This window comes from Marmota flaviventris, chromosome 17 (genome assembly GCF_047511675.1).
Source record: "Marmota flaviventris isolate mMarFla1 chromosome 17, mMarFla1.hap1, whole genome shotgun sequence".
Classification (NCBI taxonomy): domain Eukaryota; kingdom Metazoa; phylum Chordata; class Mammalia; order Rodentia; family Sciuridae; genus Marmota; species Marmota flaviventris.
This window is the reverse complement of record NC_092514.1, coordinates 25,779,784-25,886,531: the sequence shown is the minus strand read 5'-3', so window position 1 is coordinate 25,886,531 and position 106,748 is coordinate 25,779,784. Positions and strand designations below refer to the sequence as shown.

Here is a 106,748-nt window from a genome sequence, read left to right as displayed (position 1 = left end):
GAAGACTTAGCAATGGGAACTATCCAAAATGACACACAGAAGTAAAAAGGTAAATATTTAACATATTAAAAATTTGTGGAACATAATAAAATGTAAAGGACAAAAATAGTCTGGGGAAATATTTGCAATAAACATAAGAACCTAATGTACATTATTTAAGTTACCCTTCGCAAGTAAATAAGGACATTATGAAAAATTGGAGGTATAGATCAGTGGTAGGGCACTTGTCTAGCATGTGCAAGGTCTGGGGTTCGATCCCTATCACTACCAATTAAGAAAAACCATTGAGATTCCAAAAAAACTAATTTATGCTAATAGACCATTCACCTGAAATGACCAGGAAAAAAAATTCAGAAAACAAATGTTGCACCTCACCAATAATTAAATAAATGCAAAGAAAAATATCTCTAGGGTACTAATTTATAACTATCAACAAAATATTAATACATTCCAAACTTCAAATCATCTGTCAAGATATATTTTGAAAAAAAAATAAATTCAAAATATGAAATCAGGAAAGCCTAATGTGGTCAAGAATAAAATCAACCTAGTGAGAGCAAAGAAAATTACATTTATTTGGGATTCATTAGGATTGTAATCCAGGAGATACTTGGGACCTGGGACTCCTTGGAGACTGGTCCCTGCTTGGTTGAGAGCCAAGGCTAAGAGCAATAGTAAAGCCTGGGACTTTAAAGGAATTAGTACACCCAGGGTCTAAGAATAGACGGCCACTGAAGGAACCTCAACAATACAGAAAGCTACTCCTTCACATACAATTTTCGTCCAAAGGGATCTGTAGTTTTACACTCATTTTTTACTGAGATAGACCAGGCAGAAAAAAATCTAGGCACAAATTGAGCCTAGCTTTTAGTGGTGACAGACGATCATAAACAAGTAGTTAAATGAAAATATAATATTAAGGGCTGGTGATGTAGCTCAGTGGTAGAACACTTGCCTACCCCATGAGAGGCCCTGGATTCCATCCCCAACACAGCACACAAATGAATGAGGGCCATAATGAGAATCAAAATATAGTAACACTTTAGGGAGTAACTGGTGATTTCCTTGTAAATAAGGAAATAAGAAAGGCTGCCCTGGCTTTAAGCTGAAATTTAAATGACTACAAGAAGCTAGATATAGGAAGGTCAGGAGATAGGACACTTGGGTAGAGGAAAGGTTAATGCAAAGGTGTAAAGTGAAAACCAATTTGGAATATTCAAAAGAAAAACAAGAGAAGGTAAACTGGGCTGGAACAAAGTGGGTAAAGTCAGGAACAAAGTATATTCATGAACAAAGTGTGTTCATGAAGTTTGTGTTCAAACTTCAGGGGCCACCTGAAATTTTAAAAGCTGAGGAGTTTTACATAAGCAAATGGCTTGACTTATTTATGATTTCAAAGGCCACTCTGGGTGCAGCAGGAAAAGCAGATTATAAAAGGTCCAGTGTGAAAGCAGAGAAACACATTAGAAGGTGGAGATGATGGTGACATGGATTATTATAATGTGCTATAGTTTGGACAGGGTTTGAATGTGTCCTCCCACCACCCACATATTGGGAGCTTGGTCTGCAGCATGGATAGTGTTCAGAGATAGCGAGATCTTGAAGAGGTAAGCCAAGTAGGAAGTTGTTAAGATTGACCCTCCCCACTCTGACTTTCTGTCTTGCAATGTGATCTCTCCATCTCCCCATAGCTCCCACCATTCTTAAGTCATCTGTCATAAAGACCTTACCAGACCAGTCTGGCACTGGTGCCATGCCCTTAAACTTCCAAAACAGTAAACTAAATAAGCCTCTTTTCTATATAAAGTTTTCCAGCCTTGAGTATTTCATTATAGTAACTAAAATTAGACTACAGGATAGTAATAGTGGTGGTGATGTGTAGAAAGGGATAGACAGACTCAGGTTATATTGTGGAAGTTGAATTGACAGAATATGCTTATAAAGTGGATGTAAAGAGTGAAAGATAAACTCTTCATTTTTTGGTTAGAGAACTTACATAAATGGGTAATGGGACTATTTAATGAGTTGGAAGAAAACTTAGGAAAGAGGAAGTTTAATGGAGGAGGAATTCAAGAGTGTCATTTGGAGTTATGTTAATTTTCAGATGGCAGACAAGTCCACAATCATCCTGGGAAACTGATGCACCTCTCAGTAACCGATAGAACAGATGGAAAATCAGTAAGAATATGGATTTAAACAACACCATGAAGAAACTTGATGGAGTAAATGTTTGCAGAGCACAGAACCCTACATTACATACCACACATTCTTTTCAAGAACTCGCAGGACCTTTATAAAATGAATCACACAGGACAATAAAGTAAGTCTCAACAAATTTAAAAGATTGCAATCAGGCAAGCCATGTTATGACTGCTATGAGCAATCAAGCCAGACATCAATAGGAGTAATCTGCTTATGAAGACAGGGTGCTGTTGGCACAGGGGTTGACCAAGAACAATTAGAATAGGTTGGAGAGCCCAGAAACAAAATCAGGCACATACAGACACTTCATTTTTGGCAGTGTATATCAGGTGGGAAAGCAGAGACTATATGTTTTTACTACATATTAATAAATGGTACTGGGATAAGTAGGTGTTTATATGGGAAAAGAAATGGGACCTATGCTCATTTCATGTCAGTTCCAAGTGGATTAAACATCTAAATGTAAAATATAAAACTATAAAGCTTTCAAAAGAAAATATAGAAGAATACCTTCAAACTCCCATGGAAGGATTTATTAAAATACTAATAGTACTAATTCTAAAGAGATTGGCAAAGTGAACAATACAAAAATGGAGAATTTCTGTTCATCAAAAAACTATATAATTGGGATGGGGTTGTAGCTCAGTGGTTGAGCACTTGCCTCACACACATGAGGCACTGGGTTCGATCCTCAGCACCACATAAAAATAAAGTAAGTAAAGATATTGCGTCCATTACAACTAAAAAAATTTTTTAAAAAACTATATAATTGTTAAAGATTGATGATTGGAATGTGGGGTTTCATTATGTTTTCTATTTTGTGGATGTTTGAAAATGACCATTAAAAGGATTTTTTAATAAACAGCTCATAAAGAAAATTTATGAGAACCGATAGGGGAGAGGATATTTGCAACACCTATATTTTAAAAAGGTGCTAGCATCTAGAATACAAAAAGAACTCCAATAATCCAAAAAATAATATATAACGTAATAGTAAGTATACAGAATACTCAGAAGATCCAGTGCTCAATAAGCATATTCCCAACCTCATTAGTAATCAGAAAAATACTAATGAAAATTTCAATGATATATAACTATCTACTTTCAGAATAGCTAAAATAAACACAATACCAGAGATTAATGAGGATGTCGAACAATGGGAATTCTTATCTGTTACTGGTGAGATCTCAAATTCCTAGAGCCATGTCAGGAAACCAATTGTCATTTTCTTGCAAATTTTAACTTGCTCATACCAGAACAAATTAACTGTTCCAATTCCAAGTAAAAAATTATATATATATATATATCCTTAAGAAACTTGCCCACTTATAACACTTTACATGAAAAAGATGACATTATTCTTAATAGCCAGTAATGGGAAACCACCCAGTGGTCCATTGTCGGTGAATGGATAAATTAATTGTGGTGTATTCATACCATTAAACACCACCAAGTAATGAAATGAATGAACTACAGCTACATGCAGCAATGTAATTTAATATCATAAATACAATATTGGGCTAAAGAAGCAAAATTTAAAAATTGATTCCATTTACATAAAGTTCAAAAACAGGGAAAACTCAGCAGTGCACATTTAAGTGCTATCGCTATAAAGATATACAAGGACAGGTTATCACAAGGTTAGAAAGTGGTTATTTCTGGGTAGAGGGAGAGGTTTGCTGTAGGGGTAGGGGTGGGGAGCAGAGAAAGTGTGGATAATGGAATGCTGGCAATATTCTAATTCCTGAATTGGGTTATGATTACCTGGGTTCTTTTTAATTGGCTTTAAATTATTCTTTAATGTGTGTGTGTGTGTGTGTGTGTGTTTTGGAGCCATCAATTCCTAAAGAATGTGATAAAAATTAAGGAACCTGGGTGTGGTGGCACACATCTATAATCCCAGCAATTTGGGAGGCTGAGGCAGGAGGACTGCAAGTTCAAGGCCAACCTCAGCGATTTAGCAAGGCCCTAAGCAATTTAATGAGACACTGTCTGTCTCAAAAGAAAAATAAAAAGGGGTGGGGATGTAGCTTAGTGGCAAGTGCCCCAGGTTCAATCCCCAGTGCCAAAAAAAGAATAAAAAGAAAGAAAATTAAGAATAAGAACTCTTTCTCAAAAAAAAAAAATCACATTTACAGGAAATTTATGTACCATTTTAGATTTCTAGAGCCACTAAAATACAACCATGAACAAGAGGATATTTGGACCATACTCTGAAAACTGCTGTAAAATCTATGAATTTAAGATCTCCATTTGTAGGGACAACTCCACAAGAACAAGAGCCTGGAAACCAAGAATTACTTGTTTGTTTGTTTTGTTGTTGTTGTTGTTGTTATTGTTGTTGTTTGTTTTTTGGTTTTGTTGTTGTTGTTGTTGTTGTTGTTTTCTTTTAGACCCAAGGTGAAAAAAATCCAGCTGGGTCAGCTCTCCTTCTGAAAACCACACAGTCACCAAGATCAGGTTTCTGAAACCAAAGATAGCACAGAAAATACTGGGCACCTGAAAGTGATACACTGAGAGTTTGTCACAAATCACTGTAAGGAAACTTAACAGTAAAAGCAATTATGCTTGTGAATTTGGAAAGGATAAAAGCCTCTGGTCAGCCCTGGGGATGGTTGTCAAGGTATTGAATAGTTCATCAATGGAATCAATGTCAAGGAATTTGAATGGCACCAACCAACTGTGTAACTTTAATTTATACAGCCCACCATACTCAACACAAGAAATGGTATGGTGCAGTTGCTAGCTTGTGTTTTTAAAATATCTAAAGTTATAAGGACACTTTGGAGGATACTTTGTTGAGGATAATAATAACTATGGTAAGGAAATGGCAGAATTGAAGATATGGGCATAAATAACCTGTAACTTAGAGCTATGTGATTGAAAGCAAATTATATCACTCATGGACTTTAATTTGATGGGTACTAATTTGCACTTGGGTTGTAAGCCATTGCAATTGGTACGCTCACAAGTTCATTGGAACAGGAACTGAAGGATTGCAATAGGCCCTGGAACTTAGTGAGCTCTTAAGAATTTCGGTTCAAAAAAGGGATTGCCATTTTCTGCCTAATTTTTCTGTAAACCTAAAATTGCTCTAAAAAAAATTAGGTCTATTAACTTTCTCAAAAAATTATACATTGGAAATGGTTAATAATCAATGTGTTGCTTGTTAAACAGGTATGAAATACACATGATAGCATTTTTCTGATCTTAATTCTTAGAAACAAAACTAAACTAGATTCTTTTTTGTTTTGGAAAGAGTGTAATAAAAGCTAACTTATCCTAAAGTGAGATGAATTACTCTTCCTGTTTAAATAATCAGGAGAGGAAATTAAGTGAGCATTGGGGGGAAACAGATTCCTTTGAGAGACATGCTCTTGAATACAGTTGAAGTAAATAAGATGTATAACAAAGAGGGAGGCTGGCAATACATCACTGCTGGAGGAGCAGAGATTCTGTAAAAGTAGGATTGCTTTTACATAATTAACTAAAAATGCCCTCAATGGAAAATAGTTTGGAGTATTTACTACATATGTGATTACGTTCAAGCAGGTTATGGAAATAAACAACCTGTTAAATTATGGATACAACTGCACATCAGCAGCTTTCAAAAGAAACCCAACTTCTATTCAGAAGCCGGTTTGACACCTCAAGGTCTTGGATATTTCCATAAGTGACAGTTGTCCTGGATTTTTCCAAGAGCAGCAGTCACACTGTTTGGAATGCTGTGATAGTTCTCCAATTTGTTACCTGCAACTAAAAATCTAACAAAGGTTATTTTACAGTGTCTCTGGAAATGTGAAAGAAAATTATGACCTGGAATTTCTGCAAAGAGCAAAACTTTAAGAGAAAAGGCCTGAATCACATAGGTAAGTAGAATGAATTGGACAGCACTCCACATCAAATACAACCACAAGAATGGGATCCTAATGGGAATGGGTTGTACTCCATGTGTGTAAAATATGTCGAAATACACTCTACTGTATGTATATCTAAAAACAACAAATTAAAAAAAAAAGAAAGATGGTTTTAAAACATGAAATCTATGGGATTTTAAAAAATTATCTGGGTAGTGTGAGGTGCACAGCACTGAGCAGGCATCACAAAAGCCTGAGTTTTCTCCTCCCAGACCTACATTCCCAAATTTTCCTGATATATATCAAGAAAGTGTCATTATAGCTCTGGGAATTAGTAGAGATAACTCAGGATGGAAAATGGGAAAGAATAAAGATAATGGAATACTTATTCAAGAAATGTCTGCTAAGATCCATACCAGCATTTTTTTAAAACTTTGCAGCCAATGTAGAACTATGTATATTGAATTATCTGGATCATGCTCACCAATACCATCAGTGAAAAATCCTAGAATAGATTCTCAGAGTCAGAGATGCTTCTTTTAATATTTATTTAGTTGTAGATGGACACAATACCTTTTTTTTATTTTTATGTGGTGCTGAGGATCAAACCCAGTACCTTCCACATGCAAGGTGAGATCACTACCACTGAGCTACAACCCCAGCACAGAGATGCTTCTTACCATAGAGTCTTTTCTTATCTTCATACATGGCAAGCACTTCATGAGCCCAATGATATTGTCACTTGTGTGTGTGTGTGTGTGTGTGTGTGTGTGTGCGCGCGCGCGCTAGCGATTGAATCTAGGGCCTCGGGCCTGCTAGGCAAGTGCTCTACCACTGAGCTACAGCCCAAGTCCAATGAGTAAACTTTGAGAGAGCCACGATTAGACCCTGACCACATAGATTCTGACAGGTATAAGCAAGTTGAAGTCAAAAGTCCACTGCTATGACTTGCTGATGGCCACTGAAACAAACACCTAGAAAAATTGTCTTTTTACTTTAAACACCTAGGAAATTGTCTTCTTTTGACTACGACACTTTGTACTCAATTATATTGCATTATATGATGAGTAAAAGCAGGTTTCTGAATGTTCTTACCTGCAGTATTTCCTCTGTTAGGCTCTCCTGTGAAAACTGCTTGTTAATTATTCAAGTCCAGTAATCATTGCTTAACTATATAATTTTTCTTTTACTCTTCTCATTTCCAATAATTTGTTTTATCTCGGATGATTTCTGTCTTCATCATTGTAGTTTCATTTTAACCTTGCATTCTGTTTGATCCTTCTGCTACTATTTCTTAGCCTTCTCATTTTTTTCTGAATTTTAGCCCATGTTTCAGCTATTTTAATATATCTTTAAATCCTTCAATTGCTAATAGGTTTGCCAAAATTTCTAAGAATATTTGCTTCTATATGATACTTGTTTATATTTGATATAAACATTCCTGGTTTTCTCATGGTCATTGGATTCTTGCCAATTTGTAGGAAAATCTCAACCACTGAGGCATTTCTTTTTATTATTCCTTTTCTATGACAGCACCATAGTTTTAAAATTATTCAATTCTATGATAAACTATATCAAATATGCCAGAAAAGTATCTTTATATAGAGAGAATTCTCTGTTACTCTCTCATATCTTCATATGCTGAATGACCCTCTTGTTTTTTTCCATTTGGAAGATCTGGGGGCCAAATGCTTTTGTGGGAGTCAGCACCTTCTGAAAAAAAAAAAAAAAAAAAAAAAAAAAAAAAAAAAAAAAAAAAAATATATATATATATATATATATATATATATATATATATATATTTTTTTTTTTTTTTTTTTTTTTTTGTACCAGGGATTGAACCCAGGGACTCAACCACTGAGCCTCATGCCCGGCCCGTTTTTATATTTTATGTAGAGACAGGGTCTCACTGAGTTGCTAAGTGCCTTGCTAAGTTGCTAAGGCTGGCCTTGAACTCTCAGTCCTCCTTCCTCAGCCTCCTGAACTGCTGGGATTACAAGCATGTGCCACTGCACCCAGCTCTGCTATATATCTTATGGTGTGTCTTTTTCCAGGGCTTGCTAAGTATGATGTTCCAGCAATTTTTTACTCATGCTGAAACAATCCATCTATTGTAGAAATTTAAGTAACATGAATAAACAAAAAAGAAGAAAATTAATGTAAAAACCATCCAAAATTCCACTACAAAATTCCCTCAGATAAATTATTTTTTGTAAATTTTTATATATCAGTATAACCAAAGAGGAGGCCTACAGTGCTTACTTCTCTTTCTAAAGGAATTTACCCCTCTCTTGGCTCTAGCTGCTAACTGCCTTACTTTGTACCATGTGACCCTGTTCCACAGGTCAGGTAGATTAGAGCAATAATGAACATCCTGCCTGTATTAGTCAGGATTTAGTTAGGAAAATAGACACCACCCTAAGTATTTCAAACCAAATGCAAAATTTAATAAGGAAAAGTGACTACTCAGGAAATGGAAATGCTGAGAAGCCAAACCCAGGATGGTGAGGCAACTGAGAGGTTAGCAGCAGCCAGAACCCTTCCTACCCAAGGGTTTAAAGGACAACAGAAGGTGTTTTCATCAGAGCCCAGAAACTGTGGCCAACCAGAAGGAGCCAGAATCAAGGGAGTGGGGATTTCCCAACGGAGACTGGAACCACAGCAGGAGGGTTCATTTGGGAGAAATTGGAGACACCGAAGAGAAGCAGCTACATTCAAGTACCTCACAGGAAGCAGAATAGAATATCTTAGCTTTTCCCCTTCTGTGCTCCAGTCATCCACCATCATCTCTCCTTGACCAAACTTACCCAGAAGTCTGTGGGCAAAGGCCCCTAGGAAATGATGGGGAATGAGGATGGGCGTGAGCAGAAGTAAGCAATTGGTCAGAAATTGACTCAGAGTGGCCAATCAGATGGATAGCCACATAAAATCTAGAATTCTTGCCAGAAATGTTTAAACTGAATCTAAAGAGGAAACCAGCAGGCAAATCCAAAAGATACTCCACAAAACAACTGTCCTAAACTTTCCCAAACGTCAATGTTACAATAGACAAAAAGAACAGAGAATTTATCTGTATTCTCTGATATATATCTTACTATTCTCCTTCATCGGTTTGATGAATATGGTATGCCAACAATTTTTTCTGTATGCCAAAACAAACATCCATTGTAGAAAATTTAGGTAACATGGATAAACAAAAAGAGAAGAAAAGTAATATACAAATCATCCAAAAACCTGCTACCCTGAGATAAGTTACTTTTTATAATGTTAATGTGTGATCACAGCTGGAATACCAGATCAAAAAAGGATCCATATATCAAGGACATTATGGAGCAATTATGAAAATATCGATATGAATTGTACATTGGATTATAGTAGTATCTAAAAGGTTAAATTTCTTGAGTGTGATACCTTAGGTGTGGTGATGTAAGACAATGTCTTCATTCTCAGAGGACACAGCTTAATGTATTAAAGGTAAAATATCATGATGTTCCTAACCAGCTCCATGCACGTATGCATGAAGAGAAAATCAGTCAGCAAACAAATGTGGCAATTGCTAAAATTGGTGAATCTAAGAGTAGGGTCCATAGGCATTCATTGCACTATTTTTGCAACTATCCTGAAGGCTTACCGTTTTTCAAAACCAAAACTTGAGGAAAAAAAAATAAGTTGCCTTGTGACTTTTGACTACAGGCATGAGGTAAAAAGACGAACTGAACTAACCAGTTCTTAGGAATTTGAAACCAAAACCCCAGAAAGAAGTTGCAGGTTAGTGATAAAATTTGGAGATAACAGAAAAACGTGAATAGAGATAGGCAATAGCAAGCTGAAATTAGATGCAAACCCAAACTATGAGGTGACAGAAAATATACAGGAAACTGCTTACAAAAATAGCTGCCAAGAATGTTTTCCACTGCTGTAAGCACATGCCACTTCTCCCATCAAGAAGCAAAGTCTGTTTCTTCTACACATGGCCTGAATTGGCCTGAGGACTTGCTTTCCCAACAGAATGCAGCAAAATTGACTTGGTGCTAGTTCTTGACCATCTTTCACCTTCCTTCTCTTGGAGTTCTGAGCCACCCTGTTAGGAAAGCAGACTGCTCTGCTGGAGAGATGGACTTGGCAGGTGTCCCTAGCTGTTCTCCACACCTCAGCCAAATCCAGATCCTCCAGCCCTAGTCAAGCCGGCCCAGCCACCACCTCATGGAGCCGAGACAAGCTGTTCCTGCCAATCCCTTCCTGAATTACAGCATCATGTTCCAATAAATAAACAGTGGTTGTTATTTAAAGCCAATGAATTTGGGGAGATTTGTTATATAGCCAACAGCCAACCGAGAGGACAGACATCAGAGATGCCACTAGGGAGGAGAGTAAAACACTGCCTGGGTTTTATCATTTTAGTCCATTTCATGGATTGGCTAAAAACAACCTCCACTCATTTCTTGAGTTAAATTGAACTGGTATCTGTTCTTTGCAACAAGAAAAGAATGCTCCTTCCTATTCTTTCTCTTTGCAGGTATTTCTAATTTCTGAAGATTCCGGATGAACATCTCTTATTTCTGCTTGTCTTCCCTTTTATGGGGTGACCACTCCAATTTTAAAATGGTGTGTTGCAAAATGCATCGTACAAATAGAAGGGTGAATAGAATCATTGGCTCTGTTTAATATTAGGTTATTTTATTAGAGTGTCCACCCAGTTTCAGATCTAAAATGTGGGCAATCCTTTAGGAGTGTTTACTCCTCCCCAATTATAGTCTCTTTATCCTCAGTGAGAACCACCAGCTCGTGAAGCAGAGACAAGTTTTGTATCAATCATTGCCATTTTTCCTTTATAGTTTTCTACGTCTATATGCATCTCTAAACAATGTAACGCTTAGTTTTGAAAAACTGAGTAGCAAGCACCTATTTAGGTGGATAAGGAAAAGGTGATGCTTCCACTGTTGGAGGAAGGCTCAGAGGGGGAAATAAACTGAAGAGTGTCTGGGTGATTGTCTGGCTTCAGCTTCCCTGAGCATTTACAAGTGCCTTTTATGGGGAAAGCATTGAGTAAGACGATGAGTAACACTGGGAAACATGGAGTTCAGCACAATTGAGACATGTGATGGCACAGAGCATGGGGCAGGTTTTGGGTGTTTGGCCAGGATACAGTCGGAGGGACAGGGCTGTTTTGTGTCTGCTGTTCAAGATGATTTCCCCTGTACCTCCTAGGAGAGGTCAAAGCAGAACATTTCTAGACAATATGTGCACAGCAGTTTCAGCAGAAGGGCATGCATGGATGGACAGGCAGGAACCTCATCAGCATGTAGTCAAAATAAGTACAGAGAAAACTCTGGGCCAGACTCTACGCACTTTGTCCTAGATTTTAAAAGTCAGCATGATAGTAGTGGAGGAAATGGGGATGGAAGCTGTGTATGTGTCTCTCCCTGGAGACCCAAAGCTTCAATCTGAACTTGTTGCCTTCTGCACCTGTCATCCTGGAATCTCCCATCACTCTCATCTGAATATTCCCTTCACCACTCTACTGTGTCTGATGTCTAACTGTTGTTTCCCCCCGCCCTCCTTTTTCTGGATTTGTTCTCTCATTCAAGAAGCACAACCTCCAGTATCTTCTTGGGAACCATATTTGAACGTATATGTATTTTTGCCCTCATAGTCAATCAGTAATTTAGCTGGGTGCAGAATTCTAGATTGGGACTCATTTTTCTTCAGAATTTTGAAGGCATTGTTCTGGTCTCTTCTTCTGGTTTCCACTGTTGGTTGAGTTGGCAAAGCCAAATCTGATTGCTGGTTCTTTGTACAATGGTCTTTGAGCTCTCGCCCTCATGCTTGCGCTTGCGCGTGCCCCGCCCCACCCCACCCCACCCCACCCCACCCCCAGGTTTTTAAGATCTCTTAGCCCCTGTTGTTCTGAAATTTTATGACAGTGTGTGTGATGGATCTATTTTCATCCATTTTGTGGGGCATTTGAAGGATCTTTTCAATGTGGAATCTCATGTCCTTTAGTTCTGGTAAGTTTCCCTGTTTTGTTGGTAACTGTATCTTCCATTCTCTCTCTCTCACTCTCTTGCTCTCTAGCTCTCTCCCCTTTGTGGTGCTAGGCCAGCACTTTACCACTGAGCTACATCCCCAGCCCTGTTCTCTCTTTGTTGAATACCTATTATTCAGATATTGAGCCTCCCTGACCTACTCTCTAGTCTTATCTATTTCCTCTCTTTGTCTTCTGGGAGATTTCCTCACTTTTGTCTTCCAACTCTTCTATTATATTTTCCAGACCTACTACCCTACTTTTATTTTTAAGTTCTCTTTTTTGTTCCTTAATATTTATCATGATCTTGTCCTGCTCTTATACCATGGGTACAATTTATTATCTTGCCTATTGGTCTATTGATAATAGATTTTTAAAGTAAATATACCCCTGTATATTTGGGGGATTTGGGGGTTGTTTTGCTTTTGCTTTTGTTTTGGGCTGTATCGTCAATATCTGAAGCAACAGTTGGCTCTTCTTTGAAGAACTGCTGCCTCCCATATTCTCAATCCATAGAGATGAACTCATTATTTGCTGATTCTTTTGTCTTTATAATACACTTAACCTGCCTGGGCGTCAGTTTCTTCATCCATTAAATGAGGATGATGATAGAACCTATTTCATTTGGGGTTGCCCAAGGTTACACATCTAAACCATGGATCTCAGACTCAGACTCGTAATCTGACACATAATTAGCTCAATAAATTTCAACTGTCATCATTATTACATAGTTCAGTGACTCACACTGCAACACATGACCCAGGGCTGACAAATGAGATTTGGCACTGGGGTTTTGTTTAATTGATTAGAAAGAAAATACTCTCTTCTTGTCGGGTTATTAAATTGGTAAAATACAATCCCAAAGCTGCTGGTAGTCCTCTTTAACAATACTCATGGAGGATCTACCAAAATAAAGCTGAACCAAGAGATGAAAATACATTATTGGTGATGATGATGTTGGATCCAGTCTTGCTCAAAGGCACCATGCCCCTGGAACTTTCTAGTATTATAAATCAATACTATCTTTTTCTTTATCTTAAGTAATTTTTAATTGAGTTTTCATGATTTGCAACAGAAAAAAAAATCCTTCATAATATCAAAAATTGGGAACATACTGTTTTGAAACCTTTGCTTTTTACTTAATATAACATTATCATATATTTATGTTATTAAAATTATTCCTTGACATTATTTTATGTCTAATATTTTGTTTTATGAATCCCACATTAGTGGACAGATAAATTATTATTAACTTTTCAATATTATAAATTATACTGAAGTGAATATCCTCAGAGCCAAATTTTTGTGAATATCATGGTTTCCTGAAAATACATTCCCAGAAGTGGAACTTTTGAGTCAAAAGTTGCATGGGATATGAAGAGTTTTGTTACATATTGAAAAATAGACCACTGGAAATGTAGTGCCAATTCACTCTCATGCAATGAATATAAGAGAATGTCTATTTTCTCCATCAATTGCTTTCAGGAGTAATATCTTTCTTAAAAAAATCTCTACCAAATTAATCACATAAACCCCCCAAAATAGTATCTCATTTTTCCTTGTATTTCTTTATAAACTAAGTCATCAACCATGTATAGATTTGTTAATATTGTGCTGAATTCAGTTTGTTAATATTTTATTTAGGGATACCATATTTTAAAGTTGGTTCTTCTGATATTCTGTTTGCTCAGGTTTATTAGAATTTATTCTAGTTCTATAAAATAATACTTAAAATATAGAGGTTTGAAGTGTGAGTTCTACAATTAGATGTATAATCTTGGGTGGCTTAATCTTCCTTACCCTGAAGAGAGGTAACCAGTTGAACGTGAGCCAGTGAAACTCCAAAGAGTTTTAAGGTCCTGCAACTGTAAATGGTGGGAACCCTGCTTCTTCCTGAACCTGCTCTCAGATTTGCAGGCAGCTCACAATCAAAGCAATTCATTTCTGCATAAATAATTCACTCCTAAGAAAAGAACTTCTTCTTCTACTAACATTGGGTTATATACCCATAGCAGAGGTTATCTGCTTCCCAGTTCCCTGTGTGATGTTCATATATCCACAAACCCTGCCTGTGTATTCCGAGCTTGTAGCCAGCATTTTAATGCCTCACATTTGTATGAAGAGTTAGCCAAGGAACAGAAGACATTGACAAGAAGCTCTAAGATGAAAGAGAACAGAACAACAAAAATAAAAGAATTTTTATTTTTTTGTTGTAAATTCTTTATTATAACATTTATATATTATCTACAATTATATTACATATACACATTTATTATAACTTCTTGTTAAATTTTTTCTTTGAGGCAGGATCTCACTAAGTTGGCAAGGATGGCCTCAAACTTGAAATCTTTCTGCCTCAGCTTCCTGGGTTGCTGGGACTATAGGCATACCCTATTCTTCCCAGCATAACTTATTTTTTCATTATAAGTTTACTAGAATTTATATTTTATGTTATAAAAAAACAAAAAGAAAAGATGAAGCTAAAACAATTTAAAGAGAGACACGGAAAAAAATCAAAATACCCTTGTGACAGGGAAACACTTGTTCTCCTCTCTTGATGTTTCAACAGAGCAAGGTTCCAGATCTCAGGAGAGAATGACACACCTCATTGGTAAATATGGGAAGGGTAAAATGGAAATGCTTGACTCAGCTTCTCTAAGTTTTCCTTCCTAAGATCCAGCCTGTCCACAGATATCATGAGTTCTCTATTATTCCCCTCCAGATTTTAATTGCATGTAGCTGGCTGGTGAGGCTCGGTTTGGGAGTGTATTCTGATTATTATTGCTGCATGACAAACTAACACAAAACTTAAAGGCATAAGGTAACCATTTTCTTTTGCTCATTGGTCCTGTGGGTCGGGAATTCAGAAGGGATGAAAGAAAAGGTTTGTCTCCACTCTCCATGATATCTGGGGCCTTAGCTGGGAAGTCTGGAAGACCCAACTGCTAGGGGCTGGATTCCTGTGGAAGATCTTCACTCCTATGTCTGGTGTCTGAGGCTGGCTGTCTGCTAAGACGTTGCAGGTCTTGTCTACCAGAGCACACATATCTAGCTTACATACATACCAACTCATACAGATCCATACAGACCATACGAGCCTGGGATCTGACATTCCACTGCAGCTCAAGATTCTAAAATCAAGTGTTCAGCAAACACAGTAGAAGCTACAGCATATTTTCAGATTTCGTCTTAGAATTCACACATTATTTTCCATCACACTCTGATGGAAATCTGGCTATCAATATGCCTGGGTTCAGGGTGGAAGAAGACATAAACTCTACCTTTCAGTGGATGGAGTGTCTTAAGAATTTTTGGATATGTTTTAAAGCTACCTCAAGTCATTATCTTAAAGATCCTAACATCTGATGTGAGGGACAAGAACATTAAGAAACAGACCAGGAGTAGATATGCAGAGGCATTGGTGTTCACCCCAATTATGCTTCAAAACAACTGTGGACTCCAAATAAAGGGAACACAACTGTTTCTCCTATCAAAAAGACAAAAGATAGGGAGGCTGAGGATCACAAGTTCAAAGCCAGCCTCAGAAACTTAGCAAGGCCCTCAGCAAGACCCTGTCTCAAAATAAAAAATAAAAAACAGGTTGGGGATGTGGCTCAGTGGTTGAATGCCCCTGGATTCAATCCAATAACAACAACAACAAAAAGACAAAGAAAGGAAGAAAAGGAATGGAAGGGAGAATCTCCAAATACTGCCTCCTTAGCCCCAGCAAGTCCCCAGCAGAATAAGCCCCACAATCAATCCCAATCCCAGTTTCTTCCCTTTTCTTAATCTGGACCTAAACTTCAGGACAAAAGGGACAGATACAGGTCAGAGTCCTTTATCCCTAATATTCTCCCCTTTGCTATCAAATTAAATCAGAATTGTGAAATATTCTAAAAACTCCATCCAAGTTTGTACCCTTTGCTCCTGAGGTCAATTTCTTCTTTTTTCAGCTCAAGTATCTTTTATCTTTCTTGAAGACTATTCATGGACTCTGGAGGAACAAGCATGCAAATCTTTCAAAGGAACAGAAATGGAATGGTGATGGCCCTTGAGACTCCATATTGAACATCTATTCATGATTCTCTTCATTTGACACATTGAGAGGCATATTCAAGAGCCAGCTTCCTCCAATCTTTAACAACAACATTAAAGTGTAAGTGATTTATAGTCAAAGTTCTAGTAAGAATTCTGTGAACATTAAGTCTCTCCTTTGTTGCTATGTTTGTCTTTTTTGACAAGGGTACGATTCTGTGTATGAGGATAGGATTTTGTCTTCTAAGGTAGGATTTGTGTCATTTGCTCAGTGTTTAGTCTGTTGCTTTCATCTTTTCTTAAAGATGAAAAGAAAACTATTTTATGACTAATGCCAGGTAGTCTTAAGGCTCATGATCATCTCTGTTTTTTTTTTTCTGAACACTGTGTTTATTTTTCTATCACAAAAATCATCACATAATTTGGCTTTCTTTTTATTGATATATTGTAAATAAAATTAATAATGGAATTTGTTGTTACATATCTGAACATCTGCAGGACATAATGATATAATTTGGTCAATTTCCTTCCCCTGTACCTCTCCTTTCTTCCTCCCTCCCCCTGGTCTTCTTCATCTATTTTCCTGGTTTCCCTTCATGAGATCACCACCTACCTTTTTTTTCCCCCTTTTTTCTCTCTAGCTTCCACACATGGAGAGAAAATATACAACCCTTTATTTTCTGAGTTTGGCTTTCTTTACTTTCTGATCCACTTAATGAAAAATCAATACCACTAACAGTTCCCAAGTTTTCTATTCAAGAGAATACAAGTATAATCCAAAATCTCTTGCCTTACTTTATTTATTTATTTACTTTTTTTCTGTACCAGGGATTGAACCCAAAGGTGCTTAACTACTGAGCCAAATCCCCAGCCCTTTTTTATTTTATTTATTTATTTATTTTGAGATAAGTCTTGCTAAGTTGCTTTAGGGCCTCACTAAGTTGCTGGGGCTGGCTTTGAACTTGTGATCCTCCTACCTCTGTCTCCCATGCTGCTAGAATTACAGGTGTGCACCATTGCACCCAGCTTGCCTCACTTTCTAAATCCTAGTTATAATTGACCCAGCAACAGTCAGGATTGCTGTCAGTTTATTGCAACAGTCAGTTGATTGCTCTGGAGCAATCAACTACATCCAGGAAAAGAGTGTGAACCTGGATTCTCTCCCTGTTAACCAGAAGGTGGTCAAATTCCCAGAAATGTTGGGGTATGGACAAAGAGAAAACTTTGATTTGGCCAAATGTTCTAGACACTCCTGTTTGGACGAATGAAGCTGGGGTTAGCTCCTAGAAATAACAAGCATCCTGGCTATTTCCATATCTAATAATCAGGTGCAACAAGTGTCCCCAAGGTTGTGTCCTTGCTCATTCTCTTCTCATTTCTATACCTGGAGCAGTCTATCTATTCTAATGCCTTAAAAGATCATTTATATACTGATGTTGTAAACCTGGAAGTGCTAGAAAAAGCCTCCTCAAGAATGGATACAGCTGCAAGAATTCCGAATGATTCAGGTCTATCTGGTTTCCATGTGGTAAGTGGACTGGAAGCAAATGAGAGTGGGCAAAGGCAGACAGCATGAGATTCTATTGCAATTGCTTAAACTGCTCCAACAGGAGAAAAGAGATTCAAACTGTAGATTAGCTGAAGAATTCAAGAAACATTTAAGAAATAAGATCAGTAAAACCCATCAAAGGGAAGGTATGGGTTACAGCTAGATAACTAGATATAGGATGGAAATGATTCAGAGAAATTGGGGACAATGAACTAGAATCAGGTTTCAGAAAGAAGACTGGGCTGAATGTGCTGAGTTTGAGGTATCTTCTAATACCTTAAAGGTGATCAATATCAGGCAATGTTGTTCAGGTTCTCATCCCTGGAACACAGGTCTGGTTGGAGGTTAATATGGCTCTCTTAATCCCTTTCCCTTTGCAGTGCTGTAATTATACCTGAACTTCCACAACAGTCTCTTGACAGCCCCCAAACTCAACTGGGCTTCTCCAATCTACATAATTGCTACAGTGAAATTTCTAAAATATTCCTCCCTGGTTCGAAACTCTTTCATCAACTTCATGACAGAACTTCTCAGGAAGGCATACACAGGGGGTGTTTCCCTAGCTACATCAGACTGTGAATACAAGTGAGGGTCAGATAGATCATGTACAACCTTTCCCTGGCATACATGGCCAGGACTCAGTAAGACATGGCTCAATCTCTAATTCTATTTCAAACGTCCCAAATATATGTATGTATAGAATACATTTTGAGTTGTATTAAACTGATGACATGTCATGAAGGATTCAAGATATGTACTATATGGTCAAATTCAAAAAGGAAAAAAAGAATGAAAAACTAAAAGAAAGAAAGGAGAGAAAGAGACAAGAATAGAGAAGGGTAGATATACAGAGGAAGAGGGAAGGAGAGAAAACTTACCTTAAAATCACAAAAAATGAACAAAACTGCAAAAAAAAATCTACCAAACACTGAGAAACATTTTTTAAATGAAGTGAAATACCATGTTTATGGATTGAAGGACTCAGTAGAGTTAAAATATCAATTTTCCCTAAATGGATCTCTAGATTAACACAATACCATTCAAAATATCAGGTAAATATTTTGTAGAAATAGACAAGCAGAAATTCAATCTTTAAAGAGGAAAAGGAAGACTTAATGAGAACTAGCTAACTATAAAACTAGCTCTCTCCATTATTATATATCCATATATAATATATCAAGTAGTAATACAGGCAAAGTTGTTCAGGGTCTCATGTGTGGAACACAGGTCTGGTTGGAGGTTAACATGGCTCTCATGTATTATGTAGTAATACATACTATTAGCAGTATAGTATTGCCATAATAATAAACATTAGATCAGTGGAATACAGTCCAGAAATAGACCCAAATCTGAATAGTCAACTGATTTTCAACAAAGATGTCAAAGTAATATAAGACAATCTTCAAAAAAAAAAGTACTAGAATAATTGTTTATCCATATGCAAAAAAATTAGATCTAAACTGTTACCTCACACCACATAAAAATAACTCAAAATAAACAATAAGTCTCAACATGTGGTTGAACCTATAAAATTTTTAGATTAAAAACATAGGAAAATTTACTATGATTTTGGCTTAAGAAAATTTTTCTTAGAACAAAAATATATGAACTACAAAAGAAAAACTGATAAACCAGTCATCATCAAAATAATAGACCTATGCTCTTCAAAAGATACCTGTTAAGACAATGAAAATACAGGCATAGACTTGGAGAAAACATTTGTAAAACATATATCTAATAAAAGAGTTGTATTCAGAATATGTGAAGAACTTTTACAACTCCATAACAAGACAAACAACTCAATAAAAAAAACTAGGCCAAATATCTAACACTTTATCAAAGAAGATTTTTGAGTGGCAATAAGTACATGAAAAGATGTTCAACACCATCAGTTGTCAGGGAAATGCAGATTAAAACTAGGACTACCAAAACTTAAAAGATTGTCAAAATAAAAACCAAATGTTGTTGAAGATGGGGAGCAACTGTAACATTGCTAGTGGGAAGGTAAAATGGAACAATTATAGTGGAAAACAGTTTGACAGTTTCTCATAAAGTTAAACACACAATTAGCACATGACTCAGAATACCACCTAGGTGTTTATCCATAGAAATGAAAACATAGGCCTGCACAAAGATCTGACAATATACAGTCATAACAGCATTAAATCTTGTTCAAAGAAGCACTGTTTCATAAAGCCAAAAACCAAGAACAATCCAAATGTTCATCAACAGGTTGGATAAACAAATTGTGATATTTCTCTATAATGGAATATTACTCATCTATAAAGAAGAATTAATGAATTGAAATTGCTTTCTAAATCTCCCAATGAATATAGTTTAAAACTATGCAGATTATAAGACAAACATGAGAAGACTGTAAAAAATGAGGGGATGAAATTAAGCCAGACAGGGACTGTGGGATCTCAAGAATGGCATGACTGAGTTCTCTGGGTTTTCTTTTATTTTAGATATTTGGAACTGGATGGTATAGATGCTTATGTAAACACCAATGGGCACAAACAAAATCTCCCCAAAGGCTTACCTTCTCTGGACTAAGGACCAGGAAAGGGGCAATCCAGCAAGACAGAAAACTTTTAGATAATAATCACCCCATCCCAGCCAAACACTGTAGACCACCATCCCAGTGTCACCCCCATCAGCAAATGCTGAGTGAGGAGCCTAGACTCCTACCCTCACTTGGCTGTAACAAGGGACCCTTATTCCCCTGTCTGGGTGATATTTGACAAGATTGAGTGGAGATCCAAGATATCCATCCCAAGTTGGTGGTAATGAGATGCCCTCCTCCAGAATGTCAGGGGAAACCTCATGGGGATCCTGGACTTACATGCACACACCAAGCAGTAACAAGGTGCCACTCCCTCTCTTCACTAGAGTCAGAGGGAGCCTAGTGGGAATATGGAACTTTCACCACTATCCAGTAGTAACAAGGTCTCCTCCCAACTAATTGCAGTGTCAGCCAAGGCCATATGGGGAGAGGGAACAAGTGCTTTTCTGCATTCTAAACTGTTTTGTTTCATAGAGGCCTATTTGGGAGGTTGGACTTCCAACTCTACCTGGCAGTAATGAGGCCATCTTTCTTCTTCCTCTATCAGCATGAAAGCAGAGGAGGCCTACCAAAACAACGATTTAAATAAGATCCAGAATTTCATAACATCATAACCAAAAGGTTCAGACATTTAAAAAAAAAAAGGAATAGAATTTCAGAGGCCTGAGGAGCTATAACAAAAGATCTAGCATTTATATCATTTTATTCACAAAATAAGAGGGAAGATGTTGGTACTGAAAAACTATTCCAGAAAATAGTAGTAGGTTTGGAAAGAAACCAAAACCTATAGATAAGAAACCTGAGCAAACCCCAGACAGGATAAACTCAAAGAAATCTATCGTAAGACATTATAATCAATTTCTTGAAACTAAAGAAAAAAGAAACAATATTTTTCAAATGCTAAAAAAAAAAAAACTAGCAATGCTGAATACTACACCTCTTAAAACTATCATCCAGAAAAAAGGAAAAATAAAGACACTCTCAGATAATGGAAAATTTGTTACCAGCAGACCTCTAATGGACTTTGCTTCTCCTCTTAGGTATTTGATAAGTAAAGCAAAAAGTATGCCATCATTTGATGTGTATTTCCATATATGTGAAATAAATATTTAAAACAGTAATATTATAAACTAAGGAAAGATTCTTTTTAAAATATTTCCAGTTGTAGATAGAATCAATACCTTTATTTTGTTTATGTATTTTTATGTGGCACTGAGTATTGAACCCAGTGCCTCACACATGCTAGGCAAGTGCTCTACCATTGAGTCACAACCCCAGCCCCAGGAAAGATTCTTAAATGAAGGTAGGTTCTCTACACTTTACTTAAGCTGTCCATAGCAGTGGACTGTGATAAGTTATGTGAGTGTAATTTAATGCAACCAGTAAAAAAATGACACACTCAAAAATACTACAGATAAATCAAAATGTAATTCTAAATTTTTAAAGAAACTCACAGGAAAAGAGCAATAAAATGAAAACCAGAAAATTTTTAAAAATTAAATGGCAGATCTAATTTATTGGTGGTTATATTAAATATAAATGGTTTGAATAAAACCAATCAAAAGACAGATAAGAGGTAAAGTAAGAGGATTGCAAGTTTGAAGTCACCTTGAGAAACTTAGCACCATCCCATGCATTGTCCTTAATGGAAAGGAGGACAGCAAAACACCCTGCTCCCGAATGTCCCTTTCTGTTCCCCAAAACCTCGCCAAGTTAAGGGAATGCTGAGAGCAAGCATGGGCTGGAAAGTCCAGATACATATTACCCTGAAGGACACGGCTTTCTCTCATGCACACTGGGACCTAGGGCAAGTTAGTATTATCTGTAGAGAGCTACTTTCTTGCATGTACATGGGAACAGTTGCTCCTTGGGGTGCTAGTCACACAAGCAAGGTAATACTTCTGCATCCTAATATGCAAAATTCTTCTGAGCGGGGATGGGTGCAGAAGGGAGGGCCCTGTGGAAAGATTACATGTCACTTGTCCAGTCAGTCACCACTGGACACAACACCGTAAGGGAGAGGAAGCACTGCTTGGCGGAGCATCTTGAGGAATGGAGGTGCCATCTGTCAGACTGTCACTATTGAACTCTTCTTGGAGTTGTATTGATGTCTTTCTTGTAAGCTTTCCCCAATAATCCATATCTCACATTCTGTCTCTGGGCACTTTCTTTGGCCTTTCTATGACCAACCATGCTGCCCTGGCACAACTGGGCTGTAGACATGACACTCTGTCTCAAAAATAAAAAAGGGCTGGGGACATCGCTCAGTGGTGAAGCACCCCTAGATTTAATCATCAGTACCAAAAAAAAAAAAAAGAAGAAGATTCAATGTATCAAACAGCACTGATGAAAAAAAAAAATCTCAAAAGATCACATGGCACATGAATCCATTTATAGAACATTCAATGAGTGACAAAATTATAGACATGAAGAACAGATTAATGCTTTCCGAAGTTGGAGATGTAAGAGGAGGGACTGGAGTATGGACATAAGGAGATCTTTGTGGTAATGGATTAATAGCTCTGTGTCTTGCTTGTAGTTTTGGCTAGACAAATCCATACATGTAATAAAATAGCAAACATACAAAACTACATTTAGAAAGAGAACTGTACAACAACTTGTATCAATGCCAATAACCTGATTTGGATATTAGAGCATGATTACATTAAGATGTACATGGGACCCCTGTGCATTGCCTTTGCAATTTCCTGTGAATCTAAAAAATTTTTAACTGCAAATGCTCCTTCAGAAACCAGATATTTTGCATATGGCTTATTTTGAAAGAATTTGAAGCTGGTAGGTACATAATTTAAAATCAAAGTATAGTATATGTATATGGACTGTATTTAGAAAAAAATTTAAATTTTAATTTTCTGTTATAATTTCTTTATTTGTATTTATTAAATAATGTGTTGTTTTACTATGTGATACATTAAGGAAATTTTTAAATGAACTACTAATAAAATAGATAGATTGCAAAGACATTATGCTGAATTAATAAATCCATATACAGAAAATTTATGATGTATGATTCCCATTTGTTTATAACCCTAGAAAATAAAAATCTAATATATAGTGACAGAAAGTAGATCAGTGGTTGCCTGAAGCCAGGAAGGGTTATTGGTATAGACTACAAAAGAATATTTGGGATAATAAAAATATTCCATATTTTTATGAGTTGATGGGTATGTAGGTGCATAAACTCATCAAAACTTGGGAATATCCATTTAAGATTAATGTGTTTTTTAATGTACATGAATTATACTTCAATAAAATTGATGTAAAATTCCTTCACAAGCTGGGCGCCTTGGCGCTCTTGTGTGATCGTAGCAGCTGGGGAGGCTGAGGCAGGAGGAACGAAAGTTCAAAGCCAGCCTCAGCAAAAGCAAGGTGCTGAGCAACTCAGTGAGACCCTGTCTCTAAATAAAATACAAAATAGGGCTGGGGATGTAGCTCAGTGATCAAGTGCCCCTGAGATCAATCCCTGGTACCAAGAAAAATCCTTCATAAAATCTTATAAATAAAATGAAAATATTTTAAGATATGAAATATTTGAAAGTATTATAAAGTAATGGCATACTTGACCATTTGAGTATAAGATGACAGAAAGTCAAATCCAATTGTAAGACTTGCATAAAACCTTACTGATATTGACACTTCATATATACACTCTAAAGTAATAGCCCTAAATTGTGTATCCTCATATTAGCATCAAACCTTAGAGGCTTACTTGCACTGATCAATCACTCCACTGACTGTGCAGAAGTATATCCCTCCAGAAACCCAAAAGCAACCTCAGTCACACAGGTATAATGAGGAGAAAATGATTCTTCAATGTAAGGGTTTCTTGATACAATCCATTCAGATTATGAAAGAAACTGTTGGTGACAAATTCTCTGTCACAATTTTCCTGAAAATCTAAAACTATTCTAAAATTAAAAGATAGCCTCCCAAGTTGCTGAGATTACTGGCATGTAAACACAGCACTCTACTTAAACCACTGGTTTAAAACAAAATAGTTTGTGACACTGTAGCTTGAGGAGAAGGTGTAACATTTCTGGAAATCTTAATAATGTCATCAACATGGGGCTGGAGATGTGGCTCAAGCAGTAGCGCACTCTCCTGGCATGCGTGTGGCCCAGGTTCGATCCTCAGCACCACATACAAACAAAGATGTTATGTCCGCTGGAAACTAAAAAATAATAATAATAATAATAATAATGTCATCAACACAACATGCCATTTTTTGATGTTAGGTGGAAACCATGACTGCTTCCAGACTAATTATTTACAGTGGATTTATAGAAGGTTTAGAAAACTCTACCAAAAATACACCCCTAAAAAAAACATTTGTTTACTATTGCTGCTGCCCACAAAAACATTACAAATATTATGAACTACAGAAGAGATAACAAATATTACTCTAAGGTAACACCAACTAGCTGGCCGGTGGAATGGTGCCCTGTAATGGTGCCCTGTAATGGACAGGAAGATGAAATATTACCTGTGAACAACACAAACAGGATAGAAAACACTAAATCAAGGTGACCTACTTTAAAGTACCTCCCATAGAAAAGCCAGTGGACTGAATTGTCATGCCACCCCTCCTACGCTTCGTGGGCAGATACTGGAACAAAACTCAACCAAATAATAATAAATTCTTCAGGGTGGGGAAGGGAAACCAGATAATTGTTACTTCCAATTACATTAGGAATAAAAAAGGAAATATTAAATAGTGTGTGAAAGTAAAACTATCATGGAAACTGGGAAAATACCCAAATGTAGTACCCTTTAAACTGGTTGGCTCACCCAAAGAAACTCTAAAAATTTGAAAGAAAAAAAAAAATCTAGGAGATGTCAAGTTCCCACATCTGAGAGAAGGACCCAGCACTTCAGAAGAACTTGTCACCTGGAAAAAGATCCAGGTATGAAGACAGCAAGAAATTCACTCCACATCCAAATTCACTTGTACAGATCCTGGATTGCCTGGCGGGGGTTGGGGGGGTGTCCATGCCCACTATTTTAAACCACTATTTCTTAGACCCAGTCCACAGGTGCCCTGGTGCCTCAGCCTAGAGACTGTATACCTCTGCCTTACCCTTTATTATTTAGGATCCTTGTTCACATGTAACAGTCAACTCAAAGTGGCTTTTTAAGAAGAAAAGTCACAATGGTTCCTATAACTTATTCAAACAATATTATCAGGACTCAAGCTCACTCTCTGTCTCTAGCCTTCCATGAAGCTAGCTTTGTTTTCCTCTGTGTTGGCTTATCTGTCAGGCTTTCTTCAAAGAGGCTTCTGGAGTCAATAGGCCCATAGTATACAGGTTAGCAGGCACCATAGGAACACAGAGACTTCATTCTATTTCCATCAGACTTCCAGAAAAGGCCTCTTTGACTCTGATTAGCCCATCCCAGACCATGTGTCTACCTCGGAGCCAAACACTCTCCAAGAGCACACTGTCATTACTAGTATTTAATGAGGGCTAGGGATATAGCTCAGTTAGTAGAGTGCTTGCCTTGCATGCATAAGGCCATGAGTTCAATCCCTAGCACCATCAAAAAAAAAAAAATCACTAGTATTTAATGAATTGCTTAGCAGTAGGGAAGGAACAAAATCATCAGGCAGCCTGAGGCTCACCAGCAATATCTGATGCAAGTAAAAGCAATAACAGTAAAAAAGAATAGGAATCTCTACTTGACTGAGCAGGTTTTCAGATTTCATTCTTCCTAAGATAATATTAAGTACTATTAAGTACTAACCCATTATACTTCATAAGCTTCTATGAGAAATCTGGAATTGCTAGGAGTTAATATACATTAAAAAAAACACTTAGAATAATGTCTGACTCAAAATAAGTACAAGAAAATTTTTAATTAGCACTACATAAAAAGAATCCTAGAGAAAGAAAAAAAGGCATATCCTAATAGAGCGGAGGCAAAGAACTACTCTAGAAGTAGTGTAACCTAATTTTGTAACAAACTGGTGAAGCAGGATATATTGGTTAAACTACTTTTTTATGTCTTTGATTCATAGCTTGAGATGAACAAGACTGTTTTAAAATATCTTTTCTATTGCAAACATAAAAGTATTTGATACAGAATACATATCCAATGTTGGTTACAAGATGGTAGTATAATAGATACTGGAGTCTACCCTTCTATACCAAATTCTTACAATAGAAACTGCTGAAGGTATACTGTAAATAAATGAATAACTATGCTCTAAAACTAAAAATTCTTGTTGGAATAGAGAGTGAAAACTTGCTAAAAGACAAAAATCTCACACTAGAGCAAATTTAAATAGGAAATTATAACCTAGGACCTCAATAGAAATATATAAAAGACTTCCTTCTCAGGAGGAATCAAGACTATGCCATGGGAGATATCCACAGAGACTATGGAGCAATTGCACCCTGCACACAAACTTCCCATGTACCTCACTAGCAGCACAACCCATTCACTTAAAATTTTCAGTTAAAACACATATGGTATGCAATCCTGACAGTGACAACAGCCCCTCCAACCAACTGGGCTGTGAAAGCCAGATGTCAGACATTCTAGTAAATAGCATCAATCATGAAGAAGAGTGCACACACACACACACAAAAAAAAGAATCACCAAATGGTTGAGAAGTTTGTAACACCATAAGAGAGACATCAGCTCAAAAAATTAAAGGAATGTAAACTCAATGAAATAGAACTGAAAAGTGTCAGACAGGACTTTAAAATAAGTATAATTAATATTTTCAAAAAGATAAGGATGGGTAGTATCATCATGAACTAGGAACAGGAAGTTAATAAATGAAGCAGAGACCGTGGAAGTAGAAAAATGATAATTGTTGAAATTAAATTATTGGCAGGATGGACAAACTTGAAGAGTCAACTTGCAGGTTGGAAGATTTGACCAAGAAATTCTCTGAAAATGCAACATCAGAAATAAATCTTTGAAACTTGAGGAAGAAAGCACTGAGAAATGCAGAGGGTAGCTTCAAAAGTTCAAAAATCTATCTAAAAGTCCAAAAAGGAGAGACTAAGGGGGAAAAAATGGAAAACAGGAACTAGTTAACAAAATAATGCCCTTGTAGTTAATTCTGAAAGCTCAAATCTCTGCCTCCTTTTTTTCTCTCCTTCTCCCCCATTAAAATGCCAATTGGTGGATTAACTAGTAAAAAGAAAATTGGAGATGACATAAGAGTAGATAAGAAACAACATCTGCATTTTGGAAGTTAAAAACAGATGGACACGTGGTAATTAATTTAACAAGCCAGAAAATGTTAAAAAAAATCATATGCTTACAATGTATGGGTGGGCCAATAAGCACAGATACTCAGTAAGATTCAGGAATTGAAGTACCAATAACCTATGAGGGTAGGAATACAAGTTGAGGCTGGACACAGTAGAATTGATTGAAAATCTGTCTGAAAAGCAAATGGCTCCCATATTCCTTCATCATCTCAGTTCGTCAATTGTCCCTCCTTATTCACAACAGAAGTCTTGGAGTTTATTCTGTGATGAAGCAGAAAAATCTGGAATTGGGACAGCAAGTGGATGTGTCTTATTGAAAACAGTCTAGTGGAAGCCAACACATTAAATATTGAGTCCTCAGTCATCTTTCAAATACTAATGGTCAGGCTTTACCCCCCAAATAGGAAATTAGATGATTGGTCTCTGGAGAAACCAAGCATCCTAATAAAAAAGACCTATAGGTACTGGCCAGGGAAGGTCCCATGCCAAATAACCAGGTCTTTGCCCATATTCTGAAAACCCCCACCAATGATCACAATTACCTTTTTTGTTGCCTCACTCTTAAATATGAAGAAAAAGCCAAGGATCATCAGACATTTAAAAAAGGAAGGGCCTCAGAAGAAGGTGGGACAGTGTAGGAATAAGATTTTATTAAGCTATAATTACTGTTTGGAGATATTGGAGAAGATTTAACATCCTTGAAATAAGAACAGGATGTTTTCTGAAAGTAATGAGAAACATGATAGAGATGATTCCATATCAGAAAAAAAAAATGAATTCAACAGTAAAGAGACTTCTCCAAGAAAGTAATGGAGAAGACCAGGAGATAGAGATTAGAAGACACAATGACGATATAGGAACTACTAATCAGACGTTTAAGTTGCTGTATTTTGAGGTTTCTTTGTTAAAGAGCTTTGCCTTTATTTTCACTTACAAAAATACCCCCAAAATTCTAAGGTAAGTTTATTTCTCCATCTACAGTTCTATTCCTAGGCAAATTACCAATCAAGTGTGAGTTGAATAAAAACATGTTCAAATATGCAAGACCTCAAAAAATAGAACTTTTAAGCACCCCTTCTCAAAAGACTACTAGAACAAGAACTTATGCCAAGCTCCAGGTGTAATGGGCATCGAATAAGCAATGTAAGTACTACCTCACTATCCATTATTCTATATATTCACTGCTAAATCATCATACTTCATATGGGCCCATGAAATTATTGTGTTTTTAAACAAATAATTTACACTGATAGGGGCCTGCCAAAAACATTTGCCTGAGACTCCACATATCCTCAGGACAGTCCTAGTTAAAGTGGTAAATCTTTTACAACAACCAATGGATTTAAGAATGAAGAGACCATAAGTAAGCTTCGGGAGTGGATTCATTATAGTGATGAAGGCAGAAAACAACACCGAAGAGTCAAAGAAAGATTGGACAATGAGCTGGGCATAGTGGTGCAGGCCTATAATCCCAGCTACTCAGGAAGCTGAGGCAGGAGGATCACAAATTTGAGGCTGGCCTTCCAATTGAGGAGATCCTGTGTCAAAATAAAAAACAAAAAGGGCTGGGAAGGCACTAGGTTCAATCCCTAGTCACACACACACACACACACAAAAATATATATATATATATGAATAATAAGATAGTCAACCTCTGCCTTTGGTTTATAGACTCGGGTGGAAAAGATAGTGATGCCTGAGAATTTGGTTTTGAAAAATCAATTATTTACATTGCTAAAGTAGGAAGTAGATAGCCCATTATTTACAAAATATCTTAAAGAGCCATTTTGGTTTTGGAAAGCCAGGAGGCAAAGCAGAGTTTGGAAAGGAGATGAGACAATGACTGATAAGTTTTACATAATAAAATTTTTAAAATACTACAATTGGGGATTGGCTCAGTGGTACAGCATGTGCTTGGCATGCATGGTGTCCTAGTTTGAGTCCCAGCACCATAAAAAAGTAAAAAAGAAGAAGACTGACTTTCCTATATTATGCCATTGCTGGGGGGAAGGCCTGGAAATAAAGAGAACAAAGATAAAAGGGCTGGAGTTGTAGCTTAGTGGTATAGTACCGGCCTAGCATGCACAAGGCCCTGGGTTCAATCTCAAGTACCACAAAATTAAAAATTAAAAAAGGTAAAACATTTCCACAATAAGACACCTGGAAATGCAGATGATGTAGGTCTAGTCAGTCAGAGGTATCTTAATAATATAAATGGCTAACATCAAGTTTTATATTAAATCCTGTCCTTACTTAAAATTTTAAGTTTGTCCATCATAAGTATTTGCCTTAATTTTGACTTTTAAAATGATGTGTTAAAATATTTAACACTTTACAAATAGTATTTATCTTGATTACTGAGTTTCTTGGGACCTACTTAAATGTTGCACTCAAATCAAGTGCCTCGCTCACCTCACCCCAGTTCCTGTCCCTGCAGATCTTCAGTAAGTGTCACGTGGCACAGTGTCAGGAATGACTGTCAATTCTGGTTCAATGCAGGGTGGCATGAAGAGACCATCAGCTGTAGACAAGACATGGAAATTCTCTAAAAACCAGTTTAAGAAGCCTGAGAAATGTGGGATTATAAGGTAAACTTCAGAGCGAAGAGAAAGATAAACAGCAGAAGTTGATACAGGATGTTGGCAGGGGTCCCAGAGAAGGGTGGAGCTGTTTACTCCCTGTGTCCTCTGCTAGACTCCACAGCTTACTTGTCCACAAACCTTGGCCTCTCCAAAACAAAATGGGAAGCTTAATGTACCCTGGAACTGACCTTCTTTTCTCATCCTCAAAAGAGAATCTAAGGGTTGGCTGTTGGGTCCCTGAGGAGTGAACACTAGAGTACCAGGGTGACCTTCCCAATCTCTTTAAAGAATGTCAAGGTTAGAGCCAGCTCCAGAACAAGTAAGTGAAGTGGTTTAGAAGTGTACCTAGGAAGACTCTCTTGACACCTTGGTTGCATTGCCGATCTTGATAACAAATAAGAATGGGGCCCAGTATTCATCCCTGCTCTATCTACCACTGCTGTCCAGGAAGATAAGGACAAGGGAGGGGCTCACGTCAACCTCCACCAGGCAAAGCCTGGGATGCTGTTCCACCTTGATGTTTTGAGGAGTTTGGTTTTTTATGTGTACTGTGGCACAAATCAAGCAGTCAGTCCCCTAGGAAAATCAAACTCCTAGACAAACAGTTAAACTCATGGTCACCAACTTTTTCTAGGGTCTCAAACATGCCCAGCACGTCTATCACAAATTTCCCAATCAGCTATTTCTCTTATTTTCTTCACTTTCTCCTGCCCCTTCCCGCCTTCCATCTTTCTTTCTCTTCTTCTTTCTTTCTTTTTCAAGAGATGGGGTCTTGCTACACTGCTCAGGCTGGCCCAGAACTCCTGGGCTCAAGCAATCCTCCCACCTCAGCCTCCCAAGTAGCTGAAATTACAGGGGTGCGCCCCTGCACCCAGATTCTCTTTTATTTTCCTTGAAAAACCAGCCTCTACCTCAGAGTAAAGCCTGTCCAAGGAAGGGGGCGTGACCCTTGTCCTTGGAAAACCCACAGAGCACTCCTAGGCACATACCCACCCTGCTGAGTTGTTATCTACAAATAACAGGAGAGATCTGTTGCACCACGTGTCCCTGATTCAGTCAGGCTAGGTGGGGACCATAGCAACCCCCTGGCAGCCACCAATCAGCATGAGACAGGGAAGTACCTGAGATGCCAGATAACCCTCCCAGTAGTTTATGATGTTTGATAACATGTTGGGAACCATGTAGTTCAGCACATACTCCCTCATGGCTTAAACCAATCAGTTCAAACATATCCCCCTCTCATACTAGCCAATCATCCCTACCCAATTTGTTCCTGCCAGTGAATGTGCTAATCGTGTTTTAGAATTGTTTTATGATTTTCCTGCGGTGTGTGATGAGTTGCTAAAAGATGTTATGATGTATGTGAAGTCCCTGCCTTCTCCAAAGAATGTATAAAAACTGCTGAAAACCCTGGGCTCAGGGCCTCTCAGCATCACCAGTTGCTGTGTATGCACGCAGAGGACCGAGCTAGCTCGCAATAAATACCTCTTTGCTGCTTACATCGATCTTGGTCTCTGGTGGTCTTTTGGGGGTCCCGAATTCGAGCATAACATATGGCTCGTCCGGGATCCCCCTTATAAGGCTACCCAGACACCCCGATGGAGGGGTGATGAAAACCTGGCCGGTAAGTAAAGGCATTGTCAATCTGTAGTTTTCTGTACTCTGGTTGCCTGCAGGTTCTGGTTCTGTATTGTGTGGTCGGCAAAAGGTCCCAAGTGGACGCACGGAAGGGCAGCCGACGGGGTTTGTGGGAGACGTCCCCAGCTCCTTTCTGGGTTCTGAGTGTATTGCCTTTAGTAAAGTATTTCGTGAAGTATTTTGTAAAGTTTTTTTTTATTTTTTTTATATTTATTTTTCAGTTTTTGGTGGACACAACATCTTTATTTTATTTTTATGTGGTGCTGAGGATCGAACCCAGTGCCCCGCACATGCCAGGCAAGCACGTTACCGCTTGAGCCACATCCCCAGCCCTAGTAAAGTATTTTGTAGCTAATGGATCCTCCATCTGCCCCTGCTTTTGGTTTCTGGGTAGCAATCCACGCTGCGCTGCGAATTCTGTGGCTGTGCTGCAAATATTGTGTTATGTGTTTTTGTTTCTATTGTCCTGTCTGCCTTTACCCCAACACCCTGGCAAGGGAACTAATCTCCCAATCTGGAGTTGTCAGACCCAATCTGAGGGGGATACTCCCCCAATCTGTTTGTCTGAAGGGAAGGCCCCAGTTGGCTTGGGGCCAACACCCCACTTCTGTTTTTTCAACAATCTGAAAAGGGAATCTGTCTTTGTGTGTCTTTTTGTCTGTGTCTCTGTTAAGTGTGATGGCATTGTTTTACTTTGGACAGATGCAGTGTCCCAAGTTCCAATCTGCCTTAGATGTGTAGAAATAACTTTAGCTAAATTCTAGCCTGAAAATGTCCCTAGTATGCTTCTCCTGCTTCCCTGTAAGGGACCAAAAGTCAATAGAACCGCCAGCTTTTCTGTTCTCACCTTTTACACCCCTTTTAGCTGTGTTTTAAAGAACTTTGATAAACTTTACTCCCCTTTGTTAAATGGGATTAGGGAAGCAATGTTTTCTTTTCTTCCCATAGTTGGCTTGAGTGCACACACTGCAGAGGGAAATGCCTGCTGGAGATCTAAGAACTTTGGTATCTCCCTTTTTTTTTTCTCAAAACCCTGTCCTCATTATTAAATTGGCATTAATTGGCTTTGAGGACAGGAACCAAACTTTCAGTCACAAATTTTGGCACCCCAGATGGGACTCTAGAGGAGCCCCCACTCTGCTTTCTTGGGGAAGCCTAGCGCCCCAAACAACTGCATGCCGAGGATATAAGATGAACTTTTTGAGAGCTGACTACTGAAAAGTTAGGAGATATGGAGCATGCCTGGTGCCTGGGGTTGGACCAAACCAGAGGAGCTAATCCTGTAAGTAAAAGGAAGGACTGAGGGACTCCCAGCAGCTGCCGAAGCCCTTTTGCTTCGGGGAACTCCTTCCTTCCCTGCACTATAAGGATTACTCCACCTCTGTCTACTTAAAAAAAAAGGGGAGGGAAGACACTGAATGCAGTAAAGTCACCTCACCAAGACCCTTGATTTTATACTTCTGGTTGCCCCTCTGTGAGAACATCTGGTCCACTCGTAGGGACATCTATGGTGCCACTTGTGTAGGAGTCATAATTAAATGGGAGTTGGAAACTTGGGGAGATTTTTCTCTTAACCGGTCTGTCTGTTTTAAAGGTTATTATTGATTGTTTCTTGGGGATGACCTTGGCTGAATGTGTATCTAAAAGATGATGTTTTATTGTAAGAATCTGGCATCTGGGTTTTTGAAGCATTGCACAATCTTGCAGTTAAAAGTTGGGTTTAGGTAATTGTTTAGTTTATGATTTCAGATAATTCATGCCAGAGAACTTAAATACTTAGGATAGAAAACTAAAGAACTCTACTTCCAAGTTGGCAAGTAACTCCCAATCATTCAGTTTTCTCACCAATTTTTGAACTGGGTAGCCTGGGAAGATTTCCCTAGGTGTACCAGTGCATTAATTTGGGCAAGGATATGAAATCATGGTATGGTATCTGTTTCCCTCAGTATGTAGGATTTAGGAAAGGAAAGTGTTGGATTGGGACCGTTGGTCTGGCTTATTGAAATGACATTAAATAGCAACAGTCTTGGGAATTTTTAAAGCTTAATTTTGGATATAGATGGTAGTGTGTGTGGTTCCCTTTTGGAACTTAATACTACTATAGGAACTTCAGAGCATAGGAAGTGGCTTAATGATCCTGAAGGGATTTCTTCTGATGGTAGCTTTTATATTATCAAGTAACATCCTATTTTCAGTTTTGTGTGAGCAAGTTTTTCTAGTGTAGGAAAATTTTTTTTCTTTGGCAAAACAAGATGTAAAAGTATGAAATTTTGTGAATTTTATCTTAAACTTGTATCATAATTTTCAACATCCAAACCTGAAAATTATGACTTAAGGTTAAAATGCCTTAGGCATGAGGCTTCTGCTCAGAATAGCAGTTTTCCCTGCTCCTTCCAGACCTCAGCCAGGACTTAAGTTGAAATGCAAATAGAAGAAGCCTTCAAGCTCAGTAGGAGACTGATCTGAGGCTCAAGGAAAAAAAAAGTGAAGGTGTCTTTTTACCTGAACTCAAACTAGACTAAACCAAAAAAGTAAATTTTATGGTAATTTTTAATTACCAGCCGGTCATTTTTTCTAGAACCCTTGCTTTTTCTTAGATTCTGTATTTTTTGAGCTCATGATTTTGATCCTACAGACCTAGGTTAATGTTTTTCTGATCAGTTCTACTTTTGATCAACTGTGGAATTTTTAAGCATTGCAATGGAGATTTCACCTGCGAAAAGCTACAAGGCCTTTACTATTGTTTTATGTGTGCACACTTGTGTTATGTGTTGTATGTCTGTATGTCCATATATCATGCACATGATACAACAATTGGCAGATATATGAGGAGCTTCATAAAATTTTTTAAAAATGGATCCAAACATCTTTGATTCACATGATTTAAGCAGTTCAATTTAAATTGGGTAAACAGATGAAAGTGAAGTGTCTTTAAAATTAAGCTTACAGGTTTTTCTAGGTGTTCAAAAAAACTAATAAAATGTTGATGTCTATGAAATAATCTGCCTAAATTCAGAAATTTACAAGGATTGTTGCAAAATGTGAACAGAAAAGGAAGTTAACAGATGGAAAAGAGAAATTAGAAGATTCTAGGTTTGGATTTAATAGAAGGAAAATGTGTTTCTGGATAAGAGAGTCTATGTGATTAAGTAAATAAGAGGGTTTAAGTAAATGATAAAGAAGGTGTAAGTCGGTTATATATGTAAGGTTTTTGAGCAAGTAATCTTAAAGAAATTAAAAATTATACAACTATAGTTAAACAACAACTGTTATTTTGCAATATTGTAATATGTTATTTCTTTAAAAGCTAAACTTGGTTAATATAAAAACATCAATGTAATTGTGGTGCTATTAATGTGTTCATATCTTCCAGGTATACAAGTCTGTAAGGTAGAAGCTTTAAAAGAGCATTATATCAAGCTGACGTTCTAAAGTTGTATGGCAATTTTAGGCTTAAAAGAAAAACATATTGGAGATTTATTTATATCATTTGATGTTCTATAACTGGACCTGTTATCAATAGGATATGTAAAGTTTTATGTTACTTTTTACACTGAGGTACAATTTAAATGTATTTTTAAGTTAATATATTGGAGATTTATTTATATCATTTGATGTTCTAAAACTGGACCTGTTATCAATAGGATATGTAAAGTTTTATGTTACTTTTTACACTGAGGTACAATTCAAATGTATTTTTAAGTTAATGAGAGCCTAATCTATGTAAGGTTAATATTGTAAAACACAAAAGTACTTTGCTACTTTTCTACAAAAGGTTAAAAGCTTTCAGCCTTTCTTTAATTTATGTTTTAGATGTTATATTATATTGTGTTAGCTAATATTCATGTGAACTTGAGCAACAATTTATGTAGGCTTTATAAAATGATGTTTTGAAAGCAAAGATTAGCTTCAGAACTAGAGCACTAAGATTTATGAAGAGCCCCACCTTACCTGAGATAAGGCTCTGTGTCCCATCTTACTACATGTGAGAATGACTACAAAAGAAGTAGGCCAGATTTAAGTACATTTAAAGTTGTGTCCAAAAGTTAGTTTTTGTCAAGGATCTCAACAGGGGAATATAATTTATAACTCTGCCGAGTTCAAGGTAGCTATTACATGAACTAAGTATGTTTTTACTCTTGTTAATTTTGTTTTGTAGTTTTCTTACAAATGGTCTAAAGATTGCTTGTTAATGTTTTGCAGAGGTACTGCTTTTAGAACACACAACCTGGGTTAGTTTAAGATAATGAATTATCACCTACAGGATAGAGAAATAGACCTTAAAGCCCAGTACTCTTAATATAAGGCTGTTGAAATTTGTTTGCTGGATGTTTAAGATTAAATTTTTAAATTAAATTAAAAGGGCCAAGAAAACCAATATTTGGCTCTTGCCCTCTGAGTCAGTCTGAATCCAGGGAAAAGGGGACTTCTCTAAAGAGCTTTGCAACTCTGGGCCACATAACCTCCCAATCAGGGAGATTAATGAGACCACTGGAGAACAGAAAGCCAATCAGTGCATTTGCTATGAAGAGGAAGGTCACCGGAGAAGGGAGACACCCCTGATGCTTCCAAGGGAAGCCACATGGTCAAGCAAGACCTGGACCCATCCTAGCACAAATGGCACTAGCAGAACTGAAAAGCTGCTGTAAAGTTCCCCCAGGACTCCCATGGAAACTCAGCTGACTGTTAATAATAGACTGACTGCTTCATCTTTAACACTTAGCAAAGACAGTTAAAACCAAAACATAGTTATTCCTGGGCATTTTAAATAATAATAATAGTTAAATGTAACTTAAGGTATACACCTTGTGTTAGTCTCCAAGAATAAGTAAGACTGGAGGTTACAAAAGAGATTCTTAGGCAGGAATGCCTGATAACTATCAAAAGGAATTGCCAGAGTAATTTTTAGTTTAAGGCTTACAGATATTCCTAACCTACACAGGTAGGCTTGGTGTTTGCTAGTATGATTATGCAGCCCTAAGTAACAGAATTAAAGGTTTGTCTATTAGACAGAGGTCATAATAGTAAAAGGATTTTGTAAGATCAGATGACATTAAATTATTAAACTGTATCTTATGGGGGAGGACATCTGTAACACTAAAAGTTAAATGTTACGTTTACAGTTAACTGGGGATGTTAAAGCCTGGTGAGGGAACTTCTACACAGTGACATGTTCCAGCTGCTGCAACATTTATTCAGTACTCATGGCTTTTGTTTCTCTCATAGAAGCACCCATTCCCAGATGACAACCTGTTTTTCCCCAACCAGACTTCAAATGGAACGACTTCTAAAAGGGAACTCACGTCCCCCACAGCATCCCCCACAGTGTCGAGCCCCCTCATGTTCAACGCCCCCTTTCAGCTCTGAAGCAGCCCATATGAGCCGTTGCCCCTTCTCCTTACAGCAATAAGGAGTTCCTAAAATTAGAGGGGGGGAATGAAGCCAGAAGTAGATAGATAGTGTAGATAAGTAAATCGAGTCAGGTTGGATCTAGGAGGCCAATTTTGAGTAAGTCTGGGAAGTTGAAGACTGTCCCCTGAGGGTTACTGTCCGAATTCGAGCATAACATCCTCAGTCTATTCAAACTCTCTCCACTCTCCTTATATTTCTGAAATGCCCCCACAGCTCCCTTGACTCTCAGAAGCCAGCTCCTTACCAACCACCTCATACAATAAGTACAAATCGTCAGACGGGATATTTCTCCACACCTAATTTTCTGGTTTATTTGCTGCCAATGTCATTTGTTCCCTTTTGTTTAAAAGGAAGAGTTGTCTCTACTATTTGAGGCCATCCTTCTCTACCTTTTTGTCATTACTACCCCCTTTGTGGAGCCTTAAGACATTTTTTCTAATAGATCCCTGCCTCCAACTCATAAAATTTTAGTATCTTAATTAATATCTTAATATCTGTTTACCTACTGTGGCCTTATGGAGAGACACAGACCATTATAATAATAATATAATATATAATAATATTATATTATTAATATTAATATATCTTAGATATTAATAATATCTAAGATATTGCTGCCCCACCCACTTTCAGAATGCACCATGGGAGGCCAGTTCCTCTGCACATTCTTGGGATTTTTCTCCTCCCACAAGATTCTCCTCTCATCTTTTACACCCTGGCTCTTCCTGTGCCTCACCTCTCCCTCTTGCCTTCCTAGTTACCTTCTTCAATTCTGGTTCTCTTTCTTTTTCCCTTCACAGACTTGTTTATTGGAAGATGTACTACACTCCAGTATGCATTCTGGTTCTATCTCTCTATGAAACTGTCCTCTACGATGCCCTAGACAAACTCAGGGTCCCCATATACAGTCTCTTCCCCAGCAATCCCATGTTAAAAAAAAAAAAAACTTCAGCAGCACTGGCCATGAGAGAGCTAAACCAAACACATTGTTTCTCTACAACTGTTTATAAACAGCTAAAATTTTCACTCCAGCTTTATTGAGGTATCATTCACAAATAAAAGTTGTATATTTTAGGCTCTGTAATGTTTTGATATATATATACATCATGAAATGATTCCCACAATCAAATTAATAAACATTTCCACCATTCACCTAGTTACCTTTTTGTAAAGTTGTGGTGAGAATGTTTGAGCTCTTCTATCTTAGCAAATTTCAAGAATACAAAACATTATGATTGATTCTATATTTTAGAAGATCCAAAAAATTCCACCAGAAAACTTTTAGAACTAATAAATGAATTCAGCAAAGTAGCAGGTTATAAAATCAAGACCCATAAATCAAATGCATTTCTATAAATAAGCAATGAAGCCACTGCAAGAGAAATTAGGAAAACTGCTCCATTCAAAATAACCTCAAAAAAAATAAAATACTTGGGAATAAATCTAACAAAAGAGATAAAATACCTCTACAATGAAAACTACAGAATACTAAAGAAAGAATTTGAAGAAGACCTAAGAAGATGGAAAGATCTCCTGTGTCCTTGGTAGGCAGAATTAGTATTGTCAAAATGACCTTACTACCAAAAGTGCTGTACAGATTTAATACAATTCCTATTAAAATCCCAATGACATTATTCATAGAACTAGAAAAAGCAATCGTAAAATTCATTTGGAAAAAAAAAAGAGGCCCAGAGTAGCCAAAGCAATAAGTATCAAGAAGAATGGAGCAGAAGATATCACAATACCAGGACTTAAACTATACTGCAGAGCTATAGTAACAAAAATGGGATGGTATTGGCACCAAAACAGACATGAAAACCAATGGAACAGAATACAAGACACAGATACAAACCCACATAAATACAGTTACCTCATACTAAAAAAAAAAAAAAAAAAGCATCATAAACATACATTGGAGAAAAGACAGCCTATTCAACAAATGGTGGAGGGAAAGCTGGAAATCCATATATAGTAGGATGAAATTTAACCCCCATCTCTCATCCTGAACAAAGCTCAACTCAAAGTGGATCAAGAACCTAGGCTTTAGACCAGAGACCCTGCACCTCCTAGAAGAAAGTGTAGGCCCAACTCTCCATCATGTCAGTTTAGGAACTGACTTCGTCAACAAGAATCCTAAAGAACAAGAAATAAAATCAAGAATCAATAAAAGGAATGGTATCAAACTAAAAAGCTTCTTCTCAGCAAAGGAGACTATCAACAATGTAAAGACAGAGCCTACAGAATGGAAGAAAATCTTTACCAAATGCACCTCAGATAGAAAATCTTTACCACATAATCTCCAAGATATATAAAGAACTCAAAAAACTTAACACCAAAAAAACAAATAACCAAATTAATAAATGGGCTAAGAAACTGAACAGATGCTTCACAGAAGAAATTGATCAACAAACATGAAAAAATATTAATCCTCTCTAACAATTAGAGAAATGCAAATCAAAACTGTAGTGAGATTCCAGCTCACTCCAGTCAGAATGGTAACTGTCAAGAATACAAGCAGTAAGTGTTGGTGAGGATATGGGAACAAAGGTACAATCACACATTGCTGGAGGGACTTCAAATTGGTGCAACCACTCTGGAAAGCAGAATGGAGATTCCTCAGAAACCTTGGAATGGAACCACCATTTGACTCAGCTATCCCACTCCTCGGTTTATACTGAAAGGACTTAAAATCAGCATACTACAGTGACGCAGCCACATCAATGTTTATAGCAGCTCAATTCACAATAACTAAACTATGGAACCAACCTAGATGCCCTTCAACAGATGACTGGATAAAGAAAATGCTGTTACATACAAATGGACTATTAGTCAGCCTTAAAGAAGAATGAAATTATGACATTTGCAGGTAAATGAATAGAACTGGAGAATATCATGCTAAGTGAAATAAGCCAATCCCCAAATACCAAAAGCTGAATGTTTTCTCTGTTAAGTGTATGCTTATGGTTGGGGGGGCAGTAGAGAAGAATAAAGAAACTTTGGATTGTGCAGAGGGGAATTAAGGGAGGGGTGGTGCAGTGGGGATGGGAAGGGCACTAGAATGAGACAGATATTATTAACCTAAATACATGTATGATTACCCTACTGGTGTGACTCTGTTCCATGTACAGACAGAGTAATGAGAAGTTATGCTCCATTTGTATACAATGTGTAAAAATGCATTCTACTGTCATATAGAACTAATTAGAACAAATTTTAAAAGCATAGATAGAAAAAATTATGATTAACTAAAATCACCACACTCTATATTAAGCCCCCAGTCCTTACTCATCTTGTAACTGAAGCTTTGTAGACTTTGACCAGTATTTCCCCTTTCTCCAAATCTCTACCCACTGGTAACCACCATGTTACTGTTACTATGTGTTCACCTTTTCTGTAGATTCTGGGTCTCCGTGAGACCATTCAGTTATTTGTCTTTCTGGGACTGACTCCCTTTAATAGACACAGAGTTCTCAAGTTTCATCCATATTATTCAAATGACAGAATTTCCTTCTTTTTAAAGTTGACTGGTAGTCCCATGTTCTGTATGTATCACATTTTCTTTATCCATTCGTCTGTGAACACCTACGCTGTTTTTTCTGCTGAGGTAAATAGTAATTAGTGCCTAGAAAAGCTTACAGTAAGACAAAAATGACTCTAAAATATGTGGCAGCAAAGGGAGAAGCCGGGTGCTTCCCTTATTTCCAATCTTGAGGTGAGAATCAAAGCAGAGTGACCTTGGTTGTAAAGTAAAAGAATGTATTCATAAAACATCTGAAGAAATCAATCTCCACAATGGGCATGCGACCTATCCCATATGTGTTCCCTGTTTGTAAGAGTGGCAGCCCTCCATTGTACCCTGGCCTGCCACCTCCCGAGGAGTACATGAGTAATAAAATGTCCAAAACCTCTCCATTGAGTCCACCAAGTTCTTTCATTGGGGTCAGGAAACATTTATGCTTGGAGCATTTGCTAACCTGAGGTTAAACATTTCCATGTCTTGGCTGTTGTGAATGATGCTGCAATGCCTATGAGAGCAGCTGAAGTTATTAAGTGAACATGAACTTGAAGTGAGCTGAGCATATCAGGTATGTAATAGAACAAATGTACTCTCCTAAGTAAAAAACAATGGGACTTATTTCACTCAGCTCTGTGCAAACCTGGCATTATGGCTTGGATCCTAAATATTCCTGAAGGCCCATGTGCTGAAGGCTTGATCACCAGCCTGTAGCACTATTGGGATGTGGTAGAACCTTTAGGAAATGGGGCCCAGTGAAAGGAAGTTAGTTCATTTGGGGGCATATCCTTGAAGGGGATATTGGACCCTGACCCTTTTCTCTCTTCCTCTTTTTTGTTTCCCATCTTCCTTGAGGTGAGCAGATTTACTCTGACACACACTTCCTGCAATGATGTTCTGCCTCACTACAGCCCCCAAAACAATAGAACCAACCAACCTTGAATTGAACCTCTGAAACTGTGGGTCAAAATAAACCTTTCCTTTCTATAAGTTGATTTATCTCAGGTATTTGGTCACAGTGGCTGAAAGCTGACAGACATATATCTTACTAGAGGGATTCACTCTAGCCTCTTCAGTGTATCATCTTTTAACTTTTAATTAGCATAATTATTATGAACACTCCCTTTTTAACAATTAAAAATCCCTGACTTATCCCATGACTACATGAACTATGCAGTCAATGTCTTCTCTGGGTATATTCCTATGCCTGACACATAAACCAACTCCACTTTGCTGTTTGTTTGTATTTTTTCAAAAAATTTTTACTTTATTTCTTTCCACCCTTTCCTTGGACTCTAACCTATAGAAATAAAACCACCAGTACATAAGGATATAGGCACACACATGCTCTTTGTAGTGTTCAGTATATGTAAAAATAAATGGAAACTGAATGCTCGGGATCAGAGGCAAAGTTGAATACACTGTAAAGCAGTCATATAATGGAATACCATTCATCTTCTTAAAAGAAGTCAGATTGGGGATGGGGTTGTGGTTCAGTCATAGAATGCTTGCCTAGCATGCATGAGGCACTGGGTTCAATCTTCAGCACCACATAAATGTAAAATAAAGATATTATGTCCATCTAAAAATTGTAAATTTTAAAAAAAAGTCAGATATGTAACTATTGAGCTTCAGAAATTTCCATAGATATATCTTTTAAGTAAGAAAAGCAAGATCCAGAAAAATGTATACAGTGTGGTACAAATTTTTGTGTGTGTGTGCATGTGCACACTGCATATTGAACCCATAGGCGATCTTAGTACTGAGACACATCCCCAGCCCTTTTTTTTTTTTTTTTTTTTTTGAGACAGGGTCTTGCTAAGTTGCTTAGAGCCTTGCTAGGTTGCTAAAGCTGGCCTGGAACTTGCAATCCTCCTGCCTCAGCCTCTCACGCTGCTGGGATTTTTTTTTAATAACCCAAACCAACCATTTCTATAAGTTGTATTCATGTTTGAAGATGATTCTATGAATCCATAGAAACTTGGGCTTGACCTGGGAAAACCTGCTGGTGTTGAGGTAGCAGAGTAGGAGGGGAAAGGGGAACAGGCAGCAAAGGATAAAGAAAAAAAAATAATCTTACAGCTTTTCTTTCTATCTATTTATCTATCTATCTATCTATCTCTATCATCTATGTATATATCTAACTCTACCTCTCTCTCCATCTCTCTGAATTAGACAGCTCTCTGAGGGCAAACTTCTCTGAGCCTGAGTATCCCCACTTGGGCACCAGTTTTTGGCCCATCAAGGTTCCCCTTCCACTCCCACCCTGTCCATCCCCATTCCTCACTCCAGCAGTCCCTAGGTGCCCAGAGTTGTCAGAGGTGGAAGAGAGAGCAAATTTGATTGAATGGTTCAAGACACTACATGAAAGAAAAGTGATTGGGACCCTGATTCTTTTTGACATTGTTCAGTATTAAGTCCTCTCTGAAAGATTAAGATTTCCTTAGATGTCTACCAGCAGGAAAACACACACACACACACACACACACACAAAACCTGGATCCCAAAAGGAACTCTCTGTGAGAAAAGTGATCTGGTCTAATGACCAGGCTCAATTCCAAGCCTAAAGTTCAGGAGGCAAGGCTAGACACAGCCCAGGCACAGCCCTGGCACAGGCCCCTAGCACCACAATCATGCGTGGATGTGTAAAGAGTGTGGAAACCAAGTCTATGTCACTGTTGTGGCCTGTGCAAGGCCTCCATGCAGCACTAGAAAATGGCCCACTAAGTTGCATAGAATAAGGGTTCTCCAGCTAACCATAGTACAGCCTCAGAAAGGAGTGACAGCATTCAAGGAAGGAAGTGCTGGGCCTCCTGCAAACTGGGATGTAGGGTGCCCAAATTACTAATTGGAAATACATGATCATGTGTCTGCCCCGAAATCATATTCTGTGATTATACAGTTTAAAATTACATGGTTTATAATGCCATGTTTATGTGTAAGGACCTCAGGGACCAAATATGAATTTATATAGCCCCATGCCATACAAGGGCTCCAAACAATAATAGAAAGACAATAGAACTATCATCCAAATTGACTGCATTTTGAGCCACATTGGCAGCAGGAGAAAAGGAAAGGATAAAATTATTCTTACATTTAGAAAATGTTTTAACAAGTCTTTTTGGCTATGAAATCTAAGGTCCACCCCCTGGGGCATAATCTAATGAGAGATGCTTTGATCAAGAAGTTAAATTGTTCTGTGCAGAGAAGTAATGGGAATGTGGGAATGAGCTACTGGCAGAGAGCAGGGCAATAGAAGTCTGGACAAAGAGAGGTTAACTTTGGTTGCACCTGTGCCAGTGGGGACTTCCCTATGCAAAGGGCCAAGACAAAATCAAGGCCTCATTTCTTCTTGTGGCATATTTAAGAACAAAATTTTAAAATTTTAAAAACAAGAGGCTTCATTCTCTCTGTCAAAAATAAGGGAGAAACTTCTCCCCACCCTTCTTTCTTTTCATGAAAGAATTTGCTTTAGGAAGTCTCCATATTCTTTTCTGTCTCTGTGAAATTTGTGTAAATCTGTTTTGAAGATACATAAGCTTTTGTAAGCTTTATTACACAGGAATGTCTTTCTCAAGCAAGGAGCTGGGAGCAACCTCTTTGAAACATACACACCAAGGGAAGTAGAGCCTCCATCTCCCAGTTTCTATTGGAGAATGGAGCCTAACTTAGACAAACACTTTGTTTAACTTGCAAAACTATCTCCTATCATAAAGGTAAGACAGCAGCTTTGGGAGGCTGAGACACGAGGATCACGAGTTCAAAGCCAGCCTCAGCAAAAGTGAGGCACTAAGTAACTCAGTGAGTCCCTGCCTCTAATAAAACACAAAAATTAGGCTAGGGATGTGGCTCAGTGGTTGAGTGCCCCTGAGTTCAATCCCTGGTACCCTGCCCCCACCAGAAAAATAAAATAAAATAAAGGTAAGAGAAGTTTGTCCTCCTATTAAGTCAATTAAGTGAACACAGGTGGCCACTCCAATTACCAGGTGAGTCTAGGATACATTTTGTGTGAAAAATGGTACTATAAAGTCATTTTACTTGAGAATTAATTATAATTTATCTTAAGCACATGTAGGCAATGAGTTCTATCTGTTTAGCTTTCTTCATGGCTTCACAATCTCTTAGCAATTGCTTTTGAAGTGATTCACATGCTGACTTAAGGCTTATTCAAAAATAATGGTTTTGTTGCTGCTGTTGTTGATACTTGCGTGAAGAAGTTTTCAAGATTAGGATTTTTTTTTTAAATAAATCATCCCTAGACTGTTCGATAGTAGAGAGTCTGCCTAGCACGTGTGAGGCCCTGGGCTCAAATCACCTGGTATAGAAAAAATAAATTTTAATATATTCTCCCAACATTGTGCATGTGCTTAAAAAAGAAAAAAAAAGTGGGGAAGGAGTCTTGAGAGGTCAAGAACCCTAGTGGGAGGCTGGGGCCTGTACAGGGCCATGGGGAAACAGTATGTGGTGATGAATGGCAAAGGAATTTCTTCTAGAAGGAGTGATGCTGACATTCCACTGAAAATAATAAACTAATAGCAACTAATACACAGAGGACTCTGTGCCAGGCATTGTTCTAAAAGTTTGAATATATTAACTCATTTAGCTTATGCACAGTTTAGATTATTTTCCTCCATTGTAAATTCCCTCACAGTATACTAGGGTAGGCAGAAGAGTCACAAAACAGCAGAGAATCAGGCTGAAGTATGCACTCACTTTGGAAATAAATATATTTTAAATTCTTTTCTAGAAAGAAAAAGTAAACCATAAAAATATGTGTGGAAAAGGCCAGATCCTGCTATCGTGAACAATGAGAATTTGAGCCATTTTATTGGGATATTACAGAATAGGGTAGCCCCAGAAAACTGGGGGTGGGGGAGGTGTTCAATGGCTCTGTTCCAAGCACAAAGCATTTGGTAGGAATGGGCCCTAAAAGGTGGGAAATGGTATTCAGGAAGGACCGATGCTGGTATAAGCTTTGGAAGTTGGAAGGTGGGACTAGACACCACCCCCCTCCCCATGATTTATTCCCACCAGTAACCAGCACATCTTTTTGGTGTGCCTCAAGAAAGCCCAAGCCACCAGGACACATCCATCTGCTGTGAGTCAAATGGTTCAGGAAGATCTAGATAGGGACATGTGCAGGGGACTTCATCTGATTGATTCCTGGATGGGTGACCAGCCTGAGCCCTGCATCATCCTTTCACTGTTTACAAAGACGACAACCAGCACCAGACCATCTGCTGTTCCTGATTTTCCTACCCTGAGACCCTGAAAGGCCAGAAGAGAATTTGGGAATAAAAATTAACCTGGAACCTACTGAGGGTGAAGGAGCTGCACTCATCTGAGCAAAGGGGAGGTTGGAGGGAAGAGTCAGAGGGAGACAAGTGGGTATGGAGTCTTGAGCTGTTAGTCTTCCAGACTCTTGAGAAGCCCTGGTCACTTATTGAAGGACAGGTCTCAAAAGCAGTAATGATGAGGGATGGGAGGACTTACTGGACCACAGGGGTCTGACAACAGAGCATCCCCAGGGGACACCAGTACAGCCTCCCAGGCTAGCCTTCCCGAAACTTTCCTCAGGTCCCGGCCCAGAACAGCATGGACTTCCCTGAAAGATAGACTCACCCCCTCTTTCTCCTAGTTACCCCCAAAGACCTCCAGATCCCTGGGAAATGTCCTCATCCTTGTTCAACCTGGAGGCTCTTGCCCTTAGGTCTCCCCAGGAGGTCCAGAGAGGCCCCGCCGCACCCATTCTTTCATCCTCACCATGGCCAGGGTCCCTTTCTCCTCCAGCAGCTACACTCTGACCCGACCCAAAGGCACAGCCCTTCCCCACATCCTGCTGTGTGGCTTGAATCGCAGGTTCAGGCTAGTCTGGGGCGGGGACTTCGGAGGGCGGGGACGCAGACCCATCTTTAAACATCTGGAGCTGGCCCTGAGGCGCCGGCGGCCCCGGGAGGTCCCAGGAATCGCTCAGGACCTGGCTCTCCTCGCCTGAGCTCCTGGGGTCGCCATGGGCCACTGTTACCGCATCCGCGTGGCCACCGGAGCCTGGCTCTTCTCCGGGTCACACAACTGCGTGCGCCTGTGGCTGGTCGGGGAGCGCGGAGAAGCAGAGCTGGAGCTACAGCTGCGGCCCGTGCGAGGAGAGGTCAGCCTGCGAGAGAGGGGCCCCGGGCCCCTAGCCCAGCAGGGTACCAGACACGGGAAAGCGGCAGGAGACTGGGGGCCAGTGACTGCGCAACAGCGCTGGCTGGGAGTTCTACGGAGTTAGAACGCCCGGAGCGAAGTCAGGAACAGGGTTGAGAGCCATAGGCTCCATCTGGGCTTCTCCCTCACCCAGACCCTGGTCCTGGCAGCCACCAACTCCTTCTCCAAATGGCCCCAGGGTCAGGGTAGCCATACAATCTGTGGTCGACTGTGAAACTCCTCCAGGTACCGTCTCGGTGACAGCTTAGGGATTGGGGTAAACTAAAAGATGATGATGCTCCATCATCAACTCAAGTCTCAGAGGGCAGCGCACTGTGGGCTTCTGCCCTCCCGAGGAGCGAGGAGTGTGGGGCAGGTCAAATGGGGAAGGGAGAGAGGCTGTCTTCTGAGGCCCTAACAAACTGAGGTTCCACAAAGGGCCGGCTCCGCCCTCAAAGCGGCTTCTCTGGGTCCCTTCGGCTAAGTCTGGCAGGTCTGGCTCCCACAGAAAGAGGAGTTTGTTCTGGATAGTCCGGAGGACCTAGGCACATTGCAATTCGTGAAACTGCGCAAACAGCACTCACTGGTGGACGACGCATGGTTCTGCGATCGCATCACCGTGCAGTGTCCGGGAACCTCTGCAGAGACCGCGTTCCCGTGCTACCGCTGGGTGCAAGGCAAGGGCGTCCTGAGCCTGCCCGAGGGCACAGGTGAGAGGGCAGCGTGGGGAAAGTAGGCACAAGGACTCCTCAGAAACTGCTGGGAGCAGCGGGGCAGAATGGGATTGAGGAAGGTCGGTGGGGCTTAGAGAAAGGACAGATGGAGACACACATGAAGTGTAGGGATTCCAGGATGCAAGACAGCAAGAAGTTATGAAGTCTCTGAGTTTTACTCAAAATATATGATGCTCCAAGTGAGACTGGAGAGGGGGTAAGTGATCTGGAAATTCCCTCTTCCAAAGTGAGGACAGGGAGTAGGAGATGCAACGATAGGAAAACAGAGAAGCAAAGTATGAAGATCTCTCTTTAACTCAGAACAAGTTAGGGTAGGGACAGGTGAGGGGCCCGTGGAATGGAGATGGGGGTAACCTGTGAGCAGAAGACAGCTATGGAAACAAATTATACGATGTTAAGAGAGCTGGTGTGAGGTGGGAATAAATAAGGACAGCAAATGTTGAATTTTTACTATGGGAAACTAGTAAGAGAGAGATGAATACAGCAAATGATGACCAGGTGGTTAAGGATGGAAAAATGACACATATGACTTGAGACAAGTAAGTCTAAGTACAGGTAAGAACAGGAGAAAGTCGATAAATAAAAATCTACAATGGTAAGTCTGAGAAAAATAAAATCAGATCCTTAAAGCAAACAATCTTTGAGGGTCAGGTAAAGGTGTGGCACTTTGGGTATAAGACATGTGAAATAAGCCAGGCCAATATTTAGCAGCAGATAGGTGTGGACATATGGTGACTAAGATTTTATCACCTTAATTAAGTGAAATAGGGTCACTTAATTTCACTTAATGAAATAGGAGAAGATGAGTTAAGGAAAAAGAAAATGTGGCAACATGAGATTTTTGTCTTCAGGCAAAAAATGAGGGATGAAATAAGTGAAATTGGGAATACAGGACTGGTGAACAATGGGATAAATGTGGAGAGGGAATCAATCAAGAGAGGGAAATTCAGAGATAAAAGCAATAGAACAGGACTGAAAACATGGAATCTGGTGATAAAAAGAAAGTTAAGGACCAGCAGAGGAGAGCACAGAACCAAAGCTTCATGGCCAATCTTCTTAATGTCTCCCCAGCCCGCCTGGCAGGAGACAATGGCTTGGACGTCTTCCAGAAGCATCGGGAGAAGGAATTGAAGGAAAGACAACAGATCTACTGGTGATCACCTATCCACAGCCCTCCCAACTGTCCCACCTTTTCCCTGCCCCTGCCCTTATCACTGACCTCAACACCCTCCCTGAAGCTTTGTCCCAACTTCTAGCTGGGCCACCTGGAAGGAAGGGATACCCCTGACAATAGCTGCAAACTGTTTGGATGACCTACACCCAAATGTGAGATTCCAAGAGGAGAAGAGGCTAGACTTCGAATGGGCACTGAAGGCAGGGTGAGAAAAAGGCTGGATGGAGCTCAGAGTGGCATCAGAGTTGGGAGATCCAAGAATGGTAGTATATGGTGAGGGCCTGAGGGGTGAGCCAATGGGTTCATGCCCCAAAATATGTTCTAGGGCTCTGGAGATGGTCCTCAAACGTGTTTACACCCTCCTGAGCCGCTGGAACCGTCTGGAAGACTTTGATCTGATCTTCTGGGGCCAGAAGAGTGCCCTGACTGGTCAGTGACTCCCCCAGATCTCTCTGATGGTTCCTTTTGATGGCCCGCCCATCGTATTTCAAGGTCCCCCACAACTCCTTGCCAAGTAAAAACATGTTGTTCCTGTTCTGATCTCACAGAGGCCTCAAGAATGAAAAGAAAGGGACTCAGGATAGTCTGAATCCCTGAGGCCTTAAGGAGAAGGATGTCCAAGTAGTAATCTCCCTCCTCTACCCCTCTCCCACCCCACAGAGAAGATCCACCAGTGCTGGCAGGAGGATGACTTTTTTGGCTACCAGTTCCTCAATGGCACCAACCCCATGCTATTGAGACGCTCCACCTCTCTGCCATCCAGGCTGGTGCTGCCCTCAGGAACAGAAGAACTTCAAGCCCAGTTGGAGAAAGAACTTCAGGTACCCCACACACAAACACATAAACTCAGCATTGTTCTCTCCTTAGTAGTGTAGCAGGAAGAACTGGTGAAGATGAGAAGCCAAAGATAAGTCACAGGAAAGAAGGCTGCCTCTTGGTGCAGACTCAGGGGTTGGAAAAAAAAAAGTCTAGAAATGACCAAGTATTGGGGGAAAAACTTTTAAGAACTCTCAGCATAAACAGAGAAATAGGAGGCACCTCAGGGCACAGATGGGGGCCAAAGATGTTAGGAGGAACTATGACATTCCTGGCTGATGTCAGTGTCCTGGACTCCAGTATTCATGGGCACAAAAAAAGAAAATGAAAAGAAAAAGTCTGTGCCAACAGATGGAGAAATTCAGGAAGGTTTTCTGGGGAGTGAGGGAGGAGATGAATTTGGGACAGATGAACTGAACATGAGGAGGCCGAGTCCAGACAGAATCTTGTGTAAATGCATGCCTGTATGCTGTATTCAGTGGTAGTGGGAGCCAGGGGAAGCTCTGTGGAATATTTGGCAGAGGAGGTAAGATTTATATAGGGAGTGGAAGAGGGATGGCTGAGCTGATGGGAGCCAAAAGCAGAGAACAGACCATTAGGGGATGACAGAGTAGGGGTCTGGCCACCTGGACAAGGGATCAGTTGATAACACCTATGCCACTGGATTAAATGGGCCTAGTTCTGAACCCAGATCTGCTACTACATATCCTTGCACAAGACATCTACCCTCACTAGGCTGTTTCTTCACTTTAAAATGAGAGGAATTGGACCAGTAGGGCTCTGCCAATAGGGCTCTGGAACTGATGCAGGATGCTAAGCTGGACTGAATGTCTTCAAATGTTTTGCCCTTTGCCCTGACCCTTTAGGGATATAATTTTTTTATTTGTTCTTTTTAGACATACATGATAGTACAGTGTATTTTGATGTTATACATATATGGAATATAACTTATTCTAATTAGTATCTCATTTCACTGGTGGTATATTCATATGTGAACATACGAAAGTTATGTCCTATTCAGTCTGCTGTTTTTCCTATTTCCATCCTCCTTCCTTCCCTTCATCCCCCCTTGTCTAATCCACTGAACTTCTATTCTTCCCTACCTCACTTATTGTGTATTAGCATTCACATATCAGAGAGAACATTCAGCCTGGCTTATTTCACTTAGCATGATAGTCTCCAGACCCATCCATTTAAAGGCAAAAGTCATAACATCATTCTTTTTATGGCTGAGTAATATTCCACTGTGTATATATACACCACATTTTCTTTTTCCACTCACCTGTTGAAGGGCACCTATGTTCGTTCCATAGCTTAGCTATTGTGAATTGAGCACTATAAACATTGATGTGACTGTGTCACTGCAGTATACTGATTTTACATCCTTTGGTTACAAACCAAGGAATGGGATAACTGGGTCAAATGGTGGCTCCATTCCAAGTTTTCTGAGGAATCTCTATACTGCTTTCCAGAGTGGTTGATCCAATTTGTGTTCCTTTGTCCCCACATCCTCACCAGCATTTACTGTTATATTCTTGATAATTTCCATTATGACTGTAGTGAGATGGAATCTCACTGTAGTTTTAATTGGTATTTTTATAATTACTAGTGATGTTGAACATTTTTTCATAAATTTGTTGACCATTCATATTTCTTCTTCTGTGAAGTGCCTGTTCAGTTTCTTTGCTCATTTATTGACTGGGTTATTTGTTTGTTTGTCTGTTTTGGTGTTAAGTTTTTTGAGTTCTTTGTATATCCTGGAGAGTAATGCTTTATCTGAGGTGCAAGTAGCAATGATTTTCTCCCATTCTGTTGGCTCTCTCTTCACGTTCTTGATTATTTCTTTTGCTGTGAAGCTTTTTAGTTTGATACCATCCCATTTAGTTATTTTAGATTTTACTTCTTGCACTTTAGGAGTTTTGTTGAGGAATTTGGTTCTTGAGCTGACATGATGAAGAGTTGGGCCTACACTTTCTTCTAGGAGGTTCAGAGTCTCTGGTCTAAAGCCTAGGTCCTTGATCCTCTTTTGAGTTTTGTGCAGGGTGAGAGATGGGTTAAATTTCATTCTACTACATATGGATTTCCAGCGTTCCCGGCACCATTTGTTGAATAGGCTGTCATTTCTCCAATGTATGTTGATGGTGCCTTTGTCTAATATGAAATAACTTTATTTATATGGGTTTGTATCTGTGTCTCCTATTCTGTTCCATTGGTTTTCATGTCTGTTTTGGTGCCCATACCATGCCATTTTTGTTACTATAGCTCTGTAGTATAACTTAAGGTCTGATATTGTGATGCCTTCTGCTTTGTTTTTCTCACTAAGGATTGCTTTGGCTATTTGGAGCCTCTGATTTTTCCAAGTGAATTTCATGATTGCTTTTTCTATTCTATGAAGAATGTCACTGGAATTTTAATAGGAATTGCGTTAAATCTGTATAGCATTTTTGGCAGTATGGTCATTTTGACAATATTAATTCTGCCTATCCAAGGACATGGGAGATCTTTCCATCTTCTAAGGTCTTCTTCAATTTCTTTCTTTAGTGTTCTGTAGTTTTCATTGTAGAGGTCTTTTACTTCTTTTGTCAGATTGATTCTCTTTATGAATAGATTTTGAACTCTGCAATGGATACATTCCTCTTTTCTCCAGAATGGTTCCCTATTTGAGGCTGACTTTATCCTGCTGGATGGAATTCCAGCCAATGTGATCAAAGGAGAGAAGCAGTATCTGGCTGCCCCCCTTGTCATGCTGAAGATGGAACCCAATGGGAAACTGTTACCCATGGTCATCCAGGTGAGGCCCCCTGAGCATCTCATTCCCACTTCTCTGTTCACATCAACCTTTGCTCCTAAGGACCCAATCCCTTAACTTTGGCCTCTTAAATCCCATCCACACCAAGACCTATCTTCATGTCACAGCTCACAGCCGGGTCTTCCCAATGTACCTAATGGAAATACTTATTCAAGAATCATAATGGCCTCTTCGAATCCTCATCCTATACCTAGCAGTTGTCAAACATTAGTATGCTTCCGAATCACCTCAAGTGTTTGTTAAAACACAGGGTCTTCAATGCCACCACTAGACTTTCTGATTTAGTGTCTGGGGGTGGGCACAGAGAATATTCATTCATTACAAGTTCCAAAGTAATGCTGATTCTGCATCTCAGAACACACTTTTTGAACTATTATTTAATCTCTAAGCATCCTCTAATTCTGAATATCTATTCTCTTGGATAACCCTTTTTCTCACTATTCCCATCAAACAATCAGTTATTATTATCATTGTCAACAATTGTACGCATCCAACTTCTGCTTCCCTCTCTGCCACCTGAGCTCTGACTCCCATCCTATTTCTCCTAAAAAACTGCTAGAACCTCCTTACTGGACTCCCTGCTTCCAGTTTCTCCTGCATTCAACAAGACCACAAAATCATAGCCAGTGAGGAGAGGAAGGATTCTTATTCCTCCTACTACATTATAACCCTCTAGAAGGCAATAGTCTTGCTTAGTCACCTGTTTCCTCAGAAATGCTGATCGTGTCATACAAAGTTGATAGTTCAATAAATACTCAATTTTTTCTTTCTTCCAGATTCAACCTCCCAATCCCAGCTTCCCAACCCCAACACTGTTCCTGCCATCAGATCCTCCACTTGCCTGGCTCCTGGCCAAGTCCTGGGTCCGAAATTCAGATTTCCAACTGCACCAGCTCCAGTATCATTTGCTGAACACTCATTTGGTGGCTGAGGTCATCGCTGTTGCTACTATGAGGTGCCTCCCAGGATTGCACCCTGTTTTCAAGGTACAGGCTCTACTCTTACCTAACTTCTTCAGACACGTTATAAGGGAGCTCTCTGAAACTGTCAAAGATCTAACAGCCTAGGAATCAGCTTGCAGTATAGATGGAATATCATTAGTAAAAAAAAAAAAAAAAAAAAAAAGTCTTATTTATACTTTGGAGTAATACAAAGGCTTTATTCCTACCTTAGGAGACTTAATATTTTGTCAGGAAGAAGCCCCCAAGAACCAACCAAGAACAATTTCTGGAATTAAAGTTTGAAATCACAAGAGACAACCTATAAACAGTATAGAACTAATGGAGAATGTTCCACCCCAAGAGAGTAGTCAGCTAAGTAGCAAAAGATCAGAATACAAGGAGATAAGCCCAAGAGTAAGGCAGTAAAGATGTGCACTAGTGGCGTCATTACACAGGAGTGAAAATGAAAAATCAAAAACATGGTAAATAAAGGAAACAGAAAAGTTGTAGCATGTCCAGGTGCAAGACTGGAGAGAGAAAAATCACAAGTCCAAGCTTCTGTGACACATAGGAACTCATAGTTTGTGCCATGTGCTGTACTGACCTAGAAATACTATAATTTTATGAAACAATGTAGTGTTTACTGCTAGGCAGAAGACAGCTAAGTAAGACTTATTCTTGCTTTGAAAATGTTCTCAAAATCTCAATGACACTTTCAGATAAGGAACATGGCAGAGAAGGGCACAAAATGACAGAAACTTTGAACCAGAGTAATAGAAAAGTTGAAAGAAGCTAGTTTGGGGGTAAAATGAGATATTTGATTTAAGCAACAAGGAGTTTGAAGTATTGGCAAGATATGCAAGTAAGCACTTGGTATGGAGAACAACTGAACTATTTCAGCTGAAGACATCCATCTGGACCTCCCAACCTTGGCCAATATAGCTGTGACCCATGAAGGTCACCTCTTTGGAAAATAGACAAGAAAGAGACCAGTATGTTTAAAAGGATCTTGGGATTTATTTGTCACATGATGCCTCCTGCATCATCATCTTCTGCTCAATATTATTAAGTGAAACCTCAATTCAGACTTAGAATTCTCCTCTCTAGCTCAGTCCTACATTGTCATCACTCACCATTAACAATTTCTTCCCATGGCAAATAGCTGAGTTGTTACAGGGTACATAGGAGGGTGAAGCCTGCAATCATCAAAATGGCCACCTTTTGATGGCTAGGGTCTCAATCCTGAATCCTGGCTTCAGTACTTACCAATGTCTACATATTTAAATGAGAATAACAGGATGTCCCTCATGGTGTTGTTAAAGGATAAAATGGCATAAAACAATCATGTAACATGTACTACATGCTACAAAAAAAAATTAGTTCTTACATTTATTATTATTAGGAGTTGTTTGTCTCAGGCATCTTCTCTCCTCATGTGGACTTTGGGCCTTCCATGACATTCAGCATCTTTCATGAACTTTCTGAAAAGTTTCATTCTAATGTAAGCTGCTTTGATACCTTAATAACAAAATGATCACTTGGGTTTCTCCTGCATCCAGCATCAACAATTCAGATAAACACCAAAATTGGATGAAACCTGCAAATTAATTGGGTAGAAAGGAAGATAAATAAGTCTAAGGTACAAAGAAACATGTGTGAGGATCAAGTACTTTTTTTTGTGGGGGGCAGGGTTACCACTGAGCTACATCCGCAGTCTTTTTAATTTTTTATTTTGAGATAGGGTCTCACACTAAGTTGCTAAGGCTGACCTCAAATTTGTAATGCTTTTCAAGCCTTCCAAGTTGCTGAGGTTAAAGGCAGGCCCCAGGTTCAGGTAGCCTTTTTTTTTTTTTTTTTTTAGTTGTAGATAGACATAATGCTTTTATTTTATTTATTTATTTTTATGTGGTCTGATCCTCAGATCCAACCCAGTGCCTCATGCTAGGCAAGCATTCTTACCACTGAGCTACAATCCCAGCACCTCAGGTAACCTATTTCAATAGGCAAGGAAAAGCAGGAAAGAGGTAGCTGAACAGTGTCCAGGTGGCAATGGGGACAGATTTGACAGCAGCCCCTCTGCTCCTTTAAGCAGGTAGATCAATGTAGCCCCTCTATTCTGACTGAAACTACTTGCTCAAACTGCCCACAAAACAAAACCAACAGTGACATGACAAAGAGATGTAGAGAGGCTAGTTTAAGGTATGAGGATGTGATTTGTAGAATATAAAAGAAAGTCAAAAGGATCTGATTCATAAGGAATACCTATAATCAAGGTAGGAATAATAAAGAGAATGATAACAGTTATTATTGGAGAATTTCTGGATGTTCTATCAACTCTTCACACATCACTCACATAATCACAGACGTCACCAAAGCTCCCTGAGATAAGAGATCCTATTATTGCCCCCTACTGACAGATGAGGAGATTGCAGATGAGAGGGTATAAACTTGGCCTAGTATCAAAGGCAAAGTGGCTCCAGAGCCTGACTCACAAGGAAGTTAGAGAACATGAGACTGATCAGATAAACAGACCAAGGAAGCAAGAGGGATGAAAGCATCAATAAGGGAGCAGACCACCATGTTGGGTGCCAGGCCCTACAATCAAGGACCCAAACATAGCTTCCATTAACTAACCTCCAATGTCCTCCACTCCAGCTCCTGGTCCCCCATATCCGCTATACTTTGGAAATCAACACCCGGGCCCGAACCCAGCTCATTTCAGATGGAGGACTATTTGATCAGGTAAGGAAGGAATAAGTACGGAGCTGCCTAATCACCCAGCTCTCTGCAATCTTCTGCCATTTTCAGCATCCCAGATGACATATGAGAATGTCCTGACCCTTAACCTGTAAGTCCTGTCCTTTTATATACATGTCTTTAAATTTATAAACCCCATCTTGAACTTCTTGCATAACAGGCTATCATTCTCTGGTTCTGCTTCCATCCCTCAAGCCCTGTCAATTCTTATCCCAGGCAGCAAACACAGGTGGAGGGGGCCATGTGCAGTTGCTCCACCGGGCAATGGCTCAGCTGACCTACTGTTCCCTCTGTCCTCCTGATGACCTGGCTGACCGGGGCCTGCTGGGAATCCCAAGTGCCCTCTATGCCCATGATGCTTTACAGCTTTGGGAGATCATTGCCCGGTAGGTAGAAGGAGCTGAAAAATGGGTGGGAGAGGGAAGGTAGGGCTCTGGCTTCAGGTCAACATGGGGCAAAAGCTGGGAGAGAGAGAAAAGGAAGAATGAAGAGATGGTGAGGTCTAAAAATGAAGAGATAGGGGTGCAGTACACAGGTGAGGAGAGCTGTGAGTGTAGAGTCTGAGGGATCTGGAAGAATCAGGGTTTTACTAGGAATAATAGATAGCAGCCATACACAGAGGATACCTAGAACTAGTAAACTACATCTCCTTCCTTTATGCTAGTATGTCAAAAACCTGGGGAGGACTGTGGGTATAGCTCAGTGGTAGAGCACTTGCCAAGCCTGTCTGAGGCCCTACTTCCATCCCCAGCACCTCAAAAAAATTTTTTTAAACTAAACCCTGGAGAATATCCCAAAGTAAGTCAGATAGGATCTGTTCAGGTACAGGGACAGTCAGTTGATCTGAGGCCACAGCTAGAGGAATAGAGGTCAGAGACTGGAGCTCTGTGCCATGAGAGAGCTAAGCTCCCTTCTCTGAGCAGGTATGTGGAAGGGATCGTCCACCTCTTCTACCAGAGGGATGACATCGTTAGGGGGGACCCTGAGCTGCAGGCCTGGTGTCGAGAGATCACAGAGGTGGGGCTATGCCAGGCCCAGAACAGAGGTAAGATCCATCTCAAAGACAGGAGCTCCTCAGACACTGCAAGAGCCCTTTCCCAGCCCTGTCCCTCTGAGACAGAACCCCAACCCAGTATCATATCCCTCCCTCCACACACAAAAGTACCCAAATTCCAGTCACACATCTTAAGACTCAGGGAAATTCTAGATACCCATGGACTGTCCTTCTCAGAGACCCTGGCCATCAACCCCTACTCCTGTCCCCACCTCAGTCATAGATGCCCTGCCACGGCCTAGGAACCAACCAGGGCAGAGCCAGTGAGGGGTTCTGTCCATTCTGGGACTCACATGTTATCTTTGTGGTACCCCCATTCAGGTACTGCCTGAAGATATAAATAGGAAAAGTTTACCACTAAAGCCTATAATAACCCAACCTGGCTCTCTTCCTTTTTCCTATCTGCTATTATCCACCATGCAGAAGAGCCAGGTATTTTCATACTTGCCAAAGTGCAAGGTCATTTCCAGATGTAACCTCAATACTATATATGTTGTGGCTTAAACCTGAAGTTAGTTCCCTGATCTTTGGGACTCAGGTTCATTGGTCAATCTTGTCCTCTCTCTAGACAGTACCTTAGTTTATCTCAACTCCTCTATGCATGTGTGTGTGTGCACACACACACACACACACACACACGCACTACACTTTCATCTCCAAGAAAGAAATAGCCTTTCTCAAACTCTTCCTAGAAATCCATGTCTGACACAAACATACCTAAGTAAATAAACAAACACCTATCAATTCTAAAATACAGACCTACTAAGGCATCAGCCTTTATTTCTTTCCTATTATACTGAAGCCTCTAAATCCTGTTCCTTTTCTGCCCAGGTTTCCCTATCTCTCTCCAGTCCCGGGCTCAACTCTGCCATTTCCTTACCATGTGTGTCTTCACATGCACTGCCCAGCATGGGGCCATCAACCAGGGCCAGGTATGGATAGCTGAAAGCCCAGGTCCCTGGAGGCAAGTGTCTGGACCTTGGGAGATCGAAGGGTGAGAGAGGGATTCAAGCCCTAAGTGCCAGGGGTCTAGGGTTACAGTTTCTTCCCCCAGCTGGACTGGTATGCCTGGGTCCCTAACGCCCCTTGCACAATGCGGATGCCCCCACCCACCACCAAGGAAGATGTGACATTGGCCACAGTGATGGGGTCACTACCTGATATCCGGCAGTCCTGTCTTCAAATGACCATCACATGGCATCTGGGACGCCGCCAGCCAGACATGGTGAGAAGGGAACCCTCCGGAGAGGAAAACTACAGTTGGAAAGGAAAATCAGAGTTAGGGAATGGGCTCTAGGTGCTTCTGTCTTCAGACTAGAAACTAATCCTTTGTTCCATCTTAGGTACCTCTGGGGCATCACAAAGAAGAATATTTCTCAGACCCCCAGGCTAAAGCTGTGTTAAGCCAATTCCAAACAGATCTGGAAAACCTGGAAAATGAGATTACAGCTCGGAATGAGCAACTTGACCTGCCTTATGAATACCTGAAGCCAAGCCGCATAGAGAACAGTGTCACTATCTGAGACCTAAGGTGCCCCCACCTGAAAGATGTCACATCAGCTTTAAGACTGCCATGTCAATCTTGAATATAATGTTTTCCTAAGTCTCTGTTGCTAAGGCTCTGATTCCCCCCTCAACTAAACCTTCTATCAGTATACCACTAGCCCAGAGAGCACTAAATTTAAGAGCCAGGCAATATTTAGGCCTCAGAGTCCCTGCCACAATTACTCAGCTCTCCCACTGTAGCACGAAAGCAGGCACAGATGATGTATGTCAGTAAATTATTTTAAGTATGTTCCAATAAAAATTCATTTATGATCACTTAGGTATGAACTTCCATTATCACAAAACATTAGTTTGGGTTTTTGACTATTTAAAAATACAAAAAAAAAGTACTTTGCTTGAGAGACATGCAGAGACCACAGACTGGACTTGGTCCTTATACAGTATACTAGCCTAAGCCCCTGACCTTTCTTCCAAAACATCCAAGAGCATGTTTGGGGATACAAAGAGGAGATTTACTGAAGAAATTCACTACCTCTGTTAATTCTCCTTTCCAGGAATTAGACTTCATGCTTGGTGGCCAACTCACAGATTGCTGACAGTTCATTGACAATTTTCCCTTCACCCTGACTCCGCTATTTAGACATGTACCCCAAACTTCCCTGAATAGCCCAGAATAAAAAATCTTTGCCCCCAAATGACTTCCTTTTCCAGACAGTCCCAAACAAAAGATATACAAAACTCATATTTCAAGGCCACTTTTTAGGTCCTTTAATACCCAGTGATCTCTTTATGTTTCCCAGGATCCAAGTTCTCTTTCACAACAATTTTGATAATACTATGCACAAAATAAATGGGGAAATACCACAAAGTTATTCTAGCCTATGACAGTGTTTCTTTGGTTCTGGAGTCTCAGCATCAAAATGATCTCTCTCAATTATTCTGTGCTCTGTGTAGAATGGATACAACAAACTTAATGCAAAAATGTGTTCTTTGTCATATGTTAACACATTTTTGAACAATTTTGAACAAAAATATGTGTTCAAACCCAGGCACCCAAAAAATAAGCATTCTTCAAACATCCCTATGTTCCTGAATGATAATTACAAATCTGCATCGCTCTAGTGAAATACAGAAACATTCTGGAGTTGGGAGAGGGCGATCTACTCATATTTTTAAATCTTGTAGTACTTTACTCAAAGGGCCTACAATCACTTTCTCTAGTAAACAGGGCAGCAAAGTGACATTTTTGTGTACTTACTTTCTGCAATACCTGTAGCAGGATTACTCACCTTCACAACTTGCTCATCGAATCTGCTTTCCCTGGACTTTCTCTAACCCCAGATTTTCCCGGTTTCAGCATCCAAAAGTATACAGTTTTCCAAGAGAGATGATAAAAACCATACAGTATCCCAAGCTTTGTTGTTTAAGAGAACCATCTCTAATGCCAAGAACTCTCAGCAATTTTAAAGTGTTCTTGCCACAACAGCATGTTTTGGCCTCCAGGAGGGCTCCTATCTCCTTTCACTATCAGAACAACCATTTTTAAAGGGAGAGGGGAGTACAAAAGCGATAGACACGCGCGCTCTCCGGAAGAAATCTCTACGTCTCACTTACTATTTCCGCATCACAGAGACCGCCCCAGACTAAAGTGTCTTAGGGGGAAACGAGAGGAGTCCAAGCTTCTCATCCTAACAGCCCGTTACCCAAGTTACCAGGATCCTGCCAGAATTAGGCATTTCCGAAAGGTTACGGCTAGTTCCTCGTCACGTGACCCGTCAGTCTGATCACGTGATGTGTCAGCTACTTCCATTCAGATGCGGGGGTGTGAGGGAGACCAAGAAACCCTAAGCCCTCGCTCTTGTATACTCAAACCCTAGCCACACAGATTAAAAAGCGCCTCTGGATGCTCTGCTTCCGTCTCGGACACCACCTCCTCCCACCGAAGTTTCGGAAGGGCCCCAGGGCGCCATCTTCTCCGCTGCCGCCCCCCAGAATGATGGTTGGGGCCTGAGGCCACGCCCTCTCCTCCGCGCTCCGCGGCTCCAGCTCCCAAATCCAGCTCTCTGGACTCCGGAGCGTCCAGGGTTTCTTCTCATCAGGTTCCCTCACACTCAAGCAATCCCTGGTTCCCTTCTTCATGGCATCGCTCTTGTGCTGTGGGCCCAAGCTGGCCGCCTGCGGCATCGTCCTCAGCGCCTGGGGAGTGATCATGTTGGTGAGGGGACATCCCGACGGAAGTCGGAGCGGGCCCGAGGAGCTCCCGGGTTGGAGGGCTGGAAGGCCAGGAAACCCCAGGTCTTAAAAGGCAGCAGGCAGGCTAGAGGGGCTGATGGGATAACTGGTTGCTGGAGAATGAGACAGAATTGAGATTAGAAAATAGGGAATTAGAGCGAGAAGGTGCTGGGGCTAGAGCCTGGAATGGGAGCCAAGGCTGGTAAATTTGCGGACCCATTATGGTAAGAAAAAGAGGAGCTGGGGTCTTCAGAGATGCATTAGTTGGATGGAGACTAAGAGGGGAAAGGGAGTGCCTCTTCCTGAAATAGGTAACTGAGGCCTTCCCCTCCCCCTTGACTTTATCCGCGGCGACTTCCATAAATAATATGGAGTGCCTGTTCTCCCTCACTTCTTCCGCCCTGTCCCGTGATAATGACGCCTCTGAGAAGTATAGTCTGGGTTCCTGGGAGAGTCGAGTTGCTAACTATTCCCGCCCTTGTCCCAGCCTTTCGTCTCAGTGTCCCCACTTCTCGCCCTGTTGCAGGTGGCTGAGGTCGAATCCAGCTACAGCCACTCATACTACTAGCTCGTTCTGGTTAATCCCAGGCACAGGTGTTGGGTCAACATTAGAAATGAAAGGGATTTAGGGAGTGACCAGCAACAGTTGCCTGAGTTCAACAACTTACATATTCCCTTTTTTTCAGATAATGCTTGGAATATTTTTTAACGTCCATTCCGCTGTGTTAATTGAGGACGTTCCCGTCACGGAGAAAGATTTTGAGTAAGTGGTTTGGGGTAGTGGGGAGCCGGGTGCAGGTGAAAAGTGGCTGGACCTAGGGTCAGAATTGTAAGCGGGAAATTGCCGGAGGCTGGATGTTTAGGACCCTGAGGGAGTACTGGTAAAGGAGAGTTTCTCTATTTAGAATGTGGTTAGAGGCTGGGGATTGTAACTCCGTGGTAGAATACCGCTTTACGCGCTTTCTTTTATGGTGCTGGGTTCAATCCCTAGCACCATAAAAGAAAAATGGAATGTATGTAGGAGTGGTCTCGGAAATCAGGCTTCAGCGTCTCTCCTAAAACCCACCAGTTTAGGTGCGGCTTCTTTAGTTACTTCATCTTTCTGTGCCTCGGTTCATCTTGCAAAGGGGGTATTATAATGGAATAAATCCTTTAATCCAGAAGACTGAATAAGATAATATACATAAAAGGTCTTGGGACGGTGCCTCACACATACTAAATGCCCGGTAACTGTTGGATTTTCTTAATGACTGACACTTCTCTGCTTAATCCCCTCCCTCAGGAATGGCCCTCAGAAAATTTACAACCTTTACGAGCAAGTCAGCTACAACTGTTTCATCGCCGCGGGCCTCTACCTCCTCCTCGGAGGCTTCTCTTTCTGCCAAGTTCGGCTCAATAAGCGCAAGGAATACATGGTGCGCTAGAGGACGGTCCAATTTCCCCTCTCCAGTTCCCTCTATTTAAAGACTCCCTATCCCAGGTCTCCTCCCACCCATTCTGGTATCCTCTGGAAAACTGGGTCCCCCTGGCGAGAGTCTGCAGCCCTGGTTCTCCAAGCTCTGGCGTCCAGCCCCTCGGCTTGACCGTATCACAATAAAGAGAAACTGCTCTCTTAAGCTTCGCGTCTGTGCTTGAGTGACGGGGCGGGCCGGGCCAAGGCTGGAGGTCGGCCTGTAACTGCAGAGACCCGATCACTCCAAGGAAGTGTAGTGAAGCCGGCCGGAAGTGAGGCGACGTCTCCCACCTCTCCTTCCCCCGAGCGCCCGGGCCGCCTAAGCGACTGCGGTTGGTAGGGCGGAGAGCGGCAGGGTTTGAGCCAATCAGCTACAGGGAGGGTGGGACTTCCTGCTCCCGGGCCGGAGCGGCTTAGTAGCCCGGCTTTCCGTGGTCCCAGCTCGCGTGGTGGCGGCGGCAGAGCGTCTCCGTGAGGAGGTGCGCGGGGCCATGACGTCAGCGTCCACAAAGGTTCGACCTCCCTCGCGGACAGCGCTCCCTGGCGGCCACAGGAGGGGCGGGCCCCCTGCTTGGCTCCCGCTCTTTCGCGCGGGGCTGGGGGCGGGCGCCGATCTAGGGTGGGGCTAGGGTCTCCGGGCGGGACCGCGCCGGGGCTGTGCGCCGGCCCCCCGTAATACTGCCCCGCCCCCAGGTCGGAGAGATCTTCTCTGCGGCCGGCGCAGCCTTCACGAAACTTGGAGAGCTGACGATGCAGTTGCATCCCGTGGCCGACTCTTCCCCCGCGGGGTACGTGAGCCCAGGCTGGGACGTGGACGCCGGGCGCGGACGCTTGGACTCTGTCACAGACACAGATCCTCTCTAGAGCGGGGGCAAATGTTAGTTTCCCTTTGTGCCTGACACAGCGCAGAGTAGGTGTTAATAAATGATTGTTGAATGAATGACAGATGAAGTTACAGACAGGTCCACCACCTGACTCATAATTTCAGTTGTCCCTTGCTGCGAACTGACAGACCAAACCACCACCACTACCACCCACCCCAAATCATATAAAATTCCATCAAACTGCTGCAGACCATATTCAGGGGTGCTGTTGTAAGACCCCTACTTGTTGAGTTGGTGTCAGTGGGCCGTCTGCAGCAGTTGCACATTGATGAAGGAGAAAGGTGTTCTAGCGGTGGATGCAGTTTCATGTCGTGGGGGAGGGGTCCCCAGAGGTTTTTTGTTTGTTTGTTTTTAAGTAGGACCCCTTTTAGTCCTTGGAAGGGGACCCAGAGATTGGGGGCAGAAGGCTGATTGGCTGTGGAATGCACAGCCCGTGGGCTGGATCCACTCCCTTCTGCTCCCGTTTTTGCTACCCCACCTCTCCCCTTCCGACAGTGCGAAGTGGACGGAGACGGAGATAGAGATGCTGAGGGCTGCTGTGAAGCGATTTGGGGACGATCTTAATCACATCAGCTGTGTCATCAAGGAACGGACAGTGTGAGGGAGGGTGGCTGGCAGAAAAAGGGGGGTGGGCAGCTTTCTTCCTCCTTACCCATTATTCCTTCTTCCTCAGAACTCCCAGTTCAGCATCTTTCCTACTGTGTTGCTAGTTTTGTTAGCATTCCCTGGAGGACTGAAAGAATATAAGAATTGTCACAGTTGGTCAAAAGTTCCTAAAATGCCATGGTAGTCAGAACCTTCCAAGAATTTTATTTTAGGGTGCCTGAGCTACTCAATTATTGTATTTCATAATGGGAATCCCTGGTGATTTATATAGATCTTTTGAGATTCTCATTTTTCCAGGGGTATTGTGATTCTGAAATAGTTGATCCAGATCTACTAGTAAGTCTCAGTCTACCTTTAAATCACCAAGCCTTACCTGGTGGCACTACACATCCATACATCTCTCCCAGAAGATTAGGGAATGGGCCTTTCTGCTACTCTGTTCAGGGACTCCACTCTTCACACTCCATCTCCCTAATTGAGTACAGAGCTTCACAAAAATGAGAGCCCTACCAAAGGCCTGGGGCCCTAACCTGGATTCTTATGTAGGGCTCCCAGAATTCCTTCAGAGTGACCCATTACCCCTGCCCTCCCCTTTTCCCTCAGCTTGCTGACCCCTTCCCTAATCTGCTGTCTCTTCTCTTCAGGGCTCAGATAAAGGCCACTGTAAAACGAAAGGTATATGAAGATTCTGGCATCCCCCTTCCAGCTGAATCACCCAAAAAAGGGCCCAAGAAGGTGGCATCTGGTGTCCTGTCGCCTCCTCCAGCTGCCCCTCCACCCAGCAGTTCCAGTATCCCAGAGTCCGGGGGACCCCCCATAAAGAAACAGAAGGCTGGTGAGGGCTGTGGAGTTGTTGCTGTCTAGGGTACGGGTTAAAGGTCCCATCTGAGGTTCAGTGAGAGAATTGGGCCTGGGTCAAAGGATAGATCTCATTTTCTCTAGGGTGGTTTCCAGAATGGGGGAGGTAGAGCACAAAGCTTTGGAAAACTGGGGAGGGGAGAAGTCAGGGAACCTAGAACCTAGCCTATGCCCCCTCCCAGATGTGACACTCAGTGCTCTGAATGACTCCGACGCCAACAGTGACCTGGTGGATATTGAAGGGCTAGGAGAAACTCCTCCAGCCAAGAAACTCAACTTCGACCAGGGTAGGAGTCTTCCTCCTCCCACACTGGCTGGGGTTGGGGGGAAGTGCTCACCTGATGGCAGGGGTGGGTGTCAGCAAGAGCATCTCCCTTGTTCAGGGGCTTTGAAGGGAAGGTGCTCTCACAGTGCCAGGGACTGGGTCAGTAAGAAGCAGGGTATTTGGAGAGGTGGGAGTTGTCTTGGAAACTACTTGGGACTTGCTCCATCTCTGTCCATTTTACTTCCTGTTCCAGACAGCCTGACCCTGGATTCTGGCCTTCTCACAACCTCTGCTGATGCTCCTCTACTCTCCTGCTGAGCCTTCCACCTCTGACCTTCTCGCTATTCGCCCTGGACCTGTGGATCACCTGGGACTCAGAACGAGGCCTGCATGAGAGAGGGAAGGAAGGCTGCCAGGACTGTCACCTAGCTGTCCCTGATAATCATCTGCCCTCAACCCCTGACTTACATCTGATGGACAGTTTTATACAGAAAATAAAGATTCTCTCTCAGCATGGTGCTGGCAGCTGCTGTTCCTTCACTTCTCCTTAGCCCTCAGGGGCTTGGCCCCTCCTCAGTAGTTCTCACCACCCTGCCTGGAGCAGCACAGCCAATACTGGCAGACTCACTTCCCAGTGCCAATATTTCTGTGCTGCTAGAGCCAGGGGAGCTGGGTGTGGGCAACAAAGACTCCACTTTGCTCTCTGGATCCAGACTTACTCCCAGGGTTGCTGGCGGTCAGTATTCCTGAGACTATCCTAGAGATTTTAAAGGAGCTGTTCCAGTGCTTTCATACCCTTTTCTTCCCCACCTCACAAGAACTTTGCCACAAGGCCCCAGATATTTGTGTCGCTTCTCCAGGGTGGCCTTCCAGGGCCAGGCCTCAGCGGTGCCTCCCCCACCCTCGCTCTAACACCACAGTGTGGTTTGGACGTGGCCACAATGCCGTACAAACCACAGTGTGCTGCTGGGGCGGGGGCAGGACGGGTGGGTTGAGAGGAATAGAGCACAAGATGGTGCTATGAAGACCCCCCCACCCAAGAGCAGGGAAACAGAAGGCATAAAAGGCAAACATGGCCCCACAAAAGGTTGGGGAAAACCAGGAACCAGGGACAGGAGTTGAGCAGGCAACTGGAAGGAGAGAGGCCTAGGGGATGAGTTCACAATGTAATAAGACTGGAACCATCTTCCCTCTGAAGGAACTCAATTCAGTGGATCCCTAGGGTGGGATCAAGGGCAGAGGAAATAGGGAATGACTAGGGGGTGACCAACAAACTGCCTCCTGACTCAGCAAGGGCAGAGACCCAAGGCTTCCTGTGTCCATTTCTCCCCTCCCTGGGTCAGAACCCAAGAGAAACGCTAGGAGAGACAGAGGGCCAAGGACAGCAGGGTTGGGAGTTGGCAGTCCAGAGGTGGTGGGGCCGGAACATGGTTGGGAGAGGGGGGCCGGAAGTCGCCCTGGGCCCTGGGCCTGCCACAAGATGGAGGCCAAAGGCAGGAAATGGAGGCCAGGGGGAAAGGGGAGCAGCAGTGCCCAGGAAGGGGGCTATCTGGATCTGAAGGCCAGATATTCAACCCCTAGTGCTGCTCCCAGTCCCCCATGGCCCTCCAAGGACCATGCCCCACCCCCACAACACCACCCACCAGCCTATCCACCAGGCCCAGGCAGGCGGGCCCACCCCAGAGAGCCACGTTTAAGCTGAGACAAACATGCCTCTCCCCACCCCCAACCCTAGGCCTTCCCTTAGCCTTTTCCTCCTGTCCAGGACTTAATTTTTTAAAGTACCTCCCAGAAAGCAAAATCCAAGGGCCAAAATCCCTTCTGCAAATCAAATTAGTACCCTGTAAAACCCAATGTTATCCTGCCACATCCCATCCTACCTTTTACCAACCCCCTTCCGACACACCCCCAAAACTCTTTAACAATCAAAAAGATCTAAGATGGTGTAAGTAAGTAGTCTTTTTTAGGCCCCTTGTGTTGCCAGACTCCCTCCCCGAGACCCCTATCTGTCCTACATTAAACACTGCTAAGGCCCCCTGCTCCTCATTGCACCCCCAGAGCCCCAAAACAGTAGCTATCCCCAGCTCCCACCCTCGGCAGAGTCTTTGTGGGGGTGAAAGAGAAATCAAACACTATTCTAAAGGTTGGGGATGTTGGGAAGCATTCTGCTCTCAGACTTCAGTCTCCATCTGGGGGGCTGCAGTTTAGGGGTATAAGAGAAAGACTCTCCAATCATCCCCCCAATTCCAAGACTGACAAAGCCCAACCCCACCCCAACACGCACCTCCAAACCTCCCCCCCAACCCGCCACGTCTCTCCTGAAAACAGGGGACACTTTCCTCCCCACTTACCTCAGCTACTCTCCCCTGAGATCCTGGTCCCTATTTTGAAAGGAGCAAATTTTGGGGTGCATCCCTTACATTTGGGGTGCAGGAGAAAGGAGCCGCCCCAGTCGCATCGCTGGCCTCCTTCCTCTCGGCTGGCTCAGGGACTGGGGAGTGCCCTGGGGAGGGGGGACCCCCACAAGAGAGCTCTGGAGGGGGTTCCTCCACTCCCAGTCAAAATTGGGGACACCCCCCCAAAACCCGTCCCAGCCCATCCGTCTCCAACTCGGCGGGAGAGGCAGCTGCAATGCCCCAGTCAGATTCCCCCAACACTACATTCCTCACCCCATCTAGAGGGGTCCCGGGGCCCCCAAAAAATCCCAAAAAAATCTAGGATGTTGGGAAGACGGTCCTGGACTAGATCCCCAAATTTGGGGTCCTTAGATACCCCCGTTTTTTCAGGAAAATTCCGTCTTTCGCCTGCCTCCCGCCAGCCCTGCTCTGTCCCGATGCCAATTTTGGAAGTCACTCCCTCCTTCCTCCTCCCCGTCTCTCCAGGGCCCCCCCTGCTTGGGGGCTAGGGTCCAGGACACCTGGCTTCCAGACCAGGGGGGGCACTCCTCAAAGGGCTAGGGGCCAGGAGGTCAAGCTCATTGCTCCTGTCTTAAGGAAGCAGGAAAGCCCGATCCTCCCTTCCCCTCCCCCCTGGCTGGTCTCGGTGGTGGTTTAGGAAAGCCTGGAGGATTGGAATCTGCCATTGCTGTTGCACAGGCAGTTTTTTTTTTTTTTTCCTTGGGTTGGGGGGGTGGGCGATGGGAGGGAGAGAGGGGAGGAGAACCGAAGAGAGCAGGGACCCAGGCGGGAAGAGCTGGCCTGGCTCACCCTCTAGCCCCTGCTGCCGTTGGGAACCCCTCCCCCCTCAGCTCACCCACACTCCAGTCCTCTGCCTGCTTTCTGTTTGGGGCTGTTATCTTAGAAAATCAGGGTACAGGAATCCCCTCCTTTCACCCCCACTGCCACCTTTCCTTGCCACAGTTCCAACAGCACTGCCCTGCTCAGGGGTGTCTACTTTACTAAAAGACACCCCATTTTCCCCCATCTTCCCCCAAACTTAAGTGTTTTCCCTAAATACATTGGGGTTTGGAGTCTGAAACCACTTCTTCTCTCTCAGATCTATCCAGACCACAAAGTAATAAGTCCATCAGGAGGCATCATGGCCTTTCCAAATTTCTCCCTTCAAATCATGTGCTTATTTAGGGGTTCACTAAAGAAATTTCTAGAATCTGGGGTGAGAGGGAGCTCTAAGCGAAAGATACTCAACTCAGAAACGTGCTCCAAATCAAAGGAATCTCCAAATCAATCTCACCTCATGATCTATCCCCCAGCTTCACCCAAATGCACCCAAAGTGTAACAAAACAGCCCCAAATAAGGATACCCCCCAAATTTAATCTTCTATCCTGAGGGACCTCACATAATAGCTCCCCCTGGACAAAGTTTCCTAGTTATCCATGCATACACAAGAATAACCTCCCCCTCAAAATAAGTTTTCACATGATTCAAATATACAACTTTACACCCCCCAAAACCCCCACCCAACCACACAAAGCCTTCAAACTTGCTCTCAGCTTCCTATTATGTGCCTCCTCAAAGTAATTTAAAAACAAAAATCTCCAAACTGAATTTCATGTCCTCAACAATTTAGTCTGAGTCTTGACACTTATACCCCAAAAGACTGTACCCCAAAATCAGCATGAGCATTCTGGCTTTTCTGATAATCCAAGATGACAGAGATAGATACGGACTCCAAATTGTAGGTGTCAGAATCCTCAAGCCTCAAACATACCATAGACCCTCAACCAAATGATCTATCCCCCAGCTTCACCCAAATGTACCCAAAGTGTTACAGCCCCATTGCCTGTAACAGTCAAATCAACACCCACTAACAAATGGCACCCCATAACTGACCAGATAACATTCTATCCTGATACCAAAGGGAGCCCCTAGCCTAATTCTCACCACCAGACTGGACAGAGACCAAAGTAACCTTCATATGCCAAAGCGACCTCACCATTCTGTGTCCTTAGTCATCCCCAATTCCCACTTAGCTGTTCTTCCATGCACTCAAGTAAAGACAACTTCAGATCTGACCAGAGGGCTCTAGGCCTGGATATGCAGCTCCATGGTAAATACTTAATAATTCCTGGTCAACTGTATACCCTTCTGAGACCAAATCCAAAGAGGTCCGCTTTTGCAGCTGGTCTGGTCCCTCTTCTCCAAATAAGCCTTGCCCCCCCCCAAGTCTCCCCAAACAAAATATGAGGGTGTGATCTCCCAGATCAGCAGTTTTAAAATTAGAATTGTCAAGCCCTCCTTCTCTCTCTCACTCTTCTCTGTTGAGTGTAAATTCGGTTTACCCTACCCAATTTTCTTATTAGTGTTTACTAAAAATAATATCTTGATTAGATATCTTGAATATCTTGATTAGAAAAGAAACATTGTGCCCCCAGGCTCAAGCCCCACTCCCTGTCTCACCCACTCCCCTCATTCCCAAAGTCCTGGATTTCCCACTTCCGTAGGAAACCCAGCCTGACGGAAAGTCCCCGGGTCCCTAACTCTACCTCTCTTTTTCTAGAACTCCTCTAAGAGGCAGAAGTGCAAAATAAACCACCGCAAAGGGGAGGAAGCCCAAAGTTTCAGCCGCCAAGACCAAATCCATCCAGCACCCTAGTCTGTGCACAACCCCAGCCGGGTGGAAACCACGGGGCGGGGCGAGGCGAGGCTAGTGCTCGTCCGCCCCCTCGTGGAAAGAGCCAGACATTGCCGAGCTTCGCCTACTTGCCGCGCTGGACCCCGGCGTCCCGCCAGCCTCAAAGCGTAGCCGACCGGCGGGTGCTCGAGGACCTATTGAGCTGGGACTGGGGGACAGCGAGCGGGCTTTGGGCGGGAGTCGGTCTCTCTGAATCCCTAAAAGGACTCAGAAGAGAGTTGGGGCGGGAGGCCGGACGCCTAGGTCTCCTGAGCGTCTTTCGGCCCCCACCCGGGGCTTTCCCCACCTCCTCGAGGGGAAGCAGCTGGCGGAGCCGTCCGGTCTCAGGACAATGGAAGGAAACGAACTAGAAATCATATCCGCCCTCTCCCTACCCGGCCCGGTCAGAGCCCCCCTTTTTGTGGGCCCTGCCAAAGGAGCCTGTCATTCACACCACACCCTTCCACTATCTGAGACCCCACGGAAGACCACTAGGGCCTCCCCCAAACCTGGTGTCCCCCTTTTCACCCTTAACATAGTACATCGGAAGGGGGAGTCGTGATGTGACACCTTCTTCCAAAAGCCAATACACCAATTTTCGCTGTCCCGGTCCTCCGATTACCCAGAGCCTCTATTATTTCCCATCATGGACACCCTTAATCTCCCCAGTTCGGACACCCTTAATCTCCCCAGTTCCGACACCCACATCCTCAATTCTTACTATTAGAGCCCCCCAAATCCCCACGTTAGGATCACCTGGTGTTTCTGAGGTCCCGCCTTAGAGACGGAGACCCCGCCCCAGGTTCCCCATCTGGAAAGCCAGGGAGGAAGGAAGGATACAGACCCAGGCGTTCACCCCACCTCCACCCCCGCCCCCGACATCCCGGAGGGATAAAGGAGCCGAGGCCGAGAGAGACCCCGCCCCCCCTTGAGAAGAGAAGCCGCAGCCCCTGCGGGACGGGGGTAAGAAGGAGACACTGAGGGAGCCGGAATCCTGGGACCCCAAAGAGGGTTGGGGCTTATTGATAGTAGGGAGACTGAGTCCCAGAATTTGCACTTTACTAGGATGGGGACTGTATAGGAGTAGCAGAAATCTGCGGTTCGTAGAAGGGAGTTTCGACTGGGATTTGGAGGGGTATGGAGTGCAGCTTTTCTGGAGTCCCCAGGCCGGGTCAAGCACTTAAGATCTAGGCGCGCCAAGAAGCAAAGAGAGGTAGGTTGTGGAGGGACACAAGGAATCCAACCAAAGGCTCTGTGCGCGATATTTCGCACGCTCTCCATCGACGCAGAGGTGGGGAAACTTCAACTCGTTCCAAGCGCTCTGGGATCTAGCTCTCTGGAAGTCAGCGACGATGTGGTTGAGGACAGCATTAACGAGACGAATTAAGTGAGGCTTCGTGTGCTGGGGCCCGGAGATGGTGAACCTGGCTCTGGCAGCACCTTGGGAGAAAAGACAAGCAGAGAAGGGAAGGTGTCTTAAGACTGCCGAATCCCTGAGCCCTTTCCACCGCATCCACAGGCCTGCGTCGCTATGGGTTCCACCACTGCCCCAGACGGAGCGATCGGCTACGTCCGCGAATTCACCCGCCACTCCTCCGACGTGCTGGGCAATTTGAACGAGCTGCGCCTGCGCGGGATCCTCACTGACGTCACGCTGCTGGTTGGCGGGCAACCCCTTCGAGCACACAAGGCCGTTCTTATCGCCTGCAGGTTCGAGGGTTGGGGCTAGTGGGGACCAAATGGGGAAAGGGGTGGAGCCATAGGCCATAGAGTGGAAATTCAAACCCAAACCTTGCTGGAAAAAGAGGGGAGAGTCCCAGAATTGAACACCGTTTAATAGTGGGGAAGCGGGATTTCTAAAGGAATGGGTTTTCTAAAGCAGCGCGTGTGTCCCTTGGTCTAACATGACCTATCTGTCCTCTCTCCAGTGGCTTCTTCTATTCAATTTTCCGGGGCCGAGCAGGAGTAGGGGTGGACGTGCTCTCCCTGCCCGGGGGGCCCGAAGCTAGAGGCTTCGCTCCTCTTCTGGACTTCATGTACACTTCGCGCCTGCGCCTCTCTCCCACCACTGCACCCGCTGTCCTTGCGGCTGCCACCTACTTGCAGATGGAACATGTAGTTCAGGCATGCCACCGCTTCATCCAGGCTAGGTGAGGGAATCATGGCTCTGTGTTCTTCCTGGGTGAGGTGGCGTCCCAGGTATCAATGGCAAAGGCAAAATTAGGAAATAGAACTAATGTCCATCACGTTTTTTCCAGTTGTGAACCTCTAGGCATCTCCCTGCGACCCCTGGAGGCAGAACCCCCCACACTCACAACAGCCCCTCCACCAGGCAGTCCCAGGTGCTCTGAAGGGCACCCAGACCCACCTACTGAATCTCGAAGCTGCAATCAAGGCCCCCCAAGTCCAGTCAGCCCAGACCCCAAGGCCTGCAACTGGAAAAAGTACAAGTTCATCGTGCTAAACTCTCAGGCCTCCCAAGCAGGGAGCCTGATTGGGGAGAGTAGTTCTGGTCAACCTTGCCCCCAAGCCAGACTCCCCAGTGGAGATGAGGCCTCCAACAACAGCAGCAGTGAAGAAGGACCCATCCCTGGTTTCCAGAACAGGTACACGGTCTAGAATTCCAAGACTTTTTTAGAGGCTAGCCTGTGTTATCAGTAGGCAGGGAGATAGATGGGGGTCCCTTTCAAAGATACCAGCCCACCTTTGGGAATTGACTAGAAACCAGGGTAACTCAGTGGGGAGGGACATTGACAGGGCCAAGAATGTGGCTCATTGATTAATATTAGCTCACCTCCAGAGGATAGGCCTTTGACTCCAAGTTCTCTTGGAGAGAATGTCTCTTCATATAATCTCTTCTAACCTCTTCTATGGGCCTTATTATCTGCTCAGGCTTTCTCCAACTACTGCTGCTAGGCAGTTCAAATGTGGAACTCCAGTCAGTGCCCCCTATCTCTTCACATCCCGGGTTCAAGAGACTACTGGATCACCCTCTGAGCGGCCCTGTCCACCACCAGGTAAGAATTCCTCTTTTCCAATTTTTCTCCTATGACTATACCAGGCCAGTTTGGGTTAAAAGGACTCAGGAGACACTTATTCTGGTGGTTCCTAAACTTTATTTGCAAATTAAAATTACGTGGGAAGGTTTTAAAACTCCCAGGTCACACCCAGAGATCAGAAAGTTTAGAAGTGGGGATCAGTAATTTTTTTTTTTTTTTTAACATCATCATAGAACTTTTTTTAGCGGGGGGAATCAGTAATTTTTAAAGCTTCCCAGGTGCTTCCAATGAGTAGCAAAGTTTGGAAATTTCGGGCCTATCCCTATTTAGGGTTGAGTAGTCTGTCCAGACTTTGACAGGGCCTTGCTGGTGGACTGTCATCCAGACTGGTGCAATATAGAAGAAACCAAAACCTCTGCCCACTAGCAGGGGCTTCCACCTACTGTCACCACTATTGAAGAAATTAGCAGAGTGCTCTGGAATCAAATGTAGAGTAAGATTTTATATGGCCTTTGGCAAGTCAAATGTGTCCCAGAATCCTTCACAGTGAATTGGAAGAAAAGAAAACCTTACCTACTTACTGTTGTTCGGTTTGAGGATTCACTCCTACCCAAGAAGCCCTCAATTAGTAACTATGGTTGTCATTACTCACTATCCTCACTCCCCTTTCCCAGGAAGTGAGTTTTTCGGCTGCCAGAACTGTGAGGCTGTGGCCGGGTGCTCTTCGGGGCTGGACCCCTTGGCTCCCAGGGACGAGGACAAACCCTATAAGTGTCAGCTCTGCCGGTCTGCCTTCCGCTACAAAGGCAACTTGGCCAGTCACCGTACTGTGCACACAGGTAGGAGGGGAAAGGGATTTGGCCTTCGTGCCCACCACTGTTTTTAAGGCAATGTCCCTGACTTCTCTTCCTCCCTGTTTATAGGGGAAAAGCCCTACCATTGCTCCATCTGTGGAGCCCGTTTTAACCGACCAGCTAACCTGAAAACGCACAGCCGCATCCATTCGGGAGAGAAACCTTACAAGTGTGAGACTTGCGGTTCGCGCTTTGTACAGGTATGAAGCCAACCCCAGCAGAGAGGGTTCAAAGGTTAGAGGGCGGGGTGGAGAGAATTCTGCCCCTCCCGAAGGTGATCTGAAGTCTCCTCCCCTCCCAGGTGGCGCACCTGCGCGCCCACGTGCTGATCCACACCGGAGAGAAGCCCTATCCTTGTCCCACCTGCGGAACTCGCTTCCGCCACCTACAGACCCTCAAGAGTCACGTTCGCATCCACACGGGAGAGAAGCCTTACCATGTGGGTATCCAGCATGGCCAACCCTTAGAATTACCTTCCGTTCACCTAGGGGCGGAGCTCTGAGAGGAGGGACCTTTCTACCCTTAGATCTCTTGGAAACTAAGAGTCCTAGTGAATAAGAGGCGGAGGCCGAAGTAGGGATTGCGCTTCTTCATTTTCCAGAGAGGGATTAACGGGTGGGAAAACCTTTGCTAAAATAAATCAGGGTCTATCTCCCGGGATCCCCTGAGGATTTGGGAGGATGTGAAGGCCAAAGCGCTAATTTTCTATAGAGAGCTGAACCGTTTCCCTTTGCCCAACACCTAAAAGATGGTTTTGGAATGGGTGAGACCTGACTCAGTTGTCCTCCCACAGTGCGACCCATGCGGCCTTCATTTCCGGCACAAGAGTCAGCTGCGGTTGCATCTGCGCCAGAAACACGGGGCTGCTACGAACACCAAAGTACACTACCACATCCTGGGGGGGCCTTAGCTGAGTGCCCCAGACCCCAGTCGCTCCCCAGGGCCCAGGAAGTCCCCAAGCTTGGACCTGGCTTCCCTGTTCATCTTGGTATGGGGGTGTGCAAGACCACTCTAGTATCAGAAACTGCTGCCACCTTAATTTCTTGCTGGGGAGAGCAGGAGTGGCAGATCCAGGCTAGATCTGCCTCTGTTTTGCTGGTCAAAACCTCTTCCCCGCAATCCAGATTGTCTAACTAGAGGCTGGGGTCAGGGAGACATTGGAGGCCTGATGTCCTTAAGGGAAGAGCCCCCACCTGCAGTCCCCATCTCATTTGGTTTATCTGTAAATATAATTTATTGCAGCCTTTGGGTAGCACCAGGGCCTTCATTCTGTTGCATTTCCCACTTCCCTATTCCACAAGTGTGATCAAAAGTGACCAGAAACATAGAATGTGAAGTCACAGCTCTGCTGGCAGAGATTATTAGCACTTGGCTCTCTCCTTTGGCTTGAGTGTTTTTATATTGTTATTGTCATAGCTTTTATCTTTACAATTGTTCTTTTTCCTGTTTGTTTGATGTTGGTTTGTTTAAAATGGAGAAAGGGGGACTCCATTCCCTGCTCCTCCAATTCTAGGTCTGGAACCTTTATTCATTCTAGGGCAAGCCCTAGGAACATGTGGGATTATAGAATTGGGTCTGGAACCCTCTCTGGTATTCTGGACTTTGAGGTGCTCTAGCAGGCTAGAATTAGATATAGTCTTTTCTTTCTTTTCATGGGTAATAGGAACCTTTATGATGAGCCTGAAACGGAGGTAACAAATGCTTCCTGAAAGTTGCGGGGTGGGAGATTGGAACCTAAATCACTGTAAGTAGAGGCCAGTAGTCTTTACTTCAAGATGGTTCAGAACCTACACTGTCTCACCAATCCAGTCACCTGGGTTTGGCTGCCCTGCATTCATCTGTCACAACAGAGCCCACCCAAGGCTTTGAATTGAATTCATAATTCTCCCACTATGGCCAATTCTTAGCACTGAGTTGATCCCTCCTCCATGGGAGAAAGATCTGAAATTTCTTGTCAGAGATCATATGACCTTTTATGATTCTACCAGTCTCTAAGAATATTGTGACCTAGGGGAGAAAAAAATGAAACTTTACCTTGACTATAGAGTTGTGACCCACCCATTACTGTAGAGGTATCTAGGTTTGAATGTTCCTTGGGGTCCTCTATACTGAGATGAGCCCCTTCTTTCTTTAATGGGTTTTGGACATCTTCTGGCAAGTGTCCAGATTCCAGAAACGTCTTTGTCTCTTTAAGTCACAGGTGTTTGGTAGCTTTCTTACCTTAGAAAAGCTGGATCTGTGATCTTGTCTTCCCATCACTGCATTCCTGTCTGGAACCAGTGAGTGCACTAGAACCTTCCACAGGAAGAGGAAAGAGGCTGAGTTCCATTCTGGGTTTATTGTAGTTTGGAATTATGATTGGGATTGTTGTTGGGAATGGAGATTTGAGAGTAAGACTGGTTGACTGATGAGTTCAAGCCCCTTCTAGTTGACCAAGTTGCCAGGTAGGATTAAGAGGTTGATTAAGTGCTAAAGTTTCCAGTGTTGACCAAGTAGGGGAAAAGTTAGGGATGGGGTAGCCTCTTAGCAACTGTCTGGAATGTTGAATAATACTCTGAATCCCTGATTTGTAGTCTTGGCCCTTGTAACCCTGGGACCTATTTGATTATAGGACATGGATGGAGGGTAAAAAGCACTTCTGAATTTGGGGGGCGGGGTGGAACTTCCTCAAGATAGGTCAATACTAGTTGCTGTCACTTGGGGACTAGTGAGAAAGCTATTCTCCCTATTTCTATCTTAAACCCCATCACCCCATTGCAGAATTGAAGAAGAGGGAAAGCAAGAGGAGACATGTAAAAAGAAACCATAATCTCTGTTTTAGCAGATGGGATGAGCAGGTTGAAAGTGCCTGGGGGTGGAGATGTTAGATCTTTCAAGATCTGATCCTTGGAATAAAGAAGCCTCTGAGTCTATCTGTTGTGTTCTGGGTTCTTGCCTCAGGGGACCTGGGGACTTGGAAAGAGATTTCTTCCCTCTTAAATAACATTTGGATTCTGTGCTCATTTCACTGTTTCATCCCACCACACATCTTAAATGGTCCTTGTTCTGCCCTTGCCTTCCGGCTCATTGTGTAGGAACCAGTGACTTCATGAAGTTTCTCCGGAGCCACCTGCATCCTGCTGGTCTGAAGTCACTTCCTGCCTGAGGTGCAGAGGCAGCAGGGAGAAACTAGGAAGCCACTAGTAATACCAAGAGGTTGAGGGATGCATTTATGCTGGGGATATTAATGCTTGGGACACCCCACCACCACTAAGGAAAATGGTTGGGACTTGGATCCCAAGGACAACAGGAGGTGGCAGTGAGAAGGCTGTGTAGTTAAGAGCCAGCATGCCAACTCCACCTTTGTCTCCCAGCAGTGGTATCTTGGAAGTCTATCCAGTGTCCCGTGCATGTGCCTCTCCTACTTTTTCCCCTGTTCTATGTGTGTCCTGGGTGCATAGCTCTGGTCTGGCCCTCAGGCAGAATGGTCACAAATTCTGATATTATCCCTGCCTTCTGTCTTAGAAGTCCTTATCTGTGATAAAAGTCAGATATCATGGCCCCTGAATTGCCTCCAACATTTGCAGGATGTGGTTGTGTTTCTTAATCTTTTAATACCCAGACCTGAAAAGAAAAAAAAACTAAATCCTTCCTTCACTTCCCTCTGCAGCTTCACTTCCCTCTATGCCCTGTTGAAAACAAGACTAGCTAATATTACTTTCACCTGCTACATGGTATGCCCTAAACTAAGCATTTTAGTGCATGGATTTTCTAATTTAACCCCCCTGACAACCATTAAAAAATAGCCTAATTTACAGATGGGAAAACCAATATCTTGACCAAGTTAATAAATGATAAAGTCAAGATTGGAACCAATTTGATTCTAAAGACTGAGTTCTTAACCACTTATATATGACCACACCAACTAGCATATTCCCCACCAATATTTTGAATACATATTCATACACACAGAGGTAAGAATTCTGGTATGATTATTTTCCATATGTGAAATCAAAAGCTACACAGTCTCCCCACCTCATTCCCCTCTTCTTCTTTGCCTGTTTGCTTCTTTTCCCCACTAGTCTAGGTGGGTTTTTGTTGTTGTTGTTGTTGTTGTTATTTGTTTGTTTGTTTGTACTGGGGGTTTAATTCAGGTGTGCTGCTTAGGGCTAAATTGCTGAGGCTGGCTTGGATCTCCTAATCCTCCTGCTTCAGCCTCCAGAATGGCTGAGATTACAGGCCTGTGCCACCATATCCTGCTGGGTATGAACTCTTTGAGCCCAGGGAACCCAGGTCGGGGGTCCTCCAGAGCTTGAGTTACAATGAAGGAACTGAAGTCCAAGACGTTAATGCTGTGGAGTCTGGGGAGGACTAGGGGGTGCTCACAGGGGGCCTGAGTACTGGTGGGGTAAGAAAAGCTGATTGCTCCAGTTGCCGGGGTCATAACTTCTCTTTATCCCACCTTGAGTTCAAAAAATATGATTAGGACATGGCTGTTACTAGAAGGCAGAAGAAAAGGTTCCAGCCCCACTGAGGAAGGGGTAGGTGGTGTTGGTGGAGCCCTATGTGACTTTACAGCCGCCCTTCCTCTCTTCAGTTATTTTTGGTCTCTGTGACCCAAGGTTTCCTGTTAGTGGGAACAGAAAAGTGTTATCATCACAGAAATGAATGCCAGGAGTCCAACAACCCATTCCCCGTCGTCTCTTTTCCGTTGGCCCTTGAACCTCTCAGAAATCCAGCCATCTCGATTTGGGGAGCTGCGTTAACGGTGGCACTCCTTCGAGTTATTTTGAATTTTATAACCTGTCCTCTGGAACCCCACGCGGGTCGGGCATTCCTCAAAAACAAGTGAGTGCTTGCCTCTCCAGAACCAGTTTGCCCACCACCAGTCCTTATGTGCGGGTTTTGGTGCTGAAATGCGGACGACTCGGCCCACACCGTGGGCAGGGGACCGCGGCATCCCCGCGGTAGGTCCCTGCATCACGTGTGGCTGTATCCAGTCAGTCTCTTCAGGACCCTCCTTACGCATGCGCCCCACTCACTGCGGGTCCGGAACAATGCTCTAAGTCCCGCCCAAGCCTTCTGGCCCCACCCCCTGCTCAGGAGTCCTGCGTCCTCGTTGGCTAGCTAGGGACTGGATGTTGGCCCGCTTGGCCAGGTGTAGACATCCCCAAAGATAATCCATACCCAGGCCGGTGCGCGTCTCCATTTCCACCTCCTGGTCCCTAATCGAACGTTTGGGGGCCCGCCGCTAACGAACTGACCCTTTCCTGGACCCTCAGCTGCAGGCCAGCCGGGCTGCGCCTCCGTGCGCTTGTGACTGAGGCTAGCACGGGCCTGGTCCCCCCCTCCCCCGCCTCACTAAGACCGTACCCCTTGGGAAAAGGCGCAGGCGCCTCACGCCGCCTGATCTGTACCTTTCTCTTTAGCCGATTTTGCACCCCACCCCGCGTTTGGTTCCGAGCCTCCCAGCAGGGTGGGCATACACTGGTGGAAGTCTAGAGCCCGGCTCCTGCAGGGGTTGGCTCTTAGTGGCGGCAGCCCTGTTCCTACCCAGATGGCTCGCGGGGCCGAGCCCCCCGATGGGGGCTGGGGATGGATGGTGGTGCTCTCAGCCTTCTTCCAGTCGGCACTGGTGTTCGGGGTGCTTCGCTCCTTCGGAGTCTTCTTCGTGGAGTTTGTGGCGGCGTTTGAGGAGCAGGCAGCGCGCGTCTCCTGGATCGCCTCCATTGGAATCGCGGTGCAGCAGTTTGGGAGTGAGTGCTGCGCCTGGTCCGGTGTCCTGTGACCCTCACCCTCGAAAGAGAAAGGGGATACAGGAACCGAAAGGGGAAGGAGAAGGGGTGTGGAGGCTACTAGGGAAGGACGCCTGAGTCCTCACAGAACCCTTTCCCCTTCCCCAGGCCCCATAGGCAGTGCCCTGAGCACGAAGTTCGGGCCCAGGCCTGTGGTGATGACCGGGGGCATCTTGGCCTCGCTGGGTATGCTGCTCGCTTCATTTGCTACCTCCTTGACCCACCTATACCTGAGTATTGGACTGCTCTCAGGTGAGACCCTGGGCAAGGACAGGAGAGTCATATACTTGGGTCTTTGGCCACTGGATTTTCGCCTTTTTCTTGCTCCTTCCAAAAAGTTTAGGGAAAATGTTGAGGGAATGTTTAAGTAGCACCTGTGCCCTGAAGGGAATTCTTAAGAGAATGACTAGGTTGGTAAACCTGGTGGGGAAATTAGGAAAGTCAAAGATAATGAATCCAAGAATGTATGTGCAAGCCCAAGGCTAGAGGGACTGGAGAATTTCTGTAAAATTGTGCTGGGTATTGTGACTGAAATGAATATCATTAGCCTATGTACAAAGAAAGACTTTCAAAGCTTACGCAACTTGGCAATGTAACATTACATGGCCAGAAATGGTAGAGCAGGGGTCTAACTCCAAAGTTCTGTGCTAGTTACTTTACAAATATTATCTCTAGTCCTCCCCCAGTCCCATAAAGTGTAGCAACCCCATTTTGCAGATGAGGAAATTGAGGCTGGGAGAGTAAGTAAAACACATGGGGTCACACAGCTAGAAATTGTCAAAGCTAGGACTACATCCAGGTCTGTGGGACTCCAGAACAAAGGCTATATTCTGCTGCTGAGCACTGTTGGGATTACTGGGTTTCCTGAGCTCCACAAAAGTTCTCAACCCCATTTCTTCCTTTTTGACAGGCTCTGGCTGGGCCTTGACCTTCACTCCGACCCTGGCCTGCCTGTCCCGTTACTTCTCTCGCCGTCGATCCCTGGCCACAGGGCTGGCACTGACAGGAGTGGGCCTCTCCTCTTTTGCATTTGCCCCCCTCTTCCAGTGGTTACTCAACTACTATGCCTGGCGGGGGGCTCTACTGCTCGTATCTGCCCTCTCCCTCCACCTGGTGGCATGTGGTGCTCTCCTCCGCCCACTATCCCTGACTGAGGACACAGTTATGGGTGGCCCTGCAGCCCAACTCACCTCCCTCCTCCATCATGGCCCCTTCCTCCGTTACACTGTTGCCCTAACCCTGATCAACACTGGCTACTTCATACCCTATATCCACCTGGTGGCCCATCTCCAAGACCTGGATTGGGACCCACTACCTGCTGCCTTTCTACTCTCTGTGGCTGCTATTTCTGACCTTGTAGGGCGTGTGGTCTCTGGGTGGCTGGGAGATGCAGTCCCAGGGCCTGTGACACGGCTTCTGATGCTTTGGACCACCCTGACTGGGGTATCACTGACCCTGTTCCCTGTGGCTCAGGCTCCCACAGCCCTGGTGGTTCTGGCTGTGGCCTATGGCTTCACATCAGGAGCCCTGACCCCAGTGGCCTTCTCCGTGCTGCCTGAACTGGTGGGGACTGGAAGGATTTACTGTGGCCTAGGACTGGTGCAGATGGTAGAGAGCATCGGGGGGCTACTGGGGGCTCCTCTGTCAGGTAAGGGGAATGGGGTTGCCAGGTGGGCAAGGGCTGCCATGTTGCACAGTTGGGGGAAGGAACTATTCCCATCATGTGTATGTGAATATTGTCCTCTGGTATGGTACAGTTCACAGCCTGCATGACCAATCATAGCAGACTTGATGTGGGTCCATAGGGTAGAGAAATTGGGGCTGGGAAGTTCTAACTGGAAAGACAAAGAGGAGTTAAGTGGAAATCTTGGTATGGAGCTAACAGCCTGGGTTTTCAGAGGATATGGCCAGATCTGGATCTATATAACATTCCAGTGTCTTCCATTTTCCTTTGTCTTACTGGGCCCCAGGCCATGTGTCTGAGTACTCTGGTCAAAGTACTCCAGGCTCAAGATTCAGGAACCTTATGACTTTAACATTCCCTCTTAACTATTAACTGAAGATGTGGAACGGCTACAATTGCCAGAAAGAAACCTACAGGTATGCCTGACATAATCTGGCTTATCAAATCTTCACGGGCTGGTTTGGAGATCCTTTCTAAAGGCACACAGGTGGTGAAAATTACCTTTGAGGCCCTTAGGGAAAATAGAATTCTCACATTCATCTGGTCTACCTTGGGAGTTTTGATTCCTCTAACATTATGCACCTTTCCTTCCTGCAAAAAAGGGGTCTGAGGGCTGGGGATGTGGCTCAAGCGGTAGCGCACTTGCCTGGCCTGTGTGCGGCCCGGGTTCAATCCTCAGCACCACATACAAACAAAGATGTTGTGTCCACCGAAAAACTAAAAAATAAGTATTAAAAAAAAAGTTTAAAAAAAAGGGGGGGTCTAAGCTGTCAGCCCCAGCGAACAGATCACCCATGTGTATTCTTTTTCTCTCTTGGATCTAGGCTACCTCCGAGATGTGACAGGCAACTACACAGCTTCTTTTGTGGTGGCTGGGACCTTCCTTCTTGCAGGGAGTGCAGTTCTAATCACTCTGCCCCACTTCTTCTCCTGCTTTTCAACTCCGACTACCAGGCCTCAGGACCTTGTAATAGAGGCAGTGGATACCAAAGTCCCCCTGCCCACAAAGGAGGGGCTCGGAGAGGACTGAATTCCACTAAGAGATAGTCCCCAAAAGCCAGATCTTGACAGCTCCAGATTTTCTCCTACCCAAAGGAGGCATCCACAGAACCAGAGTGCCTTAAGATTCTTGATCTTTCTCGCCCCAGAGCAGTCCTGGGACTGCTGTGTGTGCCAACCCTTGGTATTTTGCTGAGGACTCACATTTCTTCTCATTTGCTCTCCCAACCTTTTCTGAAGGATCCAGAGATCCTACTCCATTAAGCTGTGAATCAACTGAAAATCAAAGACCAAGAGACTTCTCATGTTTTACATGTGAACTCTAGTGTCCTCCTAAGTGTCCTCTCTGAAGACAGATGTTTGAGAAGCAAAGGTGTCTGTTTGAGATAAAACTGAATAAGGAAACCGGACAATAATTGTAACCTCAAAAAGAACCAGGGCCCATGTGTGGGTTGGCTTATGAAATCAGGGCAGGGGAGGGGAGGTGTCCAGGAGCTGTGATGATCCTGAGTTCCTTCCTCCTGTCCACTTACCTACCTCTTCCCCACCTGGGGCTTAGAAATTAAGGGAATGGTGAAATCACAGAGTGTATGTGTGTGGGAGGGTAGCTTGTTTAGGAGGGGGAAAAAAGGCTGATAGAGCTGAAGTTTGGACCTAGGATTCTCATATTTTCCAGGAAAATAAAAGGAGATTGAAATGCTGGAACTGTTCTGCCAGGTCTGGATATTCAAGGTCAATGAAAATGGAGCAGGTGGCATCCATAAGCATCTTTTCCCCCACCCCAGCCCACAACAAACTGAAACTGCAGACAACTTCTCAAAGACTCCCTGTTATGGCAAGGATTTGGGCAAAGAGGAATGGACTGATTGGACAGCTAAACACCCTTCCCCACCCCCAACTGGGGTCCTGTTTTTTTCAAAAGCCTTTTGGGATATCTTAAAATAGAATATTTTCAGGCTTCTAGGATGGCCAACAGTTGGAGCTTTCAGAAAAATCAAATAAAAATTATTTATTGGGGGAGGGGTTTAAACAAGAAAATGATCAACAAGTGGTGTCCAGAGTGGAGCGAGGGCCTCCTGGGGGTGGCAAGGCAACCTGGGGCACCGGAAGCAGCTCCCCTCTCTCAGGGGGAGGGGTAGCTGGAGGTGAGGTTGGACGACAGGAGGGGAGGGCCCTGGGTAGCCCCAAATAGATGAAGCTGCCGGAGAGGATGAAAGAGCCACAGACGAGGAAAGAAGCGGTGAAGTTTCCTGTCTCATCCCTTAGGAAGCCTGAGAAGAGGGGTAAAGGAATTTAGAGGTCTTGCACCCCAAGGGCAGAGGACGGTTGGGAGTGGATCTGCTGGTTCAGGCCCTTACCTGACAGGGGAGGGCCCAGGAGTCCCCCGAGGCTCATCAGCATCATCACCAGCCCAGTGGCCTGCACCACACCTCCGATGCCCACCAGCCCCGGAAGCACACCAAACACTAGGGGGGCATAACTTCCAGCGCTAAGCCCGTAGGCCCCAGCTGCAGCCAGCAGGGGGCCCCCCCAGTCATCTTCGCTCCCCACCGCCGGCACCAGTCCCACTGCCAGCAGCCCCAGCCCTGTCAGAGCTCCAAACAGTGCCAGCAGCCGCGGAAGGGGCACCCAGCCCTGGTCCGCCAGCCACCCACAGACCAGTCGGGCACCCGAATCCCCCACTGCAGCCATGGCCACCACCAGAGCTGCCCCGTATCCCCCCAGGCCTCGGTCTAAAGCGTGTGGGGCCAAGTGCACGTAGGGGACGAAGTACCCACCCCCAATCAGAGCTGTACCCAGAGCAAAAACTGAGAAGGCCCGACGCTTGAAGAGACCCAAGCCGAGGGCAGCTAGGGGGTTGAGGGGTGGAGCCTCGGGGTCGCCAGGGAGGGACAGGGGTCGCAGCAGGGCGCCACAAGGGGTGAGGTGGAGTGTGACAGCGCCAAGGAGGAGCAGAGCGCCCCTCCAGCCGAAAGCGTCAAGGAGGAGCTGCAAGGCAGGCGCCAGAAGCAGGGAGGAAACCCCGTTGCCAGTGAGTGCTAGTCCCACAGCCAAGACCCGACGGCGAGAGAAGTAACGGGAGAGGGTACCGAGGGCAGGGGCAAACACCAGAGCCCAGCCAGCGCCTGCGAATAGATAAAGTGAGATTAAGGCAGGTTCCAGGGATGCCTGCCCCAGCATTCCCAGCCGTGCTTCTAGCAGAAGCCACCCCCCCACCTCATTCGTTACCCCAACTCCCAAGAAAGTCCTATCCCCACCATCACCCCTGATCATCACCCCGGGTCATGCCACTCCCCTCACCGGCGAGGAGGCCCAGGGCGAGGTAGAGGTGCAGCAGGCTTCGGGCGAAAGCCGATAAGACGAAACCCAGCGAAGTAAGGACTCCCCCAACCATCACCACCGGGCGCGCCCCCCAGCGTGTGCTCAGAGCGCTGCCCACTGGGCCTAAAAGGGGTCGAAATCAACGGAAGACACGCTCCTGGACCCCCAAACTCTCTGCAACACTTCTCATTGGCTATTTGCTTGGCCTCACACTCCTCCCTGGGTCTAATAGCTCCTCCCCTTGACCTCAAGTCCCACTCTTTTCTAGAACTTGGTTTCAATAATCAGTCGCTCATTCTCAAGTTGTCTAGTAATTAATTGGATCTCCCATCACTATACTCACAGTTCCTACACCCCCTTCCCACCCCCCACCTTGGGCCCTCCCTCACTGGCTGCTTGCTGCATGGCCAAGGCCAGGGCGCTGACCCACGCAGTGTCCTGGGCGCTTCGGTCAAAATGCTCGGCGAGGTCAGGGAGAGCAAGGCCCAGGGAGCGTAAGAGCCCGTAGGAGAGCCCATTCACCGCGAAGGCCGCGGCCGCCACCACCCAGCCCCAGCCCCCGTCCGGGGGTCCGGGCGGCTTGGGGGTCATCACCGTCTGTGGGGGTGGGGAAACAACTGTGAGTGAGGTCTCCGCTCCTGAGCGTCCTCTTAGGAGCTAGCATTACTGAGATCCGTTCTCGGGCTGCTCTCCCAGGGTGGGCACGTCACCCAGAGCGTGGGTGAGGGAACCAGGCCTAGGGACAGAACTCCTGGGTGCTCGTGGGGTACCGGGTTGGGGAACAGCTGGATCCCCCAAGCCGCGGGCTCTCCCTCCCACACACCCCTTTCGCCTTACCCGACCTCTCTAAGCGGTGGGGGGAGGGGAAGGCTCGACCGGGTTTTCTCCCCGCTTCCCGGGCGGGCGGGGCCCGGGAGTGGAGCGACTGCAGAGATGGAGCCCAACTTGAACAGGTTCTCTCCGTAAACAGAGATCACCACAGGGGCCTGAGCCACCTGGGACGCGGAGGGGTACCGAGGGCGGGGGCAGGCTGAGACTGTCAGCCAATCCGCCAAGCCGCGGGTGAGGCCAGACTCTGAGTCCCACGGGGATTGAATTATCCACACACAACCCCCAGCCCCCGATAGGGAGCGGCCAGGAATGGATGTCGCCTCGCCCCGCCCCTCCCGGCTCACGCCCACGCACCTGCCACCAGCTGCGCACAGAGGAGACGCGTGGATTGCAAATCCTTCGCAAACTCAGGGGCAGCTGATCACGCGTGAAAATAGGGATGGTCCCCGAAGCCTAAGGAAACGAGTAGTTAGTTCTGTTCACCCAAACGTTGCTGAGGATCCAGTAAATCTAGGATATCACATTGACCTCCAGTGGGTGCCTGCTTCGTGCTCAACAAGGGCATGCCCTCAAGGAGGAAGAGAAAGGAGAGGACTCCCTAAGATGAGGACCAATGGTATGCCATGCACTTTTTACATGTTATCGTTTCATCCTTACAATAACCCTATGAAAAAACTGCCATCCCGGTTTTACTGTTGCAGTAACTGAGGCTCAGAGAGGTTAGGTGATTAGTCCCAAATCACTCAACTAAAAAAAGCAAAAAAAAAAAAAAAAAAAAAAAAAAAAAGGCGGGGGGGAATATTTGAATTTGGATCTGTCTAAATTGTGGGAACCATACGAGAAGAACAGACATAGGAGTGAAACAGAACCTGCCACGGTTGAGAAAAATATCCTGGAGATAATTTGATGCAAATTACCCTGGAAAGAGCAGAACCTTCGCAGGGCCAGAGAATTTATGATTCTAAAATAAGGGCGTCTGGGAATAAAAGAGATCTTTGCCATCAGGAGCTCTAAAGAAAGACAGCCTAGAATTTTAAAAGCAAAGAGATGAGAGAATTGAACCCAACTATTGATTTCTTGAAAAACTATATAATAAGCATTCTTTTTTAACAGGTCAGGGTTGTATTACTTCAGCTGTTTGAATCAAAAGATGTGTTCTTTGGTTTAATTATTAAACAATACCATTGAAAATTCAGCAACTTGCAGATTGTAGCCTGCATCAACCTATAACCACATGGTGGCAGTGTTTCCTAATTGCTGAGAAAGTGCCTGTAAGGAAAAGAAAAACAACTGCCTTAAGTTGTGAGACTGTAAACCTTAAAAAAACAGAATGACCTTCAACGACTCTCCATTGCTTATAGGGGGAAAAATCAAATTCCTCTATTTTATGTATAAGACTCTTCATAATAATCAAAGGTGTATCTGTCTAAGTTACTTTTCCATTACAGATCCCTCCTCAAGCCTTACTTGCTCCCACCTGCCCTTAGCTACTTACCTGCTCCACGGACATTCCTAGCCTTTTCTCACTCACTTCTGGATTTTGGCATATGTCATGCATCTGTTTGAAATGTTCTGAGTGGGGTACAAGAGTCTATGAAGGTTTAAAGTCCTGCCACAGACACCTTGGGAAAGTGGCCCTACCGGTTTTCCCAGCTGGTGGGAGTGCTGTTATGAAAGCCACCAGGATGGTGGAGCCTGCAAGTCCTCAAGCCACTCAGGAGGGCAGGAAGCATGCTTCTTAAGAAGGTTTGTGAGGACTCTACTTTAAGATAAATGAAACCAATTGAAACAGTCGTCTCCTAAGGTGAAGTAGAAAGAAGACTGGAACCTCTGAGTCTGGGAGGAAAGCTAAGCACTTAAGTATGATGCTTATGAACTCAGAAGGGCATCCCAGAACCTGGAAGTGGGGTGATTTGTTATGAAAAGGCACATTCCTCTTCTACCTTACATTTCCTATATTCTTAGCTGAAATTACTGTCTGTTGCTCATGGAGGTAATTTATATAGCATAGAAATTGAAAGGGTGGAGCCCTAATTTAGATGTTCTGGGTTCGAATACTGTTCTACCACTTCTCAGTTATTTGGTTGTAAGCACGTTGCTCTATCACACTGTGCTGGTTTTCTCATTTCTAAAAATGGCATAATAATAGAAGCTACCTAATAGGGTTGTTATGAAAATTAAATGAGAGCTGGGGGTCTAGCTCAGTGGCAGGGCACTTGCCTAGCAGGTGCAAGGTCCTGAGTTCAGTCCTCAGTCACACACGCACACACACATACACACATAAAATTCAATAAAATGAGTCACTGTATGTACATGTATAAGTAAGTGACATGATCCTTGAATATATGTTAGCCCCCAGTGCTGCTGCTGGGACTCAGGGGAGCTAGGTTAGGCTCTCCTGGTACTCCTGCCCTTTCTCCACCTGGCTGCTTCCACCAGTGGTCAAGGAACCCCATTAGTCTGGTGAGTTCTCAATAGAATCATGTGGGTTATAAAATGTGAATGTCTATTAAGAGACTAAGTAGAAATTTTTGTTCTTTTTCTTTGTGGCGTTTTGTTTAGTGTTTCCCAAAGTTTATGAGAAAATGGTGGTCTCCTTATTACAACTCTATAAAAAAAAAAGAAAGGAAGAGTAAAAAAGAAAAGTCTGACTTATTATTTTACACCAAATATTTATAGACACCTCTCATGCCTGGAACAGTGCTTAAAACTGGGGACGGACACACACACACACACACACACATATATATATATATATATATATATATATATATATATATATGATACATTCTCTCTTCCCACAGCTGCCAAATCAAATCAGAGAAACAGTCACATAAAGAAAAGAGATGCCAGCACCAGGAGAGGGACATAGACATGCAGAGTGGTGCATGGGAGGAACTGACTCACTCAGCTTGGGCCTGCTGGGAGGCCTCACAGAAGAGGAGCCCTTGAGTTGGGTATTGAAGGATGAGTAGGAGTTTGCCAGATGGATGTGTGGGTAGGGGCATCCCAGGCAAAGGGAGCAGCCTGTGGAAAATCACAAAGGCATGAAGTAGCTTGGCACATTGTTTATTGTTTGGGGAGCTGTAAATAGCTGCTGTGTAGAGAACAGACAGTGTGTAGGAGAAAAATGTTAGATGAAGATATAGGGGCAGAGGTCCTGTCTAAAAGGCCTTGAAGGCCAAATAAAAGAATTTAAATGTTTTTTTTTTTTTTTTTAACTGCTACTTCCCACAAATTTCCACAGAAGTAGCATTCACAAGTATTAGACACTGGATGCAGAGGAGAGAGGACTTAGCCACAGTTGGAGGCGAAAGAGAACCTCAGTGACAAGACTTTTGTGTGGGGGAAATTTCTTTGAAATATCTTGTTTTATGTTAAAAATTCATGTGGTATTTTGCATTTTACTTTATAATAATCTTTGGTGCATGTTTTCATAGGAAAAATCATGCTCTAAATGACTAGATAAATTTACTATTTTCTTCTTAAGTCTTCAAGCAAAGATATAATGCTCCGGGAAGATGTACATACTTGTTCCAAGATTTCGATTCTCCTGCACTCCTAATCTGCCTTGTTAACCTCCATCAGAAAATTTCTAGTCGGCAGTGAAATTGCTCATTTTTGTCCTCTAGTTTTCATTCCTATGTCATTCCTACACCATGAGGCCCTGGAGGGGCCTTATATAAATTGTAAATTATATAAATTATAATTATATTTATATAAATTATAAATCTCTGGATCTCTTTCACATCCAAAGATAAAATTGTTAAGTGATCTTTGTTGAATGATTTAACAAAGGTGAGTGATAAATTATTGGATGAGAGAAACACCCAGCAAAAGAATCATTGAATGAGTGAACTTGGTGCCTGGTATTCCAACAGCATGTGGCAATATCATATGAAAGAGTGGCTGGCTGATGGACCCAATTAGTAATGCCTGCTTAGGTGAAGAAAACCCCAAAAGCAGATGCTGAACCAGAGGAGTCTTTAGAAAGATCATAAGAGAAGATCAAGGAATGTATGGACACGATTTGTTTTGGGGACATGGGATCCGGGAGTGTGTCTATAGTTTGTCAACTATAAAATGACCCTGAAGCTTCCCATGAGAACCCCTGCAGGAGGCTCTTGGGACTTCTGGGGCCTGCAACCTCAGGGAAGCTCTGTGCTGAGCTTAGCTATTCCTGGGTACACCCACCAGGGAGCTCTCTCTATATAAGTGGATAGAAAAGGCAGGGGTGGCGGGGATGGGGATTTCCAGGCAAGATTGGATGGCGTCACCCACAGGAAACATTGCCATACTTGAGGTCCTTTGTTCCAGTGTTTGATTTAGTTGATCTTAGAGCTTCTAAGATCAAACAGAGCTGCCTCTCACTGGGTCACTTCCCAGGACCTTCTCCTTCCCCAGTTCACCCAGAGACCACGCCAAAAGAAGTCAGCACAGATCTCAATGTCCAAACCCAGGGCCTGGAAGAATGAGGAAAGAACATAACCTGAGAAGGTTATAAGGACACAGAACTCGGTGTGTATGGATAAGGGAGATGAGTAATGGGTAACCCAGAGTCATTGTTGAGATGGGTAATGAAGCAAGAAGGTGGTGGGGCTCATGGTGTATAGGAACAAGTCCATTTGGATGACCACACCAATTGAGTGAATGGAGAACCAAGCTGAATCCCCTGAGCCTTGAGCTGGGACTTGGCTGAACCTGGGGCTGTAGGGAGCTAGTGATGGAGTTGGGGTTGGCCCAGATGAGGCAGCTGAGGGTAGAACTAGGTTGGAGCCAAGACCTAGGATAGGATGGGAGTCCTACACCACCTGACTCCCCTTTCACCCCCTCTATCAAATCTGTCTCCATTGCTACTTTCAATCCCAGCCTTCCCTTCTTCACCCTACCACCAGCCTCCCATTGCTGTTACATACTGAGGGGCTGTCTAGAGGCTCCAATGCCTGGATGTCTCATGAAAATCCAGTCTCTGCACAAATGTATTATCTAGCATATTCTGGGACTTTGGCCAATGTCTACGTCAAATTTTTCAGTTGGAATCCATAAGCAGAAACTCTGGTCTATTTAAGGAAAGAAATTATTTATTGCAGGATATTGGTTAGCTCACGAAATTACCAAGAAGGCAGCAGAACTAGGTTTGGCAGAAGCACAAACTGGCACAACCCATGTGGGCTGCTAAAGCCATTGCTGGAACACTAGATGTCGCTGCTGGCAGCCCTCTGTACCCACTGGGCCTAGAGACTGCTGCCGCTGCTCAGAAATATTTTCTTTTTTGCATCACTATTTCCCAAATCCAAGTCTAGGGCAGTGATCCTGACCACTTGGTCCTCTCTTGGTCCTCTCTCATCCTCACTGGAATGGGCATCAGAAAAGCAAGCACCCGGTATTTTCACTGTCTGCAGCAAATGGGTTCTGCCTCAAAAATAACAAGGTGAAGCCAGGCCTGATGGCACATGCCTGAGTTCTGAAGTTCCTCCTCAGGAGGCTGAGGCAGGAGGATTGCTTGAGCTCAGGAGTTTAAGGACAGCCTAAACGACATAGTGAGGTCCTCCCTGTCTTTAAAAAATAATAGGGTGTGGAGTTTCTTTTCTTTTTCTTTCTTTTTTTTTTTTTTGGTGGGGTAGGAGGTACTGGGGATTGAATCCAGAGGTGCTTAACCACTGAGCCACATCCCCAGACCTTTTTAATATTTTATTTAGACATAGTGTCTTGCCAAGTTGCTTAGGGGCCTTGCAGAGTTGCTGAGGCTGGCTTTGAACTTGTGATCCTCATGCCTCAGTCTCTCTAGCTGCTGGGATTACATGTGTGTGCCACAGAGTTCAGCCCTTTATCCTTTCTTGATGTGGGAGAGGCAGACAAGACAGGGTCAGGGGATAATGTCTGTCATTTTCCCTCTGCTGTACCCAATCTTTCAGCTATCTCTTAGTAGCTGGGTCCCCAGAAAGGCCTATTTTTCTGTCTTCCTGATCCTAACCTGGGACCTCAGCATCAGACTTGAAAGACTTGTCCTCTTAGAGAATATGCTGGTTAACCCCTAAACCTACTCTTAGGGCCGCAGTAGCCCTGCCAGGCCAGAATCTCCACTGAGTAGTGTCAAACAGATCCAGAAGCCAAAGCGGGAGGGGACCAGGAGCCAAATGATAGGTTTTCCTGTAGCTGTAGGAGTGTAAAGTAGATATCCTGGGAGGATCTAGCAAATACAAGGTAGAGCTGAAGATGTAGCTCAGTAGTAGAGCACCTGCCTAGCTAGATAGGACCCTGGGTTTGATCCCCACACAGCAAAAATCTAATAATAATAATAATCACATACACAAGGCAGAGTTTTCAGGAGCAAGGAAGCTAAAGTTGCATATTTTCTTCATCCAGGCAGAAATACCTAAGGCAGAGTCGGGTGCTGGCTAACTGAGCTTTGGGAAAGTCCCAAAGCCACTGGCAGGTTCATGAACTGGAATCTGTGGCTAACTGCTGCCAGCACCACACACAAACCTCTTGTCCTTAAGCAGGGTGGCTCTTTTCCCTCTCAATGCACTCACTTCTGAACAGAGTGCCTCTCATCTGCCCTTGCCCAAATTCAACGTCATTTCCTCTGCAAAGCCTTCTGCCTCTCCCCTACTTGTGAAGTATTTTAAATCCTGGCAGCATATCTTCCTAAAGTTTCCTTCTCTCTGTCCCATTCAGGCAAATAGCTCATCACAGCTCTTTCCTCCATTCATAACTGAGTGTCCACTGCAATGGGATTCACCCTAATTTAAAACGCATTTGTGAGGATATGGTGTCACCGAGGGAAGTTACACCTGCATAGGTCTACAGAGAGGTGAGTTACCTTGAGCACCTCACTAGCTGGTTGCTAGGAGGAGCCTCCTGATTTATGGATAATGAGCTTACCCCTCCCTGGACCCAGGGATCTGGGAGGTAGGAAGTTGGGCCTCCAGAGCAGAGGATCCAGGACCAAGACCAGAAAGTGCTGGGAGCACCAAGCAGCAGAGCAGGTGAAGAGCCAAGTCTGAGCTCCACAAGACAGAAAGCCTGGCAGATCTTAGCCTGGCTTCGGTTTTCTGAGTTTATTTCCTTGTTGCCCTTAAGGAGAACTGACTGACCCCTGAATAGGCAGGACTTAGGCTCATTCTTTCCACATGCTTACAGAAATACTTGAGCCATGAAAAGGTCAATAGACTCCAAAACACAAAAAGAAAAAGTAAAACTAAAATGTTTAAATGAGTCTCTACAAAACAAAATATTAATCAACTTCCATGTTTTTAAATTTGTATTCTATTGGAAAACAATCTGTAAGTTGATTTTTTTTCTCACCGCTCAAGACTTCCTAAATATCCATCATAATTGCTATGAAATCACAGTCAATCATAGATTCAGTGAGCTCCTTATAGATAGACATTTTTAAAAAAATAAACATTTTTAAAAATCTTAATGGAAAAATATATTATATTGACTATAATATATAATAATATATTGAGTATGAAACGTGGGTGTGTCACGAGCCATCTGTGGGCTGTGTGTGGACTGTTGTGCATAGTAGCCTCCTGAGGGGATAAGTCTGGCATTGGGAACTCCCCGTGGCACCCCCCACAGGGACTGACTGCCTGATGCAGGTGAACTTCTTTCCCCCTCAGCTCTGCCAGAGATCCCATACAGCACCTGAGATGGGTGTGACCTGCCAAGATATCAATCAACCTGCTGACCGTAAGACTCCGCCCTTGAAACCTTATCCCTGCCTTTGATGTACCCTCTTAAATAAACCACCAGAGCCATTTTGTCTTTTGTCTAGTTAGAGAACCTATGTGGACTAGATCTATCAGGGGCTTCACTTTCTGTAAATATATTTTTGAGTATTTGTGCTTTGTTATTTACTAATCATCTGAAATTGTAAGTCTTAGGGTGACTTGGATTATTCTGGGCAGGAAGAAAGACCCCTTAATGAGATGCTGGCCGCTGTCATCCCCCCATCCCCCATATGGGTGTATTTTAACACACTCAGTACTGAGAGGTAATAGCAAGGTGGTAAGAACATGAACTCTGGGACAAGGCAGCCTGACTTGAAGTTCTGGCTTTGCCACTTACTAGCTGTCTGACTTAGAGCAGATGATTTAACCACTCTGGGCAATGATTCCCTCACCTATAAAAAAGATGATGATGATGATGATGATGATGATGATGATGATGATAGTTCCTAGGAGTTATAATAGTCCTAATAGTTTCTGAAACACAAAGATGACGATAATTTCTATGGTCTGAAAGTTGTGACTCCCCGAAATTCATGTTAAAAATCTAATCTCCAATGCAAAAGTACTAAAATATTGTCAGGGACTAGAAGGAAATTCTCCTTCAAAGATTAGCCTGACAGCCCCCTGGGAGACATCCTGCCTGGGAGGCATCCTGCAGCTACTTATCTCACCTGAGACATCCTGCGGCCACCTATCTTCCTGAAACCTATCTTCCTGAAACATCCTGCGGTTATCTCACCTTGTGCAGACATCCAGCAACTACCGATAAGAGAGCTTCCCCATCCCCACCATATAAATACCCCTGTGTGAACAATAAAAGTTTGCAGCTTGATCAGAACTTTTGTCTTGCTGTCACCTTTCGTGTCTCTTGTCCCTTCATTCCTCCCCATCTAGGTTCGCTGCCCACGTTGATGTGTCCTGCCGGACGGGACAAAATATGGCAACCTTTAGGAAGTTATTAGGTGGAATCTCCAAAAGTGGAGTTGTGCCCTTATAAGAGGTTCAGGGAAGGGCTGAGGTTGTGGCTCAGCGGTAGAGCACTCGCCTCACACGTGTGAGACCCTGGATTCGATCCTCAGCACCACAGAAGAATAAATAAGTGAAATAAAGGTATTGTGTCCAACTACAACTAAAAAATAATAAAAAAAGAGCTTCAGGGAAGCTCATTCATCCCTCCTGCCATGTGAAGACACAGAAAGAAGGAACTATCCATCACTCAGAGAGCAAGCCCTACCAGACACTGAATCTGTTTGTTTCCTAGCCTACAGAATTGTGAGCTATAAGTTTCTATTGTTTATAAACTGTTCAGCCTAAGGTATATTGCTCTAGCTGCTTGAATGGACTGAGACAGTGATCATAGCTTGTTACTATGAAAAGAATATCTTAAGGTTGTATGAAGATTACATGAGTTAATGTTTATAAATTTTTTGGAACAATTTCTGGCAAGAAGTAAGCACTATTTAAGATTTATTAGTTTGTTTATATAAATAAACAAATATAAGAGAGTTTTGGATCCCTGAGTGTTTTGTTTAAGTCTTTAAGAAGGTTACATCCAAGTTCACCTGGCCAGTGAAACTATGCAGAGTAATCTATGCAGAATTTGGCACAGCTATGGGAGGAATCAGGTAAACTTGTATTTTCAGCTTAGAGGCAGAACACAAAAGGCCCCAAGGGAAAGGAAGATTCAGGCACTATGGAAAGCTACCGAGTTTTTGTTTGTGTCTCCTGCCCAGGTTAGCCTATGAAGTCTCCAGGTTTGGTTTTATTAAGAAAGCTGTCACTCGAACTACTCCCAAATCTAATTGTCCATTTGAACACTGCTGGACTCCAGCAGTCTCTGGCTGTGCTGACAAACCCCCCCCCACATGACACATACACCTTAACTGTTTCTCTCCAACCTTTGACTGTCTTACTCTCCTCTGTGTTTTTTTTGTCTCTGATGATGAGTCCAACTTACCAGGATCCCATCCAGTTGCAGGTGGTGGTGAGGACTGTGTCCAGAAGGCTCTGTGGTATGCTGGTCCTATCAGCCCCAGAATGAAGGGAAGACTAATATGGATTAGATGTGGTTGTCTCTAAAGGCCAGTGACTTGGTCCCCAGTATGGTGGTGTTAAGGGGATGGGACATTTAAGAAGTGGAGCCTACTGGAGGCATGTCCACAGAAGGGACTATAAGAACCAAACCTCTCAGGCTTTCTATGTGGCAATGTGATCTTTCCCTTGATGTGATCTCTCTCACACACACATGTGCTCCTGCCATCCACTGAGGTCCTTAGCAGAGCCAAGACTTGAATCTCTAAAACTGAGCTAAATAAATCTCTTTATTTATAAAGTTAGCCTTCCTCAGATTATTTTTATAGTAACAACAAAAAAATGAATTAATACAAAGAGACCACACTGGCTTTGAGTCACAAGCCTTTCAGGAGAACATAATCGATGTGCTTAATGGCAGCATAAACCACATCATTCGCTAAGATATTTATGGCTACAAGTAACAAAAGAATATAACTTAGCTTGACTTAAACAATAATAAAAAAAATATCATCTCATATCTTAATCTGTCTAGGCTACTATAAGACAGTACTATAAGCTGAGTAGCTTATAAACAATAGAAATATATTTCTCACAGTTCTGAAGGCTGGTAAAATCCAAGATCAAAAGACCAAAAGATTAGGTGTTTGGCAAGGGCTCATTTCCAAGTTCAAAGATGTCTTCTTGTAACCAGAACCCAGTGCTTGGCCCCAATGCCAATTAATGCCCGTTTAATAATGAGGACATGGTTTTGAGAAAAAGGAAAAAGAGATTTTATTGCTTTGCTAGCAAAGGAGAAACACAGAAGACTTCTGTCCCAGAGGCTGTAAATTCTGCCCCTTAGGAGGAACAGGGGGGTTTTAAAGGAACCCTTCATTGCAGTGTGCTCTGGTAAGGGGATCCCAGGGTCCAGTGTCCCTGTCTGCCTCTCTCACCCCCGCTCCACATCCCACGTTGGTGGTGGAAATGGAGTTCCTCTGTATGGAGTAAGCTAGCAGCAAAAATAAAGCTAAGAAAAAGAAGGCCATGAAAAGACCACACGACATGGAAGTAATTTTGAAAAGCAGGAGCCTGCATTTGCTTTCTTCTATGTGGGGAAACTTCAAAGGGTATCCATAGAATGTTCCTCACCAAGTAAGGCAGGAGGCCGTCTGTCCAAGCCCAACCCATACGCCCAACTCCAGAACTACAGAGTAGTTTTCCTGGCCAAGCAGAGACTTGGGTCATGTGCATTGCATAATCCATTAAGTAGGAGGGGCTGCCAAATAGCGCAAGGCCAGACCAAAATTTCCTTGGCTCAAGACTTCTCAAAGAGCTCAGGGGTGGCTCTCCACACCAGAGCAGCCTGATGGTGTGTTAGGATTCACTTGTTAATTTGGAAGATATTCACTTCCTAGATCCTCTGGCAGCATCTCCTTCCCGTGGAGCACAGATAACTCAAGGGAATCTCATTCCCCACCCCCAGGTTAGGGAGGGAGAGAGGGAGAAGAGGAAAAGGAGTACCCTTCCCTTTCAAAAATAAGCCTCAAGCTATTTTCAAAAGGTGAAGTGGACCACTGCTGTATTCTCATTGTGATATCTTTTCTAACAACATTAATCCACCCACAAAATCTAATCCTAAAGACCCCACCTCAAAATACGTGGAGCTTTGGAATTTTACACAATGAATTGTTTTTCTGATGGAGTTGGGGGATGGGACACAAGCATTCAGTCTATAGCATCTCAGACCTCAATACAACTAGAGGTGGGAATAGTCCAAAATTAGCTTATCACTGGCTCAGTAACAACATCAAGGAATCAGATTCTTCCCAGATTTTCCATGTATTGCTCCATTGTTTTAACTTTTTCCCTCTTAAAGTTGTGATATGCCTGCTGCAGTTTAAAATATTGCATGTAGGCTAACAATGAGTGGGTGTAAATGAGTACATCTCTTCCTCTGCATCCTCCTTAGCAATAAGGGTATCTTCCCCCACAGGTCCCAGAAAATGGCACCTCACCTGAGGCCAGAATTTTATCATATATGTAAGATTAAACCAGCCACTGACAAGGAGTGTGGAACCACCATGATTGTCCTGCCTCTGGGACTAGGCTGGAGCCAGCCTCACCTGAAGTACACAATGATATGGAATAGAGGAGATTCCAAAATATTTGGAATTTCTTGTTATTTGGCCCAATACTTAGGGCCAAATAACAAGAAGGAAAAAAAAAAAATCGCAGTCCATGTTGCATAGAAAAATCAAGAGTAATTGCTAAACTGTCTATGAACTCACAGCTGGTTCTTGAAGAGACTTAGGGAGGTTGGAAAACCAAAGATTACAATGGAAGGGTTCACTCCTGGGAAACTGGTGTTTTTGTTTATTACTATTGATGCAATTTGTTCTCTCTGATTTTTACCACCAATTCCTCCCTTCACCACATGTAACACAAAAGAGTAGGAAAAAATACCTACACTATGTATGAAGAGCCTGGCATAATTTTTGGCATGAAATGGGCATCAATGTAACAGCAATAAATAAATGTGTCTCTCTTTCCCCAGCCTAGATAACTACAGCCACATCCTAACTGGTCTCCCTGACTGCAGAGAAGGGCATTTTTCCAATATTCAATTTGGATCTGAACAAATGTTCCTGCCCTCAGGACAAAGTCTTGTGTCCTTAATCGGGAACACAAGATCTTTTATCCAATGAATCCAGCCTGGAAACTGCATCTTCAGAATTCTTATTCATGCATCCTCAGTTCCAGCCCTGCTAGAGGGATAAATGATTGAAGGAGGAGTAGGCAGGACTCAGTTAAAAATTAGATGTAACATCACACCAATAAATTTAGAGGAGACATTGAATGAATTTCAGCAACCATCTTCTAATTAAAAAAAAAAAAAAACTAAGTAAAATAGGCCTATAAGAAAATTTCTTAAATTTAATAAAGGTCATTTCTCCAAAACGCAAATAGTCTAACAACAAGAAAATCACTAACTCTATTTCATTAAAAAGAGTAAGCAGGGTACCCATTATTACCATTATTATTCAACAGTGTCCAGAAGTTGTAGCAAAAAAAAAAAAAGTACAAAAAAGAAAGCACATAATTATAAGACTGAATACCTAGAAAATACAAAGATTCTAGTATGAAAGTATCAGAGTTTATAAGAAAATTTGGCAGGGTGGCTGAATACAAGATATATAAATGTAAAACAGTAGCTTTCACTTCCTTTGCTAAATCCATAGGGCAGCTAACATTCCTAAAACCTTCCCACTAGAAAATGCTGAAAAGTGGGTAAAAAAAGAAAAACATTCATTTCAAATTAGTAAAAAACTTAGCTAGAAAGAAAGAGCAATTCTTAAAGCTGAAGCATAATTCCAGGCAGGTAAACTGATGGAGACTGAAGAGTTAGATATAGTACTATGGAGTTTCAGAGTGAATCCCTGCGTAGTGGCAAGAGGCAAATTCAGGTCCACGTGAGGTGGGGAGTCAGATCATGAGAATAGGCTCAAGAAGAATCATAAAAAAAACAAGAAGGAAGCTGGTTTGTCTTGGCCCCAGCTCTGAAGAAGAAAACAACACCCCTATAAAAATTAATAACCAGAAACCACCTGTCCCCAAGCAGGAACAGGGTACAACTACACACCACATGTGAGGTCCAGGAAACCTCCAACCAAGTATTTTCTTAAAGCAGTACCAGATTGGAAAACCCCAGGCACCTGGCGGAGGAATATACCAAATTTTAGGAGACAAAAGTTCCAAAAACCAAGAACTCTTTCTTTTTTTCTTTTAAATCATAAAACACCAAGAAAACTAGACATCATGAATGAGTCAGCAGAGATTGCGAACAGCAGAATAAGACCTATGTAGCGTTTAGATACTGGAATTACTAAAAAAAATATATATATATAAGATAAATATATCTGTTTAAATAAATAGAAGAGAATTTGAAAACATGAACAAGAGAAAGAGACTAGAGAGCTTCCCAGTGAGGAGTGTCCACAGCTGTTGCCACCATTTCAGGCCCAGTACATGTGAGAACAGAACTGACCAGCTGTGTGGGAAATCAGTGGAGTAGCAATGATGTCTCAGCACACTGGTGCAAAGGTACACATGAGTCTCCTCCGATTCCAAACAGAAGATCAGGAGTTTGGGTTCATTAGTTGCTTTACTAAAATTCTACAAAATGCACAATTCGGATACTACAATGTTGATAGAACCAGCTTCCAGGTTTAGGCAAGGAGGTGGAGTGATTCTCAGGCAAGAAGGGTCAGAAAATGTACAACCTGATCCCACTTAGCCTTTAATGAGAGTGGTGGGGGAGATCTTGTCTTTAAGAAAGGAGACAAACTGAGATTTCAGGAAAAGTCTGAAGAACAGCAATGGAGTGAAAAAGAAAAGGCAAGATGGGGAGCAGTCTAGCTCTTTATAGGGAAACATAAAGGCCTGCCACCATTTTAGTATAGGCTCTTATTTGAGGTCATGAGCTAGTAAAGTTCTTGAGGGTCTTGGGATAAGTGTGAGTGGTCAAAGGGAAGGAGTATGAATGCCAAACAAGGTCACTTCCTATTCATTCATGCTCCTCTGTTAGATCAGCAGGACCACATGAGAACATTGGCGCAATAAACAGTTTTGCTGATGTATGGGAATGAGATTTTTTTTAGTTTTTCACAACTGACATATATACAATTTTTCTACAGGTATCAAAGACAGTTTAGTTCAGATAAGCACTGTGAACTTTTGGAATAGAACTGCTCCATTCCTAGTCTCAGTTCACCAAGATTGAGCTATGAAACTGGAGAGCTTATGTGTTCATTTTTGGATTAGTTAATTTTAGTGGTAGTAGTGACTCTGTCTTATGTATAGAAGGGACAGTGTATTAGTCCATTTCTGTAACAAAATATCAGAGGCTGGTTATTTTATTTAAAAAATAGGTTTTATTAGCTTGCAGTTTGCAGGGGCTCAAGGACATAGTGTTGGTATCAGGTCAGCTCTGGTGAGGGCCTTGTGGTTGATAACATCACAATGGTGGGTTCACATACAAGAGCAAAAACATAGTGGGGCAGGAAGCCAGAGAGATTCAGGGGTTAGACTCACTCTTTTATAACAACCCACTTATGTTTGTCATATTTCCATTGCTGTGACAAAACACCTGAGAAAAACAAAGGAGGAAAGATTTATTTGGGTTCATAGTTTCAGAAGTTTCTGTACATGTTGGCTGGCTCCATTGCTTCTGAGCCTGAGGTAAGGCAGATTATCATGGAGGTGGGAGCATATGGAAGAGAAGGCTGCTCACTTCAAAGCAGTCAGGAAACAAAGAGAGGGGAAGTGGCCAGAAACAAGATATACACCTCCAGGGCATGTTCCCCATGACTTGATTCCTCCAATGAGGCCCCATCTCCTACAGTTTTCATACCTCCCAATAGCCCATTAATTATGAACTTGTTGATGGATTAATGCTATGATGATGTTAGGACACTCATGATCCAGTCACTACCCCAAAACACCACCTCTGAACATTGCTGCATTGGGAACAAAACCTTCAACACATGAGCCTTTGGGTGATATTCCAGACTCAAACCATAACACCACTCTTTCAGGAAATAACTCATTCTATAGGATCAGCATTAATCCTTTCTGAGGGCAGTGCCCCCAGTGACTTTGCCTTCCACTAAGCTCTGTCTCTTAAAAGTTCCATCACCTCTCACATGGTCACACTAGGGACCCAACTTCTAACACGAAAATCCCTAGGCGATATATTCAAACCATATCCAAACTGTAACAAATGGTTATCTTGCTCCCTTATTCTCAGATGGTGAAAATCAACCTGTGGAAAACTGATGGTGTTAGGAGGAGTACCTGCTGCTTATCCTGATTTATTAATGGTTTTCTTTTCTCATTCTGAAACCATTCTATCAAATGGCAACAAACTGTTCCTGTCCACCCCCATGAAGTAATCATGCACCATGTGAATAACACACAATAGAAGTACTTTTTCACTTATAAAACATGACCAGTTATGACTCATTCTGACATTTCAAAGCCTAAAAATTCTGGGGGCACTACCAAAGGCATTTGTCTTCCTTCTAGCCAATGATTCATACATTTTCTTCAGATTCTGTTAACCCTTGTCATTCTTTCTCCCCAAACCTATAAGTACATTAACTATAAGATAAGTGTGTATTTTCATTACAGATATAAAACTGAATGTGCAGGGCACATAACTCGGTACCTAGCATTAATTGGATATTGGATCCACTAAGTAGAAAACTAAATACCCAGCTCTCTGCCTTCCCTCAAAACATCATAGCAGGCTTGCTAAAGATCAAACTCAGGGCCCCGTGCAATCTAGGCAAGTGCACTACCTCTGAGTTACTCCCCCAGGCCCAGTCTTTCCTTTTTCATCACAGAAGAAAATCTTTCACAGACCCTCAAATTCTCCAGCATCATTAGCCCAAACTGAATTATATGAGTACTCCTAAGCTGACCATGGACAAGATGGGCTTCGACCAATCATAATTGCAACCCTTATTGAGAAGCAGTGCCAGGCTGCCCTGGGCAGGTTGCAGCCCCAGACTGGCTTATCTGAACAAAGAAAGGAGCAGAAAATGAGTATTTATCACAGAGGCAGAAAAGGATGGTCTGAAGCCAGAAAGAAGAATAAAGCATATAGAGAACTGAGAAAAGAAACTTTCTAGATTCCAGTTCCCTTTCCAGTCTATCTCAGAACTCCAGCCACTTCCCTGCTCTGTGGTTTCCTGAGGCTGCCTTAACAAAATGCCACAAACTAGGTGGCTTAAACCAACAAAAGCACACAATAAATATTACTTAGCCTTAAATGAGAATGAAATTATGGCACTTGCTGTTAAATGGATAGAACTGGAGAATGTTATGCTAAGCGAAATAAGCAACCCCAAAGAACCGAAGGCTAAATGTTTTCTCTGATATGTGGACGCTAATTCACAATAAGGGTGGGGGAGAATACAGGTCCTTATTAATAGACCTTATTACTCTATGTGTATATATGATTACATGACCTGTGTAACTCTACATCATGTACAGACAAATGAGAAGTTATACTCCATTTATGTATGATGTGTCAAAATAATTCTACTGTCATGTATAACTAATTAAAACAAATTTAAAAATTCTAAAATGTTGGGAGCTTCCCTGGATGCAGACGCCTTTAAGTTCTGATATGCCGGGTTCTGAACAATTCTTGCGTCCAGTCTGGTAGGGCAGTACCAGGACGAAGTAACTTGGGTGTTTCTCTAGCTCGGATAACAAGGCATGGCTCCAGGTATAAGCGTCACCCGCTGGGGTTGAGTTACACTCACCTGTTCCCTTGTAATCCTACCCCTTTGCCCTTTTGGGGCTAGAATGTTCCATGGAACCTCCCCTTATGTGTCCCCTATATAAGAATAAAGAATTCCAGTGGCTCTCTCTTTCTCTTTCCACGGACCCTTAAGGTCGGAGAGCCGTCACAGATTTTGAAAAGGTATTTCTGTGTGTTGCGTGCTTTCTTTGTCATTTTCTTAAGTTATTGGAATAGTCAAATTTTGTGAACCCATCATTAGGTCGCCAGCTAGGATAGATGGTGATACTAAAAAATCAACAAAAGCATATTGTCCCATGGTGCTGGAGGAACTCAAGGTGTGGGTAGGACTATGCTTTTGCTGAAAACTGCAGAGAAAATCCTGTGTTGGCTCCTCCTGGCTTCTAGTGGTTTGCCACCAATCCTTGACTCCCAAAGACAACACCGCAACCTTTGCTTCTGTCCTGGTATGGTCTTCTTCCCTGTGTGTCTGTGTCTCTTCTTAGAAGGACACCAGGCATTTTGGGTAAAGGGCACATCCTGCTCAGCATGACATCATCTTCAATGATTACATATGCACTGACTCTATTTCCAAGTAGGTCACGTTCTGAGATAAGGGGGCTAGAAAAATCATCATATCTTTAAGAAGATACCATTCAACCTTTAATGGGTTGTATGAGACACCCTTGTATCATAAATGGTCTCTTGCATTACCTATATCTAGAAATTTTCTATAGTTTATAACAAAAGAGTCCTTGTAATGTAGAAACCAATGTCATACCATACCTTCCAGGGTCTCATCTCCTCTTTACCTAATTTCCTGGTCTTTAGAAGCAACTTCATGTTCACCAAACAGGGTGATCTGTGATTACCTTAGATCAGTTTAATCTCCTTCTAACCAAAGAAAGTCCCTTTTCAGAAGGTTTTGCATGAGTTTGAAGAGTTCATTTGCAACATTAAAGAGCCAGCATGAGAAGTTTCCTAAAATTAAAGAACAGTCTTCTTTTAAACTTGTAGTTTTTTCCAGACAGAAGAAAATGCAGGGTTGCTTTTTTTTAACTTTTTAAAAATTTGTTCTTATCAGTTTTACATGATAGTAAAATGTATTTTGACATATGTATATGGAGTATAGTTTTGTGCTCATTCTTCTGGTTGTACATAATGTAGAATTGCATTGGTCAAAATGCAGGGGTTTTGTTGTTGCTGTTTTAATTTGTGAAAATAGAGCTTTTTATTTTATTTTATATTTTTAGTTTTGGTACTAGGGATTGAACCCAGGGGCTCCTTACTACTAATCTCCACCCTCAGCCCCTTTTATTTTTTATTTTGAAACGGATCTGACTAAGTTGTTTAGGGCCTTGCTAAATTTCCCAGGTGGGCCCGGAAGTTATTAGGATCCTCCTGCTTTGGCCTCCCTAGTCGCTAGGAATGCAGGCATACACCATTATACCTAGCTGAAAATGTAGCTTTTGAATCTCTCTTTTTTGTTCAATCTGCATCAACTGCACCAGCTTGCTTGAGCTTGCTTCCAGTTCAGGTCCCAACTAGATTACCAAGTCTTACTCTTTGAAACCTGTCCCAATTGTACATTCTAATATAACTCAGTGCACCTCCAAATATTGCAGCTTTTCAGATCTGGGGTAACCTCCCTTTTCTGGTATCTGTGATCCGCTACATCCCAGTCCTCACCCTGACTGGCCTGGAATCATTTTTGTCTTTGCTGTTGGGATGACAACTACAGCATGATCTTGACTCATTAATTAATTCCAAGCTTGGAGAATTTGTGTGAATTGATGGAAATTCATTAATTGATCTTGTTCAGTGCCACTTATTTGTTTTTAATTTAAAAAAAAATATAAGTTATGGACTAGAGCTCAGTGGTAGAGCATTTGCCTAGCATGTATTAGGCACTGGGTTCGATCCTTAGCACCACATAAAAATAAACAAATAAAATAAAGACATTCTGTCTATCTACAACTACAAAAAGAATTTTTTTTAAATACAAGTGATGCAGGTAGAAAATCCAAGCAGTGCAAAAAGACCTTAAGTGACAAACCTACAGTAGATCACATCTGGAACAGTAAGTAGGGCCTCTCTATCCCCATCACCAGACCTGTGTCACCATGTGCAAGGAAAGAATCAAATGAAGAAAATAAATAGAGAGGAGAACACAGATTTATTCAGGACAAACCTGCAGAGGTGGCCTGGGCCAGGCTAAGACCCATCCTTGGCTTATAGCCTGGGGTAGATATAGAGGAGTGAGGAAAGGGGGAGTTTTTGCATCTAGGTCATTGGCAGGGGATTGTCACAGAGGGGTCCTTATGGTGTTACCTTCATAAGAAAGCAGGTGTTTTTAAGGATTTTAGTCCCAGAGAACAATTTCCTTTCTTATGATGATGGAGGGTCGTCTGGAGTTTAGGTCAAGCTAAGTTAGAGAGATCTTGAGGAATTCTTATTCTAAGGTGGAGGATATGTTTCAAAATGACATTTTGAAACATATCAGTGTCAAATTCTTCTTACCTTTTCTAAACCCTTATTTATGCTCACTGTATTCTCACCTAACCACCATGATTCTGCCCCACCACTCTGGCATTAGTGATAATTGTCCATAGTCACAGCCCCAAATTGGAGGTGGGTATAAACATAAACTATAACAAAAGAAGTCAACAAAACTCATAAGAAAAGCAATACTCTGAAAGCCAGGGAGATCCTACATTGTTCTAAATTGCCTTCCTCTGACTATACCTTCCTGTGGGGTCAGGAATCTGCAAGGCCATAGGGTATGCTCACCCCAAGTCATACCTACCCTTCTAGACCACCCTCTGGGTACCTGGGAGCCCAGATATTCCACCCCAAAATGCCCCTGAGCCTGTATTAGGGGCCTGAGTACCTCCTCTTCCTGGGTCTGTCCTCTATATAGCAACCCATATAGCTGGTATGTGTACCCCCAGGGCCCAGGGCACAGGTAGTAGTTTGGAAGAGAATAGAGGGTATGGACTGTGCTGGGGGCATCCTCACATATGCCCCATGTTCCTGGAGATACAGGACTGCACCAGGGGAGCAGAGGGTAGTGGGAGTAGGCTGCAGAGGAACTAGCTCAGATTCCTTCAAACTGTGAGAAGGGACTATCCCTGGGGTTTGTGCCTGTCTTCTTACCTTTTCTAAACCCTTGTTTATTCTCACTTTATAAGCACTTGAGATTTTCATACATCAATAGCCTTAAACTCCACTGATCTCTAAGGTTTTGGGACATGAGATGAAGGCAGAGAGGGGCTGGGCTGGGGCAGATGTTAGGACTCCTTGGGTTGGATGGAGTTGGGGGTTGATGTTTGAACTAGGATGGGCATAGGAGTAGGTCTGGTGTTTGGGTCTGAAAATGAGATTAGGTCTCAGGCTGAAATTGTGGAGGTGCTCATGTTGGGTTGGACTAGGGACTAAGGTTGAAAATAGACCCTCCACTGAGGCGGAGGCTGGGGTGGGATTAGGTTGGAGTTGCAGTTGAAATGAGGTTGACTTTAGAGACAAATTTAGAGCTGAGGTTGGGGTTTATGTTTGGGTGAGGGTTTGGTTTCAGGCTGGGCCTGAACTCGAAGCTGAAGTGGAGGCTCAAACTAAGGTGGAGACTGGGATTGTGCTGGTTTGAGCCTGTTCAGTCCAATCTGGAAGCCGGTAGAGAGAACGGAGCCTCAGTCTCCTCTAAAGAATAATTCCCATTCTGCGATCTGTACTCCCATTTATTTCCATCTGAAACACAGTCACCCTCCTCCTACTTGCCCCAATATCCTTTCTGCCTCCCCAGCTCACTTATCTGCATAAATCTGGAGAATATAATTGCAGGTTTTCTCAGGCAGCACAGGTACCAATGTCAGGAAATTCTAAAAGGAGGGCAATAGGTGGGGCTGGATCCTTCCTGTCTTTGTGCGTAAGGACCCAGAATTCTGATCAAGATCATCTAGTCCCTGACTATGGACAGTAAATAGAAAGGGAACTGGAACTCAGATTGAGGATGTGTGTAGGTGGTAGTGAGAGATGAGCCCTGCTTGCTGTCTTCCTCCAGGGTATCCCTTTCTCCTCCTTTCAGCCTTCCCCACCCCTGTCCTGTCTTCCTCATTTTTGTCATTATAGAGAAAGGTGGTCCAGAAGGGATCATAGGTACAGTCTATTATTTTTTTCTCTGTCATATTCTTTCTTACTTTCTGCCTCTGAAGTTCCCAGAATCGTTAGATAATGTCTCCCGGGTTCAGGAGAAC

At 43.1% G+C, this 106,748-nt stretch overlaps 6 protein-coding genes and 4 long non-coding RNA genes across 22 annotated transcripts; 6 read left to right on the top strand and 4 right to left on the bottom strand.

Annotated features, from left to right (window-relative positions):
• Nucleotides 1-28,846: 28,846 nt before the first annotated feature.
• On the bottom strand, nt 28,847-30,054 carry LOC139702412 (uncharacterized). Its single transcript, XR_011705035.1, has 2 exons — nt 29,895-30,054; nt 28,847-29,020 (listed from the first exon to the last, which is right to left on the bottom strand). It is a non-coding gene; the product is annotated as an uncharacterized lncRNA (long non-coding RNA).
• A 16,505-nt stretch (nt 30,055-46,559) lies between these two features.
• On the top strand, nt 46,560-59,477 carry Alox12 (arachidonate 12-lipoxygenase, 12S type). Of its 2 annotated transcripts, none has more exons than XM_027946826.1 (14): nt 46,560-46,776; nt 47,323-47,524; nt 48,620-48,701; nt 48,805-48,927; nt 49,048-49,151; nt 49,383-49,543; nt 52,186-52,329; nt 53,124-53,333; nt 55,944-56,030; nt 56,262-56,431; nt 56,969-57,090; nt 57,931-58,031; nt 58,154-58,324; nt 58,443-59,477. In XM_027946826.1, exons 1-14 carry the CDS (start codon nt 46,639-46,641, stop codon nt 58,620-58,622), a joined length of 1,995 nt encoding a protein of 664 aa, XP_027802627.1. In that variant the 5' UTR covers nt 46,560-46,638; the 3' UTR covers nt 58,623-59,477. The 2 variants fall into 2 exon arrangements, with proteins under 2 accessions (XP_027802627.1, XP_027802626.1); XM_027946825.1 differs by having other exon boundaries at nt 48,787-48,927.
• Nucleotides 54,284-60,376, bottom strand: LOC114101719 (uncharacterized). Its single transcript, XR_003584388.2, has 3 exons — nt 60,220-60,376; nt 58,257-58,353; nt 54,284-54,885 (listed from the first exon to the last, which is right to left on the bottom strand). It is a non-coding gene; the product is annotated as an uncharacterized lncRNA (long non-coding RNA).
• A 241-nt stretch (nt 60,377-60,617) lies between these two features.
• On the top strand, nt 60,618-62,453 carry Rnasek (ribonuclease K). Its single transcript, XM_027946853.2, has 3 exons — nt 60,618-60,820; nt 61,524-61,600; nt 62,120-62,453. The coding sequence occupies exons 1-3, from the start codon at nt 60,743-60,745 to the stop codon at nt 62,259-62,261; spliced, it is 297 nt and encodes a 98-aa protein (XP_027802654.1). The 5' UTR covers nt 60,618-60,742; the 3' UTR covers nt 62,262-62,453.
• A 218-nt stretch (nt 62,454-62,671) lies between these two features.
• Nucleotides 62,672-65,417, top strand: Bacc1 (BPTF associated chromatin complex component 1). 4 transcript variants are annotated; one of them, XM_027946848.3, is made up of 6 exons: nt 62,677-62,802; nt 62,984-63,078; nt 63,670-63,771; nt 64,425-64,615; nt 64,821-64,925; nt 65,161-65,417. In XM_027946848.3, exons 1-6 carry the CDS (start codon nt 62,782-62,784, stop codon nt 65,163-65,165), a joined length of 519 nt encoding a protein of 172 aa, XP_027802649.1. In that variant the 5' UTR covers nt 62,677-62,781; the 3' UTR covers nt 65,166-65,417. The 4 variants fall into 4 exon arrangements, with proteins under 4 accessions (XP_027802650.1, XP_027802649.1, XP_027802647.1 ...); XM_027946846.3 differs by having other exon boundaries at nt 65,157-65,417; XM_027946849.2 differs by lacking the exon at nt 63,670-63,771 and having other exon boundaries at nt 62,672-62,802; nt 65,157-65,417.
• Nucleotides 65,418-70,872: 5,455 nt separating this feature from the next.
• Nucleotides 70,873-76,739, top strand: Bcl6b (BCL6B transcription repressor). 3 transcript variants are annotated; one of them, XM_071603534.1, is made up of 10 exons: nt 70,904-70,937; nt 71,040-71,187; nt 71,494-71,684; nt 71,903-72,124; nt 72,233-72,580; nt 72,867-72,991; nt 73,648-73,812; nt 73,897-74,027; nt 74,129-74,266; nt 74,621-76,739. In XM_071603534.1, exons 3-10 carry the CDS (start codon nt 71,506-71,508, stop codon nt 74,735-74,737), a joined length of 1,425 nt encoding a protein of 474 aa, XP_071459635.1. In that variant the 5' UTR covers nt 70,904-70,937; nt 71,040-71,187; nt 71,494-71,505; the 3' UTR covers nt 74,738-76,739. The 3 variants fall into 3 exon arrangements, with proteins under 3 accessions (XP_027802553.1, XP_071459635.1, XP_071459634.1); XM_027946752.2 differs by lacking the exon at nt 71,040-71,187 and having other exon boundaries at nt 70,873-70,937; XM_071603533.1 differs by having other exon boundaries at nt 70,909-71,187.
• Nucleotides 76,740-77,781: 1,042 nt separating this feature from the next.
• Nucleotides 77,782-79,307, bottom strand: LOC114101676 (uncharacterized). The gene is made up of 2 exons (XR_011705045.1): nt 79,224-79,307; nt 77,782-78,433 (listed from the first exon to the last, which is right to left on the bottom strand). It is a non-coding gene; the product is annotated as an uncharacterized lncRNA (long non-coding RNA).
• Nucleotides 78,429-82,989, top strand: Slc16a13 (solute carrier family 16 member 13). 3 transcript variants are annotated; one of them, XM_027946760.3, is made up of 5 exons: nt 79,361-79,562; nt 79,710-79,853; nt 80,512-81,249; nt 81,572-81,701; nt 82,110-82,197. In XM_027946760.3, the coding sequence occupies exons 1-4, from the start codon at nt 79,364-79,366 to the stop codon at nt 81,655-81,657; spliced, it is 1,167 nt and encodes a 388-aa protein (XP_027802561.1). In that variant the 5' UTR covers nt 79,361-79,363; the 3' UTR covers nt 81,658-81,701; nt 82,110-82,197. The 3 variants fall into 3 exon arrangements, with proteins under 3 accessions (XP_027802560.2, XP_027802561.1, XP_071459636.1); XM_027946759.3 differs by lacking the exon at nt 81,572-81,701 and having other exon boundaries at nt 78,429-79,562; nt 82,110-82,989; XM_071603535.1 differs by having other exon boundaries at nt 81,572-82,203.
• A 278-nt stretch (nt 82,990-83,267) lies between these two features.
• On the bottom strand, nt 83,268-85,874 carry Slc16a11 (solute carrier family 16 member 11). Of its 5 annotated transcripts, none has more exons than XM_027946755.2 (5): nt 85,792-85,874; nt 84,996-85,203; nt 84,586-84,729; nt 83,643-84,410; nt 83,268-83,555 (listed from the first exon to the last, which is right to left on the bottom strand). In XM_027946755.2, exons 2-5 carry the CDS (start codon nt 85,195-85,197, stop codon nt 83,326-83,328), a joined length of 1,344 nt encoding a protein of 447 aa, XP_027802556.2. In that variant the 5' UTR covers nt 85,198-85,203; nt 85,792-85,874; the 3' UTR covers nt 83,268-83,325. The 5 variants fall into 5 exon arrangements, with proteins under 5 accessions (XP_027802556.2, XP_027802555.2, XP_027802557.2 ...); XM_027946754.3 differs by lacking the exon at nt 85,792-85,874 and adding an exon at nt 85,444-85,535; XM_027946756.2 differs by lacking the exon at nt 85,792-85,874 and adding an exon at nt 85,449-85,529.
• A 90-nt stretch (nt 85,875-85,964) lies between these two features.
• On the top strand, nt 85,965-94,057 carry LOC114101675 (uncharacterized). Its single transcript, XR_003584383.3, has 3 exons — nt 85,965-86,053; nt 92,116-92,251; nt 93,066-94,057. It is a non-coding gene; the product is annotated as an uncharacterized lncRNA (long non-coding RNA).
• The last annotated feature ends 12,691 nt before the right edge of the window (nt 94,058-106,748 follow it).

Excerpts from the sequence above, each read along its gene's own strand:
- Alox12 (XM_027946825.1), top strand. The coding sequence starts at position 46,639 with ATGGGCCACTGTTACCGCATCCGCGTGGCCACCGGAGCCTGGCTCTTC. Across the intron at positions 46,777-47,322 it reads TGCGGCCCGTGCGAGGAGAG|AAAGAGGAGTTTGTTCTGGA; the intron begins GTCAGCCTGCGA and ends TGGCTCCCACAG. Across the intron at positions 53,334-55,943 it reads GATTGCACCCTGTTTTCAAG|CTCCTGGTCCCCCATATCCG; the intron begins GTACAGGCTCTA and ends CCTCCACTCCAG.
- Rnasek (XM_027946853.2), top strand. The coding sequence starts at position 60,743 with ATGGCATCGCTCTTGTGCTGTGGGCCCAAGCTGGCCGCCTGCGGCATC. Across the intron at positions 60,821-61,523 it reads CCTGGGGAGTGATCATGTTG|ATAATGCTTGGAATATTTTT; the intron begins GTGAGGGGACAT and ends CCTTTTTTTCAG. Across the intron at positions 61,601-62,119 it reads GTCACGGAGAAAGATTTTGA|GAATGGCCCTCAGAAAATTT; the intron begins GTAAGTGGTTTG and ends CCCCTCCCTCAG.
- Bacc1 (XM_027946846.3), top strand. The coding sequence starts at position 62,782 with ATGACGTCAGCGTCCACAAAG. Across the intron at positions 63,772-64,424 it reads GTCATCAAGGAACGGACAGT|GGCTCAGATAAAGGCCACTG; the intron begins GTGAGGGAGGGT and ends TCTTCTCTTCAG. Across the intron at positions 64,926-65,156 it reads GAAACTCAACTTCGACCAGG|ACAGCCTGACCCTGGATTCT; the intron begins GTAGGAGTCTTC and ends TTCCTGTTCCAG.
- Bcl6b (XM_027946752.2), top strand. The coding sequence starts at position 71,506 with ATGGGTTCCACCACTGCCCCAGACGGAGCGATCGGCTACGTCCGCGAA. Across the intron at positions 72,581-72,866 it reads ATCCCTGGTTTCCAGAACAG|GCTTTCTCCAACTACTGCTG; the intron begins GTACACGGTCTA and ends TTATCTGCTCAG. Across the intron at positions 72,992-73,647 it reads GCGGCCCTGTCCACCACCAG|GAAGTGAGTTTTTCGGCTGC; the intron begins GTAAGAATTCCT and ends CCCCTTTCCCAG.
- Slc16a13 (XM_027946759.3), top strand. The coding sequence starts at position 79,364 with ATGGCTCGCGGGGCCGAGCCCCCCGATGGGGGCTGGGGATGGATGGTG. Across the intron at positions 79,563-79,709 it reads CGCGGTGCAGCAGTTTGGGA|GCCCCATAGGCAGTGCCCTG; the intron begins GTGAGTGCTGCG and ends CCCCTTCCCCAG. Across the intron at positions 81,250-82,109 it reads ACTGGGGGCTCCTCTGTCAG|GCTACCTCCGAGATGTGACA; the intron begins GTAAGGGGAATG and ends TCTTGGATCTAG.
- Slc16a11 (XM_027946755.2), bottom strand. The coding sequence starts at position 85,197 with ATGACCCCCAAGCCGCCCGGACCCCCGGACGGGGGCTGGGGCTGGGTG. Across the intron at positions 84,730-84,995 it reads GGCCATGCAGCAAGCAGCCA|GCCCAGTGGGCAGCGCTCTG; the intron begins GTGAGGGAGGGC and ends GACCCCTTTTAG. Across the intron at positions 84,411-84,585 it reads CGCCCTGGGCCTCCTCGCCG|GCGCTGGCTGGGCTCTGGTG; the intron begins GTGAGGGGAGTG and ends ATCTATTCGCAG.